We start from the raw sequence: 144,179 nt of genomic DNA on the forward strand, positions 1-144,179 counted from the left end.
ATTTGTGCTATGTCCCCTTGAGCAAGAGAAACAAAAGAGAAAACAAACTAACAGGATTGCATCAAACTAAAAATCTTCTGCACAGTGAAGGAAACCATCAACAAAATTAAAAGACAACCTACTGAATGAGAGAATATATTCACTGATAGAGGTTAGTACCAAAGTATATAAGAAACTCATATAACTCAGCAACATAAATAAATAAATAAATAAATAAATAAATAAAACAAGCAAACAAACAATCCAATAAAAAATAGGCAGAGGATCTGAATAGACATTTCTCTAAAGAGAATATACTAATGGACTTCAGACATATGAAAAGATCCTCCACATCACTAATCATAAGGGAAATGCAAATCAAAACTGCAATGAGTTACCACTTCACTCCTATGAGAAAAACTGTTAGCAAAAAGGCAACAAATAACAAGTGTTGAGAAGGATGTGGAGAAAAGAGAACCCTTGTGCACTGTTGCAGGGAGTGTAAATTGGTGCAGTCATTATGAAAAATAGTATGGAAAGTTTTCAAAAAACAAAAATATAAGTACCATATGGATCAGATCTTTTGGTCAGTACTTATTCAAAGAAAACAAAAACACTAATTTGAAAAGAAACATATCCTCCTATCATCACTGCATTATTTACAATAGCCAAGGATAGAATTGACCTGGGTGACCACTGATAAAGATGTGATATACATATGTTTATACATCACATTTATTTATACACTTATATATTTTGCATGTATATAGTTATATATTTATGTATACATAAATATATATTTGTGTATATTACATATATTAGTCTGTGTGGAAAAAGTCCAGCTGTTGTTAATATAATGAGAACCATATGCACAACATCAACATCAATATAACCTGGCAGCCAAGGAGAGTGCACTGGAATGTACATGTGTGAACAACGATGACTTCACTGTACTAGTCAATGGGGGCAGTAGATGCCCCTGAGTGAGCATAGGTACTGTGTGGCCATCACATTCAAAATGACTGAGCAAATAGAGCAACAAATCTGCAATAAATTTTTCATTAAGCTTGAACATTCCTCTGCGGAAACTATTCAGATGATTCAGAAGGCTGCTGCTCTGGGCAACTGGTGATTGGCAGCTTCACCATGACGGTGTACTTGCTCACACATCACGTCTCATGCAGAATTTTTTGGTGAAACATCAAATCCCCCAGGTGACTCAGCTCCCCCTACAGCCCAGATTTGGTGCTCTGAGACTTCTGGCTTTTCCCAAAACTAAAATCACGTTTGAAAGGGAAGAGATTTCAGATCATTGGTGAGATTCAGAAAAATATGATGGGGCAGCTGATGGCGATTGGGAGAATTGTGTGAGGTCCCAAGGCACCTACTTTGAAGGAAACTGAGGTGTCCTTGTCCTATGTACAATGCTTCTTGTATCTTGTATCTTCTTCAATAAATGTCTCTATTTTACATAGTACATGTCTGGATACCTTCTGGACAGACCTTGTAGATTCAGAATACGTAAATAACGGAGTTAAGATTTTAATGCTACTAAAGGCCAAGAATGAGTGAGCAATTTCTCTTTACCATTTGTCTTAAGGAATCTCACTTCTGCCTCAGCAAGCTACTTTTTGTACACATACAGCTTATTTTTCTCTAGTGGCTTGAAAGAATGAGTGTCTCTTATTTTCTTTGGTGCATTAATACCCTACTGTTACATTAAGTAGGTGTTTGAGACCATGATAGGTATCTTGTCAACACCTAGCATAGTGACTCATATATAGTAAGTTCTCAATCAATGCATGGGTATAAAATTTTTGATTGAAATAATATGTTTGTGAAACTCCTAATATGTTCTAATTATTGTGTTAAGCACTGATATAGAAATTAATGACAAGTAATTTCTGCCTGTGATGGTCTTACTCCTGGTAGGAGAGACAGCCAAGTACATAGTTCATTCTAATAAAAATTGATGTGTAGGAAGATTTTTTTCAATAGGATGAGTTGATAGTGTTATACAATATAGCAAGTCTAGATACCTGAGATGAAAGTAGAATAGCAAAGCTTTTATAAAGAAGGGAGACTTAAATGGAAGTTTTTGTAGAGGTATAAACATTTTCTAGAGAGGCAGTGAAATTATAAGATTGTTCATTCAAATATCCATTCATAAACTTAGCAAACTTAGTATATGCATATCATGCCTCAACTACTATTTTAGGCTGTTTTTTTATTTCTGTCAACTTCACGGCACCTAAAATGACACTAAGTATAATACTAACACTAAGTAAATTATTATTCATTGATTGACCCATTGATTTATGTGGTGTATCTTTAAGTATGGAGAGTAATGGAATAGAAAAAAGGCTACAGTCATAACTTACAAACCCTGCACTACCTTTGAATTTAACCCTGAGCCAAAGATTGTTTTCCACTCTTGTTTAATCCTCACCATAACAGAGTCTTATGAACACTGTAATTTTTATAGAGGCTTAGTAATATCAGAGAGTGCACAAACCCTGCAGAGAATCAGGACTACTGAAGAATTCCTCACCAGCCTTCAGTTTATGTAGCTTAAAGGCAGAGCAGCAGGGTCAGGCATGTAGGCTTTCATTTGTTCTACTCAGCGTTCATGCCTAAACCATGCATACAGTGTTTCACAGACGAGTGTTTTCAAAAGTTTACCGGATGTATTGACTTTAGTATCATACCACAATATTACAAAGAATTCCACTGTATTAGAGAAAAATCCTTTCATCTTCCTCTCAGAGACACTATTTTTCTGACTTGGTATTGGTCTAATTCACCAGGGATTTTATTTTCTTGTTTGACACATTAACAATTGTTAAAATGTGTTGCTTATGGAAATGCTTCCTTAGTATTACCCATTGCTTTAAAATGCACAGTTTGATAAAAATAATTTGCAGGGCAGATTCAAATCCCTTACTAAGTAAAGCACCCCCATTGCCTCTCAATGTCCACCCTTTTCAAAACATCATGGGGTACAGATTCTGAGATTCAGGATTACCTTACAGCTTGTGATAAATGTGCAGCAGAAACAGGGATCCAGCTGCATTTTTTTGTTTATGACATAATTCTAAGAATTTCTGAAGGAAAAGAAGGTTAAATTTTACAGTGTGGAATGATGGTAGGATGGGGTGGAGACTCAGCTATTTCATCCTTTTCTATCTTGCCCATTCACTCTCCCACTGCAAGCAGACTTGTAAATCACCCAGTTCCATCGTTTCCCCTTCTAGCTCATCGGGAGGATGCATCTTCATTTGAAAAGCACTTTGCAGTTCTTAAAGGATAATTCTGTAAGGGCAGTATGATCTTTCATTCCAAACAACAACAACAAAATTGGATTTTGGATGGCCTTTAGCAATCTACAAAGCAGCCTCTAAGGACCCCTTGGAGGTATGGTATCTAAGTCGAAACAAGAAACAGGCGAAATTCAAATTGAGGTTGTGGAAGTTAAAAGTGTTTGCTACGCTTTTTCTGTCTGACTCCTAATATTCTTCCCAAAAGGTTTAATACTTTGCCACCATGTGATATTCAGACATTCTAAAAGCACTAGGAGTCTGTGTGGATATAAAGAAGAATAATATAAATACCTAATCTCAAGAAGCCAACAGTCTGGTATAAATTAAGACACGGGTCATATTGTTAAAGCACTTACTATATACTTGGGGCTTTGGCGTATGTTTGTCCACAGCTTACACAATCTTCACAGCAACCCCATGATGCACTTATGTTGTCCTTTCTTCAGAAAATGTTTCCATCTGGTTGGCCAAATTAGCTAATGATACAGATCAAGACAACTTGATTCCTGCTGACCTGGTCAAAGTAAACTTCTGCTCTTGTCCACTCAGGTAACTTCCTAATTGGTCTTCATTTTTATTCTTGTCTCTTTCTGACCTGTTTTGTACATGAAAGGCAGGCTAAGGTTTTAAAAGTGTAAATGAGATCATACTACTTCCCCGCTTGAAATGCTTCAGTGAGTTTTCTTTCTGCGTAGACTGAATTTCCAACTTTTGGCCTACCGTGTAGCCCTGTAGCATGGGGTCCGTGTCCACTTCTTCAGCCTCATCTCTTTCTCGCCCACCTCTTTGTCCCTATGATGTGCTCATGCTGGTCTTTTCTGTTGCTCATGCTAACCAAACTCATCCTAGCCTTAGGCCTTTGTACACAGGTTTGTCTTCGCTTTGAATGCTCTGCAGGCTCAGCCTCCCTTCCCATTCCTAACTGTCACATGCACCTGTCTGAGGTGCTTGGCCTAAACAATTTCTTCTTAGGGAAGCCTTTACTGATTATTTACTATATTAGAGCCCTCCTGGTATACTTCAATATAACATGGTTCTTTCACAGTGTTTCACAATTTCAGATATTCATTTGTGTGTTTAAGTGTGTTAGACTATAAATTTTTGATGATGGAATGCAGATTGCTTTGGTTCACTGTTACATTTCAGATATCTAGAAGCTCCTTGCCCATGGTAGGCACTCATTATTTCTTTGTTTAAGAAATTAATACACTACTTTGGAAGGATCTTTAAATTAGCTCCCAACATTATGAAAGTATATAGATTCTTAATAACAGATATCATCATAATAGCCAATTTTTATCAAATATCTATATTTCTGATATTGTGCTGGGTTATATATAATATATACATACATATTTTTTCTCTTAGAACAGGGGTATCAAACTCATTTTCACCCCGGGGGCTACATCAGCCTTGTGGTTGCCTTCAAAGGGCTGAATGTAATTTTAGGACTGTATGCATGTCACTACTCCTTAATAGTTAAGTGAGAGCTCAGCTGCCACCAGGTAGAAACAGGATGTTGGGCCAGATAAAAAAAGGTGGAGGGTTGGATTCGGACCGTGGGACTTGTGTTTGCCACCTGTGTCTTAGAAGAACCCTATGAGGAATGTATTATTATTCTTTTTCATTGATATTAAAATAGACATAATATTTAAGTAAATTATCTAATCTTACCTGGTTAGTAAATAATTGACAATGGATTCAGTACTTTTCCATCTTCAACCATTGGTGGTTTTTTGATATTTGACTATATGCATTCTTCTCCTTTTGTCTCTCGGATCCTGCTCCACTCTGACTGTGTCCTGGGAGGTGGGTCTCTTTTGATTATATGTCCCACATTCCTTTGATCCTCATCCTGCTTTCCAATTGGGTTCAGCCAATGGAAGACACTTGCAGGAGGTCAGAGGGCAACAGGATAGGCCAAGGCATTTATTTTGTCCTTTATGCTCTGGTCAGATTTTATTGGGTGACCTTCTGGGGCTTCAGTGACTTACTAGCTTCTGATAATAGCTTTCCTCCTCTCTCCCTTCAGGTATAAAGATGCAAATGCTTCTCATCTTTGCTGTCCTCTAGGTGCGTCATTGCCTCCCAACCCTGCTCGTCTGACTGTAAATAGCTTCTTCATTGAAATCTCAACTAACTCTTTCACTCCTAGATGGGCCATTTATTTCTCCTGAGACTTCATGATCCTAGTAATTAGACAACTTTCCTCTTTCATTACACAAACAATGGAAAAAATAACAATGGTGTTCTGAAATTTCCACTCAAAATTTTTCTTCCTGATGATGAAGACAAGGAATATAATATTAAGCTTTCACACTTTTATTGTGTGGCAGACCTTGTGTCATGGACTTTATAACTTCCATTAAATTAAATTTTCACAACTACTCTATGAGACTGGTATTATTATCCTTATTTTACATATGAGGCAATAGCACAGAGATATTATATCATTTACTTGAAGTCAAAGTAGCAAATGATGAAGCCAAGAGTTGAACCTGGCAAGGCTGTCCCCAAATCTGATTCTCTTTAACAGTTGCATTGCGTTTACAACAATAGCCCTCAGGATAGAGGAGGTTAAATCAAGATCCCCAGGAGAACTTGGGAGTGTAGGCAAGGGAGTTCATCTCAATCTCATTACCCTTCAGGTTCAAGTTACCTCTCAAAAACTCCTGCAAATATAGTTTGTACTCCATGATATATATTTGCATGCTTTAACATTGAATTATTTATAATTAAATATTTGAATAAAATTGTAAATTCAGGAAATTTTACCAAGTTCTTCCTATGTCTTCTATAACGCCCCAGATCAATGTGAGCAATTTCTGATTCGTTTGGTAGCTTTCAATAGTAGGACTCCCATTATTTATTATATTTTTTGTTTGTTTTGTTGTTTGAATTGTAACAAATATTGTTATTCATTTAAAGAGAAGATGCTTCAAATATTCATCACATGGTCTAACTTTAAGATAAAGGTATCAGATATTTGATACTTCTCGTCCTTTTCAAAAAGCAATTTTCTAATTCCAAGAGGAAATAATCACTTGTAAGCCTATTGATTGACTAGATTTAATAACACTTCCATTCTTAATTGGATCTTAAAACAAAATAAAACAAACAGAACCCTGTGAGAAATGACCTCCATTTTGTTACAGGCCTGAAGCCCAGGGAAAGGCAGTCTAGTGAAAGTCACGTTTCTGGTTAGGAGAAAAACAAAAATGGAACCCAGGCCTCTTGAACACTAGCCTGGGTCTCACTTCTCATTGATGGCATGAAATGGTCATGACACTAGACACAGCTCTTATTGCCTAAAGATTGCTAACAAGAGAGGTGTGAGGTCCTATTAGATGAATGTGGGCTTTGCTGGACCTCAAGCATCTTAAAGCACAAGGGTACTTTGGGGTTCAATCTTGGGCTGTCAAAGCCACAGTACATTTCTGGAGACATCCCAGTGACTCTGAGACAGCCTCCGTCCAAGTGTCTTGTCCATCTGCCCAGACGGCGCATTTGGGAAAGTTGTTTTCCTTTTAAACAATCTGCCATTTCAATCAAATAATTACCTGTGGAGTCCTCTAGTTCCCAGGAGAGCCTTAATGTGCTCCTGCTATGCCTGCTACTTTCCAAATTCCTATATTAAACCCATTTTCAAGTTGACTCATTTTACAATTAATTTTAGGTAATTTAAAAATTGTCTTATTTTATTCCAGATAAGATTTGAAGTGGTTTATTATAAAGAGACAGAGGAAAGAGGCCATAGACATTGGGCATAACCAAACAATTATAATACTTGATAATATTTATTGAATGCTTATTGTGTGCCAGCCATTATGCTGGTTATGCTGGTCCTTTTATAGCATTATCATGTTTGTCCTCACTATAAAACAGATGGTATTTACATATGAGAAATAGACTCCAAGAACTGAACTATTTTGCCCACACGAATAAAATATGGTGGAGCCAAGATTTAAGCATTTAAGCTCAGGTTTGCCTTACTTTTATTTTCTTTTTTCCTGAAAGGCCCCTCCCTGATCCATACCTCCCAGTGGAAAACAAGGCATGATTCAATGATTCAACAGTGGAGAGCCATGGAATTATATCTTAGAAATCTGGCTGTCGAAAATTTCAGTACCTGAACATGTAACTTAGCTACATTTTGTAACAGATAGGACAAAGCAGAAACCAAATGTAGACAAGTCCAGGGAAATGGAAAGTACCTGATTTAGAAATCAATTAGTCCTAATTGTGAATTCTAGCTCAGCCACCAACTAGCTGTGTGACTTCAGGCAGGTTACTTCTATTCTCTAAACCTCAGTTGGGCAATCTATAAAACAGAGACAATAAGACCACTTTGTATTACTGAGTGTAGAGATCACATGTGCAAGGGAACTGGCACAGTGCCTAACACAGAGCAGAGACTTCAAAAAAGCTAACAGTTGTAAAACATTGTGGTCAGCCCATTGTAGTGTTTATTCCTCAGAATAACCCTGCAGTTTAGGGTTCATAACCTGCATTTTACAGAAGAGGAACCCGAGGCTTACAAAGGATTAATAATTTGGTTAAGGTCATGAAGAACTAGGCTAAAAATATACACGTCCACTTCCCATTAAATGTATTTTTTCCAAGAATGCATTGTTTTATTTGTCTAACGAAAGGAGGGAGACCTGTTTATTATAAACGACAAAGCTTTTCCTGGCTTGGAGCCTTGAGATGCATTGGTTGTGAGGGCCATTGTAGCCACTCAGCAAAATAACAACCAACAAAGGTCCTGGATGACAGTTTTACTAGGAAGGTGAAGGCCTTCCTGTATCACTGGTTCTTAATTCACAGGCCTGTTGTAAAACCCAAGGGTAGGGTGGAAAGTGAAGTTATTTAAGGCAATTTTGTGGGGATGGAGCAGATAATGTGACCCAGGCATGTAACCTTCTCGTGGTCTGACTTCATACAAGGGTAGAGATAAGATTCTCCTGAGGAATAAATTACTGTAAAATATCCACTCTCAGAACATTTTTAAAAGTCAGGCTTTGGCTAGAGTGTGGCAAACAGTCGGGGGGTTTTTTAGATTTATTTTAAGATTTTATTTATTTATTTGCTTTTAGAGAGAGAAGAAAGGATGGAGAAAGAGAGCGAGAGAAACATCAATGTGTGGTTGCCTCTCATGTGACCCTTATACTGGGGACCTAGCCCGCAGCATGGGCATGTGCCCTGACTGGGAATTGAACTGGCAACCCGTTGGTTCGCAGGCCAGCACTCAATCACTGAGCCACATCAGCCAGGGCAAACAGTAGATAGTTTTGATCCACATTTCCTTAAAATTCTAAGACAATGAATAGATCACAGAGACTTTATTATGGGAGTCAAGTGATTCATGTGGATTATGGCACATATTTTTCCAGAAATTTGGCAAGAATTTGGAGAAATATAAGAGAAAATTCATCAGACTTTGGGAGAAGGAAATTGCCTCAGAGCATGACCTATAAATGAAAGAATTGTTCTTTATTTTATGATTACCTATTGGTTTCAACCAAATATTAAGTACGGAATTAATTCCTCCTTAATCAGGGTACTCTGTAGGGTAGCCCATGTTCACTTAGCTTGGGAGTATGTCACTTCCTTAACCGTTATTTTTCAGTTCTAAGTAATGGAGACAATACCAGCACCTTGTTAGACGGGCGTGGTGAAAATCAAATGGGAGGGTAACTTACACAAGGGTCTTTGACATACACAAAATGTTGTACAGAGGTGCATTAGTTATATTAATTTGATACATATTTTCTAAATGATGCTTTTGGAAATTTTAACTCTTATAATATATATATATCACCTTTCATAGCACTGTTGTGGATATTAAATGACATTTAGTATTTTAAATAATTTAGTCTTTTAAATACTTTGTCTGTGACAGGTGTTAAATGTTAGTTCAAATTTCCCAATACCATTTATATGAGGATGTGATATTTCAACAATTACCAATAAAAAGAATATGGTGAAATATCAAACCTAAATATTTAATATAAACCATGAAAGACCAGGGTATGCCTTTTTCTGGTAGGAGGGGCTACAACATTTCCAGACAAGCTTTAAAGAGATGGTGTATTACCGTATTTTTTGGACTATAAGACGCACCTCTCCCCACCATATTTGGGAGGAAACGGGAGTGCGTCTTATAGTCCGAATGTAGCTTCCCTGGCTCACTGTGGGGGGGCGGCAGTGGAGTAGGGTTTTTTCCCTATTTTCCTCCTCTAAAACCTACGTACATCTTATGGTTCAGTGCGTCTTATAGTCTGAAAAATATGGTAACTCGGACTTCCTGGTGCCCTAGTATTATTTTTGTTCACCCATTGATAAGGCCATTTTCTCATATTTTTAGTATAAAATCAGAAGATTCTGGTCCCTCTCCTGGAAAGTATACATGTAGCATGGCAGGCAGAGGCATTTTGTATCTTTTCACAAGGATAAAGGTAAATTCAAGAATCCATATCTCATTTTCTTGGTAAATCTGGTTTCGTTAAGTATCCTGAAAAAACCCTGTTCTTCAGCCCATATTTCAAAGTGTTGTAGAATTATTCTGATATCAGTGGGAACCAGGTGGTGACTACAAAGCCACTCACGTAGCTCCATAAGGTATTAGAGAAATGTTAACTGCTCAGTGGCACTGGTGGCTAAATTAAACACATTGAAATATATTTTAAAAATGAGTTTCTTAAGTGACAATGATATGATAGGGAGAATACTATGCTTGATAAAACAGAATCCAAGAAACAGGTTCATAAAAATATTATGAAGCTATTCGATTAATGCTTCTTTATTCTTCTACTTCAGTAATTATTAAGTAAAGGCAAAGTCAGGAAACTATTCTTCATGATAAATTAGACTTTATGAACACAAGGAGAAAGTTTAAAGTGGATTACAGTATTCTTATATTGGGAAGCAGAAAAGAGGTGATGAATAGAATGACAAACAGATGAGATTATAGTAAAATGTAAAATGCATCTATAGCAACAGAATAGATACTAGGAAATAATTTGATCAAATATATATTGAAGCTATTAAATATAGTAATTATAAAATGTAACATTTAATGGTTTAAAAATAATAATAATAATAATGTATACCTAGGTAGTATTCAGGATAATTTTGAAAATTCCTTTGATTTCAATATACCTAGATTTTAAATAATTAAACAGATTTTTGACTGTATTGCTGAACTAATAGAAAAAAATGTTAGAAAAATCTTCAAGTTCCAAAAATAGAGAAAGAAAGAAAGAAGCTTATGTAAGAGAAGAAGAATGAAGAAGAGGAAGAATGGGAGCTGAAAGCAACAGAACCAGACAATTCAGCAGCATAGTTTGCCCTGAGTTATATGGCAATGCCAGAATATTAGGTCTTAAATTTTTTCTAATTGATTCTAGAGAGAGGGGAAGGGAGGGAGAAGGAGAAGGAGATAATCATCAATGTGAGAGAGAAACATTGATCAGCTGCCTCCTGCACATGCTCCAACCAGGGACCAAACCCACAACCCAGGCATGTGCCCTAACTGGGAATCAAACCAGTGACCTTTTAGTTTGTGGGATGATGACCAACCAATTGAGCTACATCAGCCAGGGCCAGAATATTAGGTATTTTATTAATAAATGCCACCCTGGATGGGAAAGACTAGATCCCTGAGGCGTTTAAGATGGCAATAGGAAAATGGGTATAAACATTCATTCTACCCCCACATGAATCAGGGACTCATAAAAGTCTTACCATTAGCAAAGTCATATGGTAGGAGGGGAAAATCTACTGTGGACAATACAAGGACCCAAAAAGTGTCTGCCTACTGTACTTTGCTGGTGCTAAGTAGAAAATAAGCACAACACCCACACAAGCAGTATCCTCTTAGAGTCTGTTTCTACAGGATGGTGCATAGGACTTGAGGTAGGATTCATAACAGCTTCATGGTCTAAGAAAGACCAAGAGAAGAAATTAATTGGCATTACTTCTGGGGAGTTATAATTTATACATCATAGCAAAAACTAATAAAAATTATCTCTGAAGGAAATAAATTTCATTTGAGGCTGTACAAAATGTATACATATTAGGTTCAGTCAAAGATGAGCTCAACAACAAACTGACGGTAACCAGAGGGGAGGGGAGAGGGAAATAACGTGGAAAAGAAGGGAAAGGGGCATAAATGAACATGTATGAGGGACCCATGGATGAAGCCGGGGGGTGGGATTGAGGGTGGGAGGTGGGCATAGGTAAGGTGGGGGAAAGCAGTGGTAGGAAAATGGAGACAACTATATTTGAACATCAATAAAAAAAGAGTAAAAAAAAAGATGAGCTTAAAATGTTAAATTATCTAATATGTGAGAAAATAAAGAGTCTTTGTAAACAATTATGAGTAGAAACACTATGCAATATGTTTAGACCTAATGATTTCAGATATAGAAAATAATGACAAAATATATAAATATATAAAACATGGGTTAAAAAAAGCCAGTAGACTATTGGAAAATGCTATTTATAAAAGAAACAGTTTTAATTATATAAAGTGATTTAAAATACTCAGGGGATTATCTAAGAAAAAGAAGAAGATCAAAATTATGAACAGTAAAATGGCAACAAACACAACTATCAACAACTGAACCTAAAACAAAAACAAAAACAGAAACAAAACTAAGCGAACAACTAGAACAGGAAGAGAACCAGAGAAATGGAGATCCCGTGGAGGGTTATGGGGGGGGGGGGAGAATGGAGGAAAAAGCGAGGAGATTATGAAGAATAATTGGTAGGTACAAAGTAGACAGGGGGTTGTTAAGAATAGTATAGGAAAAGGAAAAGCCAAAGAACTTATATGTATGACCCATGGGCATGAACTAAGGAGGGGGGATTGCTGGAGGGAATAGGGGTACTGGGTAGAGAGGGACAAAGGGGGGAAAATGGGACAACTGTAACAGCATAATCAATAAAATATACTTTTAAAATACTGAGGGGATTAAACAGTGGATTAAACACAGCTGAAGAGAATGTTAACAAAATAAAAAATAAACTAGAAAAAATAAATAATGCAGTCCAAGGAGTAACAAAGATAAAATATTTTTTAAAAGTAATCTTGGGGGTATATAGTATAGAGCCAAAATTTGCACATTAATTGGCATTATAGAAAATGGCAATTGAAAAAATACATAGGAGAAGGGATATTCATGGAATTAAAAGCTGAAACTATTCCAGAATTTACTAAAAGACATATCATTAGATTCAGTAAACACATGAATAAAGAGTAAATTATTCAGAGTAAATAAAAAGAAATCCATCTACACACATCAGAGTAAACAGTAGATCACTGGTGACAAATAAGCTGAAAGGAAAAAGGGAGAGAAGACTCACTGTCTAATGAAAGGCATGTGGAGAGTAGGCTTCCCCACAGCAACAATGAAAATCAAAAGACAGTGGAAGTTCATATTGAAAATGATGAGATAAATGGTATTAACCAAGAATGGAACACTGCGTAAGACATATCTTTAAGGACAAGAATAAATCAAAAACATTTTCAGGTTAAACAAACATTATTTCACTAAAGAAATTTCTAAGATGATGTACATAAGGAAAAATTAAAGTAACTTCAAAAGGGCTATAATAAAGAAGAAATAAGGAGCAAAAACTGAAAACAAAATCTAAACATTATTAAAAATTTTATTAACAATGATAAAACTATTATGTCTAAATTATAGAGTTATTAAAAAGCAAACCAAGAAAATGCTGAAACATTTCTTAGTAACAGCATGGAACCTATATAGAGAAAACTAAAAAGTTATTAAAGGTGGGAGGGAGGGATAGAAAGGTGTGAGATCAAACTTTTCAGGTTGATGGATATGTTTATTTCTGGGTTGTGGTAGTGGTTTCATGGTGTATGTCAAAGTCTATAAAACTGCACACTTTAACTATGTGTAGTTTATTGTGTGTCAATTTGCCTCAGTAGAGATGTAAAATAAAAATAACCACAAAATACCTAAATAAATGGAGAGGCATGTCATATTCCTGAAGAAAGGTCCAGTAATTAAAGACATATCAGTTTTCTACAAATTAATCAATGGACATAGTATTCTATACAATCCCAACCAAAATTCAAATAGATTTTATTTGGCAATTAACAAAGGATTTGAACAATTTTATGTAAGAGAAGAGAGGGCCTAGAATGCCCTTTACAGCTCTGAAGCTAAGTAAGATTGATGTCTATTCCCCATCTGTATTTAATATAGACAGCTACAATGACTGATATATGGATTGTTAGAGGCATTACTGTATAAACAGAAATAAGTATTAAAACATAGCAAAGCAATTAGAAAGTAAACCCATGAATATATGGGAAACTATATGTAGAAGAAATGAAAGGGCAGATGAAAAAATATATTATTTAGTAAATGCAATAATGGTACAAGTAAAATTGGTTAATATGAAAAAATAAATAAAATAATCCTTACCACACATCATACAAACAAGTAAATCCAAAGAGATTATGTAAGTAAAAATTTTAAAGTTATTTAATACTATTTTAAAAATAAACATGAATATCTTTTTATTGTGTGGTATTGACAATTAGTTATTAAGGTAAGGCACACAAAACATTTATAAAGAAAAAATTGGTAGATACAACTACATTAAATCTAACAATTTGTGTTCTTACAAAGTTACCACAAAGAGAGTGAAAACACAAGCCTCAAATTAGAAAATGTTAGCAGCACATTCAAAACAAGAAATTAATACTCATAATAGAAAAAGTACTACTATAATTAGTACTGTTGTAAAAAAAATAAAGAAAACCAAACCTATAGAACAATGGGCAAAAGACATGAACGGACATTTTACAAAATAAGAAACTAGAATGATCACTAAATATTTGAGAGGTACACTTTCATTAGTAAAAAGGAAATTAATTCCACAGTAGATACCATTTTCCTTTTCACCATGGTTGTTATTATTTAGAATGTGTGGCAATACTCAGCATGGACACATTTATAGAGCAACAGTAACTCCCGTTATTCTGGCAGAGGTGTAATTAATGGGTTTAACTACTTTAGAAAGCAGTTTTTCATTATGTAAATTTGAAGCTTCACATATACTGTAAAGAATTGATAATGAATTATAGTCACATGCTTCAATATGTATGAATCTCATAAAGCTAATGCTAGATTAATAAAAAGTAGAGACCAATATATCCAGTATGATTTATATAAAGTTTCCTAAAGATAATACAAATGTAGTAAATTGAAAATAGAAAGTAAGTAAAAGATAATTCAGAAGTGAAGTTCAATGGTACTGTTAATGGTCTACATCTTAAGGCATGTGATAAAAAAAAAATTCTTCTGGACATAGAAATATATTTTAACATGGAATAATTGAACACCTCATAGTTCTAGCTTGTGTGGGTAGTAAGTGTGTAAGAATCCAAAAATGCATGCTTGCAGACAAAGGTTAGAATGAGCAATGCAAAACTATTAGATAAGTTGGAGCACACTTGATGAAAAGGTAACTGCTGATACAACCACACACATACAAACATGTGTTTCTGAATGTATGTATAAAGCTTCCTTGGTCATCAGCAATATTTTTTAAATTAAAAATGTGATCGGGAAGTCAATGTTTAAAAGGATTTCTAATTATTTATAAGCTAAGGGTGAAGACCAATTTATAAGATTATTTTATATTATTCTATAATGTGTTTAAATATTTAAAAATAGTAATATCATTCTGCAAACCAAATTGACAACTATGATAGAAAACTAACATACAGATTTTGAACCTATTATATTTCAGTGACATTTTTAGCAATAATTATTCATTTAAATAGTATAGCATATGTTCAACTTCAATGCATCAGTGACTGTCTGAAATTTCCAAGAATCTAAACAAAATAATTTTATTAAAGATCCTTTCTTGAATTAAATCTCAAGATTATCTTGTTTGTTGGGGTTTTATTCCATAGTGTAAATAAGAAATAATTTCATTGAACAATTTTCACAAACTGGAAGGTCAGGCTCAATTGCATTTGTGTAACATCATTTGCAATACAGTACACACAACAGATAAAGCTAACTCTCAGTAAATGGTGTATTGATTTTACAACTGTGAATGCATATCGTACTATTTAGAGAAAATATCTATTCCAGTATCTGTCTATTCCCTGGGAATATGTGTCCACAAACTAAATAGTAAGGTGAGAACTCTTCTAATTAGTTTACATTATGTAGTATTTACCCTGGAGTATGGTGACTGTTAGAGGGAAAAAAAAATCCACATGACATTGAACAACTTCTTTTTTAAAACAAAGTATGTGAACACATTTACATAAAGAAGGAGAAAGGAAAAAAAGGAGCCAGTGAGAAAGTGAGACCATAGTATGGGCTAGGTACTGTGCTAGTAGTCAGAGGCAACATAAAATCTAAAAAAAGAATAGATCCTGCACTATAAGATGACAGTATAATGAGGTGGAGTATCAAGTTCAATGTCATTGGAATAGTGCTGTAACATAGATCAGTCAGTGGTATGGTAAGAGTTACAGGAGGAAGACCAATCTCTAATGGACTGCTTTAAGAAAGAAAAGAGAGAAAAAGAGAAAGAGAGAGAGAGAGAGAGGAATATGGGTAGAAAGGGAAAAATGGCTATAAACAAGTGCCTATTGATAAGAACCTTAAATGTAAATGGATTAAGTGCTCCAATCAAAAGGTATAGGGTAGCTGAGTGAATAAGAAAGCACGATGTGCATTTATGCTGTCTACAAGAGATCCATCTTAGAACAAAAGATCTATACAGGCTGAAAGTGAAAGGACAGAAAAAATATCCTAAGAAAAATGAACATAAAAAAAAGCAGGGGTATTAATACTTATATCAAACAAAATTGACTTCAAAAGAAAGGCCTAAGAAAAGACAAAGAAGGCCAATGCATAATGCTTAAGGGAGTGGTCCAACAAGAGGATATAAACTTCGTAAACATATATGCACTCAACAAAGGAGCACCTAAATACATAAGGAAAGTCTTGGAGGACTTTAAGAAAATCAACAGCAAATAGTCATCACAGAGGACTTTAATACCTCACTGCCAACAATGGATAGATCTTCCAAAGAATCAAGGATATTGTGACATTTAACAACACTCTAAATCAAATAGACTTAATTGATATTTACAGAACATTTCATCCCAGAGAAGCAAAGTATACATTCTTTTCAAACACACATGGATCATTTTAAAATATAGACTGCATGGTAGGGCACAAAACAAGCCTTAACAAATTCAAGAAAATTGAAATGATATCAAGCATCTTCTTGGATCACAATCCAAGGAACCAGCCTCAAGGAAAAAACTCAAAATATTCACATTCATGGAGACATGGAGACTGAATAACATGTTATTAAATAAAGACTGGGTTAACAATGAGATCAAGAAAGAAATCAAAAAGTATCAGGAAACAAATGAAATTGAACAAACAACAACTGAAAACCTATGGGACACAGTGAAGGTAGTCCTGAGAAGGAAGTAGATAGCAATACAGGCCTACCTAAAGAAAATAGAAAAATTTCAAATAAACAATCTAACTCTATATCTAAAAGAACTAGGGGAACAAAAACAAAGCCCAAAGAGGAGAAGGAAGGAAATAATTAAGACCAGAGTAGAATTAAATGACGTAGAGACTTAAAAAAAAAAAAATCCAAGAATCAATGAATCCAGCAGCTGATTCTTTGAAAAGATAAACAAAATTGACAAATCTTTAACCAGATTCATGATGAAAAAAAGAGAGATGGCCCAAATAAATAAAATCAGAAATGAAAGAGAAGTAATAGCTGATACCACAGCAATGCAAAGGATCATAAAAACTTACTGTAAACAATTACATGCCAAGAAACTAGACAACCTAGGCAAAATGGACAAATTCCTGGAAACATACATTCTCCCAAAGCTGAATCAAGAAGAAGAAAGCCAGAACAGACTGATAACAACAAGTGAAACTGAAGCAGTAATCAAAAAAACCCTAGCACACAAAAGCATTGGACCAGATAGCTTCAAGGGGAATTTTACCAAACATTAAAAGAAGAACTGGCACCTATCCTTCTCAAACTATTCCAAAAAATTCAAGAACAGGAAGACTACCAAATTCACTTTAGGAGGCTACTATTATCCTAATTCTAAAACCAGGTAAAGACACAACAAAGAAAGAAAATATGAGCCAATATCTCTGATGAACAAAGATGCTAAAATTTTCAACAAAATAATGGCAATCCAGATCCAGCAATACATTAAACAGATCATACACAATGATCAATTGGGACTCACCTCAGGGATGTAAGGGTGGTAAAATATTCATAAACTGATAAATATGATACATCACATAAACAATATGAGACAAAAACCACATGATCATATCAATAGATACTGAAAAAGGCATTTGACAAAATCCAGCACCTACTTATGATAAAAATGCTCAGCAAAGTGGGAACAGAGAGAGCATACTCAACATAATAAAGGTCACATACAAGAAACCCACTGCCAACATCATACTCAATGGGTAAAAACTAAAACTGTTTTCCTTAAGATCAGATATAAGACAAGGGTTCCCACTTTCACCTCTCTTAGTCAACATGGTATTGGAAATTCTAGCTACAATGATCAGACAAGAAAAGGAAATAAAAGGCATCCAAATTGGAAAGGAGGAAGTAAAACTGTCATTATTTGCAGTTGACATGATAGTGTACATAGAAAACCCTATAGTCTACACCAAAAATCTACTCAACTTAATACATGAATTCAGCAAAATAGCAGGATACAAAGTTGTATTAAGAAATAGATGGCATTCTTGTATACCAGCAATGAATTATCAGAAAGAGAAACTAGGAAAAAATCCCATTTACTATATCAACAAGAAAAAAATGCCTAGGAATAACTTTAACCAAGGATGTAAAAGGCCTGTGTTTGGAAAACTACAGAACACTGAAGCAAAGAATTGAGGAAGATACAAGTAAATGGGAGCATATGTCATGTTCATGGGTTAGAAGAATTAAGATCATTAAAAAGTCCATACTACCCAAAACAATCTATAGATTCAACACAATTCCTATTAAAATACCAATGGCATATTTTACAGATCTAGAACAAATATTTAAAAAATTTATATGGAACCAAAAATGACCCAGAATAGTCTCAGCAAACCTGAGAAAGAAAAACAAAGTTGGAGGGATCACAGTACTTCACACACTGCAAGGCCACTGTAATTAAGACAGTCTGGTACTGGCATAAGAACAGACTCATAGATCAATGGAACAGAATAGAGAGCCCAGAAATAAACCCATGCTTCTTGGTTAATGAATATTCACAAAGGGGGCAAGAGCATACAGTGGAGTAAAAACAGTCACTTCAATAAGTGGCATTGGGAGAACTGGACTGGTACACACACACACACACACACAATGAAACATATCACACATCAGGATAAACTCAAAATGGAAAGGATTTAAATATAATTCATGATACCATAAAAGTCCTAGTGGAGAACATAGGCAGTAAAATTTCAGACATCTCATGTAGTAATATTTTTGCCAATATATCCCCCAGGGCAAGGGAAATAGAGGAAAAAATAAACAAATGGGACTATATATAATTAAAAAGTTTCTGCATGGCCAAATAAACCATCATCAAAACAAAAAGGGAACTGACTATATGGGAGATCGTATTTACCAATGATATATTGGACAAGGGTTTAATCTCCAAAATATGTAAAGAAGTCATATGACTCAACACCAGGAAGACAAACAACCTAGTCTAAAAATGGGCAAGAGACATGGACACTTCTCCAAGAAGGACATACAGATGGCCCATAAACATATGAAAAAATGCTCAACATTGCTAGTCATCAGAGAGATGGAAATTCAAATTAAAATGAGATATCACCTCATACCTGTCACAACAGCTATCATTAATAAATCAACAAACAAGGGTTGGTGAGGATGTGGAGAAAGGGGAACCCTTTTGCACTGTTGGTGGGAATGCAGATTGGTGCGAATGCAGATTGGTACAGCCACTGTGGAAAACAGCATGGAGTTTCCTCAAAAAAATTAAAAATGGATCTGCCTTATGACCCAGTGATTCCACTGTTGGGAATATGCCATAAGAATCTTGAAACAGAAATTCAAAAGAACTTATGCACCCCTACCTTCCTGGCAGTGCTACTTACAATAGCCACGTGTTAGAAACAGCCTGTGTCCATCAGTAAATGAGTGAATTAAAAAATTGTGGTACATTAATAAAATGGAATACTACACAGTAAAAAGAAAGAAGAAAGTCCTACTTTTGCGACAGCATGGATGGAACTGGAGACTACCATATTAAGTGAAATAAGCCAGTTGGCAAAAGACAAATACCATATGATCTCACTTATAACTGAAATCTAATGAACAAAGTAAACTAATGAGAAAAATAGAACTAGAGGCATAGAAACATGGAACGGACTGATAGCCTTAGGAGGGGAGAAGGAAGGGGGAGAATGGTGGAAGGAAGTGGGAAGGGACCAGTCAAGGACATGTATAAATGACTCATGGACATGGACAATGGAGAGGGGATTGACTGTGGTTGAGAGGGGTGGGCTGGGTGGAGAAGGGCAAGAAGGAAAAAAATTGGGACAACCATAATAGAATAAACGATATAAAAAATAATAAATCGTATTCTTGAAATGACAACAATGTAGAAATGGAGAACGGACTTTGGTCCCCAGGAGGGAAGGAAGGGGGCGGGCGCGACAAATGAGAGTGTAGCTGTAAGAGGTCGCCATGAGGAATCCCTGCGATGATGGCAGTGTTCTGGAGCTCAGCTGGCAGTGTCAACATCCTGGTAGGAATTTATACTATAGTTTCATAAACTATTATCTTTGAAGAAACTGGACAAAAGACAGAAAAATAAAGTAGACTGTTGAGAGACTAAAAGGAAATACATTCAAAATAAACTATGCAAAACAGTGAAGTCTGAAAGAGTCAGACGCATTTAAAGAAATATACATCATTCCCTGAATTCAGAGCGTGGGTATATAACATACAGGGAATGGAACTAAAGAGGCAAGAAGAAACAGATCAAAAATAGCCTGAAATCAGAAGTTTTGAATAGAGCAATAACTTATGTGTTTTATTTTAAATATATCTCTCTGGCAAGATTAAACAGGTCTTTGTCTCAATAGGACCATAAAACACATAAAAAAATACTGCTCCCAAATCACTACAACTATGAATACTAATGAATGGAAGTTATTATAGATGTCTGAAGGTGAAAAATTGACATGAACACAAAGGAATCTCAGAATCAGAATCTCTTTAAGGAAACAGTTAGCAGATAATTGGAATCCCAGTGTGGGATATGATAAGGATTCCCTTTTGAAAATGATAACTGCCACCAACATTTATCATGTGCTGCCCATGTACTAGGCACTCTGCTAGTAAAGAAGTCATACGACTCAACGCCAGGAAGACAAACAACCTAGTCAAAAAATGCGAAAATTAGTAAAGGGAACAACGTCTTACTTCACAGCTGGAGCAATTGAATGCAAAAAGGACATGGAACCCACATTCCTGCTTCAAAGATAAGCAGTCTCCCTGTCTGTTTCATGCTGAGTGACTATCGACTCCAAGTCAACATAGACATAGTACTTCCATGATGCAGTTAAGTCCAAGAATGAAATCAGACATCCTAGAGATCAAGAAGGAAATGACTATGCCAGGGAAAGAGGACGCTGCAAAGAGAGGTAGAGCCTGCCTTTATTGTCACCTGCCTAGGTTTGGCCACTGACTCACACAGGGAGTGAATAACGTGATCTCTGAGAGTGTATGCATATCAACAATGACACCCATAAATGTGGCAATAACAACCTGGTTACCGGATGAATATGACACCCCAGGGTCTGTGCCAAGCCCTTTACCATGAGGTAACTTGTGCACAAAGAAGGGACAAGACTTGTCATGGATTGCCCAACTCCTAAACTCATTATCAGAACTGCCTTCCACCTCTGACTGACTCTAAGAAATATCTGAATGACCATGTAGTATAGGGAACCGTTCCACACATGGGAAATGTAGCCCAGCCCCCACTTGGAAAAGCCAGTGGGGAGCGAGGTCTGGAAGGCAGGACTGAAGCCCACGGACAGGTTCTCCCGTAGAGAATCAGGCCTGCACTGTACCTAGACCACTATGACGCTTGCTCTTGCTAAAACTCCCTCACCCTGAATTGAGGCAGCAAATGTTTAGTGAGTATCTTTAACTTCCTAAAATCTGAGCTAAACCTCCCAAATATGGAGTGTAACCAGTTCAACCACTTTTCCCTTTACATTTGCAAATATCCTTCTTCTATGATGTAATCAGCAACATCTCTCCTTTGTTTTCTGTAAAAGGTAACCAGCCAAAGGAAACCTGTGCGTAGTAAATGAGGACCATCTTTGATGTAAAGTGCCTAGAAAAACAATAAAAGCCTGTCCAGGTGGGGGTCACGGCTTTCTCCCTCACTTAGAAAGCAGCCATACAGTCCCTTTTCTCCACAGGATTTCTGTAGTCCATCTGAATTTGTCTATTGCTGCCACAGCTCATGGATCCCTCCTGCTGGCCAGGATCCACATCAATGTAGAACTGGTGTTTAAGTTGATATACTTACCTTAACAACTTTCCTGCCTTAATCATGTATTGCCTTCTAGAGCAATATAGAGGCTGGTTTGGAGAGACATTTAACTCTCAATAATAGTAGTTTAATTTACTACTTAGATAAGGGTACACATAATCACTTCAATAATAGGTGCAACATTTTTAATCTGCAAAATTCTCACATGGTGTGGTGGTGTGGGAGGTATTCTGGAAAGGCTTATTACCAAGTTGATGTTAATATATTTTTTCCAGGTGCCCTTAGGTACACATAGAAGCCCAGGTATATGAAACTTATTGCATGAAAATTTGAATTCACAACATAGATGTATTAAGGAATACTTGTTCTCAAGAGAAAAAGCAATTTCACACTATGTAAGGATTTCTTTAACTAGCCAATTCCTCCCCTAGTGTATTTCAATTAAGTTTCCATTTACAAATGAAAAAAAATCAATTTGCAGGCAAGTCTGCAAGTGGCATAAAGTAGAATACAGTAGTGGCAGTTTTTAGAAATTGAATAAACTCCTGGGCAGAAAACACTTTGGAAACCACACGCTAAAATAATGCATCCCAGTAGATGACACACTGAGTATCCTTTAAGTATCCAGTTGGTTCAATAGATGAAAAACTCACCAGTGAGAGTTCAGTGCATGCCAGCAAAACTCCCAAATTAATTCCTACTGATGAGCCTTCTTTTCTAATATATATTTTCTGCACTGCTATTATCTGGAAACAAGTTGACACTGGCTTCTTACACGTAGGACTTATCTAGACTTCCAGCTGTTAGGCTGATAAGGAGATTACTAAATAAACTTCTAACTCAGCCAGATGGTAGGTGCCCATGTTTGACTTGAAATATTTTCAGTTTTTTGGATTAACAAAGAGCTGAAAATTTTAAGGATAAGAAAAATATTCCCTTCCCCACTTTTTAGGGTGGTGTTTTTTTCAGAGAAATAAACTTTTCAGACTTTTGATTGGCATTCTTGCATAAAGCATCATTCTATCAACTTCATGGAGAATGTGAAATTTGATGAGAGTATAAATGGTAACTATGGCTGCAAAAGAACTTAGTTTCTGTCCTTGCAGTGGTGAATAAACTGGAAAAGATTTGCACATAAATGCAATCTCTTACATAGATGTGCCTCTCCTGACAACCTAAGGTAATGGCCAGTATATCTATGGTTACATGTAAGTCACTTTAAATACAATGTTAAATATCAAAGAGATACAGAGGGAAAGCACAGCATTTAGAGTAAAATTAAAAAGATCTGTGTTTTTGAGTCCTGGGTTCTCCCAGGGACCACCTGCATGAACTTGGCCCTCTTTAACCTCTCAGAGCCTCGTTTTCCTCATGCATAAAATAGGAACTGAAGTATCTACCTCCCGTGGCATACAATCCATGAAGTAGTAACTATTACATAGTTTTGTGGTCATTTATAGCATCACTTTTTACTCAATTCTTTCATAAAACAGTTGTCTATCTATAAGTATCTTTGCAAGTATTTCCTCTGTTTTTAAGAATTTTTAACAATTACAAATAAATTCTAATAACTACTATAAATCAGCCAAATTGAACTGACATTAATAAGTAGTTCACTGCTCTTTGCCAAGTATTTTCATAGATGATGGGGGAGAAACATAAAGATGTTTAAGAATGTTTTGGTTTACTCAGAAGATATGGTGCCCTGGTACAAAAATAACCACAATTTTCTACCTCTCCCTCTAGCTGTGTCTTTTGCAATGTGACTCTGTAGGTCTTTTTATCGAGAGATAAAGTATATTTCCCCAACTCTCCCACCGGGGCTGCCTTTCTGAGCTATCATTAATAGAAGGTAACGGAAATGATGGTTGGCCAGTTCTGAGCTTAGGCCTCAAGAAACTGAATATTTTTAATTCCTTGTAGCCCTGACATAGCTGAGAGAATAAGTTTGGACTAGCCCACTGGAGGATGAGATAGCACATAGGGGAGAGCCTACTTGTACTAGTCAACACCCTTCTAGACCAGCTATTTCTAGTTCACACCCAAACATCTGAGAGTCCAGACCAGATCAGCATAGCTCCATACTCAGCTCAGTGATTGAAGATGCATGAGTGAGCTTGGCCAGTTCCAGAAAAAACTGGATCCATACAGAAACTCATGAGCAATATGTGTCACAAATTTCAAGGAATTAACAGTTTGGAAATACAGTCAGGAGAACAAATGAAGGGGTCAGAGTAATGGCTGATGTGATCGAGACAGCATATAAACTGTGACGAGATGGAGAGGGGGAAGAGTCACTGGCATTTAGGGTGTTCGGGGGAGATTTTTCATGTGATCCCTTTAGAACTGAGTCTACATGGGTGTAAAATGTTGGGAAATGTGGCAGGTTTCCAAATTTAAGGACATTTTTTTTGACATGCTCACACACCTGTACTACTCAGAAAGGGATGGTTTAAAGAACTGCAGCTTTTTATTTTCAAAAGAATTTTCTGGTGATGATGTGGAAGCTATGTTGTTAGAAAGAAGGAAGATGGAGGGAGGTCTAGTGAAGCCTATTCTAATAATCATTCATCTGAAAGATAATGGAAATCTCACCAAGAGAAACAGTCAATGGGGATAAAGAGGATGAGATATATTTGAGCAATATCAGGAAGCAGAATCTACAGATGGAATTGTTGCTTTTGGTTGAAGGGCAGAGGCACCCATCAGAAAGGTAACATATTGCAGAACTGATAATTCTCTTACTCCAACTGCCTCTCAGAAACCTACTGTGTCATTTTGATGAAATGATTTAGCTCCTGAACTTCTAAAGAATCTTGGCTTTTGAGACGGAGAGAACACGGGATCCCTGTAGAAACTGGTGATTGGGTTTCAGTCTGTTTTGTAGCCTGCATTCAGACCCCTTGCGGATAACATCGGGGCATGTGGTGCACAAGCCTGGCTTCCCAAGACACTGCTTACTTTGTGTCCGAAGTTCCAGCAACTTCTGGGACATGTGTGCCTTCTTGAAATCAGTGGTTAGAGTGACCATTCACTTTCTGCTTTGTCATTTTACCTTTTTTTTTTCCTCATTAAGCTCTAACTGAGCCTTGTTTCAGAGTAGTGGACTGTGAAAGTGGGCTAAGAAGATTAAAGGTCTCCACAAAGAAGGTATGAAATACGACTCTGACAATTTGATGCTGATTGCTTGTGATGTGTGAGATTAAATCTTTATCAAATGTGCTTAGACAATGCACTCAGTCTTGGGCATCTATATTAGAAAGCATTTTTTTGTTGTTGTTAATGCAGGAGCTTAGCTCAAAATTAGACCACTCTGGGGGAAATGTATTTTAAATGTAAGTCATTCAGTGCCCCAGGTTTCCAAAGAAAAAAGAAAGGGATTATGACAAAGAATAAAGATAAATTATTTGTCAGTTATCTGTTTATATCATTTATGCATTTATGTATCCATCTTTTAGGATATATTTGTTGAAACCTACCATGCTTGGGCTACCTGTATTAGACATAGTAATAAACAAAACAGATTGAATCCCTGCTTCATAGAACCCTAGGAAAGTGAGGAGGCAGACCCTAAACAAATAAGGATAATTGCATAATTTAAAATTATAGCAAATACTATGTAGAGTCAACACAAATAGCCACCATGAGAGCGAAGACTTTTCATTGTCAGCTGTGCCCAGGTTCTGTCTCAAGACCTTGACATATAACAATTGATTTAATACTTAAAGGTAAGGATAAATACTATTATTACTCTCACTAGGGGGATGAAAAAGAAATAAAGAGAGGTAAGTAGTTTTTCCAACAACCACCACCTATTGAGTGTCCAAGCCAGAAGTGAAACCAGGTAGTTGATCTTACAGAGGACATGCTCGCAGCCACTGTGCTTTCTAATCTAAGCCCACACAGAAGGGCGGATCTCAATTTAGAATTCCGATTCTCTTCTCAGTTTCAACACATCTTTATCAGTCTTTGTGATCCAGCCTTTGACAAACCTTCTGTGACACCATCATCAAATCCCACCAAAGTTGACTTTCCTACATATTTTTAATTAAATACAAGAGGAACAGGGTAGTGGGGTTATGTGCCTGTATGTTCTCTCCTACCAGCATGCCTGACTCTAAAGCCTTGACTCTCTCTGATGCTGACTGGGTACAAAAGCTTGGGCATGGCCCCTGGCCTCTCTGTGTCTGCGTCACACACCCATCTTGGTATCACTCTAAGCCACTGGTGGATAGCAACTGAACTGGAAAAACTGGGAAGTAAGAAAGGAAGGTCACAACCACACTACAAACGTTTGGTTTGCTCAAACTACATCCTCGACATTTAGATGGTGCCCCAAATTCAGCAGGTCCTCTGTAAATAATGTGACTGAATAAAAAATATTTTCATGATTTTTGCCAAGGTACCTACCTACTTGCTAAACTTACCAGCAGCACTGGGTGACTTGACATTCTCTTAACTTGCTCTACAGTTTCTTATATCCACACCATTGTATTATTCTCTCTGCTTATAATAAAGTACCACAATCCCTTAGCTAAAACCTATGCAACTAGATGGTTGATGGAATTGGTGAAGGGGACGGGTAATTTATAAAGATAAGTCAGTGCAAATGCATATTGCATAATGCCCTCAGTAGGGCTTGGGGAATCCTATAATAAAAATATATGAATATTTCTGGAGCAAAACATAAACATTCACACTAATGGGATTCATGAAGTCTTTGCCATATCAGTTAATTTTGCTACCATTCGAGTATGTGAAGACATTTTACCTTTAGAGTGAGGGTTAATCTTTGGAACAGGAGTTAAATACTGTGGGCCTGTATTCTCCTTACCCCATAATTTCTTTTGGTATTAATTTTAACCATATATCAAGGGTAAGACCTCACAGCATCTTTCCTGGGAAATTTATCCTGCTTCTTAGAGATGAAATTAACCTCTTTGTCCTCTACTCCCACAAACCTTCATTCCTCCAAAAGTGTGATGACATTTTCAGTGCCATGCTTGATTTAGATGTTCACATACTTATTTCCCCTTCCAAATGGAAAGATCCTTGAAGGTCGGGAAATGTCTTATTCATATTTTATCCCTTGCACTAACACAGAGATTATTCTTTTGAGTAGGGTTTAATTGAGCATAAAGAATGGCTAGAATTTGCAGAAAAAGAGGAAGGATATTACTGAAAAAGGTGAGAACTAGAGGGTGAGCAAGCAGCTCTGTACACTGATTAAACACTGCTACAGGCACTTGCCTGGACATTGCATATGCTATCTGACTCAAAACTAACAAGCCTAAATGAGGAAATTGAGACTTAGTGGAGTTGAGTGACTTGCAACTAAATATCAGCAACCTTATAATTCAATTTTAAGACTGCTTGACTTTAAATTCTGTTTTTCCTACTCTACTGTCCATCCAGAAAAGATAGTATAGTCTAAGGGAATTTGAGGAATTATAAAAAATCTGGAAAGCAATGTGTAAATCTCAGGAATTTACAGACATGACTCTGGAAGAGAAGATTTAAATAAGACAAGACTGTTTGCCTTAGATACAGCTGAGAACTTCAGGGCTAAATAAGTCTGCTCACAAGATTAGACGCATTGGAGGAATTTATCACCCTTATTGTTGCAAGGAAACTAAGGAGACTAGAGACACTATTTTAGAAGGAGTCACTAGGGACAAAAAGATTGCAAACTTAATTGTAATGCTGATCCCCTCTGTGCCATCTTATTAAGCAGCCTGGAAAATCCTTTATCACAAAAAATTTCCAAGGATGTGACCTTTTCCTTCTCTCCATTTCTATTTCACTGAAATTATAACCCTGAAGATTTCAAAGGGGCACTCAAAGCAGTCTGATAGATGGGGGCCCCTCTCTAACTAAAGGAAACATTGATTGCATAAAGAGAAAACATATCAGAGACTTCCCTGTTGGTCTCTGTGAAACCAACGTTGTACGCATGCAGGACTTTTTTTTTTTCTTTTTCCTTTTTTGTATTTGGCAATACTTTGAAAATAACGAAGTAGTAACAAAATAATTAATTCCTGGAGTAACACCTTGTGGTGTGACTATGACCAGGAAAACATTTGTGAAGCTGGCCATGTGAGTCTCCATTCTCACTCTCACATAAAAAACTAGGCCTTGAACTGTACTCGGGGCACAAAGGAGAAGGGAAGTGGATCTCTGAGTGAAGCTGAAAATACAACCTGGGCTGTAAAAAGTAAGGCAGGCTGTTGTACTCTCTGAAACCTGCACTAAGAACTTGTAAACAGGGTCAGCAAGCCCTGAATCTTTTTATATTTTATATACTTTATATATTTTATGTAGGATGGGTAAGTACAGTCGGCTTTTTAATATATCTGTTAGCTCTGAAAGGTTAGGTTGACTCAAGCTATATTTCCATTAGAGCTTTTCCATGGCCTCCCAGTGAAGTCCAAACTACTTAACGTGGTGGCAATGCCAGAGAATTCTGCCTTCTGCCTTCCTCTCTAGCCCCTCATCCCTGCATGCCAGGTACTTTAAAGTACTCTTTTTTTTTTCTATCATGTGATATTTTCCCTCTTACTGGTGAAGGAGTCAAGAGTTAAAAAATTTTAGTTTAAGGTAACAGTTAATAAGCCTAGTAGTTATAGCATGTAAAAAGCTACTATTTCCAGAACTGTAGGTACAGCCCGCCCTGACTCCCAGAGACCACAAGCGATTTACCTTTGTGCTCCAGAAGAGACCATAAGCAATCAAGGTGGTATCTGAGCCACTGAGTTCCAGGGAGAGACAGCCTGCTGCCCAGGACACAGGACACAGGACACAAAGAAAATGACTGGTCAGCAGATAAAAGGATGTCAGGGGAAATTGCTGGACTGCAGCTTTTATCTGATTAACCTTTTTCCTGAATTCCAAATCCCTTACCTACACTTTTTTCTCTTGAATTCCAGACCCCTTACTTACACTTTTACCTCTGATAAAAAGGCTGGCTTGAAAGGAAACATAAGACTGTCTTTTAGGATACAAACCCGCTGTCTTCTCAGACCTCCGGCCATCTGAATAAAGTGCCCATAAAGATTCAATCCCTGTCTCTGCTTATTGGGTCTGGTAGGTGACAGTCAGCATGAATGCCTGCTTTTCCAGTTTCATTACTGCGGTGAATTTGTACCTTTTCTCCCTTCTGCCTTCAGTGTTTTTCTTGTTCTCATCTTGTCTGGGTCTCAGAAGCTTCCATCACCCTCCTTTGAGGACTCCATCCTGGCCACACCTTTCCAGGCCGAGGTGATTGCCGCTCATCTAGAATAACTTGGTTCCTGATTGCCTTTCTCCACTGAACTACGAGCACCAGAGGGCAGGGCCAGGCTCAACTTGTTAAACTTATATCCGTAACCTTCAGCACAGTGTCTAATGCACACTAAAATCTCAATACGTATTCGCTGAAAAAATAACTGGGTGAAAGAAATCAATGTGTCTAGTGAAAATCAAGGTTAAAAAGTGGTTGGTCATTTTACATGAACAACTTTCCAATTGCCCATTTCCAAAACTCTACAGGCAAAAAGCAAATGGGCAATTTCTCCTCTCTTTCATCCTAACTTTGAGCACCTGTGGGATGTATAGGTCTACTTAGGAGGTGGTGCTTCAATAAACGGGCACTACATCTTAATGGGGAGTATAGAACTTTAGAGCAAGTACACCTGGCTTAATTTCTGAGCTCCTCACTCAATAGCTAAATGGCTTTATTTCTCAGATTCTTTACTTATAAAATAAAATTAATAATAGTTAACAATTATAAGTTAAATGTCAATAGATCTACTTTCTACTTGTTTGCTTTATTTCATTTTAAAGAATTAGGAAGATAGACAAAAATCCATGGCATAGTATTGATATTTTGTAAAGTAGCTATTTAATAACTGTAGCTTTTATTATTATCATGCAATGTGAAGCAAAACGTACAAAGATAAATTAAAGCAGATGTAATTCTTAGCCTCAAGAATCTCCTGATCTAACCCAGGGAATAAAGCCAATATATAAATAACAGATTACAGAAAGATTTGTGAAGAACACTTCTGAGGTCCCCACCAAGAAGATTTGTTTGAGGACACGTGGCTACTGTCAGTGGAAATGAATCACACCAGGCTTAGGGTCTTAGTTTTCTCAGTAGACGCGAATTCTTGGCAAAAAGTATTTAACTTCTATTAAGGTCAGTTTCCTTAGTTGAAAGTGTGGGGCATGACATTAGTCACTCCATAGGATAATAGTATGGATGAAAGGCAACTAAGAGTGGGAGGGCACCTAGCAGCAATGCATGGAAATCCCAGCACCTTGCATATGCTAAATGATCTGAGATTTATATGTATGGCCTGGAATATGATTGATGCTTAACAGAGTTTTGCATCAATTAAAAAAATAAAACAATGTGTGAAAGAGTTTATAAGCTTCGGCTTGAAGGGTGGGGGCCAATTGTGGAGAAGAATGGAAGCGGTAACGTTTTCCAGAAGAGGACAGAGTGTGACTAAAGGGGCAGTGTGCGTACAAGGCAGGGCATGAGGCCAGTGAAATGACTTGTCAAAGGTCACGCAGTTATTCAGCGAAGATCCATTTTATAACATGATCTCAGAAATGAGGCCTTGGTTGATGTTTGAGGTAGCCTGAGCTTTAGGAAGTTTATTTTGGTAGTTATTTGCAAGGAAGTCTAGAAAGTGGAGTTGAATCCCTGCCATACTCCAGGTGCTGAACTTGAATGTGTATATAAGTCATTCTTGCAGAACATTATAGTGCTGTCACATGAGCGAGATGACAAACTACTTAGAATTGGTGGAGGTAAGAAGGCATTACTACTACTACTACTACTACTAATTACTGTAAACAACTATATAGCGCTTACTGTCAGAACTCACCAGTATTTGACCTATAAATAATGGCAATATCATATGGGTGAAATCAATATACAGCAGGTATTATTCTATATGCTTAAAAATCATTCATTAAATCCTCACAGTATGATTAATATTCTCATTTAGCAGTAAAGAAATTGAGGAACATTTCAAAAGACAATTTGGGCTACTTACCATATTTTTCAGACTATAAAACACACTCGCCCCCCCCCACCAAACTTGGTAGGAAATGGGGGTGTGTCTTATATTCTGAATGTAGCTTACCTGGCTTGCTGGGGTGGGATGGGTAGTGGTGGAGTGGGGTTTTTTCCCTATTTTCCTCCTCTAAAACCTAGGTGTGTCTTATGGTCCAGTACGTCTTACAGTCCGAAAAACACGGTAATCGGAGCTAAAGAGAGAGGCATATTCTAGGAGAATACCTTGAGAATGTCAGAAATGTCAACATGGGGGGTGAAGCATGAGGACAGATACAATTTTAATGGGTTTAAAATTGAGATGATGGATTTAGAAATGTGAGGGAAAGGTCACCAACACAGTATGGGACATACTTATACAAAAAAAAATTATCCTATGTTTATCTGAAATTATATACGTTCTAGTTTTATTTTGCTAAGTCCAGCTATCCTCCACATATATGCAAACATCAATTTATCACTTGACTAAAAATGTAGAATCATCCATATGAGAGGTGACTTGCCCAAGATTTACAAATACCTATTTGTAGTTAGAGGATTTGAATTGTACCTCTGGCTTTGTCCCTTTCTATGTTAAATTTTAGTACTTTTTACCATGTGTAAATTGAAAATGACTTTGAAAATATATGTGCGAGAGAAAAGATTAATGAGTTCAGGTACATACAACAGACCTTGTACTTGGAAGCACAGCGAGGGGATGAAAACTGCTTTGCTTCTAGGCCAACCAGTTTTTTTTCCACAAAAAATTTTCACAGTAACATTATAAGCATCAGATATGGTAATATTTAGAAACTTTCATGGGGAAAACTTGTCATATAAGCTGACAGATATGGCTGCTAAAAGGCTTTACTCTCCCGGATCTCCATTTTTATCTCTAAACTGAGAAAAAAAATTACTATTTTGTTTATCCTACATTTAAACTTGCTTTGCTTACATTTATTTAGTTCTGACCCTCCACAAAGCACTAGGGAGTCAAAGACAAGCAAAAAAATAAAAAATAAAAAGGTTTCAGGAGCTAACAATCTAATGAGAATACAGGTAAGCTTTATAGAGCTGCATGAGAAGCAATTACAATAATGAATATGTTTTTCTAAAGGGGAAGAGATTACACAAATATAATTCTTTGGTAACTTTTAAATAACCTCCCAAATGATATTTTCCCCATTTTCTACGTATCCTGCCTTTGTAGTGAACAACCTTTTAGAGCACAGATGTATCCAAGTTACCCTCTTAATTAAAAGTCTTTCACAGCTCCTCACTACTATAAAGTTCAACTAGGCAATGTGGAAGCAAAAGCCATGCACAAGCTAATCCACGCTTTTCCGGCTCACCTGCTACAATGCTTTTGCACTAGCTGCTGCCCCTCCTTAATGAGCTCCTTTTCATCCTTGTGGGGGTGTCCAACCTGCGGCTCACAGGCCTCAGGTGGCTCAGGATGTCTATGAATGCGGCCCTACACAAAATTGTAAATTTACTTAAAACATTATGAAATTTTTTTGTGATTGTATGTCACAATGTATTACCACAACTCTTCTTCTTCCACTGTGGCCCAGAGCCACCAAAAGGTTGAACACCCTGTTAGTAAGGTTTGTTTCAATGGCCTCCTATCCTGTGAATTCCTTCCTTCATCTTCCAAAGCAGAAGGAATTGATTCTCTCTTCCTCCCATCATTGCTATTGTATTTTATATAACATTAAAACGATTTATTTGTGAACTTTTTTTCCTGAATACCTCTAGTACTGTTTTAATAAAGTACATGCAGTTGATTTATTTTAACACTCCAGGGATTAACATGGAGACTAGTTCAATTTTTTTCAATTAATGCATGTTAAATTAAATATATTTATGTATACTTACTGCATAAAAGTACAAATAGGTAGGCAAATTATGCTTGATAAATGCTAACACATGCATAAACCTATCTGTATTTTGCAAGCATATGTCATATATACTAGTATAATATTTTTGTAATTAGTGTTGAATTGAATGCGTGACTATAAATCATCATCATTACCACAGCTAACATTTATTGACTGTTTAATATGTGCCACACCTTTGCTCTGGGCTTTACCTAAATTCTCATATCATTGTCACAACAGTAACCCTAAAGTAACTACTCTCAACATCCTATGACTTAAAGTGATAGAGTAAATTGTCTATTGTTGTATATTTATTGAATGGGCGAGTTGAGTTTCAAATCTAGACTTATCCTACTCTAAATCCTGTGTTCCTTCTGGTAGCAGTCTGCGGGCTGATTCAAACACACCCTGAGATGTAGGCAGGTAGGTAGATACATAGACTGTTAGATAAATAGGTAGACAGAGCAAGATATAGAGAAATGTATACATATACATCCTATATAATAGTTATATGAATATATATGCATATACCATAAACTCTTACCTATCGAACATGAACATATTGTAAGTATGTATAATTACATGAAATACATGCATGCAATATGTTTTATAGATGTACATAAATTGAATAAACATCTCTTTCTAGCCCTGGCTGGTGTAGTACAGTGGATTGAGCATGGGCCTCTGAACCAAAGGTTGCCAGTTTGATTCCCAGTCAGGGCACATTCCTGGGTTGCAGAACAGTTCCCCAGTAGGGGGCGCATGAGAGGCAACCACGCAATGATGTTTCTCTCCCTTTCTTTCTCCTTCCCTTCCCTGTCTCTAAAAATAAATAAATAAAATCTTTTAAAAAAACCATCTCTTTATACTTTCAAAGTGCATGCTTTCTTCACAGACCTAGCTTTTCATTACAATAAAGTAAACTTTAAGTGAATCAATAAGGAAATGTGCACATGCATTGTCCAATATAGGTATATTTTCATGTACACATACATTTATTTGGTGTTTTTAAGGGCTACCCATAGAGGATATCAGGTAGACACTAGAGTTAAGAAATCTACAGCAACTCTCGGTATGCTTGCTAGCAACAGCTGCCTCCCCGTGTGGTGGAGAGGTGTGGACCACCATCAGTAAGTGTTAATTTATCAGTCTAGTTGAAACAAGGATACTATTATAAAGCTTTGTTCTCTCAGAAAAATATACAGTCACAGCTGGAATTCAGGCATTTGCTTTTATCACAAAAGCACGGATTTGCAACAAAAATGTCTTTGTATTTTTGGTTCTTTTTTTTGCTGCTCTTTTTCATTCCACAGCCTGGGGCCCAGTTGCATTTGTATCTATTCTTTTGGATGTGCTTACCTAGCAAGGTGCATGTGCGGACATGGCACTCTGCACCCCTCAACCTTGCCTGCCCTTTCACACTTGAGTGGGGCTTTGACAGCTCCTGGTTCCCTCTGAAGCAAGCCCAAAGCACTGCTGTTCTTGCCGACAACGGTTTTGAAGTCTGAAGAGCATGGAATGCAATCAGGATTCCGCTACTTGCTGTCGGGTGACCTGAGCAAGTTTCTTAATCTCTGTGTTCCTCAGTTATTTTCATCTCTAAAATGGAAATCGTAGCACTTACATGATAGGTTTTTTAGTGAAGTCTAAATGAGAGTGTCTGTATCTGAGTAATGACGTGACTACGAGTGTTCCAGAACACTCAGTAAAAATGAAAGACAAGAATTAAACCAGCGAAATTGACACATTGGGAGGGACTGTCAGTGGTCAGAGACTGTAACAAACTGCTGGACGACAGAGCGTGAGTGCAAGTCAGTTGGCGAATGAAGCAGGCCAGGGCGAAGAACCGAGTACTGAGGAGCGGGTATCTGTAGAGGACAGAGTAGTTTGCCTGGAAGAGCTCAGAAAGGCAACTGTAAAAATGTCTAAAAAAGAGAAGTAGTCCAAATCACAATGAGAAAGCACAGTGTTTCTAGAAGATGAAGGGAATGGAGTTCAAGCAATAGACAGAATGTCTACACAGCTAGATGATACTAGTGGCAGGGGAAATTTGGTCAGTGCTCCGTCTCTTACTAAAAAAAATAAGACAATTACAAACTGTAAAATATTACAGTGAAAATTATCTGTGCAATGTTTATTGCATGTCAGGTACTATGCTAAGTCCTTTGCATGCATCTCATTTCATTCTCACAACGATACTTTGTATTGGGAGCTGCTTTCATTTACATTTAACAGATGAAGCTGAAGCACAGAGAGCCGAGCTGCCCAAGGACACAGGGTTAGAGTCAGACTCAGGGCAAGAACACACGTAATCCACACGAAAGCCCGTGCTCTTCATCTTTATATTGTATCCCTCCCATGAAGAACATGACTGGCTTCTGCAGATGAAGCTGATGCAATATATGGTGATATTTAGCTATTGGTGGAGAGTAGGCAATACATCTAAAACCAGTATGTAGTTCTCCTAACTCATACTTCATTGCTAAAGACATAATAGCAACTTGGAAAAAAGGTGCCCAATCATTCAAAAAAGACTTTAAAGTTAATTAGCTTCTGAAAAATCAAAAGCCAACAATGTAGAGAACAAGGGTATGAAGAACATCCCAACTAGGACTATGGCAAACAAAACAAACAAACACAAATGAAAAGCAGTATCGATGGAAATATAATAAAGGACATAATACAACATGGTAGAAACATATAAATTAGAAGACTTCTATCGGAACCTGCCTCTACCTTAACAAATGTCACCTTAAAACATCCTTTTAGCTGCTCCAAGCTTCAGTTCCCTCTTCTGTGAGACAGAGATGATAATACTTCGCTTCACTTGAGGCTCTGAAGGCCGCCTGTGATGAGAGGAATGTGACATACCCTGAAAGTTCGGATGTGTGCTCTGGCTCCAAAAAGATCGGGTGCAGAGTCGAACACCTTAGTGTTGGTGGAATAACTCCTGGTCTTTTTTCTGTTTTTACCATCACCTAATAAGTTATCCATATGTTGTTTGCAGAATAAAATAAAAACTAGAAAATAGAACACTTGTCAGAACTATTATCCTATAATGAATCTTTGATCTAAGAGTCAGCGATGAAGGACAATAATGGTACATCAGAGAAGACAGAGTATTGTCATGGAGCTGGAAACTGGGGCAAAACCCAGATTTTAAAAAGAAAGAATACTCTAGAATTGCCAGGTGAGACAGTTAAGCACACATATTACCAATAACTATGATATAGTACAAACATTTAAATGCTTATTTGAATTTGGCCATGAAATGCAACTGTTTGCTTATTGAAGTCTTTAGAGGCAGTCTTGGCTTTGTTTATTCCCAGTGTTGGTAGAGTAACATTATTGGGACAATTGCATATCCTCCTCAAATTTCAGCTTTCTCACCTGTAAAAATGAAGCACTAATATCTCTCACATAGGGATTTCTAATTTTTTAAAAAAGATCATACATATTATGTTATTAACACTGTACCTTCTCTTTCGTAAGCATCCCGTAATCACTAATCATCACTGTTATTTAGAAACACATTAGAAACATAATGACTTATAACTTGACTCCTGACAGAAGCCAGGGTCTAATGGCAGGATCAGAGAGCTGGGGTCTCAGAGTCCCGGCTCTGCCTGTAGATTGCTATGTAACAATTTATCACCACTTTACTCCTAATACAACTTCAACATCTCTCAGGAAGGAAAGATTAGTGTTTTGCTTGGCCTACCCCACTGTTCAAGAGAGGAAACAGTTGTAAAGTGCAATTCAAATTCAAGGCATGATCAACAATAGAACATATGCATATTAGATGATTAAAAGTTATAGATTTAAAAAGAAATTTCAAAATTCCTTTCCACATCTTGGCTCCCTTGGCCAGAGGACTCACCCCTCTCATCATTTCATACTTTAAGGCTCACCCAAGGCAGGTACTACTTCTCTTAGAAGCCTTCCTTGCTCACTCGTCTCCCCTGTTCACCCACGTCTCCCAGGTTCTAATAGGGGTGTCTCCTTTATTATTCCATAATGCTCTGTGTAAATCAACATATTACACTGGGATAGGACATACATGTCTTCTCCAACAGAGTGTGAGCCCTTTGAGTACAGGAACTATAACACAGACACATGGTCTAGTGAATGTGTAACTGCATGGGTTACGTGGCCAGATTCTGCAGGTTTGATTCCTACCTCCACCATCTTCAGCAAGATACTATGTAAATTCTCTATATCTCAGTTTCTCTGTGAAAATAGAGGTAAAATAGTATCTATTTCATAGGGTTGTAGCAAGGATTTGATAAATTAATAAGGAATATAAAACTCCTGAAACAGTGGCTAAGATGTAGTGGACTTGTCAGCAAAGTTTAGCTGTTATAGTGTATTAAATATCTAAGTGTTCCCAGAGCCTGTTAAAGAATCTAGTACATTATTTGGGAGGTGAGGGGAAACCTTGTCAAATGTTGATTCCTTCTCCCTGCAAAGTAAAACTTCCTCAGCACAACTATGGGCGGGCAGGGAGAAGCACCAAAAACAAAACAAAACAAAACAAAACAAATACTTCTACAGGCTACACATGAGTTTAAAACCAGACATTAAAAGAATGTGAAGATGGAAAAGAAATTGCACTGTACAACCAAGAAAAAACCAGCTTCGTTCATATGTAGCTATGGTGGTAGGAAAAGAACAGCGGTCGTGGACTTAGAATACCTTAGGTGAGCACTCAGACCCTCTGAGATTTTAAGCTTGCACTGTGAAAAAGAAGAGACATTCCAGCTTCCTTGCAGAGTAGTTTTCAGGACTTGAAAAAATATAAATGAAGGGCTTCTACTTTTAGCAGAATACTGTAGATTCTCAGTGGTAATTATTACTGGTAATACAAATAGTATGATAATAATTATTGGACAATATGAATGGAATAGAGAAGACAACATAGATAGTTTCTCTCCTAGGCCATTTTTGTTTCATGAAATAAGGGAGATTGACATGCTGTCTGAAGAGACTGGCAAACCCTAGCAAAACATCCAACTTAGAACCATGAAATAATGTATCAGCCACATGAAGGGCGCGAGCACAGTACCAGCTTGACTGCAGGGAAAATAAAAGAGAGAGAGACCCTGTACACCCTCAATTTAAATTGGATTGATTTTCAGATACAGCATCAAATTTTGTTTTCTCCACAGAACAAGCATGAAGCCTGTGATATTAGATTTTGATTATCTCCTGAGGCTGTCATAGGGCTTAAACTCTTTTAAAAAGGCCCATTTTCTCTTTAAAGACATATGCATTAAATACATTTCAAAAAATAGAACTTTTCCTTTCAGTAAATACGGTCATATAAAGACATAACACTTTCCAAGATTAAAAGAAAAGTGGTTAAACATGCAGGTTAAGAGGACTTGATAGTGAATTAGAGCTAAATCAGCTAGGTGTTACCTCAGAAGGGCCGCTGCAGTTATTACAGGCTGTGTTTCAATAACACTTATGAACAAGATGGACTGGATTTCAAACAAAACACAGCCTTAGTCCAAGAAGAGACAATAGATTATAAGACAGAATCAATTACCAATCTCTGTCATATTCTTCATGGATTTCAGGCTCCTTATATTTGTCAGCCTTGTTAAATGAGCATTACTTTAAAATGTGTCCTCATTCAGCAAGTATTTTGGAAGTGAAACTTTAAATTACTCAGGCAGGAGAATGAGATATAGCACTCAAGTGTTTAAACCTATATACATAAGGCTGTTTCCACCAACTTTGAGCTCTCCTTCCTCTAATAATCTCTGCACAGCCCTTGCATAAATGGTCAGGACAAGATGTGCAAAATTATCAGAAATACTTCATGAAATTCTTAGAAAATGAAGCAACCCTGGATTTTCCAAAGGGACTTAATCACCATTTTCTCAGGAGTTTGCTAAAACATAAATACAAATCAACAGGCCTTACTCAATTAATAATTAATTATTAAGTAATATTACTGGAAAAGAAATAATTCACACAAAGGGAATATGTTGTGTCCCAAAAATGTACAGGTAAAGTTTAAACTTAATAAAATTTGATCCAGAAGAAATGTACTTGATAGAAGTAAGGGCCACAGAGAGAATTCACAAGGATGCATGAGAACATCAATGAGATTGGATAGAAATGAGAGAACAGGAAAAATTAATTGACCCCATTGGAAATAACATAAACAATATCAGGACATATTATAAGTTAATTTTTGAGTTACACTGATGGATTAATTCCACATAATAGAAACATAGATAAATCACCCATGTACATGAAAAGAACCAACCCACCCACACCCTCAGGAAATATCTAAGTAAATAAATATTTCTACTTGAGGAGGTCATTCTAATACCTGCATGTTTTAAACCAGCAGATTTTATGTCAAATCTGGTCTTTAGATGTATTATGTGATCAGCACAGTGTTTAAGAAAAATTAAAACCCAAAGCAAGAGTAATCACTTAAAAATCAGGAGTTTTCAGATTAAAAAAACAAACAAACAAACTATGTTTGAAACCTAGTACTCTCTTGAAACACCTATTCTGGAATTCTTTAGTTTCTATGTCCACAGGCAAGATCTGGCTGATGGAGAGCACTGTGAGAGCCTTTCAGGTAGAGCATGCACCTGAGAGACATCACTAAATTGTGCAACATACCTGACACCCGTAAGCAGTTGGGTTTATGAAACCTAATCTAAGCCCTTGAGAGGTTGGGGCACAAAGAGGCCTGGAGTCAGATCCAAAAAAACTCTTCCTTTCACAGAAGACTGGCTGTGTACATTTGATTAAGACACGCACATTTTCAGGTATCCAGAGTCCTGGTCTACTACTTGGTCCATGTCATTGGTAAGAAAATGAAAGGACATATAGTGTATGAAAATACCAAACATATAGCCTGGCTCATAATAGATGCTTATGAAACAATAGTCATTATAATGACTGTTACTGAGAAACTATAACTACTAATAGTCCTTATGCTGGAATGGAAAAAAAGAAACAAATACACCTTCCTTGTGGATGGTGAAACAATGTTGCTGCACTGTGATATATCTGGATTGCTGACGTGAGAGATGATTATAAAATATTACCGCCTGGTCAGTCAGGGCCCTGTTCACCAGGAACTGGTGAATTGGAAGCATCACTGTCTAGGGGCACTTGGAAACAGTGAAGGTGGAGAGTAAAACTTCACGCGTATCCATTTGTTCCCACTTAAACAAGTCGGTGTCCCCAGAGAGACAGCTCATTATGGATTCTGAGGTAGCTCAGCTGCTACTCAGCTGCTACTAAACACCGTGTCACACTTCGATAGCCCCCTTTTACAATAGTTTGCAAAGGACTTTAACATATTTTTTTCACTCACAGTGTTCGAGAATGTGACATGCTACAAGAACATCCCTCTGGTTCTCTGTGATCGCCTGATACCATAGTGGTGAACACCGCACTTGCAGTCACATCAGTTACAAGCTGAAGCTGCATGGCCCAATTTATTTTTGAAAAAGAACCCAAATTATAAAAGTTAGATAAAATTTTTAAGTAGAGCTCTAAGTCAAATTTAAGAGCTGGGATTTTCAAAATATACTGTGACTTCTGATTTATAACAAATCAATTATATCTCAAGGGCAAAATAAAGTTGGCAAAATCAAATTCCTTAAGTTTGGATTTATTGCATGATATGTAAGCCTATCCCTCTGTTTATGTATATATTTTACCTATGCAATGCACATAAATTTTGGATATTTCAGAATTTCCATGTATGTTTTATAATCAATCACATACGTTCAGAAACTGTGACTAACTCTGATCCCTAAAGAATGCTTATAAATCCTAGTCTACTTCTTCCATTTAATAGGGAAAGATTTATATATGATACATATATCCTTTAGTCTTGTTTGGCAGAAGTATGAGTTTATAAATAAAAACAGCAAGAACATTTCTTTAATTTCCTTCAGCTTATGGGTTTTGAATGCTGCTTGGGAGAATGACACCCATCTGGAATAAGCTACCTCTTAAAAAAAAAAAAACAGACAGACAAGTAAACAATTAAAAAAATAATAAAATATATTACTTTTATAATAATACAAAATAATAATTAGTTTCTTAAATAATAATAATAATGATAATATAATAATACTTTGTTCTCAAAGAGGCTGCAAGAGAAGGAAATAAGTGTCTTACTATTTCTAATTACTTTATAGGATAGTACGGCCAGAAGTTCACGGGACAAGAGGTTGTTACGGGAACTAGGATGAAATTGCAGCTCTGTCACATATTAAACTGAGCAGTTCTTCCCTAGTCACTGTTTCTTTCTTACCTTCCTCTCTAAGTCAAGAGGCTTGAACTACTGCATTTCTGTGGACTCTTCCAGGATTAATTATGTATGAATCAACAATTCTACCCTCTGTTCCAGATTCTTCCAATAACTAGTCTTCCCAGTATTGCTCTGGTTGTCTAATTTACTTGATGTTCCTGAATAACAAGAAGCGTGCATTTGAAAAATATTTTGTGCATAGCCACTTATTCCACATGAAGCAACCAGTCATTCATTGCCACATATTCATCCTTTCTCCCTTTCATCCACGCCTTCATTCACCCCACAAGTCTGTCGTTTACTCAAGAAAGATTAACTGAGCAAGGACCATATACAAGGGTGTCAATAAAGATTTTTTAGGAGGTATTTTGTAAAATATAAGCTTACCTGAAATATGTTCCTTATTCTTAGAGAGCATGGGGGAAACACTGTGGTTTCCTGGTAGGGAGAGATTTTGAGGCCAGATTTCTCTGGATTGAATATCCAGTTCATTACCAAATCCCACTCTAGCCAATGTAAGACGACACTAATTATATCTGATTTGCTTCCACCTAAATCCTTCTCATAAAAACGGTTTCCCTCTCCCTTCAGGCAGCCACCTCTATGGCACAAGTCACCAGGCTCCTCACTCACATGTTACTACCACAGTTTCTTGACTGCTGTGGGCAACAACAATCTTTCCTTTGCTTTTTAGCACAGTGGATTCTTTGTCTTGGCTTCCCTTCCCATAAGACATTGTATTCTGAAATATTATATTAAACTTGCATATATTATTGGATGGGAGAGAATGATCTTTAGAGAAAATTTTTTATGCAATCATTTTGCTGGTGACCTATGTATATTACCTCACTGTATCCTGATGATGATCTTTCATAGTAGATGTCATTATCCCCATGTGATGGATGAAAAAAGTAAGATTCAGAAAGGATATAGACTCAAATGCAGACTTATTCCAATCTTCTGGCTCTGAAATTTTGGTTTATTCAAAAATAGTTCATTGTCTAAACTTAATTTAAAAAAAAACTATAAAGAACTACTAACCTGTAGTTCTTGTATAGATGTGACAAAAATATATATTTTGTGATGTAAGATATTTCCAAATTTTTAAATTTCAGAGACATGCCTAATTCCTGCTATTCTTTTTAAAATAATGAAAGTAGCTTAGATTTCTCCAATTATTACCTTTTAATAAACCTCGACACCTATAATTCTGAGACTGTGAACCAGTCTATATGCCTCATTAAAAATTACCTTTTATGACAGCTTAAATGCATTTATGAGTCAATGATTTAATACTTCCAAAGTGAACTACCACCCACCAGGAACATATATGGCTTTGTATATGCAATTAGTTAACTGATTATTTACAACTGGCATGTGGTCCATACTAGTGTCCTTATTCAGTAATGAGAAGATTAAAATTTGGAAAGTAAGTAAATTTCTCAGGTCACACTACTAATAAATTTTAGAGCTACTGTGGTAGAAGAGTGGACTTCCTCACATACCCAGTTCTGACTGCCTCGGCCCACGACAATACGAGTTCCCAGACTTCTTCCTTCTAACTGCTCTCAACAGGGCCCTCCTCCTCCCTGTAACAGGTCACACGCTAATTCACTCCTGACTCTCTCCACACAGTTTTTCACTTTGCCCCCACCCAGTGTGTTACCCTGGTAACAGTGACGAAGCACTACAACTTCCCTAAGAACTGACTACGTAGAGTAGTAATTTATATGCACTGTCTTATATAATTCTCACAACAGTCCTCTCTGTTCTCTATCATTATCACCATGTGTCAAACAAGAAAACTAGGGAAACTGAGACAGTATACATTATACAGTTCAGAACAAGAGTTTGGTATCGGGTTTGTCTAAATCTATACACCATTATTTTAAAAACCATCTGTTGTCTCATAAGGGAAGGCACAAACTTGAGTAAAAAATGGGGTGCAACAGAAATCGTGTGACTTCTGATATTAACATGTATTCTCAAGGGAAGTGATATTTCCCCCCCAGAAGACTAACATTGGATTGGGGTGAGTAAAAAAATCTTATACATTACAATGACTTGTGGCCTTCCAACAGGCCTCAAGTACATACACAAATATATAGAATACCTGTCATATGAAAACAGCATGGTGGTGGTTATTAGAAAAAATGTCTAAAGAGACTCCTGGGGAAAGACTAGTAATGAAAAAACAAGTTGAGAAACACTGTACTAAACAAACTGAGGTCCACAGTTGAGCTGTGAAATAATTTGTTCCGGGGGTCCTTGTGCAAAGAATATTAAACAGCAAGATAAGCCCTCTGGTCAGCATCAGTTTCATAATTTGCTTACATTTTGTCATCAGGATTATTATAGTTATCTTTGATAAAAGCCACAGATATAACATGAAAATAGTTCCCAGGTGAGATTTTTTGGCTCACTACAGGAATACGCTCCAGGTGGGTTGTTTTCTAATAATAGAACTTAAAATAAGCGCAGGACACTACACAGAAAGAGAGGTGAATTACTGGGTTGGTCAAAAAAGTTCATTTAGTTTTTTTTCATATGATGTCTCTAGTAGCACTTAGTTGTCTGTAACTTCATTCGAAACAACTTTGTGAGATTGTATTGTGTTAGTTGTCATATCAGTGTGCATTCAAAAAAGCTTATCAAGATTGGTGAATTTTTGTGCAGTTATTTAATATTGAAGATGGGAGAAGATGTGCAACATCCTTGGTGTATTATGTTTTATTATTTTAAGAAAGGTAAAAATGTGGCTGAAACACACAAAAATGATTTTTGCAGTTTATGGAGAAGGTGTTGTAATGATCAAACACATCAAAAGTAGTTTGCCATGTTTCTTGGAACTATTGACATTTGGACAAATAATTCTTTGCTGTGGGGCTGTCTTATGCATTGGAAGATGTTTAGCAGCACCTGTGGCCTCTACCCACTAGAAGCCAATAGCAGGAGATAGCTGACACACTCAGAATATCCAGATCAATAATGTTATTGGTGAAAATGAAAAATATGTCTTTTATTTTAGAGAAAAAAAAACTATATGGACTTTTTAGCCAACCAGTATATGGCCATTGGCTTTATGTTAATCACATATTTGTTATTTCAAGTCAGGATTTTAGCAGGAAGAGAGTTCAAGGTTGCTATTGGTGAGATATCTGGATCTAGATATCTGTCATCTTCATTATGCATTTTAACACATGAAGGGCATTCTAATATACAGTTGAGACCACTGATACATTCACTAAACAGCTATAAAACTTCTACTGTGGGATGCTAACAGCTCCCCACATGAGCAACAAAAGACAAACAGGATACAGTCTGTTCTTGAAGCTCAGGGTCTCAGGCAGTGCTTCGGGGAAAACTAGAGATGGAAGCTTCATAATGGAGCTCTCAAACATACCACCCCCTCTGCCCTGAAAGCCATCTCCACACCTAACCATTTCTCCAATGAATTTCTTTTCACTTTTAGGACTCAATTGAAAAAAAAAGTCATCATCATTGGAAACTATTGCTTGACTCCGCCAGCCAAGTCTAAGGTAAAAGCCCCTGCGATTCTGCATGTAGCACACACCACATTTGTATTTATTTGTTTAGTATTGATTTCCTCGATGATCTCTAGGCTATGAGGACAGAACCTATTCTTACTCATCTTGGAATTAGCACATGGCTGGCTTATTATAAGACTTAAACATCATTTGACAATTGTGCTGTTGCACGGTTGACAGCAAAGTAGAGTCTGTTATAAACACTTTTTGAACACCATCCATGCATCCAACACTGTGTTACACATTCCAGAGACCAAGCAAAGGACTGGTATTTTTACCAGTCTTGGTAACAGACTGGTATTTTGTTCCTAAGGGCACTATAGGTTGGTTAGAATTATGACCAGATACAAAGAAGAGAAAGAGTTTCTCCAAGAAAGTGAGTTATTTGTGTAATAAGTCACAATTTAACAAGTGTTATAATGGCCATTATCACCTCTCAGTCGAATAATAAGCTGCTACACAACGTAATCACTAAGTTACTTCCGTTTCACAAATGAGCAGTCTGAGGCTGAGACAGAGTGTGTTTCCCGCCCAGACCACAGGGGGCAGACAGCGTGCAAGATCTCAGTCCAGAGCTTCGGGTGTCATGACTTACCTAGGAAGTACCTTGACTCAAAGCCAAAGTGTGAAGGCTATTGTGCAGACACAAGAGTTTTTGAACCTGGAGAGAAAGTGCATCTATCACTGAATTTGTGGAGTTTTCCTGCATGAAAGGCATTCATTTAAAATATGTCTTAGGGTGTCAACAGGTACTATATAATTGATCAAGCATTTTGGGAGTGAAGTGACTAGACATCATTTCAAAGGAAGGCTTAGCATCAGAGAATTACCGTTCTTTGGCTTCTCTTGACAAGGGGTATAAATCAGCAAGTGGATGCACCCGTCTTGCTTGGGGAAATTGCAGCTTTACAAATAAAAATACTAACCCATGCTGTTGCTGACTTGCCTTTGCTGCCAGCTCAAGATTTAAGTTCCTCACCCATATGCCCTGGGTCACTATCCTATTGCAAGGTGTCAAATACATTTTATTCTTTTAAATGAAATGTGAATATGCATTATAAAACAACAATAACAAAAATAGAAACTCACAAGTGCCCACGCATTTTAGAACATTTGGAAAATACAGAAATATATAAAGACAAATTAAAGTCTTTCATAATCTTGCTACCCATAGAAAAGATCCATTAATATTTTAGAATATTTCTTCCAGTTTATTTTTTCTATATGTATTTTTTATAATTTTGATAATAGAATGCATAACTTGTATTTTGACTTTTTACTTAATAATAGTTATCACTTTCATTTGCTATTATAAACTAATTTTACATAAAATGAACCAGATTTATACCCCATCATATGGGAAGCTGCTATTTATTTAACCCATTTTCTATTTGGAAACATATTGGCATGTTCTCATTTTTTACTCTTTTAATTAACACAGTGATGACTAGAGCTGCTTTCCTTTTGCTCTGGATTTATTTCCTGCATTCCTTCAATACGCAGATATAGAACCTATATCACAAACACGGGAATGTTAGGCATTGGAGACACAGTGAGAATCTAAAAGCCATGCTAACGTTCATATGAAGTTTATATTTTATGCTGGTATCAACCAGTGAACATTCTCTACTATGAAAGTATGGAAATAGAAATGTAGGAGACTTTCTGAAATGCAAAGAAGGGCAACTAACTCAGGAGTGTAGTTAAGGGTAAGTCTTCTGAGGTAGGTGGTATTGAAAGACAAGAACTTAGATTAACTTGGGAAGGAAAAGCTAGTTTAGACAGCTAGAATGGTTGCCACATGACCCCTTTGAGGATCTGAAAGATATTTATTATATCTGCTATACTCGAATTCAAGGTGAGATATGAGAGTGATGGGGCAAGAAATTAACAGATGCAGGATCACAAGAGTAAGCTAAAGATTTTTTTTTTTTTTTTGAGATCCTGACATTCACTCTGAGGGCAATGTGGACTGATTGAGGTATTTTAGCTGAGAAAGTAATACTGTGAGATTTCTGTAAGGAAAAATTCCTAGAAGTTGAATTACTAGAACAAAAGTGATGCTTTTTAGATTTTTGAAATACTTTGAAAAAATTTTCAAAAGGAAATACTTCCCTACCATTAGTATTGTAGGAGAAAGCCCTTTTGTTGTTGGGTCTAAAAACATCTCCAACTTTTTGGAACCTATTTATGTTCTAGGTACTTCTTCTCATGCATGTACATAGTGAAGTCTTCTAGCATTCCTTTAGGATTGAATATATTATTCCCATTTATCAGGATTTCTTACAGTGACAAATAAAGAATGATTTTCTCACAGTCATAGAAGGAAAACAAATAGCTAGACTGAGATTCAAACTTAAATAAGTCTGGGTCTTAGAACCCACCCTCTCTATTAATATGCTTCAACAACTCTCAACTTATTTTAGATACACATAATCCCCATAGATATGATGCCGACATCCACTATGTTGCCTAGGTTTTATTATATAAAGCAAACACTTTCTAGAATTTTCTGGAATTTGACTTCTCTTAGGGAAGCCATTTATTAAGAAAGAAGAATAGCAAAGGTGAGATGATGAAAGACAGGTTTAGTTACAGGTAGGTTGTTTATTTACTCAATACTCTTCATCTCCTCTGTTATCACTACAAAGCAATCTATCACCTTCAGATTCCTGTTAGCAATAGATCAGGTGCTGTGGTCTTGTAGAGCTCCTCCTGACCTCAGGACATAATAAAATAAATAACGTAAGCTTAGAAGAAGGCTTCCTTCTCAATGACATCAGGTTGAAATAAGAGAGAGCCCTTTGTCTTTGTTGGCTATGTGTGGATGAGTGTATTGTTGCATGCTGGTAGGCTTCCTACAACACAGCAGAATGTGGTGCTTCCTTATCATTGCTAACTCTCAATCAAGAGAGAGGCCAACACAGTTGTAAAGAGTGAAGCCACCCATGACTTCAATATTTGCAAATAATTCTTTTTCTCAGTTTAATTGTAATGTCTGCATTAAAACTAGTTCATAAAGCTATTTTCATACAGAAGATAGAAAGGTCTTATAAAATGTATAGAAATATTTCCCAAGGGGATATTAAAGAGGAACAATGATGTAGGTCCATTGAATGAGGCAAGAATGCTTCTCCCTCTGACCAGCTATGTGATCTTTGCTAACTTAGTCCCTTTGGATGTCAGTTTCTTTCTTTGTCCAGTTATGACTATAATAATACCAACTGTGATTGTGAGGAGTTAAATGACATAATATATCAGATGTATCTAACATGACAGCTAAGATGGGAAAAAGAAATTGCCGCTTAACAAAAGGGAAGGATTCTAAAAATAAGATTTTAAATTATTCAAATATATTCAGTTATGTCTATAAGTTACTTTTTAATTATTCAGTTATTAAAAATATAGCTTTAAATTTTATTTTATGGAACTGAGAAAACCACCCTGATGAAATAGTGTAAGAAAAACCAACAAACTAAAACAACAACAAATAAACCCCTCTGTATTTGCCAGCATCAAAAGTCCTGAATTTGGGTCTAGGCTTCCACCACTCTGGGATTTCATAAAAGTCCTCTTGAGTCTCAGTTCTCTCATCAACTTGGTTCTCTTAGGACTTAGTAGATCCCTCACAGTGCTTTCATTATCATTAACTGACACTTTCCAGGTAGATTGTTTTATTCCCTTTCAGGCCTTTTCTGACTGGGAGTTTAATGTGGGCAGAGGTAAGGGACATGGCTATATCCTCAGTTCTAAGTAGACAAGAGGGAAAGAGGCTAGGGAGCAAGATAAGCTTCCTTGGCACATAGGAGACAGGTAAGTCCTTTAGGTTAGCAATTTAGTCAGGCCTCAGGGTGGATTTCTCACACTGAGAATGGCCACAGATGGAGTTCATGGACCAAAAGGCAGCTCACAGAGGCATGGAGGTGACCGTGTCTACTGAGAGTATAACTATCTGTGAGGCATCAGGTTTCCTCCTGAGATGGTGACTCAGGATATAACCAATGCAGCTGCAGACTTCACAGAACATTAGCTTTGGAATTCACTGTTGAGGTCACGTAACTCATCTTTCTCACTGAAACACTTCTGAGACTGACTCCCAAACTCCTGTTTTTAAGCTCAGAAGAACACCTGCCACCATTCCCTCTTAGGTAGTAGCTCTTGAGTCCTTTAGGTGATACCTCCCAAGACAGGTATATAAGTTTAACCAAATGAAATGAAAGAACATGCCTTTTGCTGGATCTTGCTTCTTCATCAACTCTGTTCATCTCCCTGCAGGCCTCATAATTCCTGCTGTTTGAGTCCCTGTTCTCTTGCCTTTGATGTCTATTGAGTTTTCATAGTTTTCAAAGCTTCTATGCCCACATCAGTGGTGAAAACTCCTATTCAAGATATGACACACATGAGGCAACTAAAACCCCCAAAATTAAGGAAAATCTTTTATTCATGCTCTGGACATAAAACATACAGGCTGTATTTTCCTATTAAAATAATTGAAGATGACATAATTATGTATGTTTAACCCCCTTTACAGAGAAATATCCTTGGCATATGCATTATTATTGGTAGTTATTATGTCCTTCACTCATCCTTAGAGAGTTGAGGATAAAGAGTAGATTTAACTTAAAAAACAACGGCAAAAAACTTCAACTTATTGAACCATCTTTGAAAATGTTATTATACTTGATAACTCTATCTACCATTGCCTGTGGGAGGAACTCCAGCCTGCAGAATCCTCTTGTCTACCATGGATGGTAAATAAGTCATCCCAGACACAATCTTACTGTTCTGGCGAGAAAGGGGGTGGCAATTCCCTCTAGTGGAGAATGCCCTGAGCCCTTCTCCCAGATGGCTTTTACTGGGAATGGGATGTGTAGGTGTATACATGCATAGCTCATCAATCAATGTCAAAAGGCTATAGTCATACAAAAACAGGTACTATCTATAGATAACAATTGAAGGAACACAGAGATTTGTCATAGGTCAGGGTCTGTTAGTCATGCTGACTCCAGAGGGTATTTAAGATGTGTTTCTTGACATAAGGAGTTTGCTCCTTATGCCTTGAACTTAAACATCCAGTTTAAATCACCAGGGCTATACAAAACAAAGCAGAGCAAGCTTCAAATGAGACAATGTATTTATCAGGCCTGATCCCACGGGAACCCTGGGTGTTAGAGTCGAGGCATGCTTGCCACCTGCGTTTTTACCTGGCTTTCCAGGGAGACATACTAGTGCCTTTCAGGGCTTGCTCTCGTAGGACTGCAGTTTCCGAAACTACACAGAGTGATCCCCAACATCTCCCCCTTTTTTTGCTTGTTATGGTGGCATAACCAAAGGCACTGGTGCAGCTGTAATCAATAGGGTTATGCTAGGCAGAGCAGGCTTCAAAGGACAAAATGTACATTCTTTCTCAGGCCAGATTTGCCCCCAGGAGTCATTCGTTCCAGTACAAGGCCACAGCTGCCTCTGACATTGTTTTCAGGCTGAGTCAGGTGGGGGGAGCAAAGCAGCCAAGAGATTAGGAGACTTTTTACAGATAGAATGAGGACTTGGCTATGATAAAGCTCAGGGGTGAGGGTCTTTCTGCACCTTCTCTGAAGCCCCCTAAGTCCTTCCCCGATGGCCCTTTGTGACTGTCCCTGTCTTAGGTTGTCCCTCCCTTGAGGCATCTTACCTGTCATTGGCTAATTGGTCATCTGCCCAGGGTCAAGCAGGGGGAAGTGAGGGAGGCAGGGACTGCACTCCTGCCAGGAGGATAGGTTCTGTCTCTTTAGTGGCTCATGGCCCAAAGGACTTTCCACTCAGCCCTAGCCATGGGACTCCTTTGTCTGTTAAAGAGGATACAGTTCCTGAAACCAGGGGACATCTCCCAACAATTGCACAATCAAAAGAATGCCATGACTTTTTGTTACCATTATGACAGACATCAACACACTATGGTCAATGAGACAAATTTAGCTTGTCACTTATTTCCATAAACACAGCAATGCTCATTTATTTACATATTATCTATGATGGTTTTCATACCGCAATGGCAGAACTGAGAAACTGCCACAACGACCACACGGCTTAGAAAGGCAAACTATCTGGCTTTTTAAAGATGATGTTTGCCAAATCCTGCACTATAGGAATTAGAACATATAGGATTCAAATGTTGGCAGTGTGTTCAACTGTGACCTGTTAATAAAACTGATTTCCATTACATTTCTAAGAAATTAGGAATTTAATAAGTTTATCAAAAACAATGTAAGATATGTTCTGCTCTGGTAATTGACTTACTATAACTCTTACCTAATTTAACAATTTCCAGAGACATAGAAAACAATTAAAGAAAAAAACACTTCAGTTCTGTTTAATTCTGAAACAGAACTGAATGCTTGATTGTTCAGAGATTATTTTAAGGCAATTACGATAAAGACAGATTTCACTGTCCTACTCACACTGAAGGACCTAGCCATATGAAACAAGTGGATAGTGTGAAATAACTGTGGTTACACCAACATGACCTTGAATGTAGTTCATCTGGAATATGGAATTGTAGCCCCTACAAGTATTTATTTAATTAGGGTTTAACAATTTGTTTATTTCTTTGTTTTTCTCATGTAACTGAATTCCTCAAGAAGAGAGACTACTTTGTCTTTGTTTTGGTTTTATTTTCAGCTGCCTCAACATCTAGTATAGTTCCCCAGTTAATATTCAGTGAACTGAATAAGTAGAATTTACCAAATATAACTGATACTACTCATTGGCTAACCTCATAGGCCTAAAGAATGGAAAAACTAATCCTTTACCAACATTTGTGTGCTAGGATGGGCCATGTGACACCACTGAGTTAATGTCACATAAGTGATAGTGGTTGGGGAGTTTCTGGAAATCTTCCATTGATCTGTTAACAGAGATAGATACAGCTGGAAGTCCCTCCTTACCTTCTTGACTTTAACACACAAATGATGCTGTTGCTGGGGAAGCTAGCTTGTGACCATGAGACAGTTAATTAACGTGTTACAAATAGTGGAGTAGAAAGAAATAAAAGGTTTCTGGGCCTTTAATGGAGTCCCTGCACCCAGCTGGTTAGGAAGTCTGTCCAGATTTCTTGTTATATTAAAAAAATAAATAAACCCCTGTTTGTTTAAGCCTTCATTAGTTTGAATACCTATTACTTTTAGTCAAAAATACTAAATTGTTTTAACAATCTTATGGCAAGATTATGAACATAAAGTCAACTAGTTATATAACTCACAAGAACAATTCATTTTAGAAATCTTGCTCTGGCTGGTGTGGCTCAGTGGATTGAGCGCCAGCCTGCAAACCGAAGGGTCGCCAGTTCGAGTCCCAGTCAGGGCACATGTATGGGTTACGGGTCAGGTCCCCAGTGGGGAACAACCACACATTGATGTTTCTTTCCCTCTCTTTCCCTATTTCTAAAAATAAATAAATAAAATCTTTTTAAAAAGTCATGGGGTTGCCAGTGACAATGCCAGTTGTCATTAACTAAAAAGACTTATTCTAGCACGATTTTTTTTGAAAAAAATATTTTTACAGCTTTATTGAGGAATAATTGACAGATATAATTGCACATATTGACAATGTGATGATTGGATATACTTATACATGGAGAAATGATGAACACAGTCAAGATAATTAACACATCTATTGCTTTAAATACTTATATGTGTGTATCTGTGTGATAAGAATGCTTCAGATCTACTCTCAGCAAATTTCATGTACACAATACAGTGTTATCAACTATCGTTGCCATGCTATACATTGGATCCTTGGAACTTCTTAATTGTATAACTGAAAATTTGTATCCCTTGGCCAACATCTTGAAGGAAGACAATGAAGAAAAATTAGATTTAAAAAAAAAGAATCCTCACCCGAGGGTATGTTTATGTTTTTAGACAGAGAGGAAAGGAGAGATAGAGTAACATCAATGTAAGAAAAATCTATCAGTTCCTGCCCATCTGCACCCTGACCAACCTAGGTATGTGCCCTGACGGGGTTTGAACGCTCCACCTTTTTGGTGTATGGGATGATGCTCCAACCAACTTAGCCACCCAGCCAGGGCAAAAAATAAGATTTTTAATCATCTACTACATTTCATAGAGTCCATTCGGTTCTCTGTATTTCATACCTATGATATCTACACAATGATGCTCTAAGGTGGTATCATTTTCTTATATTGCAGATGAAGAACTTGAGTTCATAGAAGTTAACAAATTTGTTTAAAGCTATACACTTAGAAAACAACAAAGGTACAAATCAAAACAAATTGTGTATGCCTCTAAAATGCAAACTAGTTTTCAAATATCATGCTGTTTTTCAAAGAAATGACCTTTGTTCATTCCTAGATTGTCCACAAACTATTAGAGAGGCAAACCTAAATAAAACATTCTCTGGCGGGGGGGAAAAAAGCAATGTCTTCTTCAGGTATCAAATATTGGCTTGTTAATCCAAGACACTCTAATTTCAACCATTGAGTCTTTCTGATTTGAGTGATGTTGTTTAATAAATACATTTTTGTTTGTGTTTTCTAAAAGGAATTGTATAATCAGTGAGTCATCAGGACAAATAAAACATCAGCCAAAATGATATACAACATATAATGAAATATAGAAGATAGAAAATCTTGCATATAATATCTCTGTGTCTTTATACAAAGACAGTGGAACCATCAGTTATGCCATGTTCAAATTCAGCATTCATGCTGCCGTAGAATGAATGTCTCCTCAAAACTTGTATGTTGAAGCTCTAACCTCTAATGTGACAGTATTTGGAGATAGAGCCCTTGGGAGATAATTAGGCTTGGATGAAGTCATCAGGATGAATCCTCATGTTGAGATGAGTGCCGTGAAAAGGAGAGACAGCAAGGAGATAGTTTTCTCTTCCTCTCTTTACCATGTGAGGACACAGGAAGAAGGCAGCCATCTGCCAGCTTTCACCAGGAACCAAACACCTTGGTACCTTTGCCTTAGACTTTTAACCCCCAGAACTGTGAGAAAATAAATTTCAGTTGTTTAAGCTACCCAGTCTATGGTATTTTGCTATGTGAGTGAGAACTGACTAAGACCTATATCCTATAAGATTGGCAGATACATCTCTTCCACTCCCCTCTTTCAGCAAACAGAACAGAGGAAGGAGGAAACAGAATCTCCACATGTATTATTAACCCTACTACAGCCATTACTGGAAGACCTATTTGAACCCAAAGGGTGACTTAGGGGGAGAAAAAAGCAAACTGAACAAAATGTTGTATATATATTGACTGGTACAACCTTCCTCCAAAGCAATACACGTTTTCCTCATGTCTGTTTATTGTCACCTTTATCTCCTCACTTCAGCTTGTCAGAGCAAGTGGTGTACCAGGATTTATCTAGTTGAAGCTCAAAGCTCTGGTGGTGTTATCATTCACCAGCAGCTCTGGGTTCCTCTCAGCAACAGAGAAGGAGATAGCTTTTAATTGCAAAATACAGGGTCCAGCAGAAGTAAGGCCTGCTTAAGTGTGATATAGATGTAGGGTAGAGTAGGGTAACGATATAGATGTAATAATTTATAGTTTTAATTGGAACACTTCACCTAAAATGTCATATGGTGTGCTTGAGTGTGATGTTGTTATGTTACAGAATTACATGCTTATGATTTTGTAATAAAAAGGGGTGTTATTTGTGCCAGACCCTGTATATCATCTTTAACCTCCACTTAAAAAAAAAGATAGAAGAAAAAAATAAAAAAAGATAAGTCTTTTTATTTTATAAATCAAAACTCTGCATTTATATTAGAATTGGCTATAATAACTTTTTCCAATATCTATTCTTTTCCCTTTAGGATTCTAAAGAAACAAACAGACAAAGAGTGGTTGGACTGTAATTAACAAAGGGTGATGAAACAGTATTAAATCTTCAAAAAGGATAAAATTGGGATAGTTATAGTTGCTTGTTACAGTGGGTGTTAAGGGATAGTTAAAACTCAGCTGAATTTTCTTTATAATGGTAAGGATTTCTAAGAATGAGATTCTAGATTCTAGAACCCCATCTTCAATATGGTCAGGTAGATATCACTGTTACTCACATTTTAAATATAAAGTGAAGCCAGAGAAGCTTGTGTCATTTGGCCATGGTCACATCCCTTAGCACCTAATGTGTTCAGGCCATAACTGATGGCTTTGGGCTACAATTCTACTGCTCTTTCCAATTTCCTGTGCTGTCTAATAACAGTGGTTTTGCTGCTGGTGGTGACAGTAGCAGCAAAAAAAAAAGACACGCGGTGTTTTAGCTCCTATACAATGCCGAGCTTCTTTACGAGACCCCAAGGCTATAAAGAAGGGATGAAGAGAGTTCTAAGCAGGTCCAAATACATATTTAGTAAAAATGCAAGAGCCAGATTCTGACTCAGTCCAATATTATTTTTGAACTTGTAAGTTGGCAAACTCAGTTTGCTCTCACAGTAGTTCATATTGAATAAAAACCTCTCAGTATCTGAAAAAGCCCTGGAAGTGATCTTTCTTAAATACTTCTTTAGTATCTACATGTCCTCCATCAAGTGTTCATTCCAGCCTCCACCTAAAGGTGTTTGGGGACAGAGAACTCCCTTTGCTTATTCAGTCTGTGGTCAGCTCTGGCTGATGTTTTATTCCTGAGTATATGTTCTGCAGTCAGTTGTCTGAAATCACATACTGGCCCTATCAATTACTAATTTGTTATTCTAGGCAAAATTATTGGCCCCTGTATGTTTCAGTTTCCTCATTAGTGAAATGGAAATAATATTACTAAAAGTATTGTTTTGTGAAATAAATTATTAGGTACATGAATAGCACTTAGAACACTGGGTACTATATCATGTGTTCAATAATGGCTAATACACACCATAGAAACATACATAATTTTGACTGAATTAACCAATTAATAAAGTTTGGCTAGCAGAAACAGTTATAACCATGGTTGTTGTCAGTTCTACTATGCTGGGCCTATAAATGCAAGTTCATTTGATAGTTTTTCAATATATGACCCCAGAAAAAAAAAATCTGCCTTCTTTTGGAAGCCGGAGCCAGCCCAAATCACTGTCCTAACACCACAACTGGACACAGTCCCAACACTAGATGAGGATCGAACCCTGGTTCTCAGCTCAGGATTCCTCCCTGCACACCTGGTCTCTTGAACTTTGTATGTACCTTGCTCAGTTCTTTTCAGAGTACTAAACCGAATTTATTCCTGGGTACTGTCTTTAATACTTTCAAAAACTGCAATTAAAATGAACCTATCTCATAGCATTATATAACCCAAATTTGGTAGTTTCTTCATGTTATTAAAATTATTATGAGTCCTTTTCACTTAAAAGTACAAAATATCATTTCATAGTTGCCCAAGGAAAGAAAAAGTTGACCCTATTAAACATTTATATGCTACACTTTCTATTATTTGGATGACTAGGTAAACTTATAAATGTAATACTAATGCCATTGTAGCATGAGTATACAGTGAACAGTACTTTTTTCCCTGTGAAATGGCAAACTAATGACAGTGTTGTCACACAATCTGAGTGCAACCGGAATATCTAATTATCCTCCACATAGCCATAAAAAAAAGAACACTTAGTGCCGATTGAAAAACAGGGGGGATTTCCACTTTTCAGAAATGCATTCCCCTTTGCAGAGATTAGCCCTTCCTGAGATATCTCCTTTTACCAAACCGCTTCCCATGAACAGCTTGTGAGGTGCTTCCAAGTATAAGATGCACAGTGCTTGTCAACCTCCATGCACGCAGGAACACTGAATGTATTATTCAATGCCGTATTCCCAGGAGCTGGAGCAGTAGGTGGTACATGACAGGTGCATCAATGAGTATATGTTCAAAGAATCAAGACGTGAACGCCACTTCACAGGTCTCTCCTCTCACAGATGTCTTTTTTTCTTTAGGTATTGCACCTTCCAACTTTAACCTCTCCAGTCACTTCTTGTCTCCCCTATAGCCCTGAATAAAAGCTTGCTCTCAGAGTTTCAATTCACAATGAAGTAGAAGGGCCTGGCAACAGTGCAGTGTGTCGTATGTATTTGATAATCTAATGATCATTTCTGACTGTTAATGCACCATGACTGTTAGGATGAATGAGAACACGCATTATTTTGTCATGTCTTACTTCTCTACATATGTTTCGAATGTCCATGTTTGAGCAATCTGTGCTAGTCGAACTACACTTGTTTCCACTTCCAGATTATCTTATGCAATCTCTCATTTCCAGGACTTTGTGTCCTCTGAGACATGTATTCTCCTTTTTATCTGCCTTCTGCCTTTAATGTCTTCTCTGGTAGCCCTCAAATAGGTAAGGTGTTTCTCCCTGTATATTTAAGTACTTATTGCACTTGAAGCACCTGGAGTTTTCTTTCTGTCTCTTCCTGGTCTCCCTAGAATCTAAATTCCATGAAGGAATTGACTTTGTCTGTTTTCTAATTCTCAAAGTAAATAATGAGTATAGCTACATAGAGGATCAGCAAATCAATGTATGTAATAAATAGAGTACTGGAAAAAATCTGTCCAGTATCTCAGTTTTGCAAATGAGGAAATCGTGGCTCGCAGAGATGTAGCCACCTCCTCAAGGTCTCAAAGGCATTTGGTGGCAGAACTGGAATAACCACTCAGGGGTCATTATTGCTCACCTAGTGCTCTTCCTTTCCCACCATATTACTCTTTCTCAACCTAGTTCGATTTTCTTAAAAGGCCAACAACCTATGTTAAAGTGTTAAAGCTCTAATAATGGCAAAATTTAAGCACCAGTCAAAAAGTAGAAGACAGGTCTTTTCCAGTACCCGCTCCCTAAAGCGTATTATGTAAGAAATTTGCCAGAAATTCCTTGCTCTTGAATTTGTTTCTATGCTTATACTTTAAAGTATCTTACGAACCTACTCAAGATAACTATAGTTGAAAGCCTACTATGTGCCCTTCCCCATTCTACAAACTATATATATATCAGCTTACCTGATTATCACACAACCCAGTAGAAATGGTCTATTATTCCCATTTTACAGATGAGAAAACTGAGATTAAGTTGAGTACTTTATCCAAGTACACACATCTTAATAAACAGAGGATGGTAGTAGAAATACAGGCTTGTCTTTATAAAGTACAAACTTTCATGTGTTTTGTTTTGCTTTTGTTTTTATTTATGCCAACACATTACAGTACCTTTTGTTGTTGTATAATAGTTCTCATTGTAGGAGCTGAGCTTTTCTTAATTCTTGAACATTGTAAAAAAGTTATGAGCCAAAGGAAAACTCAGAAAACTTTCCTTGTTGGTTATTTTTAAATATCATTAGTTGTGTGCATGTGGGGTGAAAGGTCAGTCTCAAATACTGTATTTATTTTCAAATTATTAACTGGTGATTTTTTTGTGTTGTCATTTAAATTTCAATCTGGACTTCTGTGAGCAAGAATGTTGTCAACCCACTTTAGGCTGCAAAAGTCCACACAATTAGCCAATAAATATGATTCTATTTAATTTTGTTTTGTAGGCTCTTATGTCAAAACAAAGTGACCCTCATACCTTGAAGCCATGAACTCTCCCCTCCTTTAATATGATTCCCTTCACTGCCTTGTATATATAGGCAGAAGGGCTAAAGTTAAACTCCCCACAGCCTGGAAGTCAACAGAAGCCCGTAAATTTTTTGAAGAGTAAATCAATGTTTTTTAAGATTAAAGCTTTGAGGCACAGTAAATCCTCTATAGAGTGATAAGAGACTGCGTCCAAGTCTGTGGACAGAAAATGTTGCCAATCCCTATAGCATATCTCTCCTGTTCTTAGAGAGATAACACAGTACTACCCCGATGGCTGAAAATGGCAGTTATGCCTTCATGCAGCTTCTGTGAGGTTCCCAGTCTGCTTCTCAAGGATACCAATCTACCATTCAAGCACTGCACCCAACAGCCACCTAGTTTCACACACCCTTAAATGTCATTCCTGCTTTAACTTTTATCTTTACAGCTATTTAGGATCTTGAGAATTATTCTTAGTTGGAGCCTATGAGAAACAAACTCTGAGGTGGGAATTTGTGTGCAGGAGGCTTATTGGAGCGTGTTCAACAGCTGTGAGTAAGCAAAGGCAGTACCAAGGAGCTGAAAGAGGAGCTGGGTCATGGTGCACTTGTACTGAAGAACTCATTCCGCCCCGAGGGGAATTCTAGAATTAAAATAGTCTTTCAGAGTTGTCCCACCCTGAGGCGAATGTGAGGACTTGCACTCCTTGGCCAGCCATTAAGGGTAGGCTATGCCCTGAGAGCAGATGTGACCTGGGCAAAGCAGATTCCTTTAGCTGACAGCAGTTTCCAGGGAGGGGTTCGGTTGAGAGCTCTCAGCTGCCAACACTCCCAACACCTGTGGGGTGAGCGCCTCTGTCTTGAGGGGAGGATATGGGCAGCACCTGCAGCAGCCACCAGAGCAAATGTCCAATATTTATGGCATAAATGAATAAATGGGTGCAGGCATTCTGCTAGAGTTCAAAAAGACAAAGCCAAAGAATTCAGTTTATGCTTTCAGAGTGATTTTTGAAGACCGTTGCTTTATCTCATATGCAAAAAAAAGTCAAATATGTTACAGATATTGGCATCTAGTTTTCTAGAGTCATGGCAATGAAACTGCTTTCTTGCTTGGCTCCTCATTAACAACCCGAGAATTCCCTACTGCCGTTCCCATGGTTCTTACCCCAGCTCCATGCTGTCACTTCTGGCTGGGACTAGTTTAGCACGTCTTAACTGGCCTCCCTCTTTCTTTCATAAGGTTCCCCCTTGCACCTCCAAGCCTTCCTTCGCATTGTAGTCAGACTGGTCTGCCATTCAAGTCTAAATTTGTCATTCCAGGACTTTGAAAATCTGTATTACTTTCTTACAGTCCTTTGCACTGCAGTCAAAAGATTTTAGGCTGCTCCTTTATTCTGGTCTAAGCTTATTTCCTTTGCATTCCCACATGCATGCAACCACACACTGCATTCTATCAATCCTTCAATCCCAAACATGTTCATTTATTTAACAAATTATATATATATGTTAGGGATATAGGAAATAATAAATATATAGAAACATACAAAAGACTTCCAGGGAAGATGATCCTTTCATTGCCTGAAATGCACTTTCTATCTGAATGAGGTAAACATTTATACATTCCTCAGAAGACCAGATGAGATACAACATAGTTTAGAAATCTTCCTTTTAAAAATCTCATCTCCCATTCCCTTAACCAAGGTTAGTTATTCCTCCTTTCTGAGGGCCATTGCATTCCTTGTGCATATGTCTCTATGTATTATATCATACTTATGAGTTGTATATATGGATATATGTGTATACATATACGTATTATATATATTCTGAAGCATTATAATAAAATAAATAGCTATGGATCCACAATCATACTTAATGACTAGCGCATTACCACTATTACTGTACCTATCTAAGTGCTTCTTCCTAGTTCTTTAAAAAAAAAATTACACCAACTGACAGTGAACAGAGGGGAGGGTGGAGGGAGATAACAGGGAAGAAAGGGGAAGGGAAGTCAAGGAACATGTATAAACGACCCATGGACAAAGACAACAGAGGGGAGGATTGAATGTGGGAGGTGTGGGTGGGTAGAGCAGGGGAGAGTAATGGCAGGGAAAATGGGGACAACTGTAATTGAACAGCAATAAAAAAATTTTTAAAGATTTATCCCAGATGTGTCAGTATCCTAAAATTATGTTTATAATGTTCTTCATTTTGTTATGTAGTAAGTATAATACTTTTATTCATTAGCAATATACCACTTATATTTTTGTATTATCTTTGATATTGAACTTGTAATATAATCACATGATGTATAATTATTTGGTAATAAAAACGAATAAACTTTAATCACACAAAGCACCATGGATGAATTTTAGCAACATAATATTGAATGAAAAAGCAAGCAATAACAGACTATATGTTATATTATGTAATATGATGCCATTTTTATTACAACCTATTTTAATTAATTTTTACAAGTATAACTTCCCACTAGACTACTAGTTCTTCAAAGGCAAATTCATTTTTGTAATTTTTTTCCTCAGCACCTAGCATGGTGCTCAACACATTAGATGCAGTTAATGCATATTTGTTGAATTGAGTTGGATTCATCGATCTATATTCAGTCTAATTTCTGATTATCCCTTGGATTCTGATATCTCCTACTTTGATTTGGCTCCTGATTTCAGTCTCCTTCAAACTTGATGTTGCTCCATAACATGTCACCTATATCCTTCTCTATATCTGACTTCAGACTGATTCTATTTATAGTTTTGCTACTCCGATGGTAGGAACAGCAGATAGAAGAAGTCCCTGACCAGTATGTCCTTTGAAGAACATAACACTTAACGTTTGTTCAACTAATAATGTAGGGTGTCCAGGCTGGTATCGAGAATACAGTTCTGAAGAATCACATTAACTCAGTATCAATGACCAGTGCATTCAAACCCTTCATTTCCAACGTGTCAACCCTTTTAACAATGGGAATGGCTATGTCATCCTCAGGAAACAGTGTGGCATGTATCACCTTTCCAAATTATTCATACATTTCCAGAATAGTTCCATTGCAGTAGAGGGGAATGTCACTCCAACAACTTGCCGAGAGTAAGAATTGTCTCTCTAGCACCACTATCACATCTGTTCTCTCAGTTTCAACTTGAATGCTTCCAAGGACACAGATCACTATGTCAAAGGCTGACCTTTCATTATTGAATGGTGCTCCACGCCTCCAAGACACAGGTTAGAATTCCTCCCTCCATTTAGGCAAACTATTACTGCTCTGCATTCTACACTTCCAAGTCTTTTATTTATTTATTTTTTAATTCTGCTGACAGTAATGCAGTCTAAAGAGAACAATGAAGATTTGGAAGTGGAATTTTGTGTGAATTCCTGCTCTCTGAGTGACCTTAGTCAACCCTCTTGAAATTCCACAGCCTTAGTTTTCTCATCTATAAATAAATGTAAAACACCCACCCAGGAATGTGCCTTACTATACACTGGGTCCTCAGTGAGTGTTAATCTACTGTGATATAAATTAAACTTTTTTTTCAAAAATTATAATATTAAATGGTGGTCACTTCTGTGGTCACTTATGCTGTGTTCACATCTGTCCATTATTCTTATCTCCGTACTCATTCTTAATGACCAAGAGTATTAAAGAAGATCATTCTGGCCACAATCTACTTGCTCCTCCACCTGAGCTGGAAGACTCTTCTACTCCAGGAATTTAGAAAAGGAAAGTAGGATAAAACTGTTCAATGATGCATGAAGTGGATATATACTAGATGACAGAATTAAAATCCAGAATGTGTCATTCACTGGCTATTATGTCCTAAGGCGAGTCATCTCATCCTCTCAACTTCTCTTCCTTTATCTGTGCAATGGAGATAATGATCCCTGAATTGTGTGTTTATTCTTAAGGTTAAATTAAAAAATCTATAAAGCAGTGCTTAGAAGTCCACAAGCTCATGAAGTGGTAGTTGTCATTTGCCTTAGTCAAACATCACAATGTCCAAGAAACCAGAGGCTTTCTGAATTCCTGTGAGACCAGTCCTATTTCCAAACACATGTGAAAGGGTAACTTGAGAACCAGAACTGTTTGTGACTATTCTGTGTCATAAATGTTTTCACTTCTGTCACCTTGCTGTATAAACCTCATGAAGTAAAGTACGTCCTCACTATGTGACAAGGCCTTAGCAAGGATTAGTTTTTATCCCTTCAGCAGCTGGTATCCCAGATACTATAAGCCAAGATGTTACTGAGTAAGATACATTTATTAATAATGACTAAATATGTATATTAAAATTATAATAAACTTGTTTCACTTAAATATCAAGAAAAGTTAAACTTTTGGTATTGTAAAATGTGGTTAGAAAAATCACAATTTTCTAAGTAGTAATGGCTTAAAAATCACCCAAGTAATTTTTTAGAAAGCATGTTATGAAAAATGCTTTATGAAAGTGGCTACATGTCTAGAATATGAGCAATACTAACACTGCTTTTTATGTATATGTGTGTATTTGTATTTACTGCGGTTGGTTAATTGTCATGGGAAGCACTGGTACCTGTGTTCTACAAACAGCCGAGTGAAAGTCTGAGAGGTTAAAGTTCAGGTTCACACAGTACGTTAGTGATCCAGTTTGGATCTCTCTGAGCTGCACTTTCCTTGTGTCTCAACTGATGCTAAAAATACTCAGAATCATCATGAATATTAAAACAGATAACATGTTATTGAGCCCAGTGTCTAACATAGATTAATGACTAGTGCCTCAGACTTATTATTTGGGAAATTATATTGAAGAAAAAAGAGCATCATGAATAAAATAAACCATATTTTTCTCTAATATCAAAGATGATTTCTATTCATCCTTAATCTCCAACTTATTTTTTGCTCAATATATACATTCTACTGCCACATTTTACAGGTTTTTTTTAAATAAATTTAGGAACTGTACCTCATTTATATTTTGATTTCCATTGCCTAGATAAGCCCCTGGTATGCATGAGACATTCAATGTATTTTAATGAGTGAAGAAATACAATGTTTGCTCTTTACATATTCCTTCAGTATGTTCCTTGTCCTTTCTCTCATACCACTGATTCTCATTTTGTATTCCTGCACACAATTGTGCCTCCAATGCCATCATCTTTATTACATAGTCCTTCTAAGTCTTCCCTTATTTTTCCTGATTTTGCCACATTATTGGAAAATTGTTTCGTCTATTCTAGTCCCCAAAATACTCCTTTTCCCATTAATCTAGTTCCTTCTAAAACCCCATTTGCTATTGTTAGATTGTTGTTAACTTCAATGTCTCTGGTTATATTTTGTTTGCTTTTTTCTTCTGTTGATTATGTTCCAGTTAAAGGTGAGATCATAAGGGGGAGGGTGAAGGTGGGGGAGGGAGGTGGGTTCAGCTGGGGTGGGGTGGAGGGATGGGGAGAAAAGGCATACAACTGTAATTGAATAACAATAAAAATTTAAAAAAAAACATTTGCTCTCTACCTTGTTACATCCTCAAGCCTAGAAAATCCTGACTCTTTTATAAGTTCTTCTCAGATTCACAACCAGGGTGCATTCATTCCCCTTCCACCTCCACACTGTCACAGAACTAAACCTGATACTTGTGACATCTAGTATGTTTTATATCTACATGTATATTTTTATCTACATTTATAACCATGACATTTCAGTCTAGATAATTCTTTCATTCTTGGTTGTGAGTGACTGACTATTCTGTGTATTGGCAAATGTTTAACAACATCTTTGGCTTCTATTAGGTAGATGCCAGTAGCACACCTCTCACCCTGTGTGACAACCAAAAACATCTCCAAAAATTGCCAGATCTCTCCTAGGGAAAGAAATCTCACCCCCTACCCCCACCATTTAGAACCTCTGGTTTAAGTCTATGCATAACCTTATGTATATTTACACTTGGCATGAAGAATACTATTATTTGTTTAATCTTCAACTACATTAGGCACTAGGTTCAATAATATATGTTATGTGTTTTAATTTTTATCATTAGAAGGAGTAGTATTAGCACCAATTTAGACATGAGGAAATGCGGCTCAGAGTCATAAAAAACTCACAATAAAATACACTGCAGCGTGTTCACACTTCCTTGTATCATGCTACCTGAAAACCTATGAAGAATGGGAGTCCTATTGCTTTCATCTTTCTACCTCCCAAGAGGCCTACCTTGTAGAGGTTGAATAATAATAATAATAATAATAATAATAAATAATTTGGTAAACCAAAAGGAACACTCATATGCTTATCCTCTGAGGTGTACACTCTCCATGGGCTTCACATTTTCTGGATTTGCATTGCCTATGAGTGAATTATGTACCTAGTCCTTAACCCTGGTACATTTATATTAAATGTGTAAATAGGATACAATTGTGTGACTTAGGTATATTATTTAGTAAAATAATTGTTTTAGTCTGTCTTCAAGATTTGGCATCACAGTAAAGTGAAAAATGCATGAGTTTTTGGGATCCAAAAGATGTTAAATTTAAATTCTGACTTCATGCCAAACCAGCTATGTGGCGTTTACTTCAAAAACTAATTATTTCTATGGCAGGTGAAAAGAGTATAGAGATGAAAACTGAAATCTTTAGTACATAGAGATTTATACTCTAGTACAGGGGAATCAATCTTTAAACGAAATCAATTTAAATGCAGAGATATTATGTTAAATGCATGTACAAAGTATAGTGATGACCCAGAGGAGGGAAGGGTTAACTCTATCAGGTAAGGGCTGGGAACTTCCAGGACAGTCAGTGCTAATTGTGGTTGATAAGGGATAGATGGAGCAAAAAGACAACCTCTTCAACTTTGAGTCTTAGTTTCACTATTTGTAAAATAAGGATAATTATATCTGCTTCATAGGATCATTCTAAATACTAAGTGAGATAGGACTATTACATGTTTATCATAGATTGGGACAGGTGGTAGACATATGATCAATATTGCTTCCTTTCACTTCCTTCAAAAGGCAAGGGCTGTGTCATTAATAATTTTTTTAAGTTACCTATTTAAGGCCCTAAGAGATTAAGAGGATGAGGAAATTTCATAGGATCCAGAGATAGTTGACTTCTTCCCTTCCTCAGATGCTCAAAGACAGTCTTCAAATTCTTTATACCCTATAAATTGCCCAAGGAAGATGAACAGGTTCTACATTTTATTTCAAAACATTGTATAGATACTTTTTATCAGAAAAAGCATCTTTCTCACAAGACTTCCATGACCTTCTTCCTTTTTTCTTAAAAAAAAGCAAAAACTATACAACCTGGACATTCTACTGGGTTTGCTTTCTATTCCACTCAGTGACAGCAAGTACAAGAACAGAATAGAAAACCCCAAAAAGTAAAATAAAATCCCAAGTGTTTTACACATCTTTGTGAGCCTCTTTGTAGGATTCTAAAGATTGACTCGTCTGTTATTCAAACTGTTTTACCCTCTGCCCTCTGAGAGCTCCAAACTCAGACCGTATTTGGCATCTTTATCCCCAAATGTCCCTTGTCATCAAGATAAGTCTTTATTTCTCTTTGTAAAGTGACAGCAGAGATCTGGGAAGATGAAGGATCTTTTCCCACTGAGCTTCAAATAACTCACTTCTAAAGCACTTCCATAATTCTCACTGTGGCCATGAGGTAGTGAAGTCTCATTATTTCTGACCTTGGTTTTTCTTAGCTCCTGCGACCCATGAGAAATAAGGTCAGAACTGACATTCTTTCATTCAAAGAGCATTTACTGAGCACTTGCCTGCTACCAGGTATAGTGCTGGTAGATAGGAATTTATCAAAGATTAAGTTATTCAATAAATAATAATTAATATAATTTGATTTTATTTGGTTTAATGGTCTTATTCTCTTTTGGGGGGAATTAGTCAACAAAGTGAAAACATATTTAGAAACTTTTTATTATAGGCATGTTCACCACCCCAACTTTTAGAGTCTTTGGATCTTATATAGAATCCAGAGCAACTTTATAATGTGGCTCCACTCTTGATGAGCAGGAATATCTTGAGCTAAAGTTTATTATGGGATAATTTTTATCATTAGTGAAAAGATTTCTCTATAGTTTATTGTATTTAGCTTACATTACAAAAGCAGAAAATACCCACTTGAGCTATGAATACACCTTATATTTCATGATTAGTGGAAACTATTTGCAATTGGCTTTGCAAATTGTACTCTTCACATCTCAAGGAAAGTTTATGTTACAAGGGTGTTCAAAGTCTCCTGTTAGATTTGATCTGAATACACACAAACACAAATAAGAGGTTTCATGTGTTATATTTACCATTTCTTCTTCACAAAGTACTGAATCAGTAGTGAGTACAGTATGCTGAGGAAAATTCACTGGAATAGGTGGCTAGATAGGACCCAGTAATTCAATTTCAAGAGTTGAGAAATAAGTTTGACTTGAGATATCAACATCTAAGGCATCAGATGTAAGATGTTAGATGATGGCATTTAGGGTCATCTGAAGTTTCGCAAAGCTGTAGAACTGGCAGATCCTAGTGTAATATCCAGAAAGCAGAAGGCAGGACCCAGGCTGTAGAGAAGGGGTTGGTGGGACCACACTGAAGGTGCCAGGCCCATAGCAAGCCAGAGTCCTTAGTACCAGGTCCTTTCTCAGTAGGGAAAGGAGGCCCTGACAGCAACCAGTCTGGAAGCAAAATCACACCTGGCAGTGGACAGACAGATAACTGCGATGTCTTAGAGCTCCTGAAAATGCTCAGTTTTGCTCTTAAACATGCTCCTTAGTTAGCATCTGGTGTGCAATCCACAAACTACATTTAGATGTTATATTTTACAGAAGAGAGTCACATGGTCTTCTACTAGGCCAGATTCTTAGAGGCTCAGGGATGAGTGAGAGCAGAAACAGTAAAGTGCATGTTATTGTTGGGGCAGGAGGGGGTTGGCGTGTATTATCGGTGTTTTATCAGATGAAATAAAGGAGGCTCAGAAAAGCTGAGACCTTTTTGAGTTCATATAACAAAGGGTCCAGATACTATCTGGAGTTTAAAAACCTGGCTGCTGTGCAGTTTTGCCTTTCCTTTGTGTATGTATACCTATGTGCTTATAATATGTAGCTATACCTATAAGGACACACAGGATACATTCCTAAATGAAGGTATAGTGAATGAATGTGTGATACAAGTTTGAATTTAGCTTTTGTGGAAATGAAGGTAGCTATTCATTCATTCATTCATTCATTCATTCAATAAATATTTGTTGAGTGCCAAATATGTGCCTGTGCCACCCTAGTCTTTGGATGAACAGTAGAAACATAACTCTCTGATGGAACTTTCATTGCTGTGAGGGGGGAAAGTAATGATCAACAGTTGAATAATTAAACAGGATAATTTCAAATAATATGCAAGCCTGGTCATAATAACAGAGTATCATGATAAGAATTTTTGCCTCTGTATCTATGTAAAGATAATTATGACTAAATACAGATTAATAATATATGAAAAGGGCTAATTCTGCCTTCTAGGTAAAACAGTATGTCTATCATTTATTTTTCTTTACTTAATCACATTTTCTGGTATAACTGCTGTATTACATTCTCTTTTTATTGCTGCTAAAAATATTCACATTATTTGCCTAAAATAGATTAATAGTGCCTATTTTTTAATCAGTAATATATTTGAGACATATGTTATAGCTGAAATGGAAACATTGGGTGAAGGAAAGAGGGGTGAGCTTTGGGACTCAGGCCGAACCTTCCCCTTCAGAGCACTAGGCTATTTAATGCTAACATATGGCTTGTACATAGATGGTACTCAATAAAAATTTCTTTTTCCTGCACCAAAAGAACAAGAAAATCTGTACAGTCTTTTCTTGTATACATCCCTGGCTCTTGATCTTGCATTATGCACAGATTAGGTTCAAAAATATGTCAAAACTTTAAATTCACAAATTTCTTTATCAATCCCTTGCTCACATCAATTTAAGTTTGATATGACCCAAGGATCGCTGAAAGGTTATTGTGTATAAAGTTGAAGAATGTATTAAGAGCAGAAATTTGATTTATAAGAAAAGGGATCTTTTTTTGGAAGCTCTATTTTCTCTTCTAATGAATAAAGAGCGGACAAACACAACCTTTAATTCTAATGTGGACACTCATATTGATGTTATTTTCCTCACCATGACTCAGTTTTCTTGTTTATAAATGAAGTCATGCCTAATTGCTTGAGGTTCAAAAGTAATTATATGTTCACATATACTCACAAACATAAAATATATAACATAATGCTCTCACATAGTACACATTCAATACACATTTTCTTCCTCTGGAAGGAACTCTGGCTTTAATTTTGCACAAATCACAAACTGAAACTATAAAAATAAAAATAAAGAACATAAAATTTGAAAATGTGTAATTTACTGAAAGCACAAGAACCATTAATTGTCAGTGATGGTTCTCATTAAACTAGCAGCATATGTTGCTATTATAAGGGTGTTTGTCATGAGCTCCTGAGAGCTCTATTAACAATAAAATCCTATTATCCCAGATGTTTCACATCCATGTAATACACCCACAATAATTAATTTCATATGGGCTAAATTCATAAATCTAGAAAACTTGAAAGACATGTTATTCACCACAGAAGGCATCTTCTATTCTATTTATAATCGGGCTGAAATGCTAAAAAAAAATACCATTAATTACAGAGAAACCCACTATCACTTTTCCTTATCTCTAGAATGGACTTTGAATTTTAAAATAACCCATTACCATTATAAAGGCAGCATCTGAACAAACAAACAAACAAAAAGTCCTTGCCACATCTGCTGCTACAGCCACAGCCACCCTTCCTGGTTGTATTTTTGCTGCTCCCAGCTGCTGCCACTGCAGCTAGCATCGGCTGGGCCCCCACTCCATGCCACAAACTGTGCTGTGTGCTTTGCATGTGTTGTGACTTATCTTCATAATATCTCTGTTAGTTGTTTTTCATTTTATAAAGTTTTCCCTTTATAGAAGATAAAGGTTCAAAGTTAAATGAATGACCCAAGGTTACAGCTCCTCAATAATAGAGCTAAAATTTGAACTCAGATCTCAAACTCCAAAACCTGGTTTCTTCTCACATTATCAAGTTTTCACTTATCATATACCTGACCCAACTTGTCAGATAGAAAGGGGATTCTCCAACATAGAGTCTGAAGGTCAACTATTGCAACTGCCACTCAATCCCACAAGCCCTTTCACAGAAGGCTTGACAAATAACCGAATGGTCACTCAGCATTCACTGAACCCTGTACCTCTAGAAAGCAGAGATCCATCTTCTCTTATATACCTAACAGCTGTCATACGCTGCATATAGAGTCAGTATTTACTGAATGATTATCACATTCTGGAGAGCACATAAATGTGGGCTATGGAAGGATAGTAATTCAACAGGTGAGATTTCATGTTTTTGGTATTGAAGGTTAACCAGGCACAAAGATAGCCTCTGCAAGAAGAAATCATTTAGGGCAGGGGTGTCTAAACTTTTGGCATCTCTGGGCCACACTGGAAGAAGAGTTGACTTGGGCCACACATTAAATACACAAACACTAATGAAAACTGATGAGCAGAAAAAAGGTCCATGCATAACTTTCATGATATCCACCAGCACAGACAGGCAAAAATGTCCTCACGTAACAACCCCACGTCTGCAGCGGCCCTTTTGATAATCTTTTAAAATCATTGAGTGGGTCCTACGTTTGTGATCACTAATATAGGAAATGTACATATATAAGTAATAGAACATCATTGATTTTTAAAAAATATTTTTATTATAAAAGTAAAAGAGAAGAGGGCAACATAAAACTAGTGGGATGTTTGACATTGTATTTGAGAAACTAGTGCATCAATGTCTGGTTTGATAGAAGTGGTTGCAATTCTCAGTGAGTTCTCAAGATGCCCATCAGATATTTTGGTTCTAATTTTACTCTTAATGTGTTTCATTTTTGAAAATACTCACTCACAAATGTAGGTGCTGCCAAATAGCAATGACATGAGTAAGGCGTGATTGTGAGGCAAGGGGTATTTTTGTCTCTGCGAAGATAGGACTTATAAAGTTCCGGTAAAGAGACACAGTCAAATTTTTCTTTAAGTTGAATGTCAGATGCATTCCATTTGAAAATTGGCAGGTAACATATTTAGGTCGACTGAAAATGGAGTTGCAAATATAGCAAAATATTGATTATTTTCCTGGAAATCTTAAAATCTGTTTTCAAATTCTTGTATCAAATCAAAAAACAAGACTGAATGGTTTTTGCTGTTCACGGGACTGTGTTTTGCCAATGTGTAGAAATGCATAAAATTGTTTGTCTTAATTTGAACTTGCCATAATTTCAGCTTCATTTGGAACACTGTTATAGTTTGAAACATGGTATTGAAAAGTTTTCACCTTGAAGATGCATGTTTAACTCATTTAAATGAGCAGTTAAATCCACTAAAAATGCTAAATCTGTGAGCCAGTTTTCAACAAGTTCCAGCATAAATTTGCTGTTTGATACCATAGACAACTTGAAAACATGTCACTAATCATTAAAATCTTTTCAACATTTGTCCTTGACTCAGTTAGCCAGGTTACTCCTGAAAAGTAAATGATGTCGCCATAGTCAGCATCAATACTTTTAAGGAAATCCTCGAATGGGTGGTGATCCAATCCCTTGGCTCTTACAAAATTCAGTCTTGATGATGATTTGCATAACATTATACATTTTTAAAGCTTATGTGCATAAATTTTCTTGACGCGATATGCCACGATACTTCATCAAACATGAGTTCGGGGCAGCAATTGCGTCATCTTCTATTACTTTTACAAGCCCCTCTCTTTTACCTGCCATCACCAGGCACTATCAGTAACTCTACCAGAGATGTTGACAATGGACAAAGAAAGCTGCTTTAACATATTTTCTATCGTTTTATATAAATCTCTTGATTTAGTTGTGTCTTTTAAGGGCACTAAATAAGTCATTTCTTCAGTGACATTATATTCGCCATCAATACCTCTAATAAAAATGGCGAGTTGAGCTGCATCTGTAGCATCAGTGCCATCATCCATTGCCAAGGCATAAAATATAAAGTTTAGTGGCTTTACTTTCCAAATATCTTGTGGTTTTCCAATTTCTTCAATTTGCCTGGCTATAGTCTGGTGAGACAAAATGATTTTAGAAATATCCCCCCTTTTTTCAGGGCAAATTACATCCACTACATTTTCTATACATTGCTTAAATGGTTTTGATTTTTTGCTATTAAATATGCTACCACATAACTAGTTTTTACAATGCAACCCACACAAGATGTAACTTTTTGAAAAAAATTTTGTTGAGAAGGCAGACTTTTTTTCAGTTCTGCTAATAGCCATCCTGGTCCGCATGCGGCCCATGGGTTGAGAGTCGAACACGCCTGATTTAGGGCTTTCGGACCTGAGACTAGAACAGCTAGAGCAGCAATTACATCATGTAAATAATAGCTACGTTACAAGTTAGTATGTATTGAGAACTACTTCTGTGTCAATCATTCTACTAAGAACTTTGAATTCTCATAACAACTACATGAGAGGGAGATTATTAGAACGGAGCACAGCAACTTGAGAAAGATCACACACACAGCCAGTAAGATATGGAACCAGGATTGAGCAGCCACAGTCTGGCCCCAGAGCCACCGTTACTCTACCTGCCTTTTGGGAATTCAAGATAAACTAACAGGACACCATGGAATTGGGAGTTATTGTATCTATTTATAGCTTGCTTTTTTGAATGTTCTATGTCATGGGAAAATCGGCTAGAGAACTAAGTTGTTGGCGCCTGACTGTGTGAATCAGGAAGAGTCAGGAAGAAAAAGACACCGCCTGAGAAGCTGGCAAGCTTGGATATCAAACATCAGACTGCTAGAAGAATAACATATGATCTCACCTTTCACATTCCCTTGAGCTATAGTTGGTGGCAGTGGGGTGTTCATAATTTTGGCTTTCCAGTCAAAAAGAGCTGAGTTCAAGTATGACTCTGGTGCTGTTTAGTTGTATGACCTGGGCTGGTCCATAACCTTCAAATCCCTCACTTGTGAAAGATATGTAGTTCTAATACCTACCTATATCAAAGGACATTGGAAAAATTAAACAAGATAATACATGTAAATTATAATTCCTGGAATATATTTAAATGTGCATATAAATATTATTTATCATTTTTAGTCCTTTTTTGAGTGAGAAATCAGAGAGTGAAGCATCTACATAATAGATCATGTAGATGCTCAGGGAAGTTTGTGGAGTGAAGGAACAAGTGAATTAATGAATGAATGATTGGGGAGAAAGACCCAGGTATTGATAAAGACTTATCTCCTCTGTCTTATCTCCGAGTGATACGGTAACCTCCACTCTTTCAGTAGCTTTAGAAATATGGTCATTTTGACATGTTAGAACCCTGACCCCAGGTCCTGTGTCCAATGTTAGCCTTAATCACTTTTATTCTCTGAACAGGTTTGTTCTCCACTCTACCTCCAGCCAGGGCTAAGCAGTGTCAAAAGTGGCTACTGTCTAATCCTTCCAACTTCACGTAGTATGAAAGGAAATAAAATGAAGAAGAAAAATCAAGGGGCCCATTTTCCACCTCTACTTTCAGGTTTATAATTCTGTCAGGAGATGGCTTTTAGTAACTACTGCCACTATGACGTTTGTTTCCATGGCTTTACAAGTTGCAGATGCTTTCTGCCTATTTTCTCCAGTGTGGTTCTAGCTATTATCCTGTTGATTAAATTCCTGGGGTATCAGAATCTCTTCTTTATGACATAGGAACTAAGGCTTGAATCATTTGTATAGATTGACTCAAATCATGTAACCACAAAAGGCAGAGGAAGAATTTCAACAAATCTTGTCTGTTGCTTAAAACCTACCATGGCTTCCCACTGGTCTCAGAATGAAATCTGACCTGCTTTCTGTGACCACCTGTGGCACCTGCCAGCCTGTCTCACATCAGTGCAGGCAACTCTCCCCTTGCTCATTATGCTCCCACAACATCGGCTTTCCTTCAAAAGAAGGAAGCTTCTCATCTCTTTCCTAACTCAGGCCCCACATAAGGTCTGAGGACACAGTGGTACTCAACTGGTAGAGTCCTAGGCAGAACACACCTGAGGTGTACAGGAGGCAGAGGGGCACAGATTCCACACAGAAGTTCTGGAAAGCTCTGCTCTAGAATTCTGTTGATGCTTGTTTAGATCCCATTGAGGGGTCACTGAAGAGTCAGCACTAAACAGATGGTCTAGGAAGTATCCATGGGATTATAAAAATTAATGATAATTCTATTTCAGAATCATGGTACAAAGACCTAGGGAGGGAAGCTAATACTAATCAGCATTTGATGTCTTCTTACTTTCACATATGAATTACACTGGAGGAAAAAAGTTGATAACAACAGCTTGTCTCAGGATGCAGTTTCTAAGTGGTAAGTTGGTGTTTAAACCCAAGTTTATCAGATTCTACTACATATGATAGTTCCCCTCCAAAAGGATGACTTGATGTTCCATTACTAGGATAACTCTGCTAGGGCTATTTTAATGTCTTCACTAAGGACAGAATTGGGTTAGGACACAGGAATGGAGCTAAACATGAAAAGGGTGGCTGGCCCTGAATCTGGGGATCACAGCATGGAAGACCAGGAGAACAGGGGCTTTGACAAGAAATTATTTTAGAAATGAATTATTTGTAAGATAAAATTATGTTAAAAATAGTGTTTGAATCAACTTGTGTATTCCCACTAGCTTTAATTTCTTGTGCATTAACAAGAGACCATTAATAAAAGCTTTGTCTGTCTTCAATTCTTTTTTTAATCATTGAAAACAGAGTGCAATTTAATTATATCTTAAAGATTTGTCATCCAAAGATGATCTATAACGTATTTTCTAGGGTTTTATGCCAAGAAAATCTACTCTCTGAAATAGGCGTGCAATAAACCGTTCTGAAAAATAATGTGGAATAGAAGTCTTGACTTCTGGGTCCAAAGGTCTAGGTGAGGTCAGTGCTCACCTTGTATATTTGCTGAGTAAACTTAGAACATTTCAGAACCTGCTTCTTATTCTACTCATCTGCAAAATGGGTGAAATTCTAATATCTATTTTCAGGGCTACTATAAAAATTAGAAGAAATAACACTCATCTAAATATGTTATATCAAATGTTGAAATCTAGCATGTCTATGCATATTACAAAAAGGGATAAATGAATGGATAAACACATTAATACTTTGAAATCATTTTAAATAATCTTACTAATGCATGCTTATTGGTGTTTTTGTTTTAGCAGTAATTAATTTACTACCTACATTAATTCTAATTATGCTTCCTAATGGTTTGCAAGAATAAAAAATCATTATTGTTTACTGATAATGGTCTTTTAAAATTATTAGAAAGCAACACAACAATGATTTTTAAAAAATACCATGCTCACAAATACTTTCACCTGACTGCATTTATTCCATGCATATTTAATCTCTTTAGGAGAAAAATGGTATGGTTCAAATCACAAAACCTTGCATTTTATACATATACTGCCAAAAATATTATCTTTTGCCTCATTCATTTCTTTTAGAACTACTTCAAGTTCCCATTATCTTCATAATATTTGGAAATGTGAAATCTTTCTTCATAGGCTACCTGATTTTTAAGATATTATAAAATTGCATTTCTTACTTATGTCCACATCACATGTTTGGTCGAATCTATCTATCTATCTATCTATCTATCACCTTTAAATTCAAGAACAGCTAGTAAAAGACTAAATGTGCTTTTTCCAATCTGTGACTTTTGGTTCTCAGACTGAATTTGGTGATGCCGAGTAACAAGGGCTTATGTGTCAGGGATGGCAAGTACCTAGAACATGAGCCACTGTTTTCCACATCCTGCATGTGGAATAGACATTGCTGATCCATTGTGAATCTCCCACTGAGTCTACTTTTAAACTTTTCAACATAGAGCTTGGATCATAAATTGGTTACAGTTAGTTATGAAATGAAATGTATCTACCCACATGGCTTTATGGATATAATAATTTATACTAGGTGAAAAGAGAAAGAATTCTAAGTGGACAATGCATTTATTCTGGAACAAATGGACACCTAGACTAATGATAATAGAAGGAAGACCCGAAGTTACTGATCCAGAAAGCCATGCATATTTAATCAGGGAGCTTACTTTGTGTGAGGACCTGGTGGTAGTTTTAGAATGCATGCTTAGACACCCTGTCTCCCAGGCAGCCCTTTTCTCTTTGGTTTGTCCATACTATTACCCACACACTTAGAGTGAATGTGCTATTTCAGTATATATGTTGAAAAAAATAGTTCTGTGATTCTGGGGATGGTTCTCCTGGAGATTAGGCCTGCCTCTATTGGCTCCGGGTGTTAATTAGTCTATTATATACAACACAAGTACAACCTTTTCTTTTAAACTTGCTGCATGAAATACTAAAAGAAAAAAAAAAAGACAATACCCTCCAAAAGCTAATGTGTACATTGTGTTATATTATTCTAGGGAAACCACGGAGTCCACGATTACCTGGATATAAGATTCTCTTCACCTAGACTACCCCAGGATATGGAACAGTTTATAGAATAGGTTATGTTTGAAAGCATTAGTTAAGTTAGGTCTAGTTTTTTATTAATTATTCTTTGAGCTATATCTTAATAAAACACTCACTTTATAAGTGGTTCTATCCTGTCTGAATAAACTATTCAACTCCCCAGTTTTCCAAATATTGATATTAAAACACTCCCATGGCTAAACTCCTACTTTGACATTATGCCTTAATAACTTAATAATAGTGATAACTGCTTACCTTCTCCCAAGTTCTACTCATGCACCTCACAGTCATACACTGAATACATACTATATTTCCAGAATATTTACTAGGCATTTTGATACTGAGGCAAATGAAAATAGTCATGGTGCTTGTGATCTAGTAGGAAGAAATGTGCCAGGTTTACATAAAGTGTGCTCTCTGGAAATACAGAGAAGAAGGAGCTAAAGCTGGCTCAGGAAGTCAGCAGTGACATGTCAGGCAAGAGAAACTTGGGTTATGCCTCACAAAGAGGATTCATAATTTAATACATTTCAAAGGAAAGTTAAGCAGCACATATAAAAGCACCAGAAAGCAAAAGTGAGCCTGGAGTACAGGCTATTTATGAGTATTGGGTATTTATGGGTATGGGCATGGCTATAACAAAAGATCTCTCAAGGGAGAAAAACTGGGCCCAGATTATGAAAGATCTTTAATGCCATGCCAGAGTTTGGTGTTAAAACTACAGTTTGGTGATTCCAAGCAAATGATACATCAGAATTACCCAGGAAATGTATTCAATACAGATTCCTGGTGTCAACACAGATACTGAACAGTATTCCTTGGATGTAGTCAGCACCTGTATTTTTGAGCAGCTGTCTAGTGATGTTGATCTGCAACTGGGTTTTAGACCCACTGGGGTAGGCAGTGTTTTACACATAACCTAGTTCTCAGAAGGCAAAGATCTTGGCTAACTCTCATTAGTTTCCTCCAGGATGACGTTCTGCCTCTGGGCGCCAGTCCCAAAAACACTGAAGTGTTGACTATTAAAGTTGGTCTGCATAGTCACATAGGTGTTTACAGAACAAGTGGAGGACATGATCTGGTACTCCTGAAATCTAGTCTATGGTTTTACCTTTTCCATTTTCTCTTTGCCTCATGCAGACGGCATGAACAAAATATGGCTTGTCAATGACAAGAGTCATCATATTATTTTAGTGTACATAGGGGAATTATTACCTCAGAGATAAGATGGATCAATAATAGGTCTCCTGGAATTCCTTCCTTGATAGTACATTTTTCTTTGTAATATCATTTTTTATGTTAGTATCTTATTTTTCACTAAAATTTGAAAATCTCCTGAGAGCACCAATGTTTTATTTATAATCCCTACATGCCACTATTCAACACAAAGCCAAACTCATAGTAGATGCTGAGGAAATGCTTATTGATTAAATGAATAAACTAGTTCCCATAAATGTAATCACTTATGGTGCTGTTTAATAGTATTCTATTCCTTGCCCACATGTCTACCCCATCCCCATTCTGACAGTTAGGTCCTTTAGGGAAGGGACTGTGTCTCATACTTGTCTGGAATCATAGTAGCTAGCTCAGAGTCTGAGATGGATTAGGCATTTAGTATATACCATTGCATAAATTAATGAAATAATGTAGAGGATTTTTCATTCATGTTTAAATTCAGAGTCAAATCAAGCCATAGGTTTTTCCTTGTTCCATTCTTTCCTCCTCAGTCTACAGACTGTGCAGAAACAAGATTTTAAATCTGGAAGATTTCTTTTCTCACGTCCTTTTCTCAAATTGAGCAGTTGAGGTTTTCATAAGCCAGGATCGTCCCGTGAGATTCCCAAAAAGCTTTAGGTGAGGCACTCAGTGAATATGTGGGTGTCTTAATAGAGAAATGTATGGGACAAGAAGAGGCAGGAGGTGAAGAGAAGTCATTATGAACACAGAACTCCCTGGGGATAAAGCTGACAAACTCAGTTCCAGCATCTTCAGGATTGATTATTTCAAGAGCACAGACAGCCTCAGTCATCTGTGAACGATGTGGTCATGCCTAATGTCTCTGACCTTTTTGAGTGCCAGGTTCTCTTTTAACCATACCTGTCAAACTTTGGCAGCATCTTGACTGTGGGCAAGAAAATGGCTGTTATCAAAGCCATGGGTCTGATCGCGTCCACATAACAACAGCCTCACCTATTCAAACACAGCAACTCAGCTTTATGAAGATTTTTTTCATAATTGCATAGAGACTGTTGGAGTGGCATTAGGGGTGTTGGATGCAACTGTGAAGGAGGAACTACTGAAAAATAGCTAGGAAAGTCCAGTTAAAAGAACATAAGTATGTGGGGGCATTTTTCCTAAAGTACAGAATTATATTTACATTAATGTGTATGTCTTATATTTTAAGTTTATTATATCAAACATTGTTAGCCCTGAGAAATGCTACTTATTCATTCATTCACTCATTCATCCATAAAATATCTATTGAATGCATGTGGACGCCAGACAAATAGGAGAGTAAGGCATGTCTCTACAATTTAGATTATCACAGTCTAATGCACAAATAATTGTAATAAGGACCAACCATCATAGCAACTAAGAGAGTATAAGCTGTCACAAGAGGACCATCAGCTAATAACTCATGGTGTTCCAGTAGTCAGATCAGGGCTGGAGCCAGAACTCACAGAATGCTGCCTGGAGAAAATGGCCTGTCTGCTAAAACATGAAGAACAGGTAGATATTTTATAGTTGGACAAATATTTTGGTCAAAGAAATCACTATGTACAGAAGTATAGAGCCCTGAGAGTCTATAGTCTTTTTTGAACTAAAAATAGTGTACTATGGCCAGAGGAAAGAACGGTAGAGTACATATGTGGGAGGAGGAGACTGGCAGGAAGGATGAAAAAGAGAGAGGTGGGGCTGGGCCCAGGTCATGAAGAGAGCCGCGCCCCACACTGGGGCTTTGGACTTCGTCCTGAGAGCACTTGGAAACTATTGAAGGGTTTTCGCCAATAAAGCCCTTGTGTGGTGTGATCATAGTTCAGCTTTACAGAGGCTGTCCTGACAGCACAGCAGGGGACAGATGACAAACGAGAGAGGTTTAGAGACGTGTTCCAGTGGTCCAAGGGAGACACAGTGGCTTAAATGAGGGAGGAGACAGAGGAGATGGACATAACTAGGGTATTTGAATTATTTTTCAGGCTGTCGAAAAGATAGGACTGAATGACTCAGTGGTAGAAGGTAAATGAGAGAAAACAAGGATGGTTCCTGGTATAAAGGATTAATACTCCTCAGTCTGAAGAAGGTTGGTGGGGTCAGCATAGAAAGAGTCTCATCCACTTCTAGGTAAGGGCTCCATGTTCTTTGTGGGTAGGAAGGAGTCTGAAGTTCATGTCCAAAGAACCCTTGAAGTGCATCTACATATTAATCTTAGATATTTTAGGTAAAGAACAAGCAAGGATATCAATTTTATAATTAATTATTTTACTGACTTTAAAAAGTCCCAAGAAGAAAATTTCCCTCAGTTGTTATTCAGGAACTCATGTTATTGGTTATTTCATCTAAATGAGCCAAGAGTATTTTTGCAAACATCATAATCCTGGATGAACAGGTGAGAGAGCTATCTCTCCAGAAGGAAGATAAGTATTAAAAGTATCTATTCATCTTGGGATATGTTTCCCCTTATAGGAGCTCAGGGGTGTCAAATTCATTTTCACCGGGGGGCCACATCAGCCTCAAGGTTGCCTTCAAAGGGCCGAATGTAATTTTAGGACTGTATAAATGTAACTACTCCTTAACTGTTAAGCGAGAGTTCATCGCTGCCACTGGGTAGAAACAAGTTACCTGCTGGATAAAACAAGGTGGAGGGCCGGATTCCGCCTGCAGACCTTGTGTTTGCCACCTGTGCTCCACATGCTTAGGATGCCAAGGAGGGATGAGAAATGTGCAGCCTTTATAATTTTACCTCTTTTTTATTTTTTCATTTTTGTTTTTTAGCATAGACACATTCAATGTAAGCATTAAACTTATCCTGATTAAAACTGAGGGATCATCTTTTTTGAAGGACTGAAGTAAGATTGCAAAGCTAAGGCTTCAGCCCTGACCCCCATTTCCTGTGCTTTTGTGCCGTCCCTTTCGTTGTCTGATGCTTTCTTTTTTGCAACCTGAGTGTTCCATGCTGTAGTGCATATGGGAGGAAACAAAGTACATGAAGATCCTTTCAACTACACGTAATCATAACTTATAGTATTCTTATTATCCATTGTGAGTAGAGGTCAGAATCAGTGCATTTGAAAGGCAAAGAGGCAGAATTTGTGTGTGAACACAGAGGAACCTAGGTAAGACACACAGCATTTCTCTCCTCTTTCAAGTGAGGAATCCTGCACATGGTCTGCACGGTCCTGAGTACACCAAAGCCATCAACGTGGGAAGAGCTGCTGTGTGAGACTTTAGAAAGCATTGGTTATTGCCCAGAGTATTTTGCTGTAAAAAACAAAACAAACAGTATTAGCTATCTTAAGTTTTTTTTTCTTTTTAGTGTTTGAGGTCTTCTAAATTCCCTGCATAAAAATGCAAAAAGTCAATCAGTCTTGTTTTTCAGTTAATTTTTAGGATAAAATGAAAATGAATTTGAATTTAGTTGGTGCTTTACACAGAGAATAATTAGACCTGGAAAAGACTTTTTAGGGTATCCAATTTCATTTCCTGCGCAGAGAGGACTATTTCTCCTGAGAGTTCCCGATTACTGTGTCGTGCCTGTTCTTAAAGTCTCAAAGGAGGAAATATTTACTATTATTCTTGGAGGGCTGTTTAATTACAACCTCAAAAGGAAAGACCTTCTGCATGGATTTGGTTCCTGATTTTGTTGCATATTATTTTGTGACTTTGAACTAGATACCTAAGTTCTCTAAGCATCTGTTTAAAAACAGCATCATACTTACCATAGAATTGGTGAGAATCAATAGAGAAAACACATGTCAACTGACAGAAACATTGCTTGGATTATTACAGTCACCTGATAAGTGAAATATCCCTCCCTGAAAACCTTCCTGACCAACAATCGCTCCATCACCTGTTTCTCAAACACTCCTACCTTCTCCCGACACTTTTCCTAAGGTAAGTGTACCTTATGAATTTCAAGGAGGGGGGGTATTGCTGCTATTCTGCCTTCTAGGTCTCCATGTGTATTGTTTGTCTGTGGCTCCTGTAACAAAATGTGTAAAACTGGGTTGCTAACAACAGAAATCAGAGAATAAGTTACTAACAACTTATTCTCTTACAGTTCTGGAGGCTAGAAGTCTGAATCAAGGAGGGCCATGCTCCCTCTGAAGGTTCTAGGGAAGAATCCTTCCTTGCCTCTTTCTAAATTCTGTTGGGTCCCAACAATCCTATGCATTTTTTGTCTTATAGTTGGTTCACTGCCATCTCTGCCTCTGTCAGTGTATGGCCCTTATCTCTCCCTCTGTGAACGTCTCTCTTTGTCCTCCCTTCCTCTTATAAGGACACAAGTCATTAGATTTCAGGCTTGTCCTAATCCACAATGACCTCATCCTAGCTAATTACATCTTCAAAAATCCTACTTCCAAATAAGACCTCATCATGAGGTTCCAGGTGGACGTGAATTTTCAGGGGTCCTATTCAACCCACTATATCATTTATCATGTCAGTCCTTAGCCAACTTCCCAACAGGGTACCTTCTTCCATTGTAAGGCACACTGCCGACTCAGTTGCAACCCTGATAGTGTTGACCTGGTTAATAATCAAAGATTTTCTCATGAGAAAGTTATTACCACTCTGACCCCATTCTAGTTGTGTTCCTCTAACGGTCCTCCATGCATGTGTTGCTAAATGTTCTTTTACCCTTTTCCAACATGAAGAGTCAAAACCATTGTTTATTTGCAATGAAAACTGTGCTAAAATTATTTGATGTTGAGTTTGTTGTAAAACAAATGTGAGAGAAAGCTTTTGTGTATAAGAAAAACTACTATCGTGTATATAAAGCTCTTGCTGTATAATGATAGATACATATAAAGTACCCCACTGATCTAGACACCACTCATCCCCCCAAACTCAAAAACAACACAACAACAACAAACCAACATTAGCATTTTAATCTATTCATTTGGTGGGGTCCACAAGACCATAAGCCAATACCAAGAAAAACAGACAAACACACAAAGGTAATGTAAAAACCAATAAAAGACAAACACCATTTTTTTCTTTTTCTTTTGCATGAATGTTATGATAGGCTTAGTACCTTTCACCATTTAATTTATATGAATGAATATATGCATGAGCACGTGATTCTGTTATTCTCAAATGAGCCAGTCAAGGTGACATGGTGATTTATTTTAGACAAAATGAGGAATCAGCCTCACTTTGGCGGTTATTGTTTGATTTGACAACAGTTTGATCTATAGGTGGAATTATTCCTTGTTTTTTGTTTTTCTTTCTTTGAGAAAACTAAATAATTCATTTATTTGTGATAATCCAAGCTCTTCCCCTTCCCTTCTTTCATTAAACCATTCATTAAATTAGATACAATCTTGGACCTCTAAATGGGATACCATTCTTTGAAATTTTTCATATGGATTGATTTCTTTTACTTTTTTTAAGATAAGAACATACATAGGTATATCGTTTCTAGTACCTATACTTTAAAGTTACTATAATTTATTGGGAAAAAGAGGTTACATGCATTAGTTCTGCTCTTTACTGGCATTTAACTTAATCTCTCTATACCTAGTTTTCTAATCTGTAGATAGAAAGTAATACCAACTTTATATGGAGTGTAGGAGAATTAAAAGGAGTACTACAGAGGCAAAAAGATTTCAATTGAACTGTTTCTTCCACTTAACAGCTGTTGGGCTCCTGGGAAGGCCATTCACTTCTCTGAGCTTGTGTCCTCATATTTGAAATGAAAAATAACAGTACCCACTTCACAGTTAGGAAGATTCCATAGAATGCAATTAAATGTGACAATTAAATGTGTTCTGAGAACATAAAATTATTTAAATATTAGGTAAAGGACAGCATTTATAAAACACTAATTTATCTTTGGAGGTGTATAAGGGGTAGAATTATATTTCTTAACCCAATATTATCTACTACACTGAAAAATTTAAATTTCTGAATGCAACTTCTCTGATGCAGTCTAAATACAACTATCTAAGAAAGTACTTGTAAAGTAAGTAAAACTTTAAAAAACTATTCTTTAAAGCAAATATCAAGAAATTTCATGTAAGAAATGTTAAATTCAAACCAATATTCTATTATATCTATGCCCACTAACACTTTTTGAGTTAAGAAAGCAACAGCGGAATTAAACCGTAAAAAGAGAGAGAAGAGCACACGAAGACAATAGAGAAACCCAGAGTTGTCAATGTGACATAAACTCATAATAAGAAAGGAGGAGGTTGCTGGCAATATTAACTCAGCTCTACTACATCTCAGGCTGACTCCTAGGGTTCACCACCATTATAATGTAACTACAGATTACAGAACATTTTGTCCAAAACTCATTTCCCCTAGGTTCCCTCAAAACACCCATGACGATCCTATCTATTGAGGGAGACTCTTCATATCACAGTTGTGAATCTGTAGGCCCAGGATGCACATGATGAACAGTCGGGAGGCATTAAGTGATCCTAGACCACTCAATCTGTGACCCACACAGAGGTATGAAACCTAACACTGGGTACAAAATTGCTAAATACAATTCAATTTCGATTAACTAAGAGCTTGTATAAAGAAAAAATGGCTTAAAATTATGTAATTAGTACAGCTCTCCTAAGGAAAGACATAATTATAGTCATCATAAACCATTTCCCTCTCATAACTGTAAATAGAGAACAAAGGGAACCTGACAGACCTTTTTACCAGTTTTCTTCCTGGTGAGAAAATATATTTTGACATGAGTAATAATTGCACATGATCGTCATTTAGGGGAGAACAGGGAAAGGAAAACCACTTTTTTAATTTCGGGAAAAATAATTTTTTGGTAATTGTAACAAACGTTCTTTGATAAGCGTGAACTTGTCACACTTCTGACAGTCCCCAGGCTGTCTTTGAGGATAAGGGAATGATTAAGAAGAAACCCCTTTGCACTTCTGTATAACCTTCATTCTAAGTCTAAAAATGAGATGTTTTAGAGATAGGCTTTCACAAAGTCATTTTTCACTATTTGTTTTTCCCCTTCTACTGTGGAGATATAAAAGGAAAGAAAAAAAGAAAGAAAGAAAACCATTGATAGAGCTGACTTTATGCTAACTTTTTTTTTAATCTTCACCACATGACAATTTTATTTGATTTTACAGGGAGGGAGGGAGAGAGAAAGTGAAAAGAGAGAGAGAGAGAAATGTGGATCAGTTGCCTCTCATCCACCCCCTCCCCCGACTGGGGATTGACCCCACAATGTAGGAATGTGCCTTGATCAGGGATCAAACCTGCAAATTTTTCGTGTACGGGACAATGCTGTAACCAACTTAGCCACCCAGCCAGGGCTATGTTGACTAACCTTTTAAAATTCCATTGTTAAAAAGGGACATTTTAGAAACTTAATGTATAAATACTCTTGTCCATCAACAGAGTTGCTCAAAAAAAGATGCTTCACATTTGGAAAAAATCAGATTTTTGAAGACATCTACAAAATTTTTTTGGACATTTTTCGCTCAAATACTTCCAGGTTGATTACACTGATATTATAATTTGGATAACTGCATGGAGATCCAGGGTTCTCTGTTTTTCAAACCTTGACAACATAACCAAAAAAAAAAAAGTGCAAAAAAAGAAATATAATTCAGCATGGCAGATCTTTCTAAAACAGCAACATTTGAGATTTTTTATTGTGCTAAAGCTGTTTTTGTTTTTGCTTATGTTCTTTGCTTTAAAAAATACTAAAAGGGAAGAATGAGAAAACATTCTTTAGTGATATACAAAATAGCTTTGACAATGAAGGTATCATCTTGCGATTTTTTTCTACATTCCTTTAATGTATCCAATGAAAAACCATTACATTACTCTGGAAATTCAGCATATTAATTATTACATAAAACATTTCACTTTTGGCTTTAATAGCAAAGTTGTACACATTGTTGCTTTAAGGTAAGAATCAGGATGTGGCAATAGGAAGTAAAATATAAGCCCACAACTTTTCTAGTTAGTGAGGAGGAATCCAGGCTTGATGTGGGAAACCAGACAGTTCTACCTGTGTATCTTGCATTTACCCTTTTTGAGCTTTTACCTGGGCCGATGGAATTCCAAGTTGGACCAAGGTTCTACTCTTGGTATCTATATATAGAATCCAGACAAGGTCAATTGTTGCACTCCCCTTCCCACAACCACTGCCACCACCACTCAGGGTACAGTCACCTTAACTAGGCTGCTCAAGGTGTTCAGGCAAAATGGAAGTCTTAATATTTTGCTGATATGAGCACTGTATGCCCATCTTAAGGCCAGGGTAGCAGAGCCAGGTGACGGTAGAGTAGAGGCAGGGAGAAGGTATAGGCTGACCTGCAGTCATTGGGACTCCAGTACTCCGGAGGCATTTTTAATGGAAGAGCTGAAGCTGTGAGACACGGTTTGCTCTAACCAAAGAAGAGATCAGACCATGAAGCACACCCACCAGGTTTCAATAGTAAAGGCCAGCCAGAAAAGCAAGGAGCAAGTGGATCTCAGCCAACTCACCAGAGGCCAGCAGACTCTGCACAGGAGGGTGCTGGGGCTCCTCCCTGCCTTGATCTCACATAAGCCCCCGTGTTTCCTGCCCCTGTTGTTTTTGTCCTCTCCCCCTATTTTCTTTTATCTAGATGAAAATAGCACAGCTCCATGTGATGACCCATGATGGTGTCTTCTAGAAAAGCTTTAGCTTTTTCTGACCCAAGACTGATGATACACCAGAAGACAATATAGGCTAAAAATGACCGTTCACATCAGTCTACATACATATTTCTGGAGGCCATAAATAATCTATCTTACATGGTAAAAGGGACTTTGCAAGTGTGAGTTAACTAAGCATCTTGAGATAGGGGGATTATTGTGGATTATCTGTGTGAATCCAATGAAATCACAAGGTCTTTATAACAGAGAAACAAGAGGGTCAAAATCAGAGAAGGCAATGTGACAAGGGAAGCAAAAGGGAGAAGAGCTGACGCCATAAGGAGCCATGAGCCAAGGAATGCAGGCAGCCTAGATGCTGCAAAAGGCAAGGAAACTGTCCCCTAGAGCCTCCAAAAGGAACTGATCCTTGACTGTAGCTCACTGAGACTGGTTTTAGACCTCTGAGCCCCAGGAGTGTAAGATAATACATTTTTATTGTTTTAAGCCACTAAATTTAATTTGTTAAATTAGCAGTAGAAAACTAACATAACACACTTATGAGATCAGTAATGATTGTACAAGGAGTACATTTAGAAAAGTCACAGTTGTAAAAGCCAAGAGACTAAAGATTCAGAACAGAGTTCATGAAGAAATGGAGAGGAGGAGTCAGTCAATCACTAGTGATGTCATTCTATCTTATGAGCTTCTACTGTATGTCAATGTACTACGCCTGTGTCCTACTGTCTGCAAAGTGCTAGGCTGCAACAACCTATGTCATGATTTTTCAGTCAAGAAGTTCAGTCTAGCAGGGCAGAAATTAAAGTGTAATACTCAAGTAATGAAACCATTCAGATTGTCATAAACAAAAGACAAACAAGAACAAAGTGACTCATTGTGATTAGGGAAAGGGGAGTCTCGTAAAAAAACTTCACAGTGAGAATATTCTATAATGGTGACTTCACTGAAGAGTAGAAGTATCCCAGAGAAAGATCTGGAAGCAGGGAACCATAGGCTTTCGAAACAAATGAGCTGTGAATAGCATAAGGACATTGTGAGGACTGTCAAGTTTCTTGGCCTAAGTGAAAATTAGAGTGCATGACAGATTAATGCCAAAACTGAGTTAGAACTTCCAAAATAAATGTTAATGTATCTACTGCAACCCAACTCCAGTGCTACCAGTGCATTCCAAGTATCATTATCACCTATAAAAAACCCTTCAGTTTTTCCCCATACGTTGTTATACTCCATCCATATTGGACCCATTCTCCCTCCTTTTCCTTGAACACTCCCAAGTCTTTCTTTTTTTTTGGCTTTTGTCCTTACTATTCCTTCTGCTTAGAACACCTAGCTCCCTGATGTGCACGCAGCTCGCCCACTTGTCAGCCAGGTCTCAGTTTCTTACAGGATCGTCCTTGGCTACCTTGACGATGTTATTCAGACATTCCATATTGTACCACCCTGCTTTATTTTAAACCTGGCTTTCACCACTATCTGAAATTATTTTGTCCACTCATTAACTTGATTGCCTAAATTTTCTCACTTCCAACCCCTGCAAAGGCCTAAACCTCTGGAGTATGTATGTCACTAGTCTCGTTCATTGTTCTGCTTCTAGTGTCTGGACCAGTGCCTGGGATGTACTGGGCACTCGGAGCATATTTACTGAGTGAATTATGAGCCAAGCATTTCAAATAATGTTCAGGGGGAAAAAAGAAAGAGACACAGCTCCAGGTATCAGGAGCTTAGTTTAGAAAACTGAGCTTTGAGGAACTTTTTAAACAATGATCTTCATCTTAACTGACATTTTAGTTGAAAACAGAATTGCTTATATCTACAGGCCCTTTTCAGAAGACATAAGAAGACAACCAAAAAAAAAGTTTTTAAAGATAAAAGTACTCACATTCCTTGGATATAGGGGAAATACATTTAAGTGCCAATAGAAATAACCAGACAGAAGTTTGGATTACAAAATTATAACACTTGTAATTTTTTGTTTTCTGGTATATTCATATTATTTGTTTAGACAATAAATTCACCATTATCAACAAATTAATTAGGTAGACTTCACTTTTATTTTCACAATGCCCTGTGTTTACCTCTGTCATATCTTATTTCATACTTTATAACAATTAACTTCTTATCTCTCATATTTGCTGGACTGGAAACTTCTTGGATTAAGAGTGTTTTCTTCGTCTCTGAATCTCGAACCCCAAACATTGTTCCTGTAATTTAGACGATACTCAACTAGATACCTGTTGGTCTGAATCAAATCCCTGCATGCTCCCCTGTCACTATTCAGATGCCTGAAATTGCACTGTAGAAATTTATGGTTCATATTTTAGTTGCTATCTGATGATGTTGATATCTGAAAAAATGCAGATTTCTCTGGTAATTTGCACATATTATTTTCCATGGTAACAGTAGCCATAATTAATTGAATATATACTGTGTGCCAGGTATCTCTCTAGATATATTACATTGAATTCTCACAAAAAATAATCAAAATACCTATTAGTTTGGATGATAAGAAAAGTGAAGATGCTGAGAAATTAAGTGACTTGTCCAGGGTCACCCATCTTTAAGTAGCAAGTAACTTCACTTCTAACTTCAAAGACAAATGAGCCACAATTTTTAAAAAATGTTTTAAATAATTCATTTTGAAAGAATTCAAATGTATAGAAAAGTTGCCGGTATAGTACACAGAACTCCCATATGCTTGAAACCAGTATCCCCAACTTAATATTTCATTGCATGTGTTCAATGGCATTCATCTTCCCTCCCCTCCCCTCCCCCCTGCCCTACCCTACCCTGCCCTCCCCCTCACTAGGTATCTGAGCACTCACCACATGAGCAAGTCAGGTTGGCACATAAAATTGACCATCACACAATCACACCCCCTTAGCTAAAATATCAGCCCACGATGTTATTCATATCATTTGTCACTCTCTGACCATAGGTTATGTATCTATTGATTATTTCTAACCTGTCATTCCCTTTGAAAATGTGTGCTCAGTGAGGGCAAGGTATTGAAATTTCGTGGATACCACTGTATTCTCAGTGCCTAAAACATAGTTGGTGCTCATTAAATATTTGTTGAATTAAAAAGGAAATAAATGATGGATTAATGATTTTAGTACATTGATGGCATTCTGCTTACATTAAATTGTGAAAACTTTTAGGCTTATCTATGACTTTTATCCTTTTATTATTTCAAGGCCAACCATTGTTAATGAATATAAATTGAAGGAGTAACATAATGAATAAGCAAATGAGTGAGAAAAAACACTGGAGAGCCATTTCTGTAGTCCTAGATCACTAATTCTCCCTCCAGTGCTCTTTCTAGTAGCCCACACAACTGCATTCCTTACCTATTTAGTTATGTACCTTCACCATTTTTAAGTCTGGCCAAAATATGATTTGTAAAATTTACTTGCTACTAAAATTAATTACTGGGTCAGCCTTTTTTTTTTCCCCTGTAAGATTATCAAATCTCTTCCTATGTAGGTAAAATTCTCAGTTTGAGAACAGTTTTTTAAAATAGCATTATTAGCTTGAAATATATAAATTGCTAAATAAAGCTTCACCTAAGTGTCTTTTAAATAAGCAATAGAAATAACTATTGCAGAGTTTGATTTCCTGTGATGACGATAAAAAAAGAAAAATACTTGTGAGCTTGAGACAGGGTAGTAAGAAGCTAGGAAACTTCCTTGGGAAGTGGAACAGGGAAACCGAGACAGAGAGCTGAACACAATGACCAACAATTTATAGCCAGGTGCAGATGATCACCAGGGTATAAGTGCCCAGCAGGGGGCAAAACTGGGAAAACAAGGACCTCACCCCCAGGGTAAGATTTCCTCCCCCCGGCCTTTCCTCTGGGAGAAAACATCTATACCTCAGTTGTATTTCAGCTCCAGGCCCAGAAAAGCAGCAAAGCCAGGTGGGTGATGCCAGGACCAACTGCAATGACAACAGACCCTCTGCTCTGTCACTGACCCATCAGTGGAGACCATGACTCTGAAAGGGTGCCCCTGGAGAACTGATTAGTATTCTACTGAAATCCTCCCCTGAGACCTCCCCTAATGTTCCTGCCTGCAAGAGAGAGAGATAAAAGCCTCAAGACAAAGGATCCCATGCCCACGCCCTTCCTCTGGAGAGCAGCTGCTGCCATTCCTTTCCCTTCTTCTTACCACCAACTTCTTTCTTCACAGGCACCTTTCTCCTAAACTCTAAGACAATGGACAGTGGCAACTTGTCCCAGGCTAATCCCTGAATCTTTCCCAAAAGCCCTCTTTTCTCTGACCTCACAGTGAAGTAAGTCAGCCCAGCTGACGCTCTCCTGTTGCTTCCTCTATGCCCAGCCCTTCCTTGTTTCACTGTCCCCAGCTTCAATAAATGGATCCTCATAGTTGCCTGGGCTTGTGTCATGAAATCTTTTCTACGCAAAGTCAAGAACCCACACACTACAGTTGGTCCTAGGCAGTCCCCCTCCGGGCCACGCCCCTAATGTGAACAGAAGTGATATTGACCACTTCTAGAACTGTTTTAACTCATACCAAGTTTCCAGACAAAATCTTTTTTATTCTGCATTCATTGTGTGAACAAAGGTAAATGGGGGTCTTCATGAAGGTGGAGCCAAAATATGGAAGCTGCCTGGGCCCGTGAAGGACTGACTGGAGGCCAGACTGCCCCGTCTTACAGCCGCACCTCACTGTGATTTGTGTCACAAATGTTTGTGTCATTAAGTTATTAGGGTTTGAGGAATAACTTGTAATAGCTGTTAACCCGTCTTGATTAACACAATAGTTTGGAGAGAACATATGGCCTTCGCTCACCCCTCCCAACTCAAGTAGGAGATCCTTAAGGGCAAGATTCATGGCTGATTCAATGCTACATCCTCAGGTCCTAATACAGTCATGGATACATGTGGTGCCAAGGAACCATGAATAGTTGCAATGATATAGCTTCCAAATTCTCTCTCAAATATAATTTACTCTCAAATGATACAAAAGTCCCCTGCCCTGTACCAGTCTTTCCTTTGTATTCCAAATTGAAATACAAAGGAATATCTAGTAATTTGTGTGACGTAACAAAAAGACACCGGAGACCAGACAGATCCATTCTCCACAACTGGTTCTACCACTTACTAACTGTGTGACTTGAGCAAGTTATTTTACCTCTGTGAGTCTCAATTTCTTCATCTGTGGGTTGGGATAATAATTATTATGATAACTAGAGGTGATGTACATAATCATCTAACAATGACTGGGAAATATGCTAATCATAAAAATGGCATTGGTAATGATTTTGTGATAATTACAAGGCAAAAGTGTATACTTCTCCATGGAAATTGTGGCAGAATACTTGAGAAGGTAGTACTGATGAAATGCCTTGCGTGGGAAGGAAGCAGAAGCATTTCTCTGAGGTTTCGGTCACGGTCTAATGCTGTGGGGACTTAGGCAGCATATGCCTTGGTAGAATGAAGCTGACAGAAGCTCAAAAGTGGTGCCGGCGCCCCATGGCTTTGCCCAGAGCTTAGGCCATTTGTACTCGGCAATGACTGGCCCTGCTGCCGAGAATATGACAGACAGAAAACCAGAGATTTGACGATTATAAGAACTGAGCAATAACAACAGAAATTCCTGAATCATTCTTTAAAATTCTGTGGTATTGGATTTATTATTTCTAAGTGGATATTTTTCAGAATCATAACAGCAAATCCATCCATTGGTGGTAAGGTTTCATTCTCCAGAGAGATTTATTTAGAATAAATCCTTGAATCATTTAAAGGAAAACCAGGCAAATCTTCATGCATTTTCCCCCAGGAAATCACCTCATTTCTAAGGGAAGATTGAATGATACACAACAGCCAATGCTGACTTATAGAAGATGTTATCAAATCTTCTGTCTTTCCTCATAATGAAATCAGAAGGTAGAGACATATTAGGCAGAAAAATAGATAGAGGCAGAAAAAATATGATACATAATTTTAACCTACAGTAAAAAATTTGAAGTTGACATGAAATTGGTTTTAATGTACTAGTAGAATCCATGTCTGACCCTCGGGAAAGTGTAAGGATTGGTTCCTACGCTGGAGTGCGAGCTTGATATTTCAAGACAGACCAAGAGATGTCCAAGACTAAATAATAACAGCAACAACAATACCATTAACTCCATCATTGCCTGCCTATGGTACACACTTCTCCCTTTGAAAAGCATTTGCACTGACACTGGTTTAATCCCCCAGGAGGAAACTGCTAAGGCATCGTGAGAATGCCACAGAATCACTGCCATGACCGTCAAAGAACTGAGGGTGCGGAGTCAAAGAAATGGGAGCGGGTAGGAGAAAGAGACAGTCTCTTTGGGTTGTTTTCTCCCAGGAGGTGACTTCACCATCAGAGAATGAAGCACTGCGATAGTGGAATCCTCCAGAATAAATGTAGAAAAGGGTACTTATAAGTCCTTCGTCTTTTGTGGGTCAGGATAAAAGTGACACAATTTCAGTCTGGGAAGATTGTACATGATTAGGCATTGTCTTAGACTTCCGAGAATTGAAGTACTGGAAATACAGCATAGTGTAGGGTTAGCCTCATTTTATTGATAAGAATAGTATAGATAGGAGAAATTAATGACTGCATTGGGAACTGAAAAAAACAAAGTGACAAGGTAGGGATAAGAGACCCGGTTGGGAAGGCTATTCCATTCTGTCCTACCAGGGAACCTCCTTAACCTTGGGAGGTGGGGTAGTATAAGTATGACAAGTTCTTATATCTCATAGCACAGGTCAATAAATAATGTCAAATATGAACAGTGTAATTATTTAATTTGGTGGTATGGAATTCATAGCCATAAGAAATGAGACATTAATAGAGTTAAAATGGTCTCTTCTAGGTTTATTAAGCACCTACATGCGCCAAGCACTGTGCAAGGCCTTACAGTGGAGTCTGGCAAAATAACAACTCGTGCTTGTGCCTGTCCTTTGTTCACATGGCCAATTGTTGGGTAAATACACATTTTTTCCAAAAGTGCTGTGTCAAGAGTCTCTATTAGAGGATAATTAAATAAATCATTGGGTAAAAAAAAAAAAAAAAAGAAAAAATGGTCCCCTCTTTGCAGTAAGACTAAGAGTAACACTTTTTAAAATTATTTAAATTTTGGAAAATTGAGAAAAAAATGAATAAAAATAGAACATTTTTAAATACATGCCCCTTCACGTTCATTATAGCACTACTTAAAGTAGTCAAGGCATGAAAACAATCTAAGTGGCCACTGATGGAAGAATGCACAAAGAAATCATGGGATATATAGATGATATAGATATAGATAGATACATGTATATGGAGGTCCATCCTTCATATATATATGTATACATATACATACATATAATCATATATATGATATATTTATAGTTATGATTATTTATGATATATTAACTATGATATATTTAATACATTTATGATTATATATAAAAAAGGAATGAAATCTTACCATTTGCAACAACATGGTTGGACCTCAAGGGAAATATGCTAAGTAACATAGGTACACAGGGGAGGACTAAGTAACACCTCCTACATGTGGAATCTAAAAACAAACAAACCAATAAAAGCTCATAGATACAAAGAAGAGCTCAGTGGTTGACAGAGGGTGGGTGAAATGAGATATGAGTGTATAGGATCAAAGGTCCTATAAGAAAAAAATCAATCAATATAGTTTATAATCACAAAAGAATAAAGGAGGAAAATATGATCATTTAAAACTGTTTTATATATAACACAACAAAATTCAACAACCCATCAGGATATAAGCTGTCAAGAATCTAGAACTAGAAGAGAACTTCCTCCATCCAGTAAAGGGCCACTTTAAAAATTTACTTAAGAGTGAACTGGTGGGGGGGAAATGGAGACAACTGTACTTGAACAATTAAAAAATAAAAATAAATAAATGAGTGAAATATCTTTCTTCCTAAGATTAGAAATAAGCAAGCTGCCTATTCTTATGACTTCAGTTTAACATTACACTAGAAGTTCTAGCCATTTTTAAAAGGCAAGAAAATGTATAAAGATAGAAAAGGAAAATTTTAAACTATTTCTATTTGTACTGAGATATATCTAATGAAAAGTCTGTGGCCTCTACAGAACAACTTTTAGAAATAATCAGTGAATTCAGTAAGTTCATAAGATATGAAGAGTTTTTAATTAATTTATTTTTATTCAGTTACAATTGTCTGCATTTTCTCCCCATCCCTCCACCCCACCCCAGCCAGTCCCACCTCCCTCCCCCATCTTTACCCCCCCCCCTTGATTTTGTCCTTGTGTCCTTTATAGTAACTCCTATAGACCTCTCTCACCACTATCCCCTCCCCACTCCCCTCTGGCTATTGTTACAATGTTCTTAATTTCAATGTCTCTGGTTATATTTTGTTTGCTTTTTTCTTTTGTTGATTATGTTCCAGTTAAAGGTGAGATCATATGGTATTTGTCCCCCACCACCTGGCTTATTTCACTTAGCATAATGCTCTCCAGTTCCATCCATGCCGTTGCAAAGGGTATAAGCTCCTTCTTTCTCTCTGCTGCGTAGAATTCCATTGTGTAAATGTTCCATAGTTTTTGGATCCACTCATTTGCTGATGGCACTTAGGTTGCTTTCAGTACTTGGCTATTGTAAATTGTGCTGCTATGAACATTGGGGTGCATAGGTTCCTTTGGTATGAAGATTTTTATGAAACAAAAACAAAATCTAAATCATATTTGTATAGTCTAGTAGCAAATAATTGAAAAATAGACCAAAATATCAACTATATTTACAATAGTCTACCTGGATGATTCAATTGTTCTTTAAGTTAATATTTCCCCAGACACCTTAAACTGCTAAGATAGTAAATAAATATTAACATAAATAAAAATTAAATCAGAATGCCTTAGAAAGAGCCTGTGCACAGTTCTTTACTAGCTCCCATACTTGCTCAGGTGACTTTACAAGCATTATTTAAGCTCTCCAACATACCCATAAAAAAATCTGTATAACTGTTGAATTTTATATTTATCTACCTAACAAGTATAATTTTCTCTTCCTATCAAATAGGTAGAGCTTTACCAAAAGAATGTATACACGGGCCATAAACTACTTCTTTTGGCATAATAAGGCACTTGAGGCATACTTATAGTTCTATTAATATATTTATGCTTATTAGATCATGTGGTATAAAATAGAAATGGCTAAAAATCAAGCTAGAGATCCAAATATATTATGAAAGCCAGGCATCCTACTTCTTGACTTCAAAAGGCAGTAGAAGGGAAGGATGACTTCTGTCACATCAATCTCTATCTCAGCTACTACCCATGGCAATTGTGACTAGTTTTCCTAACTGCTCTGAAGAGCAATAGATAGATTTTATTGAATTTTTACCATAAGGTCTTAGAGTTTTTAAACATGTGAAGCTTTTAAAGACTACCTGGATCAGCCATAAGAACTGTAAGTCCATATTTTTAAGCTCTCTGTTTGGACTGTGCTTTCCTTATTTTAGGTGCTTGCTTTCCTCACTTGCTATGAAGGCTATGCCCTTAGCATATGGGTTAATGTGAAGAAAATGGCATCAATATATAACTTTTGGATTCATATCCTAAGATTGAAATATTGGCGATGTGACCCTGCATTGAAGGCTTGGATTGGAAAAGGATATCAATTCCCGGCAGAATCTGTCTGTGGCCTTAGAGAATAATAGCTTGACCTTCAGAGACGTGCACAGTTTTATCCTCAGTTCAGTTAAAAAGTGACGCCTTGCACATTTCCAGGTAAAAGACTTCATCATACTAATGGTCCTAAGTGAAGCTATGTAATTACTAAATACTTTTTTCCTTTTTCAGAGTAACTGCTATAAGAGATCCTGGATGAAGATAGGGACCTGACATTTAAAACCTTCCAACATTGTCTTTATCTTAATCTGGCATTCCTTAGTTGATCCTCAGTCAGGGTATATGTACCCTGAACAAGGCACTCAGTGTACTACTGGGCCCATTTTTTTTCTCTCCATTTCTGCTTCTGGTTTGCCACTTCCAACTCATATTCAATTTAATTGGCAGAGTTTTCCTTCTTAAATAAATACCTGGCCCTGCATCTTAACTACTTCAATCCTTTGGTTGGAGTCATGCAGGTCACAAGATGAATTTAAAATTCTTAACAAGTCACAAAAGGTCTGCCAGACCTGGCTCTTCTCCAGCTGTCCAGACTGACATTTGGTAACCACTTCAAATGTGCCAGGCACTGTGCTGAGCCCATTACGTGAATTACACTTTTAAAACACAACACAATCTTAACATAGAGCACAGGTGGCAAACACAAGGCCCAGAGGCTGAATCTGGCCCTCCTCCTCGTTTTATCCGGCCCCGCACCTTGTTTCTACCCAGCGGTAGCATGGAGCTGTCGCTTAACTGTTAAGGAGTAGTTACATTTACACAGTCCTAAAATTACATTCAGCCCTTTGAAGGCAACATTGAGGCTGATGTGGCCCCTGGTGAAAATGAGTTTGACACCCCTGACATAGAGGGTATTATGCTAAGTGAGATAAGTCAGACAGAGGAGGACAAATACCTTATGATTTCACTTATCTGTGGAATCTAAAAACCAACACAAATGAACAAACAAAACAAAATAGAAACAGACTCATAGACACAGAGAACAAACTGATGGTCGCCACCAGAGAAAGTGGTGGGGAAGGGTGAAAAAGATGAAAGGGAGTAAAGGTTCGAATTTCTTCTTATAAAATAAATAAGTCACAGGGACATAATGTACAGCATAGGAAACAGTCAATAATACTGTCATAACTTTGTGTGGTGACAGATGGTTACTGGACTTACTGTGGTGATCACTTTATTGGGTATATAAATGTTGAATAACTATGTATATACCTGAAAGTAATATAAAGTTGTAAAATATATTTGAATAAAAAACCTCAATGTTGTATGAGAAACACCATTATTACCCACATTTATAGGGGAGGAAATGGAGGAAATTGAGGTTCAGAGAGGATAGTTTTACTAACGTCACATTACTAGTAAGTGGTGAAGCTAGTGAGCTCAAGACCTGTTATCTCTTCTGGAACCACTCACTACTGCTTCACTTGGCATGGCTCTGCAACTCCAATCTGTAGTATTATTTACTCTCCATCTTCGAGTTTCCTCATTTGCACTGGGAATACAGTGCCTTGTCCTCTAAACAGAGCTTTCATAACTGAGTATGTTTATTCTAGGACAAAATAATGAAATCATTTACATTGTTGTGGATATTTTTTAAAAAGAAAGAAAATTAAAAAATGTGAAATAGGAAGGGGGTGAGGACTGGATGGAGGCAGACAGAGAGGTGAAAATAGGGATATCTGTAATAATGTCAACAATAAACAAATTTAAAAAGTAGAAAAAAATTGCAATAGGAATGTGAAGAAAAATTAAGACAGACAAGCAGTAGAATTTTTCAATGAGGTCTTAAGAAAGATAAAGAAAGCAGTGAAAAATTAAACCTGGAGTTTGAACAATACTCCTGAATTCCCTAGGTTGGAGAGAATGAGGTGGGAGAAAGAGAGAAAGCTACTGACATTTTTCTAGCCAACAAGTAAGGAATGACTAACTCATAATTACTAACTCATTTGACTACCTATTGACAGGAGACTCTGATTAGCCAGCATGACTTCATTCCTTTAGATCTTATTTTCTCCAATGATTAAAAAGAAAAGAGGGTCTTATGAGTTCTAAAAGAGTGGAGAGTACTGCTGTTCAAGAAATAAATGAATTGTGCAGTATTTTATCTGGACCTCTTATAGCTCTTACCATTTTCCATGTTGTAATATAGCTTTCTGGTGTTCCTGTTTTATCCAGTTCTTGAGCAAGTTGGGCCTCTATCACCATTTGTATCTCACCTTTATTAGTGCTTAATATGTTGCCTGTGGCATAGTAGACACTCAAATATTTGCTAAATAAAAACTGTAAGTAAATTTGCAAGGAATCAAAAGAACCAGTAAGTCTGATACTACACAAGGTGAACTACAATTGTTTTTCTTCAAATTGGGTGCTGTGACCATGAACCGTTGTTAATATCCTCCGAAGTAAGAAACATTGTAATTGCAAAACAGAATGACACATTTCTGTTAGAATCCTAGGCACTATAAAAATCAAAATATATTCCATCCTCTAAAATCTTTATTTAACGTAATAGTTAAGCACTCATTGAGCATGTATAGACTTCATTGTCTTATGGTAGAGATTTGGTGACAAATATTAAGGATTTCACATTTTCTCTCAATAAACATGCAAGCTTTTGATGTCATTCTTCTTTAAGTACATTTTAAATATAGTTTTATGATCCATCAAAAGGGCATTATTCTAATAGCAAATAATGTATTCTGCTTGCCTGTGTACAATACACTCTGTACTATATCCAAAAGAGAAGCAGCCCTGGCTGGTGTGGCTCAGTGGATTGAGCATCGGACTGGGACTGAAAAGCAAAGGGTCGTTGTTCGATTCCCAGTCAGGGCACATGCCTGGGTTGCAAGCCCAGTCCCCAGTAGGGGTGCAGGAGAGGCAACCGCACACTGATATTTCTCTCCCTCTCTTTCTCCCTACCTTCCCCTCTCTCTAAAAAATAAATAAATGAAATCTTTAAAAAAAGAGAAGACAATACTTTTTTTTTAGGAAGTTCACTAAATTTCAGAAATCTTATATTTAATCAGGTATCTGAAAAAATGCACTCACATGCTTGGGCATAAAATTAAAAAAATTTAAACCCACTAAAACTTCTAATGAGATCAAATAGTTTCTTACTCCATTTAGTAAATTAAAAAACTCATTGCTAAAAATAAAAGTTTATCCTCTTGTTAATAATAATGGTCATTTATTTATGTAAGTTAGTTTTTAAACATGTGAAGCTTTTAAAGACTACCTGGATCAGCCATAAGAACTGTAAGTCCATATTTTTAAGCTCTCTGTTTGGACTGTGCTTTCCTTATTTTAGGTGCTTGCTTTCCTCACTTGCTCTTTCATAAATGGCTTTGGAAAAGCAAAGGGTCAAAGTGGCAACGGAATTTTACACCCAAGCCTTTAGTCTCCACAATGACTTTGAAAATGCTACGCCATCTACCTGCAAACCACCTCCCCACAAACTCTTGATATGCTTCCTGGAAAATTTGAGTCCCTTCTAAGGCACAATTCTAAAGTCCATTCTGGAAAATGTCTCTGGCATGTTCACTCCAAGATCAAGTTAGTTTCTCTATATTATCCAACATCGTGATGACATTCAAATACTGAATCAAGCTTCTCACCCCTATCATCCAATTTCATCTGCACAGTAGTTCTATGAAATATGCGTTATTACACTCATAAGTTTATGACTAAATAAATGATTTTAAGAAAGGTTAGTTAACTTAAGTTTCCTGTGTAGAGGAACTGAAATTCAAACCTAGGTCTTCTTGGCACTGAACTCTGAATTTATAGCCACCAATCTATATAAAATGCTATTTTTAAAAACAACTACCCAATGTTCTATTAATCATCTATCCCATGCTCATTCTGTAAGTAGGCGATGAGGTCCTTGAGGAAATAAATCTATTTTATTCTTATTGCCTAGACCTGATAAAGCTTTAATAAGTGTTCAACGGATGAATTGATAAGTCGGTGAACAGAGAGGGAGGAATAAAAGGAAGAAGAGATAAACTGAAGAATGGATAAATAACTGAGTGAACGTGGTTGGACACAAAGACAAGCTAGAATTCTGGAGTCTGCCTCCCCATCGTTTGCCCTGGATTGTTCTGCCTATACAACCCCATTTGAGAATGCTGGTATATCCTGATTATTTTTCACCTACTGTTATTAATATGTACTTATTCTCATTTCTGGGAGTGCTTAGAGCGAGTACTGCTGACATTTGAGTAGTGTTTTAATCCCTCATACATTCTTCCAGATGATGCATGTGACATTTTGTGAGGTAGTATTTTCCTCAGAGCAAGCTTATTTCTCATAGAGTAAGTGATAAAAAATATTATGTGGATAAATCAATCAATCAAAAATGAATGCATGAAGGAATCCGTCAAGTAATCAATCAATTACCTAATCAATGATTGGGAATACAAACTGTGGATTTATTTATTAGCATATATCTATGTCAGTCTGTGGCTGAGGGACCTAGATTTACTACCCAAGTATGACTCCGTGACAAGTATTATGCCAGCCTCTTAGGCACACTTACTCATATGGCCCTCATAACAGCCAGGAAGGATTTTTATTCCCATCCCAAACATTTGGAAACAGACTCACAGAGAGGTTCAATGTGATGAGATAAGAAGTCCAGCACCTGTAAGGTGGCAGAGCTCAGATTGAAAACATGTCACTCCGACTCTTCATTGTCTGCTCTTTTCTTTCCATGTGGATTGTAGAATGCCTCTGAAACTTGTATAAATTTGGTTTACAAGGTTTTAACCAAGAATGCCCACTTTCCCGACACTGCGGTTTACCAGTCACATATATTACTGAAGTTACCAACCTCATTCTAATAAAAAAGAAATTAAAACTCTGGGAAAGTCTGACTACTCAGTTACATTTAACATACTTCATCAAATTAGCCTCAGTTGCCTTCTGAGAAGCTGTGGTGACTGAGCTGTGCTTCCCCCAAATAACTGATTCCCAATCTATCACCCACTCCTGGTGTCCCACAACCTCCATGCATGGAAAGATAATCACGTATTTATGTAGGGCCCCTTAGAGCTCAGCCTATTTTTTGAAAGACGAGTCATTCTGCAGAAGCTTTCTTGTGATTACCGACTTGGCATGTTCTCCAAAAGTAAAACTGCACCTGGAATATGTATGGTATGTTTCCCCAGGACAACTTTATACAGTGGCTTTATCCTAAACTGAGAACTCATTGGCTTTGTCATTTCCTTTAGTAGCTAAATTTTTGCAGCTTTATTGAAATATAATTGACAACTAAAAATTGTATATATTTAAGGTATACATGATGTTTTGATATACATATTTAGTGAAATGATTATCATGATTAGTTAACATAGCCATCACCTCAAATAATAACTTTTGGGGGGAAGAGAGTTGAAAGGATCTACCCTTTTACAAATTCCAAATATACAATACAGCATTGTTAGTTTAGTCAACCTGCCATAAACCAGATCTCCAGAACTGAATGAATGAAACTTTGTACTATTTGGCCAACAACCCCTCATTTCCTCTCACCCTGGGCCCCTGGAATCCACCTTTCTATCCTCTGCATTTATGAGTTAGACTTTTTTAGATCCATGCAGTATTTGACTTTCTGTGTTTGTTTCTCGGCATTAAGTAGAGCTCCCATATCTCCCGGTCTTGGTAGAGAGGCAGTCACTGAGCTGAGGGCTCTAGATGTGCCCTCCAGGTGGACTATGTGTACCCTCCTGTGGTAGTTGAGCCTTGATTGCTTTCAATGGGAGGGGCTTACCCCCAGGTGGATTGGCTGGGAGTACTGGCAGTGACTATAGCAGAGGATGTGCTATGCAGATCCTGACCCCACGGGACAGGACTAACCCCAGTGGAGCTCTGGTGCTTGCTTAGTCCACCCTTTGAGTGTGTTGATCATGGATGTGGTTGGTGGGCTTCAGTGGAGACTAAAGCTGTCCCCTGGGTACACTGGCTCTTAGCCTCCTCAAAGGTGCAGGCCAAAGTCAGCCGCCACCTGTGCTCTGCCTGGGACCACATGGTGTGGGCTACAAAGAGATCTGCAAATGGCTGCTACGTGTGCTGGCACTGGAGGTGCCTGGAAGAGGCCAACCTGTGAACCAAGGCTGACTGCCACTAGTACTGGCCTGGGGCCACTTAACAAAAGGTGCAGGGCATTCTGAGGCCAGACTCTACTTGGTTACGGTTTCTGAACCTTTGAGAGATTTCAGGAAAGTCTGCAGCATGAGCCAGCATGGGCCATTTGTATGAAAAGGCCGCTGGAAATGTCTTGGGTGGGCCTGCAATTTGGGTGGGGTGTGGTGGGGTCTCAGGAAGTCACCAGGGCAGGGAGAACAGTGTTTGATAGAGACTCAGATATGTCACCTGCCTGCTGGCTCTGTGGTGGGAGGACTCAGCAAAGAAACAGGGGCTTATGCCAGTTTGTCTGGGACAAATCTGCCCCTCCAGCCCTTGCCCTAATATGGGACAATTCACTTCCTCCCTGTGTGTCCCTGGTGCCCTTTGAGCTGCTTCACCAGCACTGAAGCAGTGGAAGGAAGCAAGGAAGCTTCCTCAGAGCAAGGAAGTCCAAATAAATCCATACAAATCTTTGAAGATGAATACCTAGGAGCCCAGAAGCCCTTCGTTTTACTCAGCCACAGTTCCCACTGGTTCTTAAAGCCAGAAGTTTTGGGGACTTCTCTTCCTAACACTGGAAGCCTGGCCTGGGGGGCCTGGTGTGGGGTTGGGACCCCTGGCTCCTCAGAGGCAATCTCTGCAGGTGAGATATGTCTCCTGACTTCACCATTCTCCATGTGGCTTCCTCTTTATATTCTCAGTTATAGGACTTCTGTTCATCTGGATTTCAGGTGGTTCTGAATGATGGTTGTTCTGTAGTTTAGCTGTAATTTTGATGTGGTTATGGCAGAAGCTGAGTACCACAATAACCTACACCACCATCTTGACTAGAAGCCCGTGGTTCTCTTTTATGTCCTCATCGACACTTGTTATCCTTGTATTTTTGATAATAGCCATTCTAATAAATGTCAAGTGATATCTCATTATAGTTTCAGTTCACATTTCTCTGATGATTAATGATACTGAACACCTTATCTGATGTGTGGTTTGCAAATATTTTCTCCCATTCCATAGGTTGTCTCTTCAACCTGTCCATTGTTTCTTTTGCTGTGAAAATTCATTGGTTTTAGAAACATGCTAAACTCAAAGGGTTAGGAAGATTAGAGAAGAAGAAAGGAAGAATGGGAGAGAGAGGGAGATAAAGAAAGAAAGAAAGAAAAAAGAAAAGAAAAGAAAAGAAAAGAAAAGAAAAGAAAGAAAGAAGCAAACAAACAAACAAACATGAGAAAAGAAAATAAAAAGAAAAGAGAAGGAATGAAAAGAAAACTATTGCTGGGTCAAAAGTACACAGAGCCTATTACCCCCAACCTGGCCTGGTGAACATTAGGGGTTCATATTGGAAGAAAGAAAGAGAACCTAATAGACTTTGCCTTAAAGGTACTAATTTAGACCTTTTTCAAAAATGTAATGTTTCTATTTATTTATTTTCTCGTGACAAACTTCTTATTCACTACTCAAAAGAAAAAAAATAGCTCTTTTAATAATAGACTATATATGAAATAGGATTGCTGCAATAAAACAGTTTTAAAGGAGAGAAATTAGGAATCATTAAAAGAAGGAAAGTATATGGATCAAGTGTTTATGATAAGGCAATTACTGTAGTTGGACATTTACATTGGAGCACACTTTCTGTCAGCTAAGTTAACAAAGAATGACACTTTGTTAGTCGTAGCTTTTACTGATTAAAGTAAATAAGATGGTCATTAGAAGAGATCATTCATTCCTAAGCCTTGCACTAGAAAGACTTTATCTTGAGCAGAGCCAAAAATGAAATGCGGGAACATGGGCTCTCGATCCCATAGTCCTGAATGAGGCCTTCTTTGAGCATACACTTGGATAGGTCATCTAACCCCTCTAAGATTTAGCTCAAAAAATATAATCTATACATCTAACATTTATTTGATTTAAAAGGATAGATGCAATGCATTTAAAGAAGAAAAAAGGAACAATAAGAAATTAATCCACATATACCCACATTTAGAAACTAAACATGACCATTACTTTGGAGACCGCTGGATGTTTCTCCGAGGACCCACTCCTTAACTTCACCCACCGTCAGAAACAACCATCTGTTGAATTCCCGGAGTAGCTTTTTTATGGTACTTTAGCATTTTCGCTTGTGTTTACTTCTAAATAAGATATTAATTGTTTATATTTTTGAAATGTATATACATGGAATCATACTGAATGCATTTTTCTGAAAATTGCCTTTTTTACCCAACTTCATGTTTAAGATTCATGCCTTTGAATACATTTAGCTGTAGTTCAGTGATTTATATTACTGTATAGCATTCTGTTATATAACTATACTAATAACATTTATTTACCCATTTTACTGCAATAACAAGTTGGGTGTTTTCCTGAGTTTTGTTTTGTTGTTATAAATTTTAAAAAATGCTTCCATGAACATTCTTACCTGTGTCTTAGATACGTGAGCATGTCTGTAGGGTAAATTCTTAGGAAGGCTATTGCTGGGTGAAAAGTACACAGAGCCTATCACCCCCAACCCAGCCCAATGAACATTAGGGGATCACAATAGATTAATCACAAACCTTAATTAATAAAACGCTCATAAAAAAGTTCCATACAAGCATGTACATTTTAAATATTCCTAGTTAATGCTAAATTGTTTTCCAGAATGATGCTACTGATTTACATTTTGACCAACAGATCCATGGGTCCACATTTCAGCCAACAATTAGATATTTTAGTTCCTCCACACCTGGTAGACGAGACCTGTTGTCACTGTTATGGTAACAGAACTCACCTACTTCCTGTGAAGGTGAGCTTATTTTTACATGCTTATTTCCTAGTCAAACTTCTTAACTTCATCTTTAAAACTTAGTGAAATACTTCATACATGTTTGTCAAAATGATAAAAATTACCAAATTACACGATGGAATACTATGCAGTAGAAAGAAAGAAGGAGCTCCTACCCTTTGCAACAGCATGGATGGATCTGGAGAGCATTATGCTAAGTGAAATGAGCCAGGCGCTAAAAGATAAATACCATATAATCTCACCTTTAACTGGAACCTAATCAGCAAAACAAACAAGCAAGCAAAATGTAACCAGAGACATTGAAATAAAGAACAATCTGACAGTAACCAGAGGGGAGGTGGGAAGGGATACTAGGGGTAAAGGGGGGAAGGGTTTTCTGGAACAAATATAAAGGACACATGGACAAAGCCAAGGGGAAGTGGAATCAGGGGAGGGAGGTGGGGATGGCTGGGATGGGGGGTATGGGGGGAGGTAAATGCAGACAACTGTACTTGAACAACAATAAAATAATTTAAAAGAAAAAAGAAAAAAAAAGTACCAAATTACCCAGCAAAAATCCTGGTGAAGTGCTGATAGGTAATACATGTCAATAACCACTTTTAGCTCCTACCCTCCATGCAATTAAAAACTACTGATAAAATGAGAAATGACATCTTCTTTAAGGTTTTAAAATGCAGTAAAATATTGTCCAAGGAAATGCTTCTTTAGCACATGTGGACATACACTCAAACTCACACACACTGACCTAATTGACTGAAGGCATTTCCTAAAAAGCTGAAGTTACACTGTCTTATTGTATTCATGTTTGGCTTTGCAATTTAAGAAAGAGAAAAAAACTTAATATCAAATAAATCAGAACTTGTTAAATGAGAAAGTTATTCCAATAAGAAGTGTGTCAGAAGCTGTGGCAGCTTTGTCCGTGTGTGTTTTGAGCAAGCCTCTTTAGGGCTGGCTCTGAGCCAAAACCCCAGTGGAATGTCCTCTAAACAAAGTGCGTGTAGTGAAAGTCAATTGTATGTAAATTTCCAAAGTTACAAATACTTATATGGTAGTAAGCTCATATATTTTAGTAAAAACAAACTAGCAATGTTGTACAACTTTCTATGCTCTGTGGGTAGAGCAATTTCTTTTTATAATGGCTAACAAACACAAAATAAGCTTCCAGGAAATCAGCAGGGACTCTTTTATCAATTTCCAAAGTTTTGCAGGGATTACCAAACGAAACTTAGCCATTTTTAGGGATATGAATTCAATTTTAAAAGTGAAGATGATAATACCTTTTTTGAAGATTATTTCTATGATTAGAAAGTATGCATACAAACTAGCTGAAATGTAGTGGACACTAAAAAAATAAACAGTAATAGTTTATCCAACAATATTTTGTTAATTCAGTAAATATTCAGTGAGAGTCTGATGTATGGTGGGCACTGTGCTATGCACTGGGATATGGAAATGTAAGAAAAGAAATAAACTAAATAGAATCTAGTACTGCTAAGTAATATTAGCTTTTTCTTAAGTCTAACATATGCTGATTTGAATATTGGTATAATGCTCTAGTTATCATAAGATATACACTAACAAAAGAGACAAACTTTCAAACTTTCAAACTAACAAACTTTCTTTTTAATTTGTTTTTACTTACTACATGTTTTGAGCAGGTACATCTTTGTTGCAGGGCTGGCCTTGCCTTGCAGCATGTTCAGTGGCATCCCTGGTGCTGTGCACTGCGTGTCAATGGCATACTCCGCCCCCAGGTTGTGACAACTAAAATATGTCACCACACATTGTCAAATGTCTTTGAGGGGCAAGCATCAGGCCAAGTTAAGAATCACAGTGTTAGAAGAAATAGTAGAGTTCAAAGAGCAGTAGACTAGGGTGGGGGTGGGGGAGACCTAAGATTTAAACCTGGCTGTGTCTACTAACTATTTCTGCATTTATTTAACCACGGACAGAATTGAGAGAACAAAGGATGTAGTAATAACAAAGGATGTAGTAATAAAACTATTCTAATGGGATTTGTCAGAAATTGTCAATGCTTCACTATGTCCATAAAGAAAGATCTAGGATTTCTTTCTTTTTTTTTTTTTTTAAATTGTTTTATTGTTGTTCAAGTACAGTTGTCTGCATTTACCCACACCACTCCCCCCCCATCCCAGCCATCCCCACCTCCCTCCCCTGATTCCACTTCCCCTTGGCTTTGTCCATGTGTCCTTTAATAGTTGTTCCAGAAAACCCTCCCTCCCTTTACTCCCATTATCCCCTCCCACCTCCCCTCTGGTTACTGTCAGATTGTTCTTTATTTCAATGTCTCTGGTTACATTTTGCTTGTTTGTTTGTTTTATGGATTAGGTTCCAGTTAAAGGTGAGATTATATGGTATTTGTCTTTTAGCGCCTGGCACATTTCACTTAGCATAATGCTCTCCAGATCCATCCATGCTGTTGCAAAGGGTAGGAGCTCCTTCCTTCTTTCTGCTGTGTAGTATTCCACTGTGTAAATGTATCATAGTTTTTTTTATCCATTCATCTACTAATGGGCACTTAGGTTGCTTCCAGCACTTGGCTATTATAAATTGTACTGCTATGAATATTGGGGTGTATAGTTCTTATGAATTGGTGTTTTGGGATTCTTAGGACATAATCCCAGCAGTGGAACTGCCAGCATAAAAGTAATGTCAAATAAGTGAAAATCTCAGTTCCCAGCATTAACATCACAATCAAGTAACAGAAATAAATACTACACATCTTATGCTGTTGGTAAGCTCCCCAGTTCTCTGTCTCCTTATCTAAAGCTCAGTGTCCTCATCTGTAAAAAGAGGAGTGATTCCTCAATTCTCAAGTTTTGGTTGACTATCCAGATAAGAACTTCCATTAGCCCATATGTTTACTTCTGTGTCAACCTTTAACATGAAATATTATAATTAATCATTTGTTTATATTTCCTCTAACATACAGAAAGAGATAATTTTGTATTAATCAGTGTATCACAAATTCCTAATCCAGTATCTGACCTATAGAAAGAAACATTTACCTGTTAGATAGATAGATAGATAATAGATAATGATAAACATTATCAAGTGAATGACTTATTTGGTGACTCTTTGTTTTCAAACTTGTTTGTTTATCATTTTCCTCCCCTCTTCCCCTCTTATTTCCTCCTCTCCCCTCCCCTTCCTTTCTCTTCCCTTCCCTTTCCTTGCTTTCTTTGCTTTTCATTTTTTTATTTCCTGTTCTTTTATTATTTTTAAATTCTACTACCAATATAATCAGAAGTCACAATGACAGGTGGGTTATGTAAACAGTCATAGTTTTTACATTTTAGGGATTTCTACACTAAACAAAATCATTCTTACACTTGGATGCTAGTGAATAAAAATAACAACACAGAGACTTTTATTTAAATATTAGGAAGTTCATTTCAAATGTAAATACTGCTGAGAAAGAAAACAGTCTGATGATTTGAATATTGTACTCAATTTTGTCTATTGCACAAGATTTTTGTGCCAATATAGTTATTTTTAACTAAAGTCTGTATAAAAACAGAAGAAATATATTTTGCTTAAAATTTAATCAATATACATCATTTTTCAATAACCAATTTGGCTCAGGATATCATAGAATCTTCTTCTGGACTGTCACTGAAAAAGAAAAAAACCCTTCAGAATATTTTTGGCATCTGGTCACTGAATTTTTATCAACCCTCATTATGTCAGGTTGAGGAGCATGTAAGGTTCGTGAGCAGAGCAGCAGGATCCCAACACCAATTCTGACCTCCTCACTATTGTTCTTAGCTTGCCTCAATATAAAAGTTTAGAAGAATTAAGACTTCTAAATGAAGCTTATAAATGAGATGAGCTCAACATAGCCAAGGATCTTAGGAGAGAACTTGGAACTAGAAGTCAGAGAAACTTGGAAACTCAGCACTGCTACTTACTAGCTATGCTATTTTAAATAGACAATTCAGCTCCATGAATCCCACGTTCCTCATCTGTAAAATTTGAGGGCATAAGAACATAGTAAATGTCTTTGATGGGGAATGAAGCTAATGCAAGTGCAAATTCAAAGTGAGCAAAAACTTGGGAGAAGAAATTCCATCACAGAAAAAAAATTAATTAATTAAGAGTAATTTAACAGTATTCTGACTTGAGGTGGCTAATATGATCTGTTGGCTTATATTGTTTTGAGAATTTTTCTTCAAGATAGAAAGAACAGCTGCATTTCTTTTTATAAGAAAAAAGAGAAAAGAGGAGAGGAGAGATTAAAGGTTGACACCAAGTCCCATGGCTTAGCAAACACGGGGGAAGGAAGAGTTTTTCTTTACAGGAAAGAAAAAACAAATTTTTTCCTAAAAATAGTTTTACCTATCTTGAGATAATTACAACCCTAGAGAATTAGAAACATTAAGAGGTACATATAGACATATACAAACTCAGAGTATGATTCATTTCTAGCTCAACCCAGCTTCCTCCTACTATGCCAAGTTAATTACAAACTTTCCTATCTAAGGAAAAGCATTGGAAACTAAACACAAGTATAGGCATGGGAATTTAATTCTATTGTTTTCTTTAAAAAAAGCAGACTGTTTGTGGAGGAGAGTCTCCATCTTTCAAATCCTTAAAACAAAGTTACAGGATAGTGGTTTTCAGTTACTAAATCAAATTTATGAATCATTTAAGAGAGAGTTTGTTCTGTGGAATTAGGGATTTCTAGTCTCAGCTCTGCCTTTTTAAAAAGTGACTAGTAAAACCATTTAACACTATGTAGTGGGTTGAATAGTATTTCCCCAAATTCATGTATAACCAGAACTATATAATGTGATCTTACTAGAAATAGGAACTTTGGTTATGCAATTAGTTAAGGATCCTGAGACAAAGTCATCCTGGATTCGGGGTGGGCTCTAATCCAATGACTGGTATCCTTATAAGAAGAAGAGGGGACACAGACAGACACAAAAAGAAGAGGGAAGAGGGCCCTACGAATATAGAGGCAGAAATTGGAGTGACATGCCTAGAAGTCAAAGAACACCAAAGATGGCTGGCAGCCACCAGAAGCTAGAAGAGAGGCATAGGAAGTATCTCTCTCAGAGCCACCAGAAGGAATAAACCTTGCTAACATCTTGATTTCAGGCTCTGGTCTCCTGAACTGTGAGAAAATAAGTTTCTGTCCTTTAAAGCCACCATGTTTGTATTACTTTGTTACAGGAACCCTACAGGACACTAACACACCTTTCTTGTTCTTTTACTGCTTCATTTGTAATAGGCTATGATAGAGGTATACATCTATCTAGTACAGTAACTATACAATAAAAATCATAAAAAGACAGAGACACATATATATACAGAATTAAGCCATACAATCAGAAATGACAAAATTAGCTTGAACAATATTATGGTTGTGGCCAATACAAGTTGTCACATGTGGCGGCATGGGTAGGTAGGCAGAGGTGAGGTCCTGGGGCAGACAAGGAAAACCTCCAAAAAGAGAAAACTAGGTTTAATGCTAGGAAAGAGGAGAAAGAATCATCCTGTTGAACAAGGGCTATGTGGCATGAGGACGATTGAAGTTTCCGATTTCAGAAGACTTAGTTGTAGGAATAAGGAAGTGGGGAGATGGGACTAGAATGGGAGGCACAGTCAGATATGAGTGAACTCTTAAAGAGTCTAAATTTCCCCTGAAAGAACATGTGTCAGTTTCTTTATCTGTCAAATATATACATTGGACAAAATCCTAATTTTGCTTCTAGCCCCAGGGTTCTGAGGATCTAGGATTATTAAAACCCTTAAAAGTTATTGTAACTTGGGCTCTGACACCAAGATACCCAAGCAACAGATCTTTAAGTAGATAGGTAATAATCATAATGTAAGTTAGTAATACTGAAAGGTATATGTATTGAGTAATCAAATTTAAAATGCATTGTTCCAAAGATCCAGAAATATTAGTTTAAGGCAACCAAGACTCCCATTCTGTTCCTATACCTGAGTTTGTGTATTAGGGAAGGATGCACTTGGCAATGCATCGTCTGACAAAGAAGCAGGTTTTATGTGCATATGCCAGGGTCTAATCATTTCCTGACAAAACAGCAGGAGAATCTTGACCCCGTGATCATTTTAAAATGAAGGATTTAAATGACTAGTAAGGTTACTAAAGTCCAATCCAGCCCATTCCTCCCACTCCAACATACCCACATTATGTAGGAGAAATGTCTTCAATTGGCCATTTTGGTCTGTCTTTGCCAAGTTAAAATTTTGGTATTGTAAAGGAAAATATTGCAAGGCTTGTAGTGTAGAAATGTCTTTGGAACTCAAAAACCTGAGTTCTGATCCAGGCTCTGCCACTTACTAGTGTGTTGCCTTGGACAAAGTATTCAACTTCTCTGAACATCAGTCTCTCCATAATTAAATGGTAATAATACACACCACATTGAACAGTGAGTGTGAGGATTTATAAAATTACATATCTCATCCACATACTATAGTAATATTCAACATATTTTAGTTCACTAAATGGTATCTTTTTAATTAGTCTTATCACTTGAGTCTAATGGAAAAACCTAGAGAACTTTTAATCCCTGGATCTTGGAAAGTTTTGTATGAAGTATATTACAGGACATGTTTTAAGGGCCTGAGTACACCCTTGAACCACTCCATGGGCTGAAATTATTCAATTTATGCTAGCTTCTGTGAAGACTTGTGCAAAACTATTTATACTTTATTTCTACATAGTTGCATGTGAGGGTCATGTTGGAATCGTTCTAGTAATTTGGAGCTGTATAAAACATCTGACCTGCGAGCAATGTTACCAATTGCAACTAATAGTACATTTCCATCTGAACAAGGCTGACCCTCCATGGTTTAGAATAATTCATGAAATTTTTCTATCAGCAGTTGGTTATGTAGTAATGAGGGGTTTTTTGAATGGCAGCTTGAGGTATAGTGAAGAGGACTGCTCTTTCAATCAGAATCGGTTTCCCATTCTAACTCTGTCACAGTGTATTGAAAAATAAGTCAATCTCATGTCATGTAAGAGTAATAATGACCATGCAGTTAATATGGTTATTAAATGAGATAATGCATATGAAAACATCAAGTTAAAATGCCTTAGATATAGGAAGTAACAAAGTAACCATTGCTTTAAATAGTACACGCACATATTCATGACACCTTCAATCCTTCTGTGGACATAGGCTAGTATATTTAGATAGACAGATAGACAGGTAGGTAGATAGACAGATGGATAAATACATTTGAACACTACATTGGTGACCAATTTACACAGTGAAAATACCTAGCGTAGTTGCTTATTCTTGGCTTCACATTTTTTTCTGTATAGACCTGGCCAGTTTGTTCTAATATGTTCTTTACAGAGTAGAGTATTCTGTTGATGATAAGTAGGAAACGCAATAAACACAACTTAAGCTATTTATAGTTCTAAAATTACCACACGGCTCTTCATATCCCCTAGTCAAACAGAGTGTACAATCTATTGTGACCTATGTTAAGTTATTATCTATATCCTGAGGTTCAGGACATTTTTTTTCCTTTTGGCAAAGCACTTTATATATTCTTACCACCAATGCACTATTTATCTCAGTTTTGTAAATCCCACATAAAACCAAATGCCAAGTATCCAATACACAGGGAGAATGTCTATCATTATTATACACACACATACATCTCAACATGTCCTTGAAAATGAACATAGTATCATTGCCTATCTGAAGAAAACCTGTAGCACTTTGTGTGACTTCTATGTAATGGACAGGATTATATAAAACAGATGTGTTTTTTTCATTATTCACATATTTTAAAGAAATGGCATCATTGTAGTTGCCCAAAGATTTTGCCTTAGTCCCACTCAGCCTTGACTTCATCAGCAGGAAACCACAGATTATGATGTAATCTTTGCAGACATAGGAGTTTGAATTCTAGATCCAAGTCAACTTTTAAATCAGTAGAGGCACAACAGAGACAGGGTAGTGAGAAGCTAGGAAAATCCCTGGCAAGTGGAATGGGGAAACTGAGACAGACAGCTGAACAAACTGGCCGAGCAATTTATAGCCAGATGAGGATGGTCACCAGGGCAGAAGCCCCCGAGTGCCTGGCAGGGGACAAAACTGGGAAAACAAGGACCTCACTCCCAGAGTGACATTTCCTCCATGGAGATAACAACTAGGCCTCAGCTGTGTTTCAGCTCCAGGCCCAGAAAAGCAGCAAAGTTAGGTGAGTGATGCCAGGACCAGCTGCAATGACTGAAGACCCTGTCACTGACCAATCAGTGGAAACCATAACCCTGAAAGGGTGCACCTGAAGAACTGATCAGTATTCAACTCCAACCCTCCCCTGAGACCTCCCCTAAATTCCTGCCTGCAAGAATGAGATTAAAAACTCAAGACAAAGAACCCAGAGGGCACACGCATACCTAGGCACACACACGCTGTCCCTCTGGAGAGCAGCCCTTGCCATTCCCTTTCCCTTCTTCTCCCCCCACTTCCTTCCCCACAGGCACATGTCTTCTGAACTCTAAGGCAAAAGGCAGCTGGCAGATTTTCCCAGGTGATCCCCTGAACCTGTCCCCAAAGCTCCCTTTTCTCTGTATTCCCAGTAAGCTAAGGGCAGCCCAGCCTGGGCTCTTCTGTTGCTTCTTCTATGCCCAGCCCTTCCTTGTTTCACAGTCCCCAGCTTTAATAAATGTATCTTCATAGTTGCAAGGACTCGTGCTGTGAAATCTTTCCTACACGAAGTCAAGGACCTACACTCTACAGCTGGCCCTGGGCAGACCCACTCAGGGCCAGGCCCCTGTCCAGTAACACAGTGTGATAATGGGTGGTGCTCTCTCATCTCATCATTGTTTCTATGGCACTAAATGCCAATCAGAGAACATCTTCCTTGTCTCTCTTGCATTTGCCCCCCATTTCCATTTACTTAAAAAAGATAAATAATGACAGATAAAAACACTATCCTCAGGTTATTTTTAATATTTTAAAGTAACCTAAAAGAAAGAATATATAATTTTCAGACCCAAATTTAATATATTATTATTATAATATAGAATTATAGGGTTTGGCATTTGGCACTCATTACACTTGGTTTTTTACCTCTATCTAAGTAGAGGGAATTGGACATGTTCTATAAACTTTGATCCCAAATCCTTATTCTGTTAAATGAGTATAATACTTTAAAGGGAGATTACAGAAATGAACTTGGATGAATGAATTGTAAAGCTCCTAGTGCAGAGCATTTCCCTCTTTCCCCTGAACTTCCGCAGGAACTTAACTGTGGTGATTGCTAGGAGAGTGGAAGCAGCATTGGTCTAGGACAGAAAGATTCACGCTAAGGTTTTATCCTTATCACTTAATGCTTGTCTGGCCTGAATAAGTTCCTTAATCTCTCTGAACTATAGTTTACACATGATAAAAATGGGAAAAAATAGTATCTGGTATAGTTACTTCAGTGGCTTATTGAGGCCAATTTAGAAACCAGATATCAAAGTACTTTGTAAACCACAGGAAAGCATTTAAAGAAAGTAGCTGCGGGTGGGGGAGGGATTGAAAAAAAAGGAAAAAGGACTTGGGCAGGGACAACAGTGTGGTGATGGGGGGTGCGCTGAAGGGGTATAAGGAGACTAAAAGGTAATGGGAAAAATACAATAAAGATTGAATTAAATTAAAAAAAGAAAATAGCTGGGGTAGTTTACTTGGAGGAATTTATACACTGTTTTGTCTAATAAAAAAAAGAAAGCAGAATGCTGGTAAGTATGTAAAATATAATCACATTTTAAACACATAATGGCAGAAATCACATATATGTATAAGTTGTGTTTATATGACATATTTGTGCAATTATATCAGCATAGATAAATATTATCAACATGGATAAATATTATCAACACTGCTTCCATGATGCTTTTAGTATTGGGGTGGTGGAGGAAGAAGAGTTGGCAGTAGATGAGAAAACAAACCAATAAACATATAAAATATAGCTGTATCCAAGATAAATGTGTGTGATATCATTTTTAATTTAAATTGTACTAATTTAAAGTGTACATTTTAAGGTGAATAAATATGTGTGTGCATGTTATAGATAAAGAGTGCACTATATAGGATGACCACCAAGGCATTAAAGGTAAGCATCTCAGAGTAAAGCGTAGTAAAGAAAGATGTTTCCACTTTATTCCCAGACATGGTCTTTATTGTTTTAAATTTGTTCAATGATGTTATTTATAACATCTAAAATACACACACACACACACATTTTAATTGTAAAAATCAAACCAAAATCACTACACAAATCTAAGGAATATGATCCATTACTCCAGGCATTTTTGACACATATGCAGCCATTCTCCTTCCTTTTCTCTTTGCAGACGTTACTAGTTGACAGCCTTTTATCAAGGCTGGTGTTGCTTCATAATTTGTCATACAATACATCACAGAGCATTACTAAATGATAAGAGAGAGTCACACTAGACCATATCAATTTGCCATTGAGGCATCAACTTATACTGAAGGTATAACCCTGCATCTTCATCTCTGCCTCTGAATTTTACTAGAAAAATTTTAGCCCAAAATATGTTACATTAAAATAATTATAATTTGAACAATTTTTTCCATAAAATTACAAAATGGTGTTGTTAGAGAATAATTATATAATAACAAATAATTGTTCATATATGCCAATTATTCTATCAGGGGAAAAGATCAAGGGCAGCAAAAGGATATATTACCCTTCTAAAGTACAGACAAAGATTGGACACAATCTCAAAATTGTGCACCCGTGCACCCATAAGTATGGAAGAAACGATAGGACATTACTTATTGGCAAAATGGATTATGGCTTTAACAAGATAATTTAAGAATACAAATCCAGCTAGCTCTGCCCTTTAGTGGTAATGATAAACTCATCGTCATCTTCTGGGAATACCTTTATCTCAGAGTCGTTTTCCTCCTCATGAAACAGAACCAGAAAAACCTCTCCCCTACCTCCAAAGTCTAAATGCGCATGGAAGCATTCTGCTAATATCATGATATTCTAGTCATGATAAAACTTAATGAAGCAGTAGGTGATGCTCTGGAGAAGAGAAATAGTTTCTGTATTGATTATTTTAAAAATAGGTTTTGTATTGATAAATTTTTTATTTTTGTTATTTTAGCTTAAGCATCATTCTAATTCTTTAAAATCATACTTTATTATGGGTGATGGCAATTGCCTCTTGCAATTTCAATGAATACTTATGTTGAATTGTGTGTTGGTGAGATAGAGAGCTCTAAATCTTTGTTTATCACTCTTTTTTTAGGAAATACTCAACTTTTGAGAGAGTTCTATTGATATTTGTAAAACGGAAAATCATTAGGAAGCATGCCATAAAATGGTTATTAATGCAGTCTGTTTAGGTAATTTAATAATTGACTAATTTTATTAGAGCTCCTTGTATTTTTTCAATCAGTAAACATCATCTGGTCAACCACTGTACACAAACCTTTGGCCAAGTACTGCAGGGAATGCTGCGTAGAGACAAGATACACAAAAGAAGATAAATTTGAAGTAGCCTATTTGTGCAAATGTCTCTATAAAGACAGAATGTACTGTGGAGGCTCAGACTTTAGTAATATCTAACATATATTCATTAAATATTTCCTTTCACTAGGAACTATACTAGATTTAGGATACAAACCTCTCCAAAAGGAAAACACACAGATTTGGGGGAAATAAATTAAATGCTATTAGGACTACACAAGATGTTGTTTTAGAAGAAATTGGAGAACCTGTGGGAGAACAGAGAACTCCCCTCCCAGGTCCCAACACACACACACACACACACACACACACACACACACACACCTGTGTTTGTCCAGATAAAAATGACTCTTTGAAGGAGGTAATCCTTGAGCTGTGTCGTAAGGAGGAGAAGGCAGCTGAATCACAGGCAAACAGATACAAAGAAAGAAGAGGGGAATTAAAGGAAAAACAAGAGGAAACCTCAATATTTATTTGTTGAATTTTGACGCCAGTGAACTACTAACCCCCCCTAAATACAGCAGCTTATGTGAATGAGAATCAATTCAGTAAGATATATTTTATTTTGCCTCCCACATTATTGTATTTTATTAATGCATGAGTAGGTAAAGGCTCAAAATCATGATACGGTAACATTGGGATTAGCACTCAATTTCCCTTTCTTCTATTTTTTTTAATATTAATATTTTCTTCTCTGACTACCTTCCTTCTTCCAGACATAGGAAAAAAAACAAGTTTCAAAATTTAACCTTTTTCCAGCATTAAGAATAATAATTATAATTTTCCACACTAATTCCCTGTTTCTCTTTAAGAGCCAAGAAGAGCGCTAACATAAGGATTAGTCACATCTGAAGAAAAGGGCATTAAATTATGACCACCCCTAATCGGGTGCAGGCCCTAGCCAGTCCTTTCTTTCAAAAAAAATTACTAAGATACAAGAATGACAAATATCACACCAGTATATAAGGTAGTAAGGCAGACAGACAAGGCATGTTTTTCGGTAAGTTGAATCACCAATACAACAAAGATTTGTACAAAGTGTTGAGGACACAAGGACTCTGGGAGAGTGCTGGAGAGGGGATCATGGAGAAGTTTATATTAAAGAGGGGACTTGAGGGATATGGAGGCATTTCTCCAAATGGAGGCGGCAATGGGATAGATTTTAGGTTGAAGTGGATGAACCAGACGTTTTGAATGAGGAGCGATCTTTGACTGGAATTTAGTGCATGTGTTGTAGGAAGTCACAGCAAGACTGAGCACACTCTCAATGCGAAATTAAAGGGGGCTGGATTTTGTCTTGTAGGCTGTGAAAACATGCAGGTTTTACACAAAGTAGAGCCACAGAAAGATCTGTATTTGGGCCAATGGCATAGGAGGGAGGTTAGAAGCCAGTTAGGTAAACAAATAAAAGAGCTTTGAGGTTGTGATGGAGAGAGAGAAAGAGGAACAAGATTATTTCTCTCAGAAAGATAGACATGCTCTTGACCCTGAGGGGCTTCCAGTCTAATTAGGAGGTAAGGTTTTTTGTTTGTTTTATTTAAATAGAAACACCTACAGTACTGTTAGATAGCATCTGATCATTTTCTCCCTGATATAACAGAATTGAACAGTTGGGAGACGACTTCAAAGACTATTTCGAAACACGTTATCATGGCCACATTTCTCTTCTAGCACAGTGATCAGTGCTAGTAATGGAATGTACTGGGTGACTGGCTCCCAATGGAACAAAATCACTTAAAGGATCTCCACAAAGGAAACCTGTATCCCGCCCCCGTCCCCCCCCACACACACACATACACTCCAGATTGCTGCTGTAGCCGCGTTTCAGCCTAGTCTGAAAAGCACAGTGATTCTTGTCTTATCTCTGCATTGATAAATTTAAAGACCAAGGGCAAGTTAACTCATCTTTTTGAGCCTTTATTTGTCTTCAATTGTAAAAATGGGGTAATACTACTTCTCTATCAAGGTTGCTTTGAGGATTTAAATAAACTACTTATTGGATAACCCCTCACTGAATCGAACAGATAGTAGGCATTCAATATATTCTTGGTTTTTTTCTTTCACTTTCTTGGGGGAAATCTATGTATCTTACAGATTTTTGGTCACAAGTACCAAAGCGATAAACTCCTCCTATCTGTGACAGGAAGGGGTACAAATATAGGGCAGTGTACAGCAGTCTTTCACTGCATGAACAGAGATGACACAATCTATTGAGTTGCTCCGATGTAAATCTTGGAGACACAGGAATACTAAGAAAAGGACCTCTTCCTCAAACAGCTCACTGCTAACCCTGAGCAAATAAGCAATCACAGAGTACTAGGTACCAAAATAGAATAGAAATGCGGTATAAGAATTTCTTTAAAATCTCCTCTGGGAATGCAACACCCATGAATACACCAGAAAACATGTTGCTAGAGGTTGCCTAAGTAGTGAATGAATATGGACCAAATATTTGATGCATTTCAGTAGCACAGAGAAATTCAGCTTATGTGGAAGTATTTTCAGACTAGAGAGCATGAATACCTTCCATTAACCCCAAGTAAAAGCTGCATTTGAAAAACACGGAAGTACTGCCATCTCACAGAGAGCTACTATTTTTTCAACTGAATTTTGTTTCTTATTATTGTCTGTCATTTCCCAGGATTAAGACTGACTCTCCCCCCCCCCACTTAGCTTTGATGTATATGTGTAGGGACTGAAGATTCTATAAAAATAATGTTTTCAATAATATATGCCCTTTGAGAAAGACAGAACTGTCTCAGTAAATATATATATAAGAACATTCCTTCTAGCCACCAGCTATGATTCATTTATTACCCACTAGCCCAGGGTTCTTGGGAAAAGGATATGGTCATTTCTCTCAACATCCACACCCACTGTTCTTGAACTCTTACCTGTATGCATTTGCAGTTATAATGCCAGTCAGAACTTATAAGACATTTTCTCTTCCTACTTTCTCTCTTCCCACCTCCTCCACAGACCGAGTTTCTTCCCACTCCATCGAACACCCTGACTCAGTAGTTATCTTCTGGTATTAAAAGCAGAACAAATTTTGCTTAGAGAATTTGAAGTAAAATCCTTAGGAGGGAATTGAATGTTGGTGTTTATTTATAGCTATTTTCAAGTCTTCTGAAGTAATTTTTCTTTGATGTGACAGACATAATTCCAAAGGATTTTAAGTGCATTCAGCTTCTCAACTGCCCTTAATATTGATACAGTACAATCAAGAACCTCACTGTGAACCTTCCACTCTGCCATGAATAATAAGCATGCAGTCAACAGAAAACAGAAAAGGAGAAAGGAAACCCTTGGAGGGGATCTGTAGTACTTTGTAATTCCACAGTGTGAGTTCTGATTTTATCAAAAGCTAAACTGAGAAAATTTTAAGATAATAATTAGGAATTGGTAAAAATCAGGAATCATACATTATGTAGATTTGTTTCAATTTAACTAGAATTAGAATTAATTACAGGTAGGAAAAATAGGTAGGGACTTGTTAATAAATATATTTATACTCTGGCTTTAGAAAGACACCATTCAGAAATTATAGTAATCAGATATATGCTGATTGAATTTGAGAATAAACGTAAATGGGGTGGATATTGTAAATGTCACCACCACTTTGGATTAATAGTACTACTGTTTAAAACAACATGCAATCCATAGTTTCAAGTAGAGAAAACCTCTGTGCTTTGACTAAAAAAATATTAGGAATTAGGAAAGTTTTTCTCAATATTAAGAGTGCTCTTTTTCATCAGATTCTTTTCTAAACCAACTTTCTGAAATAGTTATACAAGCCTCAAAGAAACCATTGCAAATTAAAATTATATTGCATGTAACTGGAAGGGGACTTTTCAGTCTAATGTTTGATTTTATAGACAGAAAGGGGGTGGGGTTTAGGGAATTGAGAGAAAAAAGGTAACTTTACTAGGGTCATGCAGCTAGTTGGTATCAAAACAAGAATATAAATGGACCAAATTCCACTTCCACAAAAAAATAATAATAACAACCATATACTGGAGGCTTGGAATGCTCCTCAGTGTGTGTGTTAGGACTGTTCTGTGCCCTGCACCACACCCCCTTCTCCCGCTACCACCACAGTCAGCTGCAGTCTGAGGCCTTCACTGAAAAATAAAAGTAAAGAAGCTAAAATAAAAGTCAAGTATTCCTGTTACTTTTTGATGCCCAGTTTTACTGAACTCATTCTCCAGGTGAAAAATTAAAGAACAAAATGCATCTTTACAGTTAGTATAAAATAAACGCTAGAAATCTGAACTCATAGCAAAAGAGATGTTTCCAAAACAGGTTTGACATTCCACTGAAAATGACAAGCCTCTGAGTCTTTGTCAACAGACTTTAAAAAAAAGTTGTCAGTTTCCTCCCTAAACTTCATAGTTTGTATAAATTATTTCTAAGGTGTCCTTATAAGAAACATTTTAATATAATCTGAACCCGTGAATATGTAATGTTTTAAACCTCATAAAATGTTCCCACTGAACTTGTTTTGTCTGAGTGAGTAGTTACATGATGTATTATGTCTTTTTCCTCTTGGACCTTTGGAAGGGGACGCAAGTGAGTGTGATCAAGTGCCGGCACCAAGAACAGCTGGGGACGCTATATATGTCATGAATGCCCAACATGTAACAAGGTAAACTCCTTAATCGGAACCTGCTTTCTGCAAAATATAAACTACCTTAGACTCTTGCCTTTATAACTAAGGACAATATCATTTATTCCTACAGTATTCACTTCTATCTTCACATGGAAGATTCCCAATAAACTGGGTCTCTATGTATTTTCCTTTCTGCTAATTACCACTAACTACTTTAGCGTGGGGCCCCCTTGCTCTGTATCTGCACTAATCAATAGGTTCCTCTACTGCTCTCCTGCTACCACCTCACCATTGTCCTGTTACTGACCTATGAGTATTTTTCAAAAAGTTAAATCTGTTCACAATCTACTCCAGTTTATAATCATTCAATGAATTCCCATTGTCTGTAGTTTAATTTCCAAAGCAGGTCCCATGAAATACTAGTCACTGTTCCATGATACACACAAGCAAATTCAAAACAAGGTAGGTTTTTATTGTCCAATACATTGGAAATGCTGTGAATTTACATCTTTTTTAAAAAATCAGTGTGTCGACCACACCTAAAACAAAAACAAGAGCAAACTAGGCAAACAACTAGAACAGGAACAGAACCATAGAGATGGAGATCACATGGAGGGTTGTCAATAGGGGAGTGGGAGGGGGAGAGAGGGGGGAAGGTACAGAGAATAAGTAGCATAGATGACAGGTGGAAAATAAGCAGGGGGAAGGTAAGGATAGTGTAGGAAATGTAGAAGCCAAAGAACTTATAAGTATGACCCATGGACATGAACTATAGGGGGGGAATGTGGGAGGGAGGGGGTGAGCATGATGGAGTGGAGTGGGGGGGGAAATGGGACAACTGTAATAGCATAATCAATAAATATATTTTAAAAAATCAGTGTGTCATACACATTGAAAACTTGAGCCGTACAAAACCTGCTTAACTCTGGTACCAGATTTTTATGACCACACATTCAGCCTCTTGTTCTCTCACCATTGTGTTTTTGACAACAAATTATAACTAAACACTTGTTATCTGGTCCCTCCTAAAGCCTATGAGAAAAATATACTAATATGTTTGAAAGCACAGTCTATACTTTATCTTTTTATCCCCATTACCCATAATGCTTGGCTCACAGTTTATTCTCAATAAATATGTGATGACAGAATGGGTGGGTGACAAACTGATTGACAGAGAGACTGCCACCTTGTTTTACCTTAGATAATGTGACAGAAAAGCTCTACAGACTAAAGTTAGTTTAACAGAACAATCCTGTAGAGAAACAATAGCAAGACTTCATCTTTTTATTGTTTTCACTCCTTGCCTGAGGAAATATTGACTCTTCACACCTGAGGGTTCTAGTAATGAAAAGAACCACGAGCCCTAAGGAGGTCATATTTGGAGCCTTTCTTGTGGTGAAAAGGAGGGAGATAATTCAGCTTTGGTCTTAACAACTTTTCGATCTTGAGAGCTTGAGTCTTCCCCTTCTCCTTCCTCCTCCTCTTCTTCCTTCCCTCTTTTCCTCCTCTTCTTTGTTTTGTTAATGCAGAGAAGGATTTTACTCATTTGAAAGGACTTTATATTTCATAGTATTCTAGATAATTTATCAATCTCTAGGGATTTTTTCTTTAATTTGTCATATATCTATTTGGATCTTTTAAGCTTATTTAATGCCTGTGGGATAAAAATGGTAAAGATAACTATTGGTCTGTGAGACTCTGCAGAGCAGTTCTTAATTGAATGAGGGCTCTCAAGTCTGGGCAAGGGTATTCAAAATTTCTCTATAACACTCATTGGATAGATTGGTCTCATGTTAATTAATATAATAGGATCCAGGTATTGACTAACTCATAAAAATAAGTTGTTTTTCTCTATTTTTCTCATTTATTATTACATCATTTTTAAAGTTTTGGAATAGAACATACATTAGATGTCATAGGAAATAAAACTGACCGCTACTGTGTTTGAGATAGCATCCTCTAAGGCTTCAGTGGACAATATTGAAATTATATCCATGTATAGAAGCAATAATTTTGGTAAGCAGGAGATAAGATATTAGAGAAGCTGCAAACAATGACGAAAAACAAATGTTAACTGAAAAAAAAATATATATATATAAATTGCCAAATTCTAAAATAGCAGAATAGCTCAGTTGGGTTGGGGTGGAGCCTGGTTGGTTGGACTGTCTGATACTAACTTAGATGGAGCACTCAGAAAGTTTCCTAATCCAATCACTGGGTTTTGTTTTGTTTGTTTGTTTTTCAGATTGAAATTTCAGCTTCTTGTTGGATTCAATGATTAGTTCCAAATACTTCCTTTTCCTTAGACAACCTGCTATTATATGAGAAGAATTGAGGGACTCCGTTATTAAATACAGTGAGAAAGTAATTGCTTTTGTTTGCACTGTGGACTTACACTGGGACATGTGTACCATTGGCTCTTCAGTCATAGGTACGTGGTAGCTATGTAATTCACAATCTGAAAATTCTGGCAGGTTCAATACTCCATGTTGCTCTCATACTTAGTATATTTCTATGTAATTTATCAAAAGCCAATGATGCCCTCAGTTTGCAAGTAATTTTAATAGGTCATTTCATCAGACATCCCATCTGATAGCTGAGAACTCTCTGCAAATGCTTTACAAGTGAATGTAAGTATCTGCACTACAGAATGCCATGTACCCGCAGGGACAGGAAACCCAACGCTGCCTATCCTCAGCTGGATTGAAAAGAGAGGGAATTAGCACATTTAACACACATCCAAATCATATGGCACTGATTTTCTTATTTTATAGGTGAGAAAGCTGAAACAAATTCATGCAAGTTGCACCTCCCAGTAGGTTTTGTCCAAGTATTTGACCTACATCTAACTGGTGCTTTTTTTTTTGTATACCACATTATCTAACAAAAGAAACATAAGTGAATCATTTATCTAATTACTTATTTAATACAGACTCTGAATAAGGGAAGATTTTTTATTCTTATTTTTATTTTTTATCTCTATATTGGTGACCCCAAATTAACCATTTTTAAAATAATGCCTGAATGTCTCCAGAGAGTTCTGAATGATTGAGTGATAAAATCAACACATAATGGGTGGGTTTAGGGATATGAATAGTCTTCTTAAGGAGCATGGATAGATGGTCACCAAGCCATAACAGGACTTGACTCACTGGTGTTAGCTAAGCTAAAAAATAATAAAATATGTCAAGAGAAAATAGGTTGTCAACAATGGCAGCACAGAAAAAGTGCAGAGAGGAAAACTAGTGTTAGCAGTGCATATCTGGACAGTGTCCAAGGAAAGACAAACTGAATCTAGATAATGTGATGTTGTCTCAGGGATACTCAGTGATCATCTGAAGTTTAATATCCTCATGTTCTATATGCCTCTATATGCCCCTTCCTAGGAAGATGTAGTCACGTTTGAGGACATTGACTTGAGCTGATTTTCTAGGAGCCTTAGTGGACTTAGTGTAAGAATAACTTTTTATCAGGGCACGTGCTTCTTCTGCACTAGCAAGAAAAGCACAGGGCAAGGGGCTGCTGATTCTAGGCAGATGGGTACCGAAGTCCAGTCATCTCTAGGCTTTAGGAAAAACCATTTCCTTCACAATGGATAGAATTCTGATGAAATTGGCTATATCCAAACCTCGGTTCTCGAACATCATCCACATTAAACAATCAGGTTCTCGACCAAGATGGTTAGGGAAGAAAATGTCTCAGTTGCTGAATGAAACTGTGATTCTGGACCCAACAACCCTTTTTCACACTGGCACGTGTTTGATCCATCTGTCACGTGTCTCTCGGGTGTGATTCGGTGTTTGAAGAAATCGCTTCTCAGACAGCCTTCCAGACCAAATTAATTTTGAGAACTGATGTGCCACTGTACTTTGACACTGACATAATATGCTGTGAGATTTTACACGCACTTAGTGAAAATACCAGATTAGACTACTCAGCTTGCTGTGATGCTGGGCTCCAGATTGCTTCTAGCCTATTAACTAGGGTAGGCTAGATTTTATGGCTCAGTATAATAGTTTATGTGTTGATCATATTGCAGTAAAGACTGGTTCCAGTACAGTAAGAGTAAGGGGCTGTAGTGTGGGTGTACAGATGTGAGTTTTGGGGGAAGCGGCTTTTCTCTACATAGTTATGCATTATCCAAGACTGGCAACTCTGTCCTTTTCAGCTCATAGCTCCCAAGGTTGCCCTTGGGACCATCACCTTGGCCAAGTTGAAAAGAATATAAATCACAGAGGAACACATAAAAATTTTTATAATCATGCCTACAAGTTGTCCATTTAACTTCCACTCTTATTCTGTAAGCATACTCAGTCACATGACCAATCCAACTGCAAAGAACAGCGGAAAATGTAGCCTTGTAGCCTGGCTGTGTTCCTAGAAAGGACAATCTTGTGTTCCTAGAGAGAAAATTTTACCAACACCATCAACTGCCAACCTAGGCAATGAGAGATCTACTTGCAGATCAGCCAAAATCAGAGAAGTACTATATTGGAGTTGAATACATCATTTTCTCAGTTACCCCTAAAGCTCTGTGTGTGTGTGGGGGGGGGTGTCTGTAGTTGCAGCATTTTTTAAATTAACTTTTTTCAATTACAGTTTACATTTCATATTATTTTTAATTAGTTTCAAGTATATAGCATAATGGTTATACAATGATATACTTCACAAAATGTTCCCCCTGGTATTTCCAGTACCCAACTGGCACCACACAGTGAGTTCAATATCACTGACTATATATCCTGTGCTGTCCTTTGCATTCCCACCACTATTTTGTAACTACCGATCTGTATTTCTCAGTGCCTTCACCTTTTTTACCCAGTCCCCCAAACTTCCTCACCTCTGGCAACTATCAGTCTGTTCTATGTATCTATGAGTCTGTTTCTATTTATTTATTTGTTTGCATTGCTTTTTAGATTCTACATATGCGTGAAATAAATGGTATTTGTCTTTCTATAACTGGCTTATTTCACTTAGCATAATATTCTCTAGGTCCATCCATGCTGTCACAGAGGGTAAGATTTTCTTTTTTTATATGGCCAAGGGGTATAGGTATTCTTTAAAATTAGTGTTTCAGGTTTCCTTAAATATATTCCTAGAAGTGGAATCACTTGGTCAGTAAGGCAGTTCCATTTTTAATTTTTTGAGGAAACTCCATACTGTTTCCCACAGTGGCTGCACCAATCTGCATTTCCACCAACAGTGCATGAGGATTCCCTTTTCTCTACATCCTTGCCAACACTTGTTTGTTGATTTCTTGATGATGGCCATTCTGGCAAGTGTGATGAGATATCTCGTTGTGGTGTGAATTTGCATTTCTCTGATGATTGGTGACTTTGAGCATCTTTTCATATAATTATTGGCCACATGTATGTCCTCTTTGGAGAATTATTTAGATACTTTGCCCATTTTTGAGTTGTTTGTTGGTTTTAGGTGTTGAGTAATATAAGTTCTTTATAAATTTAGGTTATTAACCCCTTATCAGATGTATCATTGCAGATTATGTTCTCCCATTCAGTGGATTGTCTTCTCATTTTGTTGATGGTTTCCTTTGTTGTGGTGTAGTCCCAGTTGCTTATTTGACTTTATTTCCCTTGCCCAAAGAGATATACCAGAAAAAAATATTACTAAGAGAAATGGCAGATATTTTACTGCCTGTATTTTCTTCTAGGAGTCATGGTTTGGAGTCTTTAAGTCTTTAATCCATTTTGAGTTTATTTTTGTATATGGTATCAGAAGGTGATCTAGTTTTATTTTTTGGCATGTATCTGTCCAATTTTCTTGACACCAATTACTGAATAGACTCCCTTTACCCCATTGTATGTTTTTGCTTCCTTTGTCAAATATTAACAGACCATACAGGCGTGGGTTTATTTTAGGGCTTTCTGTTCTTGTTCCATTGATCAATATGTCAGGGTTGTTTTTTTTTTTTCTCCTTCCAGTAGCATGCTCCTTTGATTACTATGACCTTGTAATATAGTTTGATATCCTCCTACTTATTCTTCTTTCTCAAGATTTCTGTAGCTATCTGGGGTCTTTTGTAGTTTCATAATCATTTTTGGATTTTTTTTTGTTCTAGTTCTGTGATATTTTGATCGCAACTGTGTTGATAACAATCAAATAGATTGCTTTGAGTAATATGGACATTTTAACAATATTAATTCTTCCTATCCATGAGCATGGTATATACTTCCATTTATTTGTATCTTTTTCAATTTCGTTTTCAGTATCTTATTTTCTGAGTACAAATCTTTTACCTGCTTTGTTAAACTTATCCCTAGGTAATTTTTTTATGCAATTGTAAGTGGGGTTGTTTTCTTAGTTTATCTGATAGATTATTATTGGTGTATATAATTGGAACTATTTCTGGATATTGATTTTTGTATCCTGCTACTTGACTCAATTTATCAGTCCCAGTAATGTTTAGAGGACTCTTTATGGTTCTCTATATGCATTATCATATCATCTGCAAATTAAGAGTTTTTCTCCTTTTCAAATTAGATATCTTTTTTAAAAATTACTTTATAGTTGTTCAATTACAGTTGTCTGCATTTTCCCCCCACCACTTCCCTCCAACCCAGCCAAACCTCCCTCCCTCCCTCCCTTGCTTCCACCCTCCGCCTTAGTTTTGTCCCTGTGTCCTTTATAGTAGTTCCTGAAAACCCTTCCCCCCACTGTTCCCTCCCCCTTCCCTCTGGCTATTTTTAGATTGTTTTTAATTTCATGACTCTGGTTATATTTTGTTTGCTTTCTTCTTTTGCTGATTATGTTCTAGTTAAAGGTGAGCTCATATGGTATTTGTCCCTCACCACCTGGCTTATTTCACTTAGTATAATTCCATCCATGCTGTCCCAAAGGGTAGGAGCTCCTTCTTTCTCTCTGCTGCATAGAATTCCATTGTGTAAATGTACCATAGTTTTTTGATCCACTCATTTGCTGATGGGCACTTAGGTTGCTTCCAGCACTTGGCTATTGTAAATTGTGCTGCTATGAACATTGGGGTGCATAAATTCTTTTGGATTGCTGTTTCAGGTTTCTTAGGGTATAATCCCATCAGTGGAATCACTGGATCAAAAGGCAGTTCCATTTTTAGTTTTCTGAGGAAATTCCATACTGTTTTCCACAGTGGATGCACCAGTCTGCATTCCCACCAACAACACTAGGGTTCCCTTTTCTCTGCATCCTCTCTAACATTTGTTTGTTGATTTGTTTATGATGGTCATTCTGACCAATATGAAGTGGTATCTCTTTGTGGTTTTAATTTGCATCTCTCTGATGGTTAGTGATGCTGAGCATCTTTTCATATGTCTCTGGGCCCTCTGTATGTCCTCCTTGGAGAAGTGTCTGTTCAAGTCCTTTGCCCATTTTTTAATTGGGTTTTGTGTCTTCCTGGAGTCAAGTCATGTGAGTTTTTTATGTATTTTGGAAATCAAACCCTTGTCCAAGGTATCATAGGTGAATATGTTTTCCCATATAGTTGGTTCTCTTTTCATTTTAATGCTGTTTTCTTAGCCATGCAGAAACATTTTAATATGATGAGGTCCTAAAATTACTCAAATTGGATGTCTTTTATTTCTTCATCTTGTCTGACTGCTGTGACTAGGACTTCCAGTACTATATTGAGTAAGAGTGTTGAAAGTGGACATGACTTAATTGTTCCTGATTATAAGGGAAATGCTTTTAGTTTTTTTCCCATTGAGTATGATGCATGGCTTTTATTATGTTGAGATATGTTCCCTCTATTCCCACTTTGTTTAGAGTTTTATAATAAATGAATATTGAATTCCAGCATTTTCCCCTTGTCTCTCCCTCTTCTTCCCCCTCTGATACAACTTATTTAAAGAGATACAGGTTTTGGAGTGGGATGATCTGGGACTGAAGGCCAGCTCTTGAACTTTTCAGCTACATGACCTCATCAAGTTTTGGTTTCCTCATTAGCAAAGTGACGATAATATCTAGGATGCTAGAAGACTAGTCTGGGATGAGATCCGACATGAGGAGATTCCGTGTCTTGGCCCATTTAGAACAGTCTTTGTTCCTTACTCGAAATATGGGAAATAATATGGGTTTGATTAAAGAGTCACTTGAAATTTCCAACATCTTTTTGTTTCTTTTCATTTTTTCTTGCATTGACTTTACTGAGATATACTTTGTATACAATAACATTCACCAATTTTAAATGTGCAACTTGATGAGTTTTGACAAACATATTTATATCTATTTCCATCACCCTATTTCTTCCCTCCTGTCTCCTTCGCAATACCTTTCCTCTCCACCTCTGGTCTCTGGTCTCTTACAACCATTGATCTGATTTCCATAACGATGTCTTTTCTCTTATAGAATTTCATATAAATGGAGTAATAACGTTTTTTTTTTTTTTTGTCTGGCCTTTTTCATGTAGCATAATGTTTTTTAGATTTATCTCTATGCTCTTTGAATATTAATAGTTCATCCCTTTTCATTGCTGAATAGTATTCTATTCTATAGATATATTAAATTTGTTTATAAATTCTATTCACAAGTTGATGAACATATTTTTGGTAATATGCATACATCTGCCATAAATATTTACATATAAGTTTTGTGTGGACATGTTTTAATTTCTCTTGAGGAAATTGGAGTAGCACTGCAGTGTCAGCCTTTCTTTGTTCTGATGCTCTCTAACTTATATGTGTTTGCTCATCTGGGTTCTATTATAATTCTGCATTGGGGATATGAATGCTTTGCATATAAGAGGAAATGAATTTTGATTACTTAAATGGGATAAACCCCTATTTAATAAGTTTTCTGCTTCATATAGTAATTCATCAAGCTTAGTCAACGTGAACGTGACAAAGAAATAGCAATATAATAGCTATGCTTGGCTAAGTTACTTCCATGTATTAAACACTGAAGTTGGGTCATCACAATAGCAACAAGTATTGAAGCCTCAACAGCTCTGACACTGAGATATATTTGTGTCTTTTTTTTAAATGTAGAAACTAAGAAATAGAGATGATCAGATTTTCCCAACAGCAGCAATTAGGAAAGATTGCATAGTATATTCTAACCCAAATCTACCTGCTTTTCAATCGTATATACCTCATATTTGTTTTAGCACATTCAGGTAGTTAAGACAGAATATGATGGATTGGGTGGCTTATCAATAACAGACATTCATTTCTCAGAGTTCAGGAGGTTAGGAAGTTCAAGATCAAGGTGTCAACAGAATGGGTGCCTAGTGAGTACCCAGTTCCTGGTTAATGAATAGCTTTTTTTTTCATCATGTCTTAACATGGCAGAAGGGAGGACGGTACCTCTCTGGGGCCTCCTGTAAAAGAGCACTAATTCCATTTATGAGGGCTTTGCCTTACACCCTAATTATCTTCCAAAGTCTTTACCTCCTAATACTCTCACATTTGGGATTAATTTTAACATATGAACTTGGTGGGGGGTGCACATTCAGTTTATAGCACTATTGATTTTTGTTTTTGGGTCCGCAGACTTAAAGAAAACTTCCTGGTAGTGGAGTCCCTTTTATGGTTCTCTGTGAGGAAAAAAACAACAACAAAAAAAAACACAAAAAATATCTGGGTGCCTGGCGGGTCATTTCTTCTTCATGGTCATGATTCTACCTATGGCAGAACATGAAGGGCAGGTATTGCCCAGAATTATTTTCTGTATTATATAAAGTAAATTTATATAATCAAAAGTAAACTTTTGAGAGTCATTCCATAAGATTCTTTCTCAATATGAAATAAAAATAGATATACTTGGCATTGAAAATAGGTATCATTAGAAAAGTTTCCTAAAAATTAATCACCACCCTAAAAAGGCAAGAGAATCTCTTATAGTGGACAAACTTCTTCACAAAAAAACAAGCTCTAAAAATCCTCTCACATTGTTTCCCTTCTCTGTAAGTGCACTATGTCGAGCAGACCCTACAGGGGTGTCAAACTCACTTTCACCAGAGGCCACATCAGCCTCGTGGTTGCCTTTAAAGGGCCAAATGTAATTTTAGGACTGTATAAATGCAGCTGCTCCTTAAGTAGGGGCAAGGAGCCCCGCACTGCTGCTGGGTAGAAACTAGGTGCCAGGTGGAATAAAACAAGGTGGAGGGCCGGATTCGGCCTGCAGGCCTAGTGTTTGCCACCTGTGCTCTAGAACATCTAGCCTCAACAGCATTCAGGGTCTCGGCAATGACACAAAGGGGATAATGGGAGTACTGTGTATTTTCAAGTGCCTTATCTTTCAAACAACATTGACACCTTTAACTATTTTATCCATGCTTGCATATGAGCCAAGAACAGTGTTTTGGCCATTAAAAGTTCCCAAATCAGTACTGATTCTAGAATACAAAACCAACTTGTCAAATTCTCCTTCATTAATTTGAATTACAGCCTCCCATAATTATGCAATTATTTTCTGTCCATGTGGACTTTGTTTCAGTAATGGCTCTGGAAAATATTACTTACAGATGTAGTCTCAAATAGTATCATCATGCAACTTAATAAAATAAAATAAATGCAAGTGTTTTTAAAATTCCACTAAGTTATTCAGTTCATGATTTTCACTAAGCAGGGTGATCTAAAGAGGCTAGATTAGGTTCATATGAGTGGTACTTGAGGTAACAGTGGGTTATCTTATAATTATCACATTACTTAAGAATCAACATTTTTTTTCCTCTCTGCTCTTTTCTTTCTGGTGAAGTTGATCAGAAGAGACACGGTCTTCGGGGTAGGATGATCTGGGATTGCAGGCCACATCTTTTACTTTCCAGCTACGTGAGTTCTTCAAGTTTCAGTTTCTTCATCAGCTAAATGAGGGTAATAATGTTTACTCATAGAGTGTTTATGAGTATAAAGTGGGTGCTTATACCACCCACCAAGGTAACTAAGAAAGGAGAACAAGTTTATGTAGGGAATATAAACTCACTCCTGCAGTAAGCTCAGGTGCTATTGTGGGTGTGCGGGGCAGAGCTGCGTGATCAGACCAGACGTGGAGATTCCAGAGCCCTCAGGTGAGGATGACTATTGAAGCATAGGGTAGGTTTGGCCAAGGACGGAGGTTGATCATGAGGCTCTGGGTGGATGGGACAGGGACTTTGGGAATATCAGCATATCGGGAGAGGGCAGCAGTGTCTCAAAGGCAATGGGGGAGATTATTTCCAGAGAGTAAATGCATAACCATGGTTTTATGTATTTTTGTGGGCTGGAGTTGCTGTGCTGTGCTATTTTTATAAGGCTTTTGTTAAACTGAAAAAAAAAATTCCTTGCAAAGAACATTGGGGAACACCATGGGAAACCCGTAAGTAATTGCTTAAACATCCAAGTTTTCTAAGTTGTTGGTGGCAGCTGTTGAGCAATTGTTTGTTTGTTTGTTTTCTACTCTCCAATTTAGAGGGGAAAGCTGCCAACAGTCTCTCACTGGTAGAAGAACTGACCTGGATGTTTTCCTTATAAGAGAGACTTCTCTGGGGGCAAAGTGAGAAAGAGAGCACCTGGCCTTTCTGACGCTGAAATCGGCATCCCTACTTTGATCCAGCTTCTCTAGCAGCTCTATTCAATAAGTATCCTACTTATTGAGAACTAGCTTATAATGCATTGGGCTGGGCAATTAGGATGAAAATATAAGTGAAAATCGTTCTCTGCCGATGGAAATTCTACCATCTGCTGAGATATAGAGCCATGCCAACTTAGGAAGATACACAGAAAAAGAATCCCTTCTGTCATACCAGCCAAGTTTTCTTTATATATTCTTGAACTGGAAGGTAACTTTTCATTCTGTACCTTCTCTCAATTTCAGGCAACATTTGTTTTTATCTCTATTGTGAGGAAGGTACTGTTATGTCTATTTTACAGGCAAACATATTAAGGCAAAGGCACTTTAATTTGCTTAGAATCACAAAGTCAGTAACTGGAAATGGTAAATCTTGGCTGCAAAGCAAAGTTTTTCACATGACACCTTGTGGTCATACTGCAATTATAAATGCAGAAAATCCATTATGAAATTTTAACTAGGAATACTGCTTAAACTAAAAAAAAAAAAAAAAGGATGGAGAGAGAGAAGAAGGCAAGGGGGGTAGGATTAAAGAGAGAGTGAGAATAAAAGGTAGAAGGAAGGAGAATAAGAATAAGCAAAAAAAAAATAGTGAGGAAGAAAAAAGATGTAAGAGTTATAGATGACAATGCTTTCCTGAGCTAAAAATAAACATCCCTTCCTTGGTAAAAATGTTTTTGGGAATTTCTTCCCCAACCTCTAGAAGGTGAAAAAAGGTTATTACTCAGTAGGACTTTCAAAGGGTTACTAAAAGCTGCATAGTTAATAATGTTATGGGGAATGTGTGAGATAATACACACTCAATGCCTCTCACAATACCTGGTAAGAAGTAAATTCTTAATAGATGCTCTGTGCTTGTAACAGTGATGGCAGTGATGCTGATTGACAAAGGTGATGATTCCTGTGGTTGGGAAGATGCAAAACCCTCTGCAACGCCTAACCCTGATACCTTCCTCACCCTGGATGTGGGAATGCACTCTTCTGTGTCACTACACAATTTTTAACTTACTTCCATTACAGGTCTTACTACATAGTTTTGCTGTTATGGAATTTCCTGCCTTTCCTTCCTACTAAATTGTGAACATCGTGAGGCTCTACCTTAGTCTGTTCTGTTCCCTCTTTGCCTTGGATATAGTGGTCTCTTAAAAATAACTGTTGAACAGTTGAGTCAATTGAGGCAATATTCTGAGTAACACTCTGTGAACTGAAAAGCGGTACAATAACGTTCACCAGTATTATTAGTGTAGTTGTTTATACAGGTTTTTGCTGCTGTTCAATTTTTTTCCCAAATAATAAGCACTCCGTGTGTGGGAAGGTGTCCAATATTGCTGCCACCACCTGTGACTGTGAAAACAGATGTTCTTTGTTTGGTTTGAAGGCAAAAGCAGGAAGAAATTGATTTGGAGCTGGAGGTACTTAATAAAACGCAAAAGAAGAAAAACTCAAACAATCCAAGCCTTACTGATGAGAGTGCGGTCAAAGAGAAGCAGCTTTAGCATCTCTTGGGATCTTATCAGAAGAGCAAAATCTTAGCGCCCCACCCCAGACCCACAGAATCACAACCTGCATTTTAACAAACACTCCGTGGGATTCCTGCACATACTGTGTTTCAGAAGCCCTGCTCTGAAACCCTTGGTGCACTCCATGAGCAAAGAGTGAGCTCTCTCTCTCTCTCTCTCTCTTTTTTTTTTTTTTTTTTTTTTGCAAAAGGCATGTGGTAAAGAATGAAGCAAATGTTTACAGATGACCTACTATGTACCGAGCTCAGCATAGGTGTTTGATATGTGTTTTACCTCAATCTTCCCAATATTTTTGTAAAGTTTGTATTATTCCTTTTATGGATGCTCAGAGAAGATGAAGTCTGTAGCAATGATCACACAGTAAGAAGGTGGCAAAATTAGAATTTAACCTGATGAATCTACTTTAAAGACAGTTTTTACAGGAAGTCTTGAAGCAGTCTCATCAAACCCTAATTTAGGAAATTTGCTCTCAAGTCTCCAAGACTTTCTTACAATACCATCACAGAGATAATATCATCTTACCCGAAGTCATGGAACACCACTTGTTTAAAGCCCAGTCTTTGAAATCAGGATGATGTGGATTCAAATTCCAGCTTCCCTGTTTATTTGCTGTGCAACGCTGAGCATCACCTAACATTCATTTCCTGGGGCAGGAGTAGCAGTTACACTGAAGGGCTGTGACCAGACTTGATCGCATATGCGTAGAGCACTTGGCACAGTTCCCTACGGATATTACTTGCCCAACACATCCTAAGAGCTACTCTAATTAAAGAATTTATTTCTAAACACACTATTAAATATAAATAACAACCTCCCCCAAACTCTTAAAGTACTGCTTATTCCTATGTTCCTATAGTCAACTGTTAGTTATTTAGTATACTTGGATATTTCAAAAGGACCTCAAACCAAATATATTAAATTCTAAACTCATGGTTTTCCCCTGCCCTTCTACTGCAGCTTGAGCTGTCTGTGTCATATCAATTATTATACTTTATTGTAATTAATTTTTACTCTCAATGAACAATGACATTTTTAATATCAAGGAGCACATGTTATTCATCTTTTGAATCCCCAGTCCCTAGTAGAGCACAATGCATATTGAAAATGTTAAATAATTTCACATATGATCTCACCTATAAGTGGAACCTAATCAACTAAACAAACAAACAAGCAAAATAGAACCAGAGACATGGAAATAAAGAACAAACTAACAGTGACCAGAGGGGAGCAGGGGAGGGGGATAATGGAGGGGAGAAGGGTAGGGTCAAGCCAAGTAACATGTATAAAGGACCCATGGACAAAGACCAAAGAAAATGGGGGGTGAGGGGGAAGGTTGAAAGTGTAAGGTGGAGGGTGGGTAGGGCAGAGGAGAGTAATGGCAGGGGATGGGGACAACTGTGGCTGAAAAACAATAAAAATTTTTTTTAAAGAAAATGTTAAATAATTTTAAATGATATTTGGCCCGATATGCTTTGTGCTCTTCTCAAACCTTAGAAAGATTAGAGAAATGCTATTTTTAGTTGTTCCAGAGGGAAATGCTATACTTATTTTAGGTCTTGAATTCAGTAACTTTACACACCCTCCTGTTTGAGAAAGTAGACTATTCACCCCAGAGTCTGGATTTATTATTAAAATGGTACTATGCTTAATAAAAACATTCCACTGTGATTCTGGCTCTTTGTATGGAGAAGAGTTAATACAAGGCATACAAGGAGCTGTCATCCTGTTCACTGAAAAATCAACTCTTGGGCAGCAATTATAGTCAATGATTATTTGACAAGAATTATATTTTCCCTGCTCTGTTGCCAGAAGTTAGTTAACAATATAATGAAAAATTTCAAGGGTATTACTTTGGTCAGTCTCAGGACAGAGCTTAACGGATAAGCCCCGTGGACCTGGACGTCTTTTCTGAGTCCGTAATTCAGCCCTGTCTTTTGGTTCACACAGAGCTGACACCCAGGCTCTGCAAAGGCCCAACAGAACTTACTATCACATAGAAATAAAGTCTCTTTGGACTACAGGGTTCAAAATTAGGGCCCTTTTTTTAACTGCATGCTTCAACATTTACTGGTTTGTGTTTTCTAAGAGGTAGACTATCATAAACATTCCCAGGCATTAAAATTTAATTCTCCTAGTGTTTGAAGCTAAAACATTAATTAGCTTAGCCCCATCTTTAGCCTGTAAAACTGAAATAATAATCTAATTTTCAAGACTACTATGAAGATAAAATGAAGTAGCATGCATAGCAAGTGAAAGGTATTTGTAAATGGTAGCTATACTACCTTTTTTCCAAAGAGAGCATTTAGATTCTGGTCAAATTTCAGACACTATAAAAGAACATAAATATACAGCATAAGCATAACTTCACATAGTATGGTTCTATTTTTGTCTTATGTGTGTATATATATATATGATTTGTCCAGAAAAAGTTCAGCCATTGTTATAACAAGACTGATTTGCACGGCATCGATGTAACCTGGCAACCAGAGAGTGGACTGGAATGCACATGCATGAACAATGATAAATTCACTCTATTAGTTGATGGGGCTGCAGATGCTGTTGAGTGAGCATGTGTACTGTGTGGCTGTCACATTCAAAATGACTCAGAGAGTAGAGCAATGAATCTGCATCAAAGTTTGCATTAAGCTTGAACATTCCTCTGTGGAAACTATTCAAATGATTCAGAAGGCTTTTGGGGATGATGCAATAAGTGGCACGAATGCTTCAAAGATGACTGAGAATCTGTTGAAAGTGATCCACGTTCTGGAAGGCCTGTAACAAGCAGAACACCGAGAATGCTAAATGTGTACAGGCTGCAGTCAACAAAGATTGGCAACTGACAGAGCCAGAGCAAGAAGCTGATCTGGGGATTCCAAAAACTGCTGTGTCTGAGATTTTGATGCAGGATTTTGGCATGAAACATGTGGCAAAATTCATTCCTCGGCTTCTGCTACCATTGCAGAAGGAACACAGTGCTGCAGTTGCTAATGACTTGATGCAAACCACTGCCAATGAGCCAGATTTCCCCAAGGAGGTCATACTGGAGATGAACCGTGGGTCTATGACTATGATCCTGAAATGAAGGCCCAGTGGCCCCAATGGCAGTCACCTGTTCTCTGTGCCTGAAGAAGGTGCGGCAAAGTTGCAGAAAGGTCAAAACCACATTAACTGTGTTTTTTGATTGAGAAGGGGTTGTCCATCATAAGTACACCCCTCCAGGCCAAACAATTAATAAGGAATAATACCTCAATGTTGTCAGTTGGAAGATGCAATATGATGAAAAACAGCTGTCACTATGGGCAACTGGTGATTGGCAACTTCATCATGACAATGTGCCTGCTCATGCATCATTTTTCATGCAGAGCTTTTGGTGAAACATCACATCACCCAGGTTACTCAGCACCCCCTACAGCCCACATTTGGTGCCCTTCAACTTCTGCCTTTTCCCAAAACTAAAATCACTGTTGAAAGGTAAGAGATATCAAATTGTCGACGAGATTCAGGAACGGCAGGGCAGCTGATGGAGATTCTAACAAAGGAGTTTACAGATCTTTCAGAGTGTTTTGAACAGTGGACGAGATGCTGAGAGAACTGTATGAGGCCCCAAGGTGCCTACTTTGAAGAAGGATAAGGTATCATTGTCCTATGTACAATGATTCTTGTATTTTGTACCTTCTTCAATAAATGTCTCTTTTTCATAGTACATGGCTGGATACTTTCTGGAAAGACCATACATACACATGTATATCTATATCTATATCTATATATATTCATATAACTAGATGATGTGTGTGTGTGTGTGTATCCCTCTGAGGCTTGTAAAGTATATACCTAATGCATTAGATTGGCAAAAATTGCCTTAAGCAACAGAATTCCTCCCAAATTAAATGAGGAAAGATGGACTTGGAAGTAAAATAAAGATATGCCCAAAATTAGAGTAAAATTTTTAAGATAATGATACTGATGGTGGTGATAGCCATTACTTATTGCATACTTATTATATACTAGGCTTATAATAGATGTTTTATACACATTGTTTCTATGTTTTGAAAATGCCTACAAAGGAGATGTCATTACCACCCCTGTTCTGCAGAAACTGAAGCTCAGGCAGTGAGCTGGGAGTTACTTGCTTGGAGGCCAACAACTAATAAATGGTAGAGAATGGACAAAAGTTCAGATATTCTCTGACTCCACAACCAGGAGATGTAATAGACTAGTACTCTACTCTGTTGGAAGAAATGTAACCAACTGTAATTGAATAACAATAACAATTAAAAAAAAAGAAAAAAAAGAAATGTAACAAAAATATTCTGCCAAGAAAATAATAAAAGGAAATCCAAAGATTTTTTTTTCTCTTAATGCCAGCACATAGCATTATTCAGAGAAGATTTCAATGCCCTGACTAGCTGGCATAAAATTCTGGTCACTTTGCAAGTCTAGCCTTTTGTGGATCCAGGTGTAGTTGGATAATGGATTTGGTTACTGTGACTCAAACATTCATAAGCCAGTGATGTTCATTGCTGTATATAATGACCAAGTTTCTGGATCCACAAAGTTGAATCTGTCCTTGATATTGTGTTGCTCCCTTCAGGCCTGGGCCATATTGAGCCTACCTGTCAGTAAGTCCATGTTAAAACACTTAGTCCTTCTTCTGCTATGACATAACTATCTTTTATGAAATAACATCTTAAAAGCAAGTGGCTTTTAAATGGGCTTTTTAAAAACAGATTTCATGACATTTGTTATGTGGATAAAGTATCCAAAATAAATATCTAACCACATTTTCTTTTCATTTTCTCACTCTTTTTCCTATTTCAATAAAAGTGAAGGAACTGTTTGCCAAACCACAAATATCATCTGCATAAATATTAAGTAAGTGGATTCTTTAAACCATTCCAGTATGCCAGATTTTTTTTTATGGGCACACTTGGAAAAAACACAGTCACTTCTCCAGAAGGTGACTCAAATCCCAAATGCCAATGCCGTCTACCTTCCGACAGGCGCCACCAAACAGCTGCCACCAAAGAGACATCAGCCCTCGGGTGTCTAAACGGGCTGCCAGTGTGTTTGTTCACAGAAATTAAGTGTCCCAGTGTTATGAGGATGGATCTGTCAAGACCCATATGCAGACTCTGGCCCACTTACAAAATGGCAGGTGGCACCTGGATGGTGACAGCAGAGGATTGTCTCTGTGCGTCACACAGAAAACAACTTAATGCGATTGCATTAAGGGAGCTGAAAAGGAAAGGGCTCAGAAGCCACGGGACAAATTAGTCAGCCAGGCCTCTAGCCCAGCAAGGTTTGATGTCATCCTCTGTGCTACTCCCGTCCATTAGCTTAATGAAAGCAAATTAGGTTAATTATTTAATAAAAATATTCTCTCTTTAATGAAATCCATTGCTGGTGAAATGAGATAATGGGTGCAAAGGCAGTTTGAAAGCATAATGCACATTGCACGCTGTGATTTTTATGTCTTGGATTAAACTTTTCTCTGGGATTGGACAGGTGCCTCTTCACAAACTTCATTAGCCTACAAGCTATTCTCTGTAGATGGTGCTGGAGTCTTGCCAAGACATTTGCTTAAGAATTGATGGTTATTTACACTGAACTTATGCCCCAGACACCAGACACCTCTGTAGTGACAAGAGCCAGAGTTCTGGCAGGAACTGAGTCTAACCTGAGCAAAGTCAATCACCAGCTCTAGGACCTTTGCCATCTCACTTCTTTCTCTGCACCTCAGATTTCTCTTATGTTTAATGCATATGAATTTCTATCTAACACAGTTATAGGATAAACCACAAATTAAGTCTGACATTTAAGAATCGCTTAGTACAAGCTAGTTCCCTCCCCAGCTCCCCAAATCCTACCTTATTCTACAGATGTCCTAATTGAAGCCATGACATAATTTCAGGCAGGTGAGATGGGAGTAATGATCACGATTCTGCTATAAAAACGAGACCTTCAGTTTCAATTTTCCAGAAACACTGTCCATAAAATGTGTCCAAATCTTAGCTTTATTATACCTTTTATTTAAAAAAGTTCCTAACATGCAAATTTTGAAGATAATATGAGGATTCTACTGATGTATCAGTATAAAGCCTATTAAGATTTACCATCTATGTGTCTTATTCAGGACTTGACTTCTTTCTGATGCATTTTAAGAGAGAGACAGAAAGACATCAATGAGCTCCACTTCCTTTTTAGCACTTTGTTCATATTAGGTTTTAAAATAGAACATATTGCACTTATAAATGAGAAAGTCTGTGCTTTATTTAATCTATAGTTTTATTCCTAACCTTTTAGTGCCATCCATAACTCATCTTCTGGGAGAAATGAGCTGAAAGGTAGGTTTGAATGAAATATTGCTATTTATCTAGATTACAGATGTGATCTTCAACTCATATTGAAATATCAATATTGTCATATTAAGTTAGCCATAACAGGTTGTAGTTTTTAATTGATGATTAAGAAAATATAGGGTAACAGTAAATTAATTTCTAAAATATTTATATATGTATTTACCTAGAATAAGAGCTCCTTGAAAGCAAAATCTCCAGTATAAACTGACTTTCTGGTACATATTACAAACTAATTACCATAACAATTAGCTAATTAACAGGTAATTAAATGAATTAGCTTAAAAATCATATCTCTTTTAAAGAGAAATGCAGACTTTACACTTTTAACAAAAAAAAAATATTCAGCAATTTGGTATAAATGACAAATAGTACAGACTTTGAAGAGATAGCCCTTGAGTTCAAATCCATTTGAGAGAGCTAGTGAGCAAGATACCAGATAAATAGATAGCATAGATATGCAAATGGATGATAGGTAGGTAGGTAGGTAGATAGAAGGGAAAGCTTTTGCTCAAAATAGTAAAAGGCAAAAGATTTATATGATCTGAAGAGAAACCAGAGATATTCGGGGGTTTTTTCTCAAAATAGAATGCTGAGCGCCAACTGGTAAATGTAGGTGTAATGAAGTTAGAAAAGTCAACATTTTCCACCCATCAGAGAAAAAAGTGTATCAGGCAAGAATCATCAAAATATGCTAAATCTGGAAGAAATTTCTGATGAGGAGCAAGGTATTTTCATGGTTTCAAGGAATCTCTTTATAAACTGCTTATTAGTTACAAGAGAGGAAAATAGTAATTACATAGTGGAGGAAATTTAACAATACTTTGACTAAGTGATCAAAATAAATACCACCAATGAGAAAGACATTGTATGCTTGGGGATGTGATACCTTGAAAAAAACGTCATGGATGACCTAAATGTAATCATGAGAACACATCAGACAAAACATAAATGGAAAATATGCTATTAAAAAAAATGGAGGAGCTGTCTTCTTTACAGGTATAAATTTCAAAAACAAAAAGAAAAACAGAAAATGTAATCGCATAGAAGCTTCATTTCTTTAACATGTCTTCTTCTCCTTTCTTTACTTTTTATTCAAATGGGCCTCATCCAGCACCCTGACTGATCTTCCCCCTTCTCCATTTCACAACCACTCCCTTAATTATTAAGCCCTTAGGACAATGAGGTTCTGGTCAGCATCAAATAATCAAATAATCTTAGAAACATAGCCTCATGTCTATTGACCACAAAGACAGAGTTTCAATCTCACTGAAAATAGCATCTGGGCCTTAGTTGTGTTTCAGGTCCATGACCAGAAAAGCAAGAAAACCAGGCTGACACCAGGGGTAGATATGAACATCAACTACCCTCTACCCCAGCACCAACCAATCAGTAGAGACCATGACCCTGACCATGACCCTAGTTCCTAGTCACCATGATTAATGATTTTCCCCAACAACTCATCCCCGGAAGCCATCAAGGAAATAGGTCTTTGGGCATTAGCTCACCTATGTCTCTGGGTGTGGGCCACTTCCTAAAAGTAAAGCCTTCCTTTGCTGCAAGCTCCTGTTTGTGTCTTATTGCGCTTTGATGCATTCAGGCAAATGAATCCCTTTAGTATGGTAACAAAAACAGTAGAAATATTCCAGATTAAAAGATGCTAAAGGGGCATAATAGGTAAATATAATACTCAATTGAGTACTGTATTAGGGAGGAAAAAAAAACTATCAAGGACATGTTTGAATCAACTGACAAAACTGTAGTACAAGATGTAGATTGAAAAAATATTGTAGCAGTAATAAATATACTAAACTTGATAAATATATACTGTAGATACGAAGAGAATCTCCCTAATATTAAAAAATACTGAGGTCACTAGGTTTAAAGGTCCATAATTTGTCTAATGTATCCTTAAATAGTCCAAAAAGTATGCAGAAATTATGAATTAGAGTAAAATGTGAATGATAGGTAAACCTGGATAAATTAAAAAATATACTATGCTTTTTTCTTGCAACTTTCCTTTTAAGTTTGAAGTTATTTGTAATATAAAAGGTAAATAATCTTTAAAAAACACTTTCCACTATATACCACAGATGAGTTATTTATGACATAGATTTTTTTATTGTATCAACCTAATACATGGCAAGTAAGGTGGGGGGCAAGATGGATGGTAATGCCAGATGTCCTAATTATTTGTAAGACTTAATAAGTTGGTAATAATTCTGTCTGCCCAAAATCTTTATATCACAGTCTCAGAACAATTCCTTTTAGTTCTCTTTTTTTCTCTAAGAGTGGAAATCATGTCTCTGCAACCTCAGAACTCACGCCTTTTCCCTGACAGCCTGCTGCTCCACATAATATGCCTCCCCTCCAAACCACTTTCGAGAAGGAATCTACAGGGCAGGTATTCTACCAGTTCACACCAGAACTCCTTTAAGATCTCTAGACTCCCTTGGCCATGGGACAGAAGAAACCCAGGTCCAGCTCAGGCCATCTGATGGCCAAAACCTTAGAGTTGGGGTTACACTGTTCCACCTTAAAAAATAATTATAGGCATTTAATACAAAAGTGCACAATAAAATCTGTGGCTGCAACTTGAAAAATAATAGTCTTTGATTCCTTCTGGTATATAATAGGAGTATTGTTCAATAGGATAAGCTGAGGAGGATATTTTGTTTTTTTTCTGCTCTTTTCTTGATACTATTTTGGGAATACCGAATAAAGTTATTCTAAGTCACTCAAGCAGGAAACAAATGGTTGCACTAAAATTGTGAAATGACTTCAGTTAAACAAATAACAAAGCCTGTGTACTCCTGCTGGGCACTAGTCTATAGTAAGAATCTTTCTTCAGTTGAGTGTTCAGCATTCAGACCCTCAGTCAGGTGACACAGATGAAATTGTTCAAGACCTTGATCTTATAAGACTTTCTACCTTTCTAAGATGAAAGCCACCAAAATATGGCCAGTTCTCTAGTATAAACTATAGATGAAGCAACTAGAATTTAGAGAAATTAGAAGTAGAGCTACAACAGGTAGCCAATCTTCTGGGCTCAAGTTCATAGCTCTGTCCATTATTCCACTCACACTGGATTGTGACACCTATGACAACTCTAACTCTATGAGAAAACACAGATACAAAGAGAGCACTACCACCTATATGCTAATTTGGGGTTTGTTTCACTGAGTGAGTACGGTGAGAGTTAAGGCCAGGTAATGGATGAGTTGCTTTTTCTCCTGTATTTATCATGCTGCCTAGCAATGGGTTGACATTCAATGCATGTTTATTGCACAAAACATTAAGTGAATGTAATGTTATTATCTCACCAAGTGCCTACTATGTACCTACTGCAATAGGCACTAGGTAATTAATAAAACACAGTCCTATTCAAGAAGTTCGCAGTCTACCTGGAAAAGTATGCAAGTAAGCAGATAATTGCAATTCTACATGATAAGTGTAACTATGAAGAGGTAATCTGGACATGTTATGAACTTTTAAAATAGAGAAACTAAGAAGAAACAGTTCTAAATTTATTACAGGCCAATAAGAACTAAATTGAGTAGTAGTATAGTGGACAAAGTTATGATTTTCTGACTACTGTGTAGCATTTTTTATTTTATTTATTTATTAATTTGTAATTTTTATTCAGTTACAATTGCCTGCATTTTCTCCCTATCCCTCCATCCCACCCCAGCCAGTCCCACCTCCCTCCTCCACCTCTACCCTCCCCCTTGATTTTGTCCTTGTGTCCTTTATAGTAGCTCCTAGCATTTTTTAAAAAATTGAAATGATAGGACAACAGCATGCCTCTGCACATAAGGATGAGGTAACCCCTAAAGATAATGGATATCCTATTATCAGTCTTCCTAGGAAAAGTTAAGTCCCATGGCAGATATCCTGGGGCACTCAGAAGGAAGATGTCGTGGGCTGAATTGTGTTCCCCATGAAATTCATAAGTTTAAGTCTTCATGCCTAGTACCTTCGAAGGTGACGGTATTTGGAGATAGTGCCTTTAAATGAGGTCATTGAGGTGGGTCTAAATCGAATAACTTGTATTTTTATAATAAGAGAATAAGATGCAGAATAAGGTATGGCCATCTGAGGTCACAGCTAGAAGATAGCCACCTGGATCCCAAGGAGAGCTCAGAAGAAACCAAACCTGCCAGTACCTTGATCTTGGACTTCTAGCCTCAAGAACTGTAAGAAATAAATTTCTTTAGTTTGAGCCGCCTGTCTGTGATATTTTGTTATGGCAGACCTAACTAGGTAACAGAGAGCCTTTAGATTAAGATGAAGAAAAGGTCTCCTTTTAGAACCAGGAGTTAGTTTGACCTACACTCTGAGGTACTGTGATGTTGAGGGCACTTATAGAAGATGGTGGTAACTTGGGCCCAGACCCTGGAGGCAGGTCAGAGTGAGGCAGATTACCATGTTTTATATGTCAATTATATCTCAGTAA

Source organism: Desmodus rotundus, chromosome 5 (genome assembly GCF_022682495.2).
Source record: "Desmodus rotundus isolate HL8 chromosome 5, HLdesRot8A.1, whole genome shotgun sequence".
Lineage (NCBI taxonomy): Eukaryota > Metazoa > Chordata > Mammalia > Chiroptera > Phyllostomidae > Desmodus > Desmodus rotundus.